Source organism: Dasypus novemcinctus, chromosome 17, assembly GCF_030445035.2.
Source record: "Dasypus novemcinctus isolate mDasNov1 chromosome 17, mDasNov1.1.hap2, whole genome shotgun sequence".
In the NCBI taxonomy this organism is placed as follows: Eukaryota; Metazoa; Chordata; class Mammalia; order Cingulata; family Dasypodidae; genus Dasypus; species Dasypus novemcinctus.
In genome coordinates this window covers 17,461,030-17,605,208 of record NC_080689.1, presented here as the reverse complement: position 1 = coordinate 17,605,208, position 144,179 = coordinate 17,461,030, and the positions used below count along the sequence as shown (strand labels likewise).

Genomic DNA, 144,179 nt, shown 5'->3' with positions numbered 1-144,179 from the left:
GGCAGAATCCATTATCCTCGAACACCTTTGTTTGGAAGAAGGATAAGAATAGTGAATGAAATGGATTTTAAGGTCTGAACAAACCTGCTTTGGCTAATAAAAGAAGGATATACTTTAGCTTTACCACTAAAAAAAAAAAAATAAATAAATAAATAAATAAATAAATACTTTAAATATTCAAAAAAAAAAAAAGAGGAAGAGGAAGGCTGAAACTTTTCATAGATCACCTGTCATCTTGCATTAACATGTGGAAACAGTCTTTGGGTGAGAAAATACCTCTTACGGTGTCTTGAGTTGTTCTCTTTATGGCTTCATGACTATAAGCTTCTACCCCAAATAAATACCCTTTGGAAAAGCCAACAGATTTCTGGTACTTTGCATCAGCACCCCTTTGGATGACTAATACAGAATTTGGTACCAGAGAGTGGGGTAGTGAATTTGCAATTACCAAAATGATGGAATGGTTTATAATGGATAAGGGGTATAATTTGGAGGAATTGTGAGATTCTTGATAGAAAAGGTTTGTATTAGTTTGAGGAGAACATTGTTAGGAATATGGATGCTGAAGAAACTTTTGATTAGGATTTAGAAGGAAATGAAACTATTATTGGAAACTGGAGGAAAGCAAATCCATGTTTTAAAGTTGCAAAGAACTTAACAAGATTAACTCCTGATGTTTCATGGAAGGCAGAATTTGAAAATGGTAAAACTGGGCATTTAGATGAAGAAGTTTCCAAAGTAAATTCAGAGAATGTAGCTTGGCCTCTCCTTGCAGCTTATAGTAAAATGCTAGCGAAAGAGATAAGCGGAGAATTGAATTGTTTGGTACAAAGAAAACAGAAATTCATTCCAGGAATTCCAATCCTCTGGAAATCAAAGCCCCCAGATGAGAGATCCCTATTTGAGGACTTACCCAATCTTGGAACTTGTAAATCAGGATTGAAATGCAGTTATCTAGGAAAGCCTTGTGGAAAGGCTTTCTGCCTGATGGATTGGACCTCTGCTTCATGCATGTTAAACCAAAATGGTTTTTGTGAGAGCTGTGTGAACAAAACCACTGTCAGTCTGGACTAAAAAGGACATGGAGGGGAGATATGGAAGGGAAAATGGCTTTAAGAAGAAAGCCATGGAAACTGAGGTCTGGAATTAAGACATCTCCTTGGGCCAAGAGAGGTACCCCACCCATGTGTACACAGAGGGTGGGTTTGCCCCAGCATTTGAAGAGGGTGGGTGTCCCAGCCCTCTCTTCAGGGAGAGTTTTGCCACCTCAGGCTACTGAGAGAGTGGAGCACATTCCCCAACATTTGGGGAGAGTAAGATCAGTACCCCACAGGTCTGAGTGATATGGGCTTGTCCCCCATATATTAGGGAAGGCCAGGTGTTCAATTCAGGGCTCTGAGAGTGCTGCACATGTAGGCCAGAGATTAGGGAGAATATTGCCTCCCCCTCCCTGTACAAAGGCAATTGAGACTCTACCCCAACGTTTGGGTAAATTGTGGCCATCACCCCACCCTCTTGGAGGGTGAGGTCTGAAGCTTGGTCACCACCCAGATGCTTGGTGAGAATGGAATCAAGAAAATGGTCATTGGGTAAGATTGTGGAAATGGTGGGTCCCCATGTGGTCCCAGAGAGAAGAAATCATCATTTAGAATGACTCTGAGACTTTGAAATCTAGTGAAGTATGCCCTGTAATTTTGGAGAACTGTAGGACACACGTGACTTGCCTTTCCCTCCCAATTTCTCCTTAAGGTAATGCAAATGTTTATCCTTTCTCTGATCCTTTGTATGTTGGAAGCAGATAAATTATTTTGTAAGTTTCAGAGGTCTAGAGCCAGACAGGAATTTTCACCAAGATAAATTGTATTTCTATAAACTGATTGTGATGTGATTTTGAACTCACCATTGCTACTTTAAAAAGATTTTTGAATATTGTACGGTCTCTTTGGAATTTAGAGGGTGGGACATGACAATTTGATGTTACTGATGAATTTCAAAAAGAAATATTGATTATGTTTGTAAAGTGGTCTGTTCCTCTGGAAATGATACCCTTTGATTGCAATAAATTCAGAGGTTCCACTTTTACTTGAATAAATTAAGATTAGGGCTTTGATTCTGCCACATCAGAAGGACATCGAGTCCCTGCCCTCTTGCTTGGCAGACTCTTAGAGAGAAAATGTTGCAGCAGGGGAGAAAGCTGTGTTTTGATGCTGGAGACTCAGACAGACAGCCAAGCCGTTCACCTGATAGTTTACAGCTGGCTTTGGGGTACAAGCATAGCAGCTAAGCTGGGAAAGAGATTAGTCCCTGAGAAGGGAGAAAAGCCTTACACCAGCCTACAGTTGAGATCAGAAGAAGTTGAACCTTGGAGGCTTAAAAGGAAAAGGAATGCTGAGCCCTCTCAGAGATCAACAGCCATCTTTCTCCAACATGAGGCAACAGACTTTGTTGACCAAAATAATTTACTCTTTATGTCCTAGTGACTGTAAGTGTCTACCCTAAATAAACACCCTTTATTGAAGCCAACAGATTTCTGGTATTTTGCATGTGCACCCCTTTGAATGACAAATGCACTCATCTAATTACTTTGTGAGGTTGCTAGCACCAATATTAATAAATTATTTTGATAAACTTGCATAGAACACATGCCAGTAGGCTGTTAATAGTCCTGCTAAGGGCCCTGCATGGAAGCTCTGCTTGTTCCTGTCTCAGGGTCCATGCTTCCTCCTTCTCTATCCCTGCCTGCTCTCTTCTTTTCTGAGGAGACATTTATCTAATCTGTAATAATTCCTTTTGATACCCATAGGACTAACTCTAGATGAAGATAGTCTCCTCAGAACATTCCTTTCTTTCCCTCTCCTCAAATGAGCACAGGCATCCTTTTAAAATCTTTCCCTTGGTTATTACATGGAGAACACATGGGGCTCCCAGGGACCCTGAATAAGCTGCACTGCCTAATTAGCTCTCAAAAATCCTTTGCTTAGATGGTGCTTGGTAACTTGGCGATTGGGAGGGAGAGCCTCTCTTCAGGCAAATGATCTATAACTCAGTTATCCTACCATAACTCAAATGGATTTAGGTTGCTGCTGTCAGGTCTGGTGGATTCTCAGTCCCTTCCAGAACCTGGTTCAAAATCCTTCCCAGTCCTAGGCAACTGCATCTCCTCCCCACAGTCTGCTCACTCCTAAGGTTGGTCAGTTCAAAATTCACGGGCAAGAGAAACATTTCCCCACCTGTTTATGAAATGGCCTTCTGCTGTCTTCAAGCCATTTTACATCAACTTTGAAGAATCCTTATCTGGCCTTCCTCAACCACACCCCATTGGCACCCTTCAGGAGGAAGGAAGGAGCTGGAGAATGAGAGCAGAGAGTACAGCTTGTTCTAGACTCTAACCCACTCATAAGTATTGACTGGCCTAAGACATCTTGACCCACAGTCCTGACCACTAGCTTACTGGAAACACAGTCAAAGAAGGAAGTGCAATAACTGCCCCATGTCTTCCTCAGCCTTAACCTGTTTTTGGTGTCAGGACAGGAGGGGCTTTGATCTGGGCAACCCCTCAGGATGGGTTTGGCAGGCTAAGGTGGCAATGATGGCGACCACCCTTGGACTCTACTTTCCTGGATCTGGATGACCATCCAAGGTGATCACACTGAGGGATGCTGAAGCACTGAACTTGGTAGAGGGAGCACCTGGTGTTTCCTCCTTGATGTAGATACATGCATCTCAAACTGCCAGTCCCCTCCTCCCTCTTTCAACACAGGCAGGATTGTGTGTCTCCAGGCACCTCCATCATGGCCTCTACTGCAGAAGGTGGGGATGGGGCCATTTCCTTTCAGTGTGCCCATGACTAAGGTTTCAAAGTCAGAAGCAGAGGTCATCTCTCATTGACCAAAGAGTTTCTGTCTTTCCCAGGAGAGCAACATGTGACAACACCAGAAAGAAACACAATTTCTAGACTCTTGGTTTCTTCAGCCAATTCTTAGGGGATATGAGTGTAATTGTTTTTGAAACAGATCTTTAAGCAACAAATAACAATGACTCCCTTTGCTGTCTCTGGGCTTTCTCTTGGTAAGTTGTAGGCCTTCCTTCTTTGGCCTGAAATATCTCCTACATCTCCTTCCCATGAATTCCCTTGGTTTCTGCCTTATCAGTCCCAAACACTCACCTCACATAGTTCTCCTAAACTTACCTGTACTCATTTAGATTTTACTAAATGATAGCAACCATTTATTAAATCCTTCCTATGTACCAGACTCGCTGTTGAGCAATTTACCTGGTTTCACTCTTTTCATTCTCATATCCACCTGCTGAGTTAGATGCTATTATTGTCACCATTTTGTATTTACAAAAGAGAATTAGAGCTGTGTCCTTGCCCACAGTTCCACAGTGAATGTAGGTGTGGGGCCAAAGGAGTTTGATTAGTAAACTTGAGCTTCTATACTGCTTCTTTTGAAGATAATGGTAGATTAGTCACCTGTTGTTCTGAGTCTAATGAAATGACTGGATCTATGCTTCCCAGAAGCCATGAGAACCAATGCAATATTTTCCCCACATTGCCTCCTGGGCATCCCCTCCGTTCCAGAGCAAGGATAAGTCTATCTCTTTAACACTCAAGTAAACCAGTTGATTGATGAACTGTACTAGAAGCCTACCCAGATTTATTGAGACTAATATGGGTCATGTATCTGCTAGGAGGTGGGGTTATGGGGGTTTCAGTGTCCATAGCCTTTAAGTGGCTCACTTATAAGTCAGTTGATAAAATGGCCACATATGTGGGTCTGTATTAGTCAGGCTTCACTAGGAAAACAGAATCAACAAGGGATATCTGTTGATAGTAAGAGATTTATCAGAGTCTCTCAAGCAGCTGTGGAGGTGCACAAGTCCAGGGTCCACAGGAAGGCTGCAACCAGGAGCTCTGATGAAAAGTCCAATGAAGATTCTTGACAAGTTCTGGGAGATGTTGGCTGTCCAAAGACGAGCTGGGAAATTCTCTCTCAATACAGGAATCACTTCCCCTTTTAAGGGATTCAGCTGATTGGGTAGAGCATCACTCATTGCTGATGGCAATCTCCCTGAATAATGTAATTATAACCAGCTGTTTAGGATTTACCACTGCAGTAAAATCAATGGCAACTAAAGTCCACAAATGTCCTTGTATTACAGTTAGCCCCGTGCTTGCTTGACCAAACAACTGGTCTCAATTACCTGGCCAAGATGACACAATGGCTTAACCATCACAGGGTCTTAGTGATAGGGTGAGAGATTGTAAATAGAAGAGAGAGAAGCTGAAGGATTAGGTTAAGCTCCATGGTGGTTAGGAGCACAGGTTTCCAAGTCAAATTGTGCTGCATTCAATTCTTGGTCAACCACAAGTTATACAATCTTGTGCAATTTATTTAACACTTCCAGGTCATGGTTTTTTGGCTCTAAAATGGAGATATAATGGCACCTCCCTTTAAAGGTTATAAGAGTTCTATTAAATTCTGAACATTGATTTAAAATGTTTACCCAGGGCCTAGACATAAAGGACCATTAAAAAGTCATCAGAGTAGTGGTCATTGCTAATATTTACCAAAAATTATGTAAGTATAAATAACACTGATAAGTAGTGGATAGAGCAGTTCTATTTGAACTAGGACTTGAAAGGTGAGTTAGGGCTTCATTAGGCAGAGGAAAGGTGGTGAGAAATAGTAGAAAAGGAATTGTATAATTGCGATCCTGGGAGCAGGAAGTGCACAGTGTGTCCAGGGATTCTCAAGCATCCTGGGGCTTGGGCATGGGCACAGGGTGTGGGGGGAAGAAGAAGAGGCTTGAAGGAAAGGGGATTTCTGGCTGGTGGGTCTCAAGGGTTTGCATTTCACTTCTCGCTTCTCAGGTGTCCCACTGTACGCCTGAGGAGGTGAAGCTATTTTGTAATGTAAAAATACTCTGTAGATGGAGAAATGGCTCTCCTATGCTACTGGGAGGATTTGTAAGTTGGGCTGATCTTCTGGAAGAACATCTTAGCTATAGGAATCAAAATCCTTTAATACAGTGACCTGGTAATTTCATGTCTAAGAATTTACCTTAAGAAAATAATTGGAAGCTTTTGGAAAGATTCTTGTATAAGGATTTGTAATGACGAAGAGTTAGAAATAATACAAATGTACAAAAATACAGGATCGATTATTATACAATATCATGTTCAACAATGGAAACTGTGCAGTCATTAGGAATGTTTTTGAAGACTATGTAACTACATGGAAAATGTCCATGAGCTAATTTTCAGTGAAAAGACAGGAAGTGAAACAATAAGTAGGGGTGATCTCAATTTTGTAGAGAAAAGGAATATGTATATGTGGGTGTGCACATCTGCACATGAGAGAGAGAGAGAAAAGAAGAATAGGGTGAACCTATCAGAGAGGAGATTTCAATTAGAAACATGAGACTCCTAACACCTCCTTTCCAAGGCATCTGTTTGTGGGAATGATTTTCAGTGGACAGAACTGAGACTAGCAAGTTGGAAGAACTAAGAACTAAGGCAAGAGAGATGGGCAATCAAGAGACCAGCACCCTGGGCCAGACATAGAGTCCCAAAGAAGTTATCAGGGCCCCTAGAGGCCATGGCCATGTACCCAGTAGGGGCCCAAGTACCCATGGACCAGGCCATGACCTGGCAGAAGATTGCTACAGCAAGAAGGCACCTACTTGACTATGAACTCCCAGAAGATACTTCCCAGGGCTTCCCAGCCTTACTGGGGGATGCACTCCAAGCCCATGCATTAGGGATGTAAGTGGTGGGATACCCTTTCCTGTACATATCTGTAGGTTATAATGCCTGGAAAGGCTGAGTTACATGTGGGTGTGCCTAGGAAAAAAACACAAAATAAAATAGGAGTTATCTCTGGATATAGCGTGATGGTTGTTGTCATTTAACTTTTTAAACAATTTTTTTAAATGTTTCTGTTGTGAGAACTTAATTATTAGAAACATCCATTATTTTCTCCTTGATCCATTAACTGGGGATGGTGCACAGAGCCTCCCTGGGTCAACATCAAGAGTTAATGTGTTCTGCAACTCATCTGTAACAAGAAGAGGCTTTCCCTGGTACACAGAGTACTGGTTTACTTTGAGAGGTCACTCTTCAAACTGCCGACATCACAACTGCATTTCCCTGGACTGAGATGGAGAAATGAGGTGGGTTGCATCCCTGAATCTATTCTCAGCTCTATCTCTGTGCCCTTAGAGACATTTTGTAGAAACACTAGTTCCCCAAAGCAGGATAATGATAGAGAAATTGAAACTTCTGGAAACAAAAAAAAACTGCAACCATGACTGACACCCCAGGAAGTGAGGGGGAATCAGATGGACATGGTCTTGGGGTGGAGTGACTGGAAGATGTTCCTTTTAAGACCTAGATACACTTTTTATATGAGTTTCTATGTAAAAGACCATGCCCAGAAATCCAAAATCCTATCAAATACTGGACTTTCCAGGTGCTCATAATTTAATGGCACATATCAAAGAACTTCAGAGAGGGGAGAGGAGGATCCTTTCATATAAAGACACGTTGCATTTTTTCTGTGTTTGCAAATAATAACTCTAATCTTAATTGAAAAGAATAAAACATTCAGTGGGTTCCCATTTTATTGTATGCAAAACAACATCACAAATGAACCCACATTCTCAACTCCAGAAACACAATGTTACAGCTGAAAACGCCTTCAAAGAGTAAGTCCAACCTCCTCCGTGTTCCCAACAGGGGAACTGGGGCAGGGCTCGCCAACTTCAGTGGAGTTCCTGCAGTTGGGAACGTGGACCCCTTTCCACTGGACAAACCTTCTCGTCCTTGCCCACAGGCTCTCCTGGGAACCCCTGAAGATGGTATGTCTACAGACAGAGTGGAGGATGAGGCTGCCCTGCCTTATCCAAATCCTTTTTGCCTTGACCCAAATTCTTTTTACCTTGTTGCCTCACTTAAATTTGAAGTCAGATAAAACATACAAAGTATCTTCATGAGATGGGGAGGCATTTTCGGGACTTGGAGTTTTCCTGGGTGGTGCTTCACGGACAACTACGGGACATTGTAGATCCCCCCCCAGGGCCCACTGGATGGAACGTGGGAGAGTGTGGACTATGATGTGGACCATTGACTATGGGGTGCAGCGATGCCCAGAGATGTACTTACCAGATGCAATGGATGTGTCATGATGATGGGAGAGAGTGTTGCTGTGGGGGGAGTGTGGGGTGGGGGCGGTGGGGTTGAATGGGACCTCATATTTTTTGAATGTAATATTTTTTTTAAAAAATGAATTAAAAAAAAAGTATCTTCAAAATGAAAAGTAGTCAAGGCAGATCTCACAATTTACTTACACAGGTAGCTTCTACATGTAAAGGCATGTGTTTTTCCTTGAGAATGGGTCATCTTTTCTTTGTTCTTTGTAATTTGACAACTTGGGATTTTATCTTGCACAATGTGAATGTTATGTCATGTAGACTTTGGATTCAGTTATAATACTCTGGAGAATGTTGATTTTTTTTTTTTGAACCAGAAAATCAACCCTATTAAGTTCAGACAATACATTTTATTTCAGCTTCTATAAGGAATTATTCAAATCTCCATACACTTTTTTTTTAAAGATTATATTTTTTAAATTTATTTTTAAAATTTCTCTCCCCTTCTCCCCACCCCCACCCCAGTTGTCTGTTCTCTATGTTCATTTGCTGTGTGTTCTTCTATGTCTACTTCTATTCTTGTCAGTGGCACTGGGAATCTGTGTCTCTTTTTGTTGTGTCATCTTGTTGCATCAGCTCTCCGCGTGTGCGGTGTCATTCCTGGGCAGGCTGAACTTCCTTTTGCACTTGGTGGTTCTCCTTATGGGGCGCGTTTCTTACACATGGGGCTCCCCTAGTGGGGGACACCCCTGCATTGCGCTGCACTCTTTGGGTGCACCAGCATGCATGTGGGCCAGTTCCACAAGGGTCAAGGAGGCCCTAGATTTGAACCATGGACCTCCCATATGATAGGTGGATGCTCTATCTGTTGAACCAAGTCCGCTTTCTTCCATTCACTTCTTTAAGTTTAGGCTTTTTTGGTTTGTATCCATCCTATACATCTATAGTGAAGAGGGGTTAGCTTGAGTTTTGTGCAAATTCATACATGGAATTAGGGGATCCTATTTTCTGATTCTCTCCTTTTCCAGAGTCATCCTCCTCCCAGTCTACATGATCTCCTTTGTTTGATTCCTCTGGCCAGAAAGATGACAAAGTTTCATAAAACTTTTAAACAACATCTGTACCATGCCATATCATGACTAGGGTTCACCCTCATGGCAAAGGAGTGAGAGAGAACTAGGAACCTGAAAATTCACCTTCATGCTAGGTTCTTCTCCTTGTTTTGACTTCCCTTTACAAATTCATGCTTTTGTTTACTTTCAGAGTCCTCAGGGAGCAGTTTTATTTTTTTCACAGGAATACTTAAAACCAGCAGGTGAATGGACTATATAGGGGACTTACATTGGAATTCCTATATAATTTTTTTTCACTTTATTTTGCACATTTAATTATTAGAAACAAACATTAAATGTCCTATATATATATGATTTTTTTTAACACATACAATATGTTTCACAATATATATGGTTCATAGTAATGCAATCATACAGTATTTGTCTTTTTGTGTCTGGCTTGCTTTCTCAACACAATGTCCTCCAGGTTCATCCATCTTGTCATATACTTTATGACTTCATTTCTTCTTATCACTGCATAATATTCCATCATGTGAATACACCAGTTTGTTCATCCATTCAATAGTTGATGGACCCCTTGGTTGTTTCCAACTATTGGCAATCACGAATAATGCCACTAGGCATATCAGTGTGTGGATGTCTGTTCATGTCACTGCTCTCAGTGCTTCTGGATAAAAATCCAGTAGTGGAATTGCAGGGTCTCTTGGCAAGTCTAAATTCAAATTCTGTCAGAACTGCCAAATAGTCCTCCAGAGTGGCTGAACCATTCTGCACACCCACCAACAGTGAATAAGTGTTCCTATCTCTCCACATCCTCTCCAAACTTGTCTTTTTAATGGTGGCCAGTCTGATAAGTGTGTAATGATATCTCATTGAAGTTTTGATTTCCATTTCCCTAATCATTAGTTATATTGAGCATTTTTTGTTGTGTTTTTTTTTTTGCCATTTGTATTTCTTCTGTGGACAAAAGTCTGTTCAAGTCTTTTGTCCATTTTTTAATTGGGTCATTAGTCTTTTAATTGTTGAGTCATAACATCTCTTTATATATCCTGGATATTAAATCCTTATCAGAAATGTGATTTCCAAATATTTTCTCACATTGAATTGGCTGCCTTTTCACACTTTTGACAAAGTCCTGTGAGGGGCAAAAGTGTTTTATTCTGAGGAGGTCCTATTAATCTATTTTTTCTTCTGTTGTGTGGCTTTGGATATAAGGTCCAGGAAACCACCACCTATTACAAGGTTTTGAAGATGTTTCCCTACAGTTTCTTCTAGTAGTTTTATGGTCCTTGATTTTATATTTATATTGTTTATCACTTTTGAGTTAATTCTTGCTTAGGGAGTGGTATAGGGACGCTTTCATTCTTGTGGTTATGGATATCCAGTTTTCCCAGCACCATTTGTTGAAGAGACTTTTTCCCACTAATATGGAATTGGTAGGTTTGTCAAAAACCAGGCAGTCATAAAGATGAGGGTTAATTTCTGGACTCTCAATTCTACTCCATTGATCAATGTGTCTATTTTTATGCCTGTACCATTCTTTTTTGGTCACTGTAGCTTTGCAATATGGTTCAATGCCAGGCAGAAAAATTCCTCCCACATCACTCTTTCTTTTTAGAATGCTTTTGGCTATTTGGGTGCACTTTCCCTTCCAAATGAATTTGGTAATTGTCTTTTCTAATTCTCTAAAGTAGGCTGTTGGAATTTTGATTGGTATTACATTGAAACTATAAATCAGTTTGGGTAAGATTGACATCTTAAGATTGATATTTATTCTCCCAGTTCATGAACACTGAATGTTTTTCCATTTGTTGAGGTCTCTTGTATATTTTTCATAGCATTTTTGTTTGTTTGTTTTTTACACATAGATCCTGTACTTCTTTGGTTAAATTAGTTCCTAGATATTTTAATCTTTTTCTTGCTAGCATAAGTGGAGATTTTCCCCTAATTTCCTCCTCAGATTTTTCAGTACTACTGTATAAAAATAATACTGATTTTTGCATGTTGATCTTATATCCTGCCACTTTGCTGAACTCAAGTAGCTTTGTAATGGATATTTCAGAATTTTCTAAATACAGGATCATGTCATCCACAAACAGTGAGAGCTTACTTCCTCTTTTCTTAAATGACTTTTCTTGTCTAATTGCCCTAGCTAGAATTCCTAGTACCATATTGAATAACAATGGTGACAGTAGGCATCCTTGTCTTGTTCTAGATCTTAGAGGGAAAGCTCTCAAAACTTTCCGCATTGAGTATGATGTTGGCTGTGGATTTTGCATATATGCCTTTTATCAGATTGAGGAATGTTCACTCCACTCCTATCTTTTGAAAAGTTTTTACCAGAAAAGGATGCTGGATTTTGTCAAATGCTGTTTCTGTGTTGATTGAGATGATCGTGTATTTTTTTTCCTTCAGTTTGTTAAAGTGGTGTATTATGTTGATTGTTTTTCTTTTTTCTTTTTCTTTTTTTCTTCTTTATTTTCTTTTAAAAGTTACATTCAAAAAATATGAGGCCCCATATACCCCCCACCCCACCCATGCCACCCCTCCCACATGAACAAACTCTTCCATCATTGCGGCACATCCACTGCACCTGGCAAATACATTCTGGAGAACTGCTGCACCACATGGACAGTGGTCCACATTGTAGTCCACACTCTCCCTCAGTCTACCCAGTGGGCCACGACAGGACACACAACATCCAGCATTCATTCCTGCAACACCACCTAGCACAACTCCAAATCCTGAAAATGCCCCCACACCATATCTCTTCTTCCCTCTCCCAACCATCAGCAGCCACTATGGCCACCCTCTTCACATCACTACTACAATTTCTTCCCTTACTAATAACAATAGTTCCCCAGCAGAACACCAGTAAGTCCACTCTAATCCATACTCTATTCCTCCATCTTGTGGAGCTGGGATGGCTATGTCCAGTCCCCTCTACATCAAGAGGGGGTTTAGATTCCACATGGATGATGGATGCAATTCTCCTGCTTGCAGCTGTAGGCACTCTTGGCTCCCTGGTGTAGTGGTTGACCCTATTCACCTCCCTGTCAGCTAGCCAGTGTAAGTCCAAGAAGCCAGAGAGTAGGAGCTACAAGTCTACTGAGGCCTAGGGCCTGACCGTCACATGGACAGTTCAGCAATTCAGGTCTCCTGAGTATAAACCAACCCAAATGCCAACCACAGGTCTGGTAAAAGTAACAGAAGAGGCATGTGTAGAAAGGCCATATCTGAGTCCAACTCCATCACACTCAGGAACACAAACTCCAAAGTAGGGCCAACTGACATGGCCCTGAATTTCAGAGCCATCTGCCTTGACCATAGAACCTGTGGGTCACTGCAGCCCTCAGGAGAACCAACACCTGTGTTTCCATCTACCTTGGTAGTCTCTGGTACCCTGCTGAGGTGTGCATAAGCATCACCTTCTGATGACCTCCTGACTATTTTTTGGAGACTCTTAGCTATATAAACTCACTTGTCCTTTCCATTTCCCCCTTTTTATCCAAAATCAAAAAGCAGTTTTGAACACCTGATATTACATGTAGGCTGAGATATTCTTCCATTCTGAGTGACCTCTTTGTTCATGGTCTTTTTGTAGTTACATCATCAGCTGGTGCTTGGTAGTAACCCCTCAGTGCCAGGGAGGCTCATCCCCAGGAGTCATGTCCCACACTGGGGGGAAGGCAATGTATCCACATGCTGATGTTCACCTCGCCTTGCATACCAGGAATAAATCCCACTTGGTCATGATATATATCTTTTTTTTTTTTAAGATTTATTTTTTTTTATTATTTCTCTCCCCTTCCCTGCTGGTTGACTGTTCTCTGTGTCCATCTGCTTCATGTTCTTTTGTCCGCTTCTGTTGTCAGTGACATGGGAATCTGTGTCTCTTTTTGTTGCATCATCTTTTTGTGTCAGCTCTCCATGTGGGCAGCACCATTCCTGGGCAGGCTGAAATTTCTTTCGTGCTGGGCAGCTCTCCTTATGGGGTGCACTCCTTGCATGTGGGGCTCCCCTACACAGGGGACACCCCTGTGTGGCATGGCACTCCTTACACACATCAGCACTGTGCATAGGCCAACCCCACACGGGTCAAGGAGCCCCGGGATTTGACCCACAGACCTCCCATGTAGTAGGTGGACACCCTAACCACTGGGCCAAGCCCACTTCCCTAAGTCTTTTGATATTCTTCTTTGTACTCGCTTAATGTCTTCTTGATGTCATTTATCTCTTTAGCCATATTGTCTTTGGACTCATTAATTTGATTTTGGAAATTTCTGTACCTCTTGCTAATTCTCTCAAATCCTGCATCTCTTCTAGGGCTTTGGAATATTTCTTTTCTAGGACCATGAATTCCATTTTCTTATTATGGCTCATAATTTTTTCAGCCATCTTTCACATCTGATTAAGATGTAGCTTACTCAGATACTAAATTTCTTTCTTTATTGTAGGGATTTAGTGATGGGAATTTGTGTGTTACCACTGCTCATTGATTCTTGGCTCAACCTGGATTGTTAGGAATGTCCCTGGTCGTTGCTCAAAACTGGCCTCTGAACCCAGTAATTTGTTTCAGACTTGCTTCCTAGGGCCTTGGGGTGGCAAGCTATGAAGGCCAGAAAAAGCCTCTCCTACTCATTTTTAATTTTCTCACATACTCTTCCTTGGTCTGTGAGCAGAACATGCTCTTTGGAAGCTCTCAGTTCAATATCTGGTGGGAGTATATTTGTTGCAATACTGACTGGATCAATGTGATAGAGCTTCCAGACTGGAGGCTAAGAGATTTGTAATTCAAACACTCTCTAGCCTTCACTGGCAGTGCCCTCCCTTTTCCTGGGTAGGAAGTAGTTCCACTCCCCTCTGAGTCCTCAACAATCAGTCCAGTTTAGTAGAGAAGGAGACTGTGACAGTCATATATCTTTAGCCCCTCACCAGCTCCAGAGGCAGACAATGGCTCCACCCCACTCATCCTGGAAGGGCTCCTGGGACACAGCTGTTGAAATCTGTGAGTCAAAGCTGAGTCAGCCTTAGCCTGCGACCCTCTCTCGCACCTTTCCTGGAGAGGTGTGCCCTCCACGATCAGGCCCTGGTAGAAGAGAGGGAGATTGTGAGGGTGGAATTTCTCCAGTTCTGTGCTGACTCTCAGGGCAAACCACAGCATGGTCCCACCCAGCCTGAAAGTACTGGTGGGACACAGCAGACCAAATTTATGGGTTAGAAGCTGGATCAGTAATAAGCTGTGTGTCTCTCTCCCCTTTTCTGGAGAGGTGGTTCCCTGGAGCCCCCTTTGCCTGTAGCCATAGGCCCAGAAGCCCCAGATTTCCAGCATGTCTTTAGTGTGGGGGAGGGTGCCAGCAGCAGCAGACACTGGTTTCAACTCATAGTTCTGTTGTCGGGGATTCCCCTTCTTTGACCCTCTCTCCTCTGGATGGTGTCCAGGCTTTGCTTGATGTCCCAAACCCTACAAGAACTTTTTCTAGGCTGTTTCAGCCTTACTCTAGCTAATTTTCTGGAGAGAAGAGAGTCCCACGTCTTTCTAGTCTGCCATCTTCCTGGGAGTCTCCTTGACTGTTAAAATTCTTACATAATTTTTAAAGCTGGAAAACAAGCAAAGCAATAGTGATGTGATATGGAAATACATTAACATATGGTCAAATTATTTTGATAAGAACAAGAGAATGAAAAACACATCCTTCAGGCTGGTGGTTGCCCCAGGAGAAGGTAAGGGAATGACATCAGGGATGCTAGCACAGGTGGCTTCATCAGTATTGGTAAGTTCATAAGCTGAGTGGTGGCTTCATGGGTGTTCTAATGCTTATGATACTGCATAACCTATATAACTTATGTAGTTTTCTTCTTGTATCAAATTACTCAATTTAACAATTAAATACTTGTAATGGGCAATATAGTTTAAAGACTTTGACTACCTATTGCCAAACGATTCTTAAGAAAGTTCATAAAAACTGACAGACCCATCAAAAAAACCATCTGCTCTCCTTAAAAATATTTAGAGCTCACTTTGTCTCCAATAGATGATTGAGTCCCATTCAATGAAAAAGTCTCAAGAAAATACATTGGAACATTTATAGTATCAACAAAAGTTGTTTTTAAGAGCAACTGTATACATCCTACATCCTGTTTTTCTCCATTTCCAAAGATAACCTAGCCTGCAAATTTCCTGCATAAGCACAACACATGTGGGGAGAGGAGGAAATTGGGACAATAAACACCCTAATACTGTATCCAAGCAGTAGTTTAGCTGTGATCCACCATTACAGCTTGATGTCTGAGCAGGAAAAATTAAGGAAAATTAGAAGTTTTAGGAAAGGACAAGATTAGGGTCAGGAAAGAAGTGACATATAATTAGTATCTTTGTATAATGCTGAATGATTTAAATCGCTTCCTATAAATTTTTATTGGATTTTTAAAAAAACATTATAATTTTTTCTATTTGAATGATGAGGAACCTGATGTGCTAAGAGCTTAGAAAACTTTCTCAAGATCAAATGGCAAATAAGGGACAGAATGAGGACTTGAGTCAGGACCTTCTCAAGTCATTTAATTTCTGTGCTATTCTTTTTGTCCCACATCTTATACATGAGATGTTAAGAGTTCTGCAATGGAAAGACTTGCTGGTTACATATGTGTGAAACACTGGTTCTTTACTGGAGGATTTGGAGTCTTATGAATCTCTGTAAAGACAAGTCAATGTGAAATATTTTCCAAAATAATTTGACCGCTTAATCTGTTATTTGTGGAGCATTTCATGAGGCTCCTGCTCCACTGAACATACAAGAGGAAGGTTGATCTGTGACATCCAATCAACAAACACTCACAGGAATCTTACTAAATATCTACCACACACCAGGCCTAGCACTAGGTATTGACAAGGCAAAGATGCTAATAAGACGGCCATAACCCACTGAATGCACTGGGGAAGAGTGTAAACTACAATGTAAACTATTATCCATGTGGTGCAGCACTGCTCCAAAATGTATTCACCAAATGCAATGAATGTTCCACAATGATGAAAGAGGTTGTTGATGTGGGAGGAGTGGGGTGAGGGGGTTGGGGGGTATATGGGAACCTCTTATATTTTTTTAATGTAACATTTTTGTGATCTATGTATCTTCGAAAAAATACGATAAAAAATTTGATGGGGGTGGGGATGTGGGGGTGGGGTATATGGGAACCTCTTATTTTTTTAATGCAATGTTTTGTGTGATCTATTCACTTTTAAAAAGATCAGTTAAAAATTAAATTAAATTAAAAATTTGAATTACAAGGAAAAAAAATAAAAGACACAGTTTCTGCCATCAAGGAACCATCATCATCTTTCCATTAACTCAAATGCTTAGATGCTCAGCCTTGCTAGATGCTCCTCCACCATTTTGCCCCCGTGTTCTTGGGCATCCTTCCCCCATACCCGAGGTCCATATTTTCATGACCCCAATTTCTCTTTGATCTGTACACTCCCTGAAATATGTATCTAGCACCAGTAGAATTGTCAGGACCTCAGCAGAGGACACTGGGAAAGCCTGACTCAACTCCCTTTCTAAAGGAGAAAACTTGGATGGGGGAGAAGTATAAGATGTTTCACAGTCCCCAAACATACCCTCACCTGGTTGCCATTCTACGCAAAAACGTGATTCTTTAGCTCACAGTAAGAACTTAAACCTACCCATTTTGCCATTTTTTTCCTAAATCTTCCTGTGCCATTTTTCTTGCTCTACCAAACAGCCATCCCAGCAGCAAGGCAGATTTTAACCTGAATATCAAGGAGGACCTCCATTTTTTTTTTTTTTTTTAAATAAAGGCAACTGAGCTTTCTTTGACTTTGTGAATCTTGCAGGGTGAGACAAGGAGAGGGAAGAGAGATAAGAAGCAAAAAAATCCATTCCCAACAACAAAAATGGGGGAAAAACTGATTGGACTTTGCTACTGTACATAAAAGTGAAAGCTTGCAGGTGCTCTAGAAGCTCGCAGAGCTGGTGGGTCTACTGACTGCCAGGAGCCAAGGAGAGCACGAGAGTGAACCTGGTAGGGCTCTATCTTCTTCCCGTCTCCTCCCTTCTCCTCCCCAGAGAGCTTCTCCTCTCTGAGCAGCCCCTTCCTCAACCAGTCCTCTTGCTGGGCCTGCCTCCTGTCCTTCAGAGCCCTCTCTGTGCTTTCTCGGTCTGGGCAGCTCATGTTGTGGATGCAGAGCAGTAGCTGAGCCAAGGGCACTGATCAGATCTCCCATCCCTGCCCTTTCCCCTAAGCCCCGCCCAGCCCAGCCTGTCAATCAGCCAGGTGAAGTTCTTGCATTAGAGGATGGCAGGCTTCATTCTGCACAGCCCTTTCATGGACAAAATAACGCAAATCATGAAAACAACCATCATTGATTGACCACTTTCTAGTTACCAATCCCTGAGCTAACTAATCTACACACATTGTTTGATCTGAGGCTCACAACAGCTTTATGATATATCTATTATTTTCTCCAATGTGCCGAGGCAAGGGGTTCTTAGATCAGCGATTCCTAAAGTCTGGCCAGGCCACTACTCAAGAGTGGGCAGTGAGGGCTCCCCATTTGGGCTGGGAACTGATTCCAAATGTAAGGCCTTTGATTCCTATGGACAAATTAAGCAAAATTCTTTAAACATTCATTTTCATCTGAGAATGATTAAGGGCTGCTCACTAACCTTGCCATCGTTGCATTATTAGGGATAGCCAAAATTTTGTCCTAAGAAACTAAAGTTAGCTGATTGCTGGAATTTATCGAGCAGTATAATTCATTATTCCACTGAGAGGCAGGCAGCCTGTACATGTCCCACTGTCCCCGAGCATAGGTGGAGAATTTGAAGACACACAATATTCAGCACCTCTTCATTGTTCGATATTATTTACCTTTGACTTGAGTAGGTAATCAATTCCTATTACTGTTTTCTTGCTCTTAATGATATGTTGTTGTTATTTTAGCTTTAGCAGGGTTTATTTAATTTATTGTAGGCTCTTTGGTTAACCCAGTAGCTAGGTGTTTGGCATATTGACATAAAATAGCCATTTATTCTCTGAGAACTGGATTGAAGAAATGTATATATCTGATGACGTTAAACCAAATGAAACTGTCCCTATTCAACTCTATATTTTTTTACCTTTGGTTAAACTATATGAACCTGACTTGACCGACAAAAATGCCAGTTTCACATCATTTGATTTAATAACTTAATATAATTATTCATACCAAGTTTGCTAGACAATTGTATTGTAATTCCCTTCAAATACACTTGTGCAGTGACACTTCATTGGTAATAATCTGCCTATGAATGTGTACAATCTAAGTAATTATTAGCATTCTCTCAGAAGGAAACTTTAAGAGAATATCAAACTATTTTAAGCATATACGTACTTGTCTGTGATTCCAAATCTCGATTATAAGCTTATCTTCTTCTGTTACAAGTTGTTCATTTATATACTTCTCTCAGTTTAACCACCTGTTTCCTATCCTTAGCCCCCCACACTGACCCTGACTCCTCCAGCTGCCCCGTCTTTCCTTCAGATCTCCCCACCTTTCCAATTCAACTTCCAGGTCTTGGTGCACTTGTAGCTCAGGACATCTAGGGGGTTGGAGGCACTTTTTGTTTTAAGACTTGGAGGACATTTTTTTAAAAACATCCATTGACTCCCCACCTCACAAGTTCTTCTTCCTTCAAGGTCCAATACAAATGTCACTGCCTCTGAAAGAGGCATCCCAGACTCTCTTTGGCAGCTCCTAGCTGCTCCTTTTAACAAATTGGACTTTGTGTACATTTTCCATTAAACGAATTCTGTTGAGTTATAGCCAGTTGTTGAAATGTCTTATCTATTTTTCCCATGTGATAATGAGCCTGCAGGGAATAAAAATCATGTCATATTTATCTTTGGATTGCTGACATTCAGAAGAGTGCCTGGCACAGGGTCAGTTCTCAATAAATGCTCCTTAAATGTACAAATACGCTGGGTTCTCTTGTGCACATAAGAGTATACTGAGCAGCTGTACAGGGCAGAGGGCTGAAAGCTGAGCTGGGGCTAGCAATGCCTGAATCCTGGTCCAAATCGCTGACAACTGGCTGTCACATCAGATTATGAGAAGGACTTGATGGCTCACTGCTAACAATATCCTTTTATTCTCACCAAGAGTAAAAGACCTCAGATGTCTTCCAAGGGGCCATGACTCATTACCAAGAGCATCCAGCAGAAACCCCCATCATAAAGTTCAAGGACCAGGAATTTTCCCCCTTGTGGGATCATTGCCTGAGCAAGGGCCAGCTATTTGAGGATGAGACCTTCCCTGCCATGGCTTCCTCCATAGGCCCAAAGCTGCTCAAGGAAACAGACCTCTTCTGCCTGCAGTGGAAGCAGCCATGGGTGAGTGAGCCCCCTGGGAATACACCAAGCTCACGGGCCCTATGAGTTGCCTGCCATAGCACCTCCCAATGAGAGGAGGACAGGCTGAGACCTGGCTTTCTAGGATGCCCCAAGCAACACTGGAAAGAGAATGAAGTTCATCTGGTCCCTGTGCTACAGTGTTGTAACCTCTCAGTGGATGGAAAGACCCTGTACCAGGAGCTGGAGCCCTGGGTTCTCCTCCCATTTCTAACTCTGAGCAAATCAGTAGATTATAAAGGCTATAGTTTTCTCATCTGAGAAATGAGGATAAAGACTGTAGTAGTTAGTTAAACCCTAAGGCCCTTTTTCATCTCTATAATTGGGCCAATATACCAGTTCTTCTTGCCATGCTTCTCTTCAAGTGTCACTGTCTTACTGTATTTCTTAGCTACTTCCCAGTTAGAATTTTCTAGAAAGGAAAATATCACATTCATGATTTATACCATAGGATGGATTGAAATAATTGCCTCACTTCTCTCATTTATCTTTACATTCTCAGTCATGTAAAGTTCCAATCATCTATAAAAGACATTCACACCCACGCTGTAAAGTTAGGGAGATGTCGCAGGATAACATTCAAATCACACTGACTCCCCTATTCCAGCACATGGCCACTCAATCTACCTGCCAGCATGATGAGCCCAGCAAGGCTCTGATTTTTCTAGCACTATTTCAGTTTTACAGCATGAAGTACCAAGTGAAATTCCTGAACAGTCACAACCTTGTCATAATCTCATCACGGTTACCGAGTGATACAATGTCCCAGGTAAGGGCCACTTTGGAGGCCCTGGTTCCCACACCTACTAGTTATGCTCCCCAAAGGCCCCAGCCGAACACCAAACAACAGGAGGCAATGTAATGCCTGGTAAGCTAATGATAACAGCATTAGCAACTGTTTCTGAACATTGATCAAATGCTAAGCACTTTCAATAAGATCATATTAGTGAGAGAGAAAAGGTATTTTGTGGCGAGGCCTATTAAGAGCTTACGAGACTCCTTTTTTTTTTTTCTTTTGGGAGATATTTTTTTATTAGGCATGAGATCCTTTCTATGCTCCTTTTCTGTTTGTTTGTTTTGTTTTTTATTGCCTTTTTTTAAAAAAAGATTAATAGATAACATAAAATGTTACATTAAAAAGCATAAGAGATTGCTGTATACCCCACACCCCACCTCACTCCCACTTCTACCACATCAACATTCCCTTTCATCAGTAAGGCACATTCATTACATTTGGTGAATGCACCCTGGAGCATAACCATACTCCATGGACCATAGTTTGCATTGTACTTCACACTCTCCCCCAGTCCATCCAGGGGATTATTGCAGGATATACAATGTCCTGCATGTGTCCCTGCAATATTATTCAGGACAACTCCAAGTCCCGAAAATGCCCCATATCACATCCCTGCCTCACTCTTCCTGCCCTCAGAAACTCCCATGGCCACCATCTCCGTATCAATGATACATATTCTTCCATTGCTAGAGTCACAAAAGTTCTATAGTAGAATACCAGCAAGTCCACTCCAATCCATATTATATTCCTCCATCCTGTGGATCCTGGGATGGAGTTGTCCTCTCCACCTCTAAATCAAGAAGAGGCTTAGTTCCCACATGGCTGATAGATGCTATTCTCCTGCTTGTATTTGTAGACACTCTCAGTTCCCTGGTGTGGTGGTTGTCCATTCTCACCTCCCTGTTAGGTGACCTGGGTAAGTCCAACGAACCAGAGAGTAGAAGTTGCAACTCTGCAGAGGCACAGAGCACAGTTGGCACATGGGCAGTCTAGAGATTCAAATCCCCTGAGCATACACCATCCCTACCACCAATCACAGGTTCAGTGATGACAGAAATGACAGAGGAGGCATATGTAGAAAGGTCATATCTTAGACTAGCTCCATCATACTCAGAAACACAAATTCAAAGTAGGGCCCTGTGACATGGCACAGAACTCCAAATCCATTACCATGACCATATACCCTGTGGGTCACTGTAGCCTTCAGGAGAACAAGTACCTAGGGTTGTATCTATGTTGACTTTTTCTGGGGTCTTGCTAAGGCGTGCATAAACATGACCCCTCTGAAAATGTCCTGACTCTTTTTTGAAGCCTCTTAGCCATATAAACTCATTTTTCTTTGCCATTTCCCCCTTTCATTCAAGGTCAAAAAGAGTATGGATTAGAGTGGACTTACTAATATTCTATTCATGAACTATTGTGATTAGTGGTCGAGGAAAATGTGGCATTGGTGTGGAGAAAGTGGCCATGGTAGCTGTTGGGTGTAGGAAGTCGGAGGAAGAGATGTATCTGGGGGCATTTTCAAGACTTGGAGTTGTCCTGGGTGGTGCTGCAGGGATAGTTACTGGACTTTGTATGTCCTCCCATGGCCCACTGGGTGGACTGTGGGAGAGTGTGGGCTATGGTGTGGACCATTGGCCATGAGGTGCAGCAGTGCTCAGAGATGTAGTCACCAAGTGCAATGGATGTCTCATGATGATGGAGGAGGTTGTTGTTGTAGGGGGAGGAGTGGTGTAAGGGGATTGGGGGGTATATGGGGACCTTATATTTTTTTAATATAATATTAAAAAAATAAATGAAGAAAAGAATAAAATTAAAAAATAAGGCAGTTTTTAACACATGATCTTACTGTATAGGCTAAGATATTGTGCTGGTCTGAGTTGAACCTTTTATTCAAGGTGTCTTTCTAGTTGCATCACCAGCTAGTGATTGGTAGTAATCCCTCAGTGCCAGGGAGGCTCGTCCCCAGGAGTCATGTCCCACCCTGGGGGGAAGGTAAGCATTTACATGCTGACTTTGGCTTAGAGAGTTTTTGCTGTATCTTGAATATAACCATACCATTGCCTTCTTGTTTCCATGGTTTCTGGAGAGAAACTGACACTGAATCTTAATGGTTGTTATTCATTGTTTTTTTCCTTGCTGCTCTGAGAATTCTCTTTGTCTATGGCATTTGACATGCTGATTAGTATGGGTCTTGGAGTTGGTCTATTCAAATTCATTAGGATGGGAGTACAATGTGCTTCTTGGACTTGGATATATCTGTCCTTCAATAGGGTTGGGGGATTTTCCACCATTATTTCTTCAAATATTCCTTCTCCCCTTTTTCCCTTATCTTTTCCTTCTGGGACACCTATGACATGTATGTTTGCATGTCTCTTGCTATCATTTAATTCCTTGAGACCCTGGTCAATTTTTTCCACACTTTTCTTCATCTGTTCTTTAATGTTCAATTTGGAGGCTGTGTCTTCAAGCTCACTGATCCTTTCTTCTGCCTCCTCAAATCTCATGTTATATGCCTCCAGTGTATTTTTTTCCATTTATTGCACCTTTCATTCCCATAAAATCTGCTTTTTGTCTATGTATGCTTTCAAATTCTTCTTTATACTCACCCAGTGTCTTCTTAATATCCTTAATCTCTTTAGCCATTCCATTGAATTAATTAAGTAGATTTTTTTGAACATATATGATCTGTTGTCTCAAATGTTTTATATCATTTGGAGGCTTATCTTGTTCCTTATCTGGGCCATATCTTCTTGTTTCTTGGTATGGATGGTAATTTTCTGTTGCTGGTTGGCATTTGGCTTACTAGATGTATTTATTCTGGCTGCAGTTTCTACTTTTAGTTTAGGGCTTTCTTGTCTTTTCTCCTTTGCTGGTTGTGTAGTAGGAGCTGAGGATGTAGGTGGAGGCTAAAGCTGCCCACATTGCCCCAGTAATTGATGTAGCTTCTCCCACCTTTCTCCTCTGCCAGGGGTAGGGACAGAGCCGAAACTGGATGTAATAATCCAAGTCGAACAGGACAAGACTCTAGTTGCCCAGGGAGACTGATGAAGCTTCACAACCCTACTTCTTCTGTAGGGTGGGGATTGAGCTGCAGTTGTGGGCAGCAATCTATGCCATGTCTGTCCAAAATGACCACAGTTGCCCAGGTAGACTGACATACCACCAGCAACCCCCTTCCTGCCAGGGATGGGGATGGAACCCCTGGAGTGCCCAATAATCTAATCCTTTTGGGTCAAATATACCTCTAGTTGAACAAAGAGGATGAGGGAGTACTGTCCCTTCTGCCCTTTGGGGGTGGAAATGGAACCACTGACACCCATTACTTCAGTCACTGTGGGCCAAAAGTACATACCATTTCCTGGTGAGGCTGAGGAAACACCAGCTCCCTTCCATCCTACTGGATCGTATAGGTGGATCCAGTGGCACCCAACCATTCAGACATTTTAGGCCAGGACACCTCCCATTGCCTGGAGACACTAAGGGTCCACCAGTCCCCTCCTATCTTATTAGAGCATGTGTTGGATCTACAGGCACCTGTAGGTTGAAAGTACCCACCATACATGGGCACAGGCTTCTGTGGTGTGGAGAGCTCTACTCACGAATCTTCTCTGCAGATGAGCAGTCTCCTCCTTCCATTCTTTCAAGGAAGTTGGTGGATGCTCTTCCAGTCTTGTGGGGCCCCCAAACAGGTACTTTAGATAGCTCTGGGTGAACACTAAATGCCTTGGTGCTTGAGCTGACTCTTGGAGATCCTTACTTTGCCTCCATATTGGCTTAACCGCAGAGAGCTGGTCTTTAAAGAGAAATCTACCCAACCCAGAAAATGGCATGTACACTGCAAGGGCAAAAACCAAGAAAGAGGACACCTTGGAATACAGGAGCTACAACACAGAGGCAGGGAAATGCAAGGATCAGAGCTGGGTAGCAGAATATGTGAACAGTAATCCAGATGGAGGGAGGACAAATGAACTTTGAGGGGGAAATGGAAGCAGTAGTTTATCTGATAGCTTGATCATGCAAAAAAGAGTGTTCAAGCGATGCCCAGAGATGTACTCATCAAATGCAATGGATGTGTCATGATGATAGGGGAGAGTGTTGCTGTGGGGGGAGTGGTGGGGTGGGGGCAGTGGGGGTGAATGGGGACCTCATATTTTTTGAATGTAATATTTTTTAAAAAATGAATAAAAAATAAAATAAAATTTTAAAAAAAGGATATTTGCAATTCTGCTGGAGAGTTTTGAAAGAATTATTAGGATAATGACATAGACGAGTCAGACAAAAAAATGAAGCAATTATTAACTCCTGAAAGAACAAAGAGTTTTAGAAAAAAGGCCATATGATCCTCTAGTATTTTTTCATTCAGCAGTGAATGGTATATACATAGTTGTAATAAGATAAAATTGAATATTGATCTAACAAAAATGTGATATGACTATATTAGAAAGAAGGGAGAGAAGATACAGCCATGAATGTGGGTTAGGAGTGCTCCAACCCCATCTTCCAACATAAGAAGTCAATAGGCATTTAAAACTGACAAATCAAGAAGCAACTTATAACCATACCATTTATAAAAATGGAAGGTAACACCAGAAAAGTTTGGGGAGAGGGATATAGGACAGGAGAGAGAGAGCAGACAGCTGCCTTTCCTTAATACATTTTGTACTTCCACTTTAATTTTTTGTTAAAAAATGAATAAGCCAACTATATATAGTCTGAAAGCTAGGAGTACAGGACTCAAGAGAAGAGGAGGGAGACAGGGAAGAACTTCTGTGACTTTGATTGCCACATGGGCAGGGCAGGTGGCTGCTTATAGTTGCCTGAAAGAAGTTGTTGCAAGATGTCATTTTAAGCCAAGCTTCCTGCACTGGAGCAAAGCCATTCTTCTGCAGAAGTCCACAGCCAGCACATTGGAGCTCGGACCAGATGGAGGACTGAGCTGTTGTTATTGTAGTCATCTCTGGTCTCAGCCCTTCTCAACATGCCCAGAGGTGGGAGTGACATCTCTTCCCCACTTCCCTGCAGTTCTCAGGTGTTAAATGAGCTGTCTGGCCCCAAAGTGCAGGCAGGGCAGGGCAGGGTGGTCAGGGCCCTCTGAGGGATTGTGAAGAGTGGGGTGGGGTAGTTCCACCCCCAGTTTCCCTGACATAGGGCCATGGGGTGATGGAGACAGTCCAGGCTGTCAGCAGGTGGCAACTGTCCTCCTCTGCTCTTGGTGGCCTGGGCAGCAGTGTCTGTAGGAAGGGGTTTCTGTGGTCACTCAAAGGAAGGAAGGTCTCCTTTACTCTCCCTGGGCCTTTGTCACATGAGCAACTGTGTCTTTCTCTAGGAGAAGCCCCCAGTGATGGCTCAAAAATTTGTCTGTCCTTACAAGAAGCTGTCCTGCCCTCCAACCCTGCCACCACTACCAACAATGCCTTGGAATCAGAATGAGCCAGTTGACCCCACACCACTCGTGGGTGACATAGGTGAGTTACACCAGGAACCATGTGGAGTGACCATGCTTTCCATGTCTGGGTCCTTATTTTCTCACAGCCAAAGAAAAAAGTAAAAATGTTTCCTACCAAGTTGTGTCACTCAGCACTTTCTTTCAAAGCAGATGAGATCAAGGAAGGAGAATGTCGTGAAAAACTGGCTTACCTGTTCCTTATTGTAAATGTTACACCTGTTCTAGTGTAGATGTTGCAGTAGTTCCCTATTATTGTAGATTATGTTGCAGTTCTAATAGCAAACAGCTTCTTGGAAGTTTCCAATAAATACAAGGTGGAAACTAGGGTCGAGGCTCTCAGTTCCAGAAGCTGTGAGTCTCCTGGTTCCAGCTTTGTTTCCTCTCTTGTGTGTCTCTCTCTGTCCTTTATTTCATAAAGTTCTGCATTGCCTTCCCTTCAAGCCAACCTGTTGCTGAGCTGATCGCAGCAAATGTTCCACAATCTTCTCAGTCCTCATGAATTTACATGCACTTTCTTCATGCATGAGCTCATGTGATTGTTTGAACACCAGTAAAATGCAGTATTAAAGCAAGGTAAAAATACTTCGATTACATCCATATGAAAGAACTTAAAACTCTTTAAATTCTAATATCTTACTTCCTATAACTTAGCTAAAAGTTCAGTGCAGACTTTAGCATCAATTACTGATATCAATTTCTAGAGCCTAGTAAGAATTATCAACATGATATCTTGGCATTAGATGAAAATGAAGGTTAAATGATGAGGCTGATTGCAACAAAACTTCCTCCTAAGCTGCCTTAAAAGGAGTCATTTCATGGAGACTCAGACTTCCCCTCCCCTTGGTTTACTCTCATTAGTCCTTGTTCACCAATAGTTAGTCATCACTCTCTGCCGGTTAGTCCCCGATCTCCACTTAGTCCTGGTTTGCCTCTAGTTAGTCCTCGTTCACTGAGTGTGGTTCTGCTCAGAGGGACTTGTGCCCATTCTAGGGTCCCTGGTAGAGTTTCCCCCCAATGATACCATGATGTTTTATTGTCAGACACAAAATCTACAAAGGAGTGTCCAGACTCCAGCCCCAATGAGCAAGAAGAGTGGGGTCTGAACTTGAGCTGCCTAGGAATGTTGTAGGCCTAGGTCCAGAGAGAAGAAGACTGAGAAACTTCTCTTTGAACACGATGTCTCTGTGCTACCCCAATTGTTCCTCCTCTTACAATCCCTCAAAGCAGGCTGGAGATGGGCTTTTATTCCTATTTTAGAGGTGAGAAAACTGAAACCCTGCCCAGGGTCACAAAACAGGGAAGTTGTGGGCCCAATCCAGACACAAGTCCTCTGCTAAGACCATGTCTCAACATATTTCAATAGTCATTTGGATCAACTGCAGAGCACTGGTCCTGGGAAGTGGACCATTTGCCAGATAACTGTGGCTGTCAGGATCTGGGAGAAGGAATTGATGCTTTGTGGAGAAGATTGACTGGGCCTGCAGCACTGTAGGACACCACACATGGAAAGGAGAGCAGTTGACCACCCAGCAGGCTGGACCAAGATGAACAAAGCTTTAGAGGTGGGAAGAACCTGACCCACTGAAGTCTAGATGAGATTCCTAGACTGCCCAGGGAGAACCCCACTCAGGAGAAGGTGTGGTTTGAGAGCTCATTACTAAAAGCCTATCCCCAGTGGGAAGATCCTTGCAAATGTGTGTCAAAAGGACAGGAAGGTGGGGACCTTCCTGAGCAGACATCATGAGGTAGCAGGGTGTGGTCTGGGCACCATCTTGCAAACACCCTCCCTCAGGACCAGGCAGGGTTTAGAGTGAGCCACTCCTGTGTGCACGAGACAAGCACACTGCTGCCAGTAGGAGAGCACCTGCCTAAGGAGGGAAGTTCCTCTTGCCCCAGCTACCAAAGGACCAAGGCTCAGGCACACAGCAAAGCTGGGACCAGGCCATTTGACCTGCTGGTCCCCTGCTTGGATGATGAGGATGGATGGTCAGACATGGTTGAACATGGTCTTTTGAGTTAGACAGAGTTAACACCTGAATGTCCTGAGCACTGAGCTGTCAGGGTGTTCTGATACATAAGATTTTTTGCAAACATGTGACAGGTCAACATGTCAACACAGGCTCTGAGAAAAAGGAAACATCCAGAAGGAAGAATGACCCATTTCCCACAGAACCCAAAGATGACCTTCACCTGAACACCCAGGTAGAGAGCCTGGCACTCCTGCACACTTTGCTGCCTCAATCATGGCACCACAGTTCCTTCTGGTGTCACTGAGCCCTGGGTGACAAACAGGGACAAAATGATTTTATAGGCAAGGGGCAGCAATGAGCATCCCAGGAGGGGGCAGGGCCCCCTCTGAGATGACTGGGTAGGGTTCCAGAGGTTGCAAAGCAATTTGCTCCCTCATGGGGTTGTGTTGATGATGCACCTTTAATTTTCTCTTTATACTAACAGGATGTCAAGAGAGAGGTTCCTCAATGGATTCATTGGAAACCTGACACTCCCAGCTGACCCAGGTTCTAGAAGACTCAGAGAGTTCCCAACTAGCCAAGGCAGAGAGATCCTGGCTCTCATGCCTGGAACCTGGGGGAACTTTATCCCAGCCTCCCCAGGAGAGGAGAGGACATTGTTCCTTGGTGCTGGAACAGGGCCACCAGCCAGCTTGCCCCAGGCTGCCCCTCCTTGGGGTCCCCACATCCTTCAGCAAGGTCAAAACAGGGCTGACTTGAGAGCCTGGGGATCTTAGTCAAACACTGGCCCTGCCGGCTTCTGTACTGTGGGTCCCTGAGCAGGTGGATTCACCCCTGTTAGCTGAGGGGAAAGGAGACAGCCAGTGCCCAGAAGAGAAAGCCACAAAGCTGCACAACCAAGCCTCACCTCATAAGAGCTGCATCAGTGACAGCCAACCCAGGAGGCAGGTGGTGGGAGGCAAGTGCCGGGCTCTCCCTGTCTGTTTTAGAGATGAGATACCTGAGACCCCAAAACATGGTGGCTGCTCTGTTATTCGTGACAGACACGAGAGTATATCCCAGCCCCTGGAGTCTGTTCCTAAGCCCTCTGCACCAACTGGGCCTGTCCTTTCCTGGGTGCAGGAAAGGAAATGATCATGTAACAGGGTGAATGTATGCTCCCAAAAGACAGGTCATGCCCAAAGACCTGGATCTGTGAATATGGTCTTATTTGGAAACAAGGTCATTTCAGAGGGAATTAGTTGGGCTCAGATGAGGTCATACTAGAGGGCCCTTTCGCAATATGAGTGGTATCTTTAGATGAGGACATGGATGCTTAGAGAGACACAGGGGAGCAGGCCACGTGAAGATGGGGCAGAGGCATCAAAAGTGAAGGACCACCGGGGTTTGCCCCTCATTCCCTGGTGCCAGAAGAGAGGCTCCAGGCAGCTTCTTTCCTGGAGACGGGAACAGGGCCCTGCTGGCAAATGGATTTCACTTCCAGCCTCCAGAATTAAGCACCAGTGTGTTTCTGTGGCCAAAGTCATGAAGTTTGAGGCCTTGGTTACTGCAGCCTTGAGAAGCTATGGCAGGCAGGGCCTCTTCCCCAGAGCTGGGGATTGCCCCAGAAAGCAGCTCCTCATGCAAGCCTGCTGTGACTCTTAAGTTTTATTATGCCTAAGAAATCACCTGGAGGGAGTTTAACAGAGTTAGACTCATTTACACATTCTCTACACCTGGCTCTTCTGCCTCTTTTACTTGAACCCATAATTAGTATTATACTTGATAAATTTATGTCCCAGAGACTTAAATCTTTGATCCCTCCATGTGCCAGTTGAGCCCTGAATCTCAGCAGAGTTGCAACACCTGCTCTCCAGTTTTTGGACTCACCCAGGACAACTAGCAAGGAGGTGATGATGGACAATGCCCAGGCCAAGGAACAGAGAGTGTTTGCAATTTCAAGCAAGGTAGTTTCATTCATCTGCCCTATTGGGAGCTAAGTTCCCTCTTAATTAGAAACAGAGAAGGCATTGCTATCCCAATGTCCTCAAGATTGGTGAATGAACAATGGGCTAAAGTGGACTTATTATTATTCTACTATAGCAATTCTAGCAATGAATGAACTCTTATCATTGATATAAAGGCAGTTGTCACCAGAGGTTCTGGGGGATGGCAGAGGGATGAATGGGTATAATATGCCCACATTTTGAGACATTGGAGTTTACTGGCATGACATTGCAGTGACGGATACAGGCCATTGTATATTTTGTCATAACCTACAAAATTGTGCAGAGCAGGTTATAAACTATAAAGTAAAGTGTAATCCAAAGTTAGTAGCAATGCTTCAATATGTGTTCATCATTGTGACAAATGTACCACACTAATGAGGGAAAGCGTGGGAGGGGGAGGGAGTGGGGAGTATGGGAATCCCTTAAAATTTTTATATAACACTTATGTAATCTAAATCTTCTTAAAAATAAAAGGAATTAATTTTTTAAAAAGGATAAAATATTTAGGAATAAACTGAACCAAGGACATAAAAGACCTATACTCAGAAAATTACAAAGCATTGCTAAAAGAAACGTTAGTAAATGGAAGGATTTTCCATATTCACAAGTTAGAAGATTAAACATTAAAATGTCAAATCTACCCAAACTGATCTATGGATTTAACACAATAAAATAAATCCAACAATTTACTTTGTAGGAAAAAACAATCACCTGGAATAACTTTTAAAAAAATCTTCAGAGACCCTGATCCGGGGGTTGGGACTGGGAATTTGCATTTTAAACAACTCCCTGGGCGATTCCCAGGTCCTTGGGGAACATTTCAGGCATCACTGCTTTGGCAGCTCCACTGACTGTTAGCGAGTGTCTGGGTTGCCACAACCGAGGCAGCTATGAAATGCCCAATGAAATCAAACTATGGAGCGTGAGAGCGAGAGCCACTGGCAGGTGGTTAGTGCCTGTCCTCAGGACCAATGAGGCGACTTTACCATTTACAGTGAGCGAGGCCGCTAGGGGCAGGGACCCCTCACCCTGCAGTCCCCCTGTAGTCCCAGGAGTGCATGGGCGAGCTGCACACAGGGCCCACTAATGTCCTGCCAGTTGACTGAAAAGCATCTACACAGCTCTCCAAGAAAGACCCACATGGACCCCAGGACCGGCTGAGTGGTGACGCAATCCTGCTGGAGCTGCTTTGGGAAAGTACAAAGCAGGAGGTGCCTGGATGTTAATCTGGAGAGACTGCCTCAAAATTAGGGCTTCCGCTAGGTGCTGCAAGCAACAATTCCTATTTGCTGTACTTCCTCATCCTCAATTTCCTCCTTCCTGTGTGTACTGATTTTGGCTACCAACTCTATCCCCTTTCCTTTACACCTTTCTATCCTCCATCATTTATTGTTTCTCTTGCATTCCACCTCTTTTTGTTTAGCCCCCAATATTTCTGACTTTTTATCTCTAATACCTCTATTCTGTTTTCTATCTTTCATTCACTCTTTATATTATTGCCCTTTCTTTTCTCTTTACCTCTCTCTGAATCACACTTGCCCCTTAATTCATACTATATTTCTCCCCATATTCAGTTTACTATCCCATTATAGGTACTCCCCTTTTTTACTGTTATAACCCCACACATCTTATATGACTTCAGTATCCATTCTCCTAGATCTCACATGGTTCTTCTGCTGACATCCACTATCAATACTACTATTATATATTTCTTTTCTTACCCCTTTTGCTGTCACTGGCCCTAATATTTTCCTTCAAGAGACCTTAGCCAACAACAAGGAAACAAATTAAGAAGAACAAAGACACAAAGGGAAGACTTAACACACACGCAAAAACAACAACTAATTGGACCCTGACACAAAAAAACTAATCAATTGAATAAACCCATCAAGATACAGTGATGATCAGAGAGCTACAAAAAACCACAAACCATATTGAAAATCAGGAAAACATGACCTAATTCAATGAACAAACTAAAAACCAGGAAGAAGAATGGAACACCAAACAACTAATTAAAGCTCTCAAAGCATGTACATGGACCAGTTTAACAAAATGAAGGAAGAGATTAACGATATTAAGAAAACACTTGGGGAGCATACAGAAGAAACTGTAATCATACACAAAAAGATAATGGATATGATGGGGATGAACAGCACAATCCAAGAAATCAAAAATACACTGTCAGCAAATAACAGCAGATTTGAAGAGGCAGAGGATAGAATTAGTGATTTGGAAGATAGTACATCTGAAATCAAACAGATAGTAGAATTGATCGATAAAAAGATAGAAAAAATCCAGCAGGGATTTAGGGACATGAATGACAATGCAAAACATGCAAATATATGCATTATAGGCATTCCAGAAGGAGAAGAGAAGGGAAAGGGGACAGAAGGGGTGTTGGAGGAAATAATAGCTGACAACTTCCCAAACCTACTGAGGGAGATGCATGTATATGTCCAGGAAGCACAATGCACCCCAAATAGAATAATTCCCAAGAGGTCTACCCCAAGACATCTACTTGTCAAATTATCCAATGAACAAGACAAAGAGAAAATACTAAAAGCAGCAAGAGAAGAGAACCCTCACTTACAAAGGAGACTCCATAAGATTAAGGGCTGATTTCTATCTGAAACATAGTCAAGGCATTAAAATAAAAGAATTTCCAACCAAGAATACTCTATCCAGCAAAGTTAGCCTTCAAAAGTGATGGTGAGTTCAAAATATTCACAGATAAACAGAAACTGATAGAGTATGCCAATAAGAAACCTGCCCTTCAAGAAGTACTAAAGGCAGTTTTGAAGGAGAAAAGAAAAAAAACAGGAGAGATAGAGTTGGAGGAGAGTGTAAGACCAACTAAAATGACCAAAAGAGATTAAAAAAATCAAACAACATATGACAAACACAAATCCAAAGAAAATGTGACTGATATAAGTAATTCCTTGAAAGTAATAACACTGAATGTCAATGGATTAAACTCACCTGTTAAGAGACACAGATTGGAAGAGTGGATGAGGAACTATGACCATCTATATATTGTCTACAAGAAACTCATCTTAGACCCAGAGATTCAAGGAGATTGAAAGTGAATGGCCGGAAAGTAGATACAAACCTAGGTACTGGTTCTCCTGAAGGCTATGGAGATACACAGGGTATATAGTCATGGCAGATGGATTTGGAGTTCTGTACCATATCAGAGGGCCCTACTTTGGAATTTGTGCTCCTGAGTGTGATAGAGCTGGACTCAGATGTGACTTTTCTACACATGCCTCTTCTGTCACTTTTACTGAACATGTGGTTGGAGCTAGGGATGGCCCATACTCAGAGGACTTGAATCTCTGGACTACCCATGTCCTAGCTGGGCCCTGAGCCTCAGCAGAGTGGCAACTCCTACTCTCTGGTTCGTTGGTCTTACCCAGGTCAGCTAACAGGGATGTGAAGATAGTCAACTACCACACCAGGGAATCCAGAGTGTCTACAACTGTAAGCAGAGGAATTGCATCCATCATCCATGTGGAATCTAAGCCCCCTCTTGATCTAGAGGTGGAGGGGACATCGTCATCCCAGGGCCCACTGAATGGAGGAATAAAATATGGGCTAGAGTAGACTTACTGATATTCTACTATAAAACTATTGTGATGAGTAATAGAAGAAATTTTAGCATTGAGGTGGAGAAAGTGGCCACAGTAGTTGCTGAGGGTAGGGAGAGGGTAGAAGAGATGTGATGTGGGGGCATTCTTGGGATTTTAAGTTGCCCTTAATTATATTGCAGGGTTAGATGCTGGACTTTATATATCCCACCATAACCCACCGAATGTACTGGGGGAGAGTGCGAACTACAGGGTAAACTATTATCTGTGTAGTGAAGCAGTGCCCCAAAATGTGGTCACTGAGTGCGATGAATGTGCCACAATGATGAGAAAGGTTGTTGGTGTGGGAGAAATGGGTTGGGGGTTGGGGGGTATATGGGAACGTCTTATATTTTTTGTGTAACTTTTTCTTGTGGTGTATATATCTTCAAAAAATACAATTTACAAAAATGATGTGGTGAGGGGTGGGGAGTGGGTTATATGGGAACCTCTTACATTTTTTTGTTTTTTTTTATGTTTTTTAATGTAACATTCCTTGTGTTCTATTAAAATTTTAATTAAAAAAAAGAAAAGTTAAAAACTTAAAAACTTAGGAGAGAAAAGAAAAGGAAATGAATGGCTGGAAAACAATCTTACAGGCAAACAATAACCAAAAAAGGACAGAAGTAGCTATATTAACATCAGACAAAATAGACTTTAAATGCAAAACAATTGTGAGAGACAAAGATGGACACTACATATTAGTGAAAGGGATAATCTTTCAAGAAGAAAGAACAATCATGAATATGTATGCCCCTAACAAGGGCACCTCCACATATGTGAGGCAAACACTTCAAAGACTAAGGGAAGGAATAGATTCCTATAGTTATAGTGGAGGACTTCAACACACCACTGTCACCATTGGACAGAATATCTCAAAAGAGAATCAATAAAGAAACAAAGACTTTGAACAATATACTAGAGGATCTGGATATCATACACATATACAGAACATTACACCCAAATACAGCAGAATATACAATCTTTTCGAGTGCACATGGATCATTCTCAAAGATAGACCATATGCTAGGCCACAGAGAAAGTCTCAATGAATTCAGAAAGATTGAAATCATACAAAACAATTTCTCTGACCACAGTGGAATGAAACTAGAAATCTGCAAGTGCCAGAGACCCAGATTTGGAACCAAGATTTAGAAAAACAGTAGGTCAAGGAAGAAATCCCAACAGAAATCAATTAACTACCTTGAAACTAAAAAAAAAATGATAACAAAACATACCAAAATTTATGGGATGCAGCAAAAGCTGTACTGTGAGGAAAATTCATAGCCATAAAATCATACCTCAAAAAAGAAGAAAGAGCTACAACTGAGGAACTAATTGTGCAATTGGAGAAGTTAGTAAAAAACAACAGCAAACTAACCCCAAAGAAAGAAGATAGAGAGAAATAACAAAGATCAGAGCAGAACTAAATGAAATAGAAAATAAGAAAGGGATAGAAAAAATAAACAAAATGAAGAGCTGGTTCTTTGAGAAAATCAATAAAATTGACAAATTCTTAACTAGATTAACAAAGAAAAAAGAGAGAAGATGCAAATACACAAAATAAGAGATGAAAAAGGGGATATCACCACTGACCCCACTGAAATGAAGACTATCATAAGAAGATACTTTGAAAAACCATATTCCAACAAGAAAGACAATTTAGAGAAAATGGACAGATTCCTAGAAACACATAAGCAGCCTACATGATGAAAGAAGACATTGATGATCTCAACAAATCAACCACAAGTAAAGCGATAGAGTCAGTAATTGAAAACTCCCAACTAAAAAGAGCCCTGGGCCAGATGGTTTCACGGGTGAATTCTACCAAACATTCCAGAAAGAACTAACCCCAATCTTGCTTAAACTTTTCCAAAAGATCTAAATAGAAGGAACATTGCCTAACTCATTCTATGATGCCAACATTACCCTAATACCAAAACCAAATGAAGACACCACAAGAAAGGAAAATTACAGACCAATCTCTCTAATGAACCTAGATGTGAAACTCCTCAACAACAAAATACTTCCAATTGCATTCAACAACATATTAAATGAATTGTACACCATGACCTAGTGGGTTTCATTCCTGGTATGCAAGGATGGTTCAACATAAGAAAACCAATTAGTGTAATACACCATATAAATAGACTGAAGGAAAAAATCACATGATCATGTCCATAGATGCAGAAAAAGCATTCAATAAAATACAGCACACTTTCCTGATAAAAACACTGCAAAAATAGGAATAGAAGGAAACTTCCTGAACATGATAAAGGGTAAAAATGAAAAACCCACAGCTAATATAATTTACAGTGGTGAAATCCTAAAATCTTTCCCTCTAAGATCAGGAACAAGGCAAGGATACCCACTATCACCCCTTCTATTTAACATTGTGTTAGAAGTACTTGCTTGAGCACTGAGGCAAGAAGCAGATATAAAGGAATCCAAATAGGAAAGGAAGAAGTCAAAATTTCACTATTTGCAGATGACATGATTCTATACATAGGAAGCCCTGAGAAATCTATAACAAAGCATCTAGAACTTATAAATGAGGTCAGTAATGTCACAGGTTTAAGATCAATCCACAAAAATCAGTAGCATTTTTATTTACATTGATGATAAGCAATCTGAGGAGATAATCAAGAAACAAATATCATTTACAATAGTAAATTTAAAAACATCAAATACCTGGGAATAAATTTAACTAAAGATGTAAAAGATTTATAGACAGAAAACTACACAACACTGTTCAAGGAAATCAAAGAAGACTTAAATAAATGGAAGAATATTCCCTGTTCATGAATAGGAAGACCAAATATTATTAAGATGTCTATTCTACCAAAACTGATCTACAGATTCAATGCAGTTCCCATACAATCAACATTTTTTAATGAACTAGAAAAACTAACTGTGAAATTTATTTGGAAAGGAAAGAAGGCCCAAATAGCCAAAGACATATTGAAAAAGAAAAATGCAATTGGAGGAATCACACTACCTGACTTCAAAACATACTACAAAGCTACAGTAGTGAAAATGGCATGGTATTGGCACAAGAATAGACACACTGACCAATGGAACCAAATTGAGAGTTCTGATATAGATCCTCATATATACAGTCATCTAATATTCGACAAGGCCATCGATCCCACTGAACTCGGAGAGAATAACCCCTTGAACAAATGGTGCCTAGAGAATTGGATATCCACTTGCAAAAGAAGGAAAGAGGATTACCATCTCACACCTTATACAAAAATCAGCTCAAGATCGATCAAAGACCTAAATATAAGAGCCATGACAATAAAAACTTTAGAAAATAATGTAGGGAAGCATCTATAGGAATTTGTAATAGGAAATGGCTTCATGAACTTCACACCCAAAGCACAAGCAGCAAAAGAACAAATAGATAAATGGGACTTCCTCAAAATTAAATCCTTTTGCACCTCAAAGGAATTGTCAAGAAAATGAAAAGAGAGCCTACCCAATGGGAGAAAATATTTGGTAACCATATATCTGATAGAAGACTTATATCCTACCTATATAAAGAACTCCTATATCTTGAAAATAAAAAGACAAACAACTCATTTGAAAAATGGGCAAAAGACCTGAACAGACACTTCTCCAAAGAAGAAATACAAATGGCTAAAAATCACATGAAAAAGTGCTCACAATCACTATCTATTAGGGAAATGCAAATCAGAACTACAATGAGATACCATCTTACTCCCATGAGACTGGCAGCTTTCAAAAAATCAGAAAACTACAAGTCCTGGAGAGGATGTGGAGGAATGGGAACACTCATCTACTGCTGGTGGGAATGCAGAAGGATCCAGCCATTCTGAAGGACAGTTTGGCGGTTTCTCAAAAAGTTAGCTACAGACTTGCCATATGACCCAGCAATTCCACTGCTGAGTATATACCCAGAGGAACTGAAAATAAGGACACAAACCAATATATGCACACCAATATTCATAGCAGCATTATTCACTATTGCCAAAAGTTGAAATCAACCCAAATTCCCATCAACAGATGAATGGATAAATAAAATGTGGTATATATATACAACGGAATACTACCCAGCTATGAGAAGGAATACAGTACAAACTCACGTGATAACATGAATGAATCTTGAGGACCTTATGTTGAGTGAAGCAAGACAGGCATTGAAAGACAAATACTATTTGACCTCTCTGATATGAAACAAGCAAAACAAGCTGTCTCAGTGAACTAGAGACTGGAAGATAGGCTTAAAGGAATTTTGGGGCAGGGGGCAGAGAGGAAGGTTGATTGCTGATGCCTACATGGGTGAAGTCTATGATAAGATGGAGGAAATAATATGGGAAAGTGGGTTGTACTTATACAAAGAGAATTGAACAAGGTTGACTCACAGCTGATTTTACGGCCTGCTCACTGAATCTGAAACAGTACAAAACAGTGATGCCAACTAAATTCTGACACAGGCTCCACAGTAAAGCAGCTCTTCACTTTCTCACAGAAGTAAAATGTCCAGGGTCTTCTTTTCTGGTCAGATGCCTCCCTTAAGTTTTCTAACATTCATGTAGTAGAAAAGTCAGTTAATAAACATAGTCAGACACACCCTGATTATATGTATGCTTAAAAAGAAAAAAAAAAAAAGAATTCAAGCTAAAGGCCCACTCCAGCTGGAGGCCCCCACCCTGTCCACCACAACCCCCCTCTGCAGCCTGGGGTTCCTTCCTTCCACCCACTCCTCATTGTCTCACTTCCCTTCCCTCCAGCTCCCAGAAAACTGATATTCTGGTTGATTTTTACCATTAAACAAACTAATTAAGCAAAAATTCCAGTAGTATCCATCACTCTGACAAGGTTGTTGGTTAACCATCCCCCAGTCAAGCCAAAGGTACATAATATGCCAGCAGAATGGTTAATACCAAGTAGAGCAGCAGCATTGCATTGCAGCAAAGCAGGTGATGGCTGTGTCCCAGAAGACAGAGGCAGAATGGGTAATTGGTCCATCTTTGCAGCCTGAGGGAGAACAGAGGAGTAGAAGGTGGACTGACTTGGGGCTGTGCAGATTCTAGGTCATTCTTTCTGGGACCACCAAATGCCTCAGAGGCTTTCAAAGGTTCTGAAGAGCTCTGGACTGGGGGAGAAAGGCCATCCAAAAGATGGGTTGAACACAGGGACATAATCCTCCCAACTTCGAAGCTGTGTCAGCTATGCCAGAAAGTCAAATATGTGCACAAGTCTAGAAAAAGAGGAAAGAGAAAGGCAAAACGATAAAGCGACTGCCTTCAAAAGACCAATTTCAAATCAAGACTGGTAGATCTTTCTCTTCTATACAACAAACTCTTATTTTAAACACCTCCATGGTCCCTAAAAAAATTTACATTTTTCAGTGTTTGAAGCAGTCTTATGGAGATAAAATACTGCTCCCTGACAGTCACAGTTGTTGCAGCTTCAAATAGTCAATCTTGCAAAGCTTCTTTCCATTTGTACACCTCACAATACAGAGCCTCCAGTCAGCCCATCCACATCTGTGAATCTGCCCCAATAATCTTTGTCAGAGTCCATCTTTGTCTAGTTCCTTTCCCCATTTTTGGGTAGAGAATGGATAACCTTGGAAAAGATGTCTGGACCAAGGAGAAGAAGATAGAATCCTATCTGTGGTCTCCAACAACCTTAAATTGGTCACTGACATTCATGTCATCTTCTGTCTTTAGAGTTACCAATTTTGTGCAGCCACAAAGAGAAGAAAATAGGATACAGTAACTGCTCAATAAAAGGTAAGAGTGGACAGAGCACTGGACAAGGAATCCGGAATCTGGAGTCTCAGGTGCGGTCCTGGGTGCTGCCTCCTTCAGCTGAGTCCTTGGGGGAATGACCTTCTCTTTCAGGGTCTCCGTCATCTTTGGAAATGAAGGGGCTGAACTCAGCACTCTCCAAGATCCCTTCTGTGTAAAGGGACTAAGTCCAGGTGAAGAGGGAGGCAGAGATTTGAGAACTAAACCTATAAGCCAAGGAGAACTGGGGTTGCAGGTCACTGCTGGAAGTGGCAGAGGTGAAGAAGGATTCTACCATACAGGTTTCAGAGGAAGTGAGGCCCAAATTTCTGGTGTTTTAAGAAGTGTATGAGCCAGATCCTAACAGATTCTAATGAGCAACCATCACTGAGAGAGATTATTTAACAGTGAGGAAGGGTGAGTCCCAAAAGGCACTGCAACAGCAGCTCTGACTGAGACCTACCCTCTGTATGGCAAAAAATAAGAGTGCTCCCCTTGCCCAGCCAGGAAGTTGCTGCTCTTCTTAGGATTTTTCTGACAGTGGAAATTTAAAATCCCCTTCCCCCACTGGGCTTGGCCACTTGGGGGCAATAACACTGCCATGGGAGCCAAAATCAGACCACTGCACAGTTGAGATGAGCGGGTTGACAGTGCCACCTAGTGGCCCCTCTGCTAATCACGGCTACGGCCTTCTCCGCTTACCTGGGCTAATTTGGCAGGAAGAGTAAAGCAAATGCAGGACCCTGAGTTGTAATCCCAGTTTTGTAACCGTCTCTCTGTCTGCCCTTAGTGTTGTCTTGACCCCCAGGCTATCCTCCAGCTCCCGTGCTCTCTGAGACTCAGCCATGACTCATGGTTTATAATCAGGGCTCTAGACCTAGTCGAGGACAGGATACCCCTACCAGACGTGTAGGCCTGAGCTCAGCCCGGGGACCCTAGGGTCCCACCCATGCCATCAGGCTTGTCCTGGCCCACACCCACCTCCACGCAGCCGTGAGGCGGGACCACCCAGCCAGGCCGTTCACCACACAGGCTCAGGCCGAGGCCTCCTGCACCCCAGCTGCCAGCTGCTGCTGTGGGAAAGAGAAACAAGACCAGCTGAGGCCACCCAGCCCCGCCCACTTTTGGTACCAGGACCTTGACCTACAGGCGGGGCGGGTGGGTTCTTTCAGCCCACTTTACTCCTATACATACAGCCACAAACGTGAAGCTGGAGAAAGTCTGACTTCAGGGGTCGAGCAGGGCTGAGGGTGTGGAGGCTGAGTTCTGGGGCCTCTCCTGAACCCCGTCTTGTTCTTCTCCAAGAAGCGCTGGCCTAACTGCCCTGAATCAAGCTCCTTATCGCTGGGTCTGTGTTTCCTGATCTTTCTCACGGTGTCATCGTCGAGTACTAGGTCATTTCACAGAGGGCCTTAGCACTTCCAACAGGCTCTGCAAAAATGCAGGGCGAGGCCCTGTTCATTCCCTCACCCCCTTTTCCCTCATGACCAGCCCCACCCTTTCCATCCCCAGGAAGCAAACAGTGGTGTCACTCTGAAACCCCAAAAAAGAAAGGCAATCACTTAGCTTAGGGATGTAAATTCTACAGATGCCAGGTTCTGGAGGTGTGTGGAAATTGTCCTTTGCAGTAAATGATGTGTGTAAAAGTACCGTTTGGTGGTGGAGAGAAGGCGAACTCATGTTTTGGAGCTCCTCCTATGTATCAGTCAGAGTCTAGTCAGGAAACCAAAATTTGATAGGAAATTTTAATGTTAAGAATTATTTACTTGTAAAAGGTGTTTAGAAGGTGGTTAGTTTCTAAAAGGGGTGAAAGAGGACTCTGAGGAATGCAGGACGTAGCTACTGCCTCTGGGGCTGAGGAGAGGAAGCAAAGAAGGACCTAAGAGCGCAGGTAGATTCAGACCTCACTGAGGAGAGGCCGCGCCCCTGGGATGGTGGAGAAGGTCACTGGGTGCTGGGCCTGGGGCTGGAACACGGGCGCCCCCTGCTGGCCGCCGGGGGAACTCCCGGGACAGAGCCACTCTGGGCTCCCGCTGTACCTGGAGTCACACTGCAGGGGGAGAAAAGGCACCCTGGGCCAGGAGGAGGAGGCTGGCAGTGTGGCTCCAGCACCCTCTGCTGACAAAGCCAAACATCGCACCCCCTGGCAGAGGAGAAACGTTGACAGGGTGCAGCTTCCCGACCACAAAGTAGGGCAAAGAAGGGCAGGGTTGGAATTGAGGGGCAAGAAAGCAGCAGCAGGACGCCTGTGCCCGCCAGGTCCCAGGACACACCCAGCCTCGGGAATCTCATCATCTCAACCTTAGCTCTTTCACGTAGGTATTAGCACCCATTTCACTGCCGGGGAAACACTAAGGGCCAGGAGAGGTTAGAACCTGCGGAGGCTGTGAGCCAACAAGTGGCTGAGCTGGTGCCTAAACCGGGGTGTGTGTGACTCTAGAGCAGGGGTTCTAACCTTTTTGTTCCAAGGACCCCTCTGCCGGCCAGGCAAAAACCACGGACCCCTTACTGAGTCCACACTATACTGTGTTTATTTAATAAACATCTCACACCCACACCAATATCCCCCCAAGTATAGTGTTTTTTTGAATTTCAATTCGAGCTCAAGGACCCCTTGCTAGGATCCCTGCTCTAGAGTCTGTGTTTAAGGTCAAGATAGCAATGCCCCCTCCTTAGAGGATAAAGGACAGTGAGAGCTTGGTCTCTGCCTCCCCCAACCCCTCCTCCTCTACCAGGTCACAAAACCTTCCCAGCACTGGCTCTAGGACAATTTTCCTTGGAGAGATGGAGAGTGAGGCAGATCCTGCAGTTGCTCTCAAGCGGTGATTCCCAAACCAGAATCACAGGCAGCTCCTGGGCCTCCTCCAGAGATTCTGATTTAGTAGATTGGAGGGGGGGGAGGTGTTGTCCAGGAATCTGCATTTAAGAAGTTCCTTAGAAGTCTCTGATATACCCCAGGAGAAGACAATCTGTCTCCCCTGGGCTAAAAGTGGGAGGAGAGGTTCCCAGCCTCTGATGGGAGAGGAAGTTCTTCATCTTACCCAGCACCCCACGGAAAGGTCAACTTCAACACCTGGTTTCCAAATGAAAATCAGAGAGTCAGCTTTATGGGTGATGAAGTTGCAAAGGCTCTAACAAGAAAATTAGTTCCCATTTGTCAGGCAGGGAAAGTGGAGGACTGGGCTCTGGGACTCCTCGGCCTCTTGCCTGGCAGCTGCTTTAGGCATCTTTTTCTGGACAGGGTATATTTCAGAGCCAGAGCAGCCCAGAGGAACGCCATCTGGCTTGGGAAAAAGAGTCACCAGATTGGGGGCGTCTGCCATGAGCCAGGAACTGGGCCTCATGGTCTTTAAACCTTAAGCCTCTTGCAAGTGTGAGCATCCCCACCTGCCAGATGAAGGATGCAGGTTTCCAAGGCCACACAGCTGCCAGGGGCTGAGTGTGCTGCTCTTTCCACCATAGGAGGTGGGTCAGGGGTAAGGACTGAGGACCCCGGGGCCAAGTGGCCTCACTAAGAAACCAGAAGGCAGGAAAGCAAATGCCTCCAAGGCTGGCAACAACAACAGACCTGCCAAGGATTGTAAGACAGCCACGCTCTCCCTCCTCCAGCCAAACCTCCTCCCAGCTGGCAGAAGGTCCTGAAGGGACTTGGCTATTTGGCAAAAGCCCAGCTCTGGCTGGTCACTCCTCTGCTCAAAAGTCCTCACTTGCTCCCTAATTCCTCCCCCTGCCCTCAAAGTCCTCCCTCTTCTCACAACCCTCCATGCACTCTGGATAGTGTTCGGTGACCTGAGATTTAGCCCAACTCTGTAGCTGGCTGTGTGTCCTTGAGAAAATCTCATCCCTTCTTAGTGCCTCCGTTGTCCCAGATCTGATGTCCTCGTCCCCTCTTTAGTAAACACAGTGGTACCACGGTATTCATCATTAATTTGTTCTCATACGCACAACAAATACCAAATATGATGAGTGTTAAACAAATTTTTCCCATAAGGAATAATATAAATAAATTTAATGTGTTCCCAACCAAAGACAATGCACATTTTTAAGGCAATATCTAAAAAGATAGGGTTGTATAACATTACTTTACATGAGAAGTAAAGCTAGAAATTAAGAAATACTTAGATTAAATAAAATAAAAACCTCATTTTTCCTGTACTGAGAAGAGCCCATGGCCTTGGGATGGTGGGAGGAGGTTGGAAAGGAGGGAGGATACATGGAGAGCTGCTTGGAGGGAGAGACCCCTCCAATGAAACTTGGAGCACTTGCACTTCAGGTGTTCTCTCTCTTCTCAGCCTTTTTACAACTTGCACCACTGACTGTGACACACTCTTTGTCACCTTCACTAAATCCTTACCCAAAGAAGACTGCTTCGGTCTTCTTTTCAGAATTCCTTGAAAGAGTGAAATTGTTGGGTCATTCAATGAATTCACATTTCTGCTTGTCTGAGCTTTCTCCGGACTGTACTTCCCCAAAAGTTATGAACTTCTGCCCATTTTGCACACATGTCTTTTATCAAAGAACTGGGGACATCCTCTCTGTCCTCTTCCTCACCTGAAGAAATCTCTTCAACTCCTCTTGCTGCTGCTCCTGCTGTCATTCCGGCAGCTCCTCAGTGCTGAGCTCTTCCTGATGTGCCTCCACTGACTCCTCCACATCAGCAGCATCGACCTCGAGACCCATGGACTGGCCCAAAGATACAACATCCTGCAGCACTGACCCTCCACCTGCAGGCTGGGGGCAGCCCCGCACCCTCCAAAGTCTCTCTGAATCCAGCTTCTGCACAAATTCTTCTGTTCTGAATTAATTGTCCTATAAAGATAATCCGTTCCAGGCCTTATCAGCAAGGCCAAGGCAGTGTAGGGTATTGAAATGTTCCTTCCAGAAATCTGTGAGGGTCAACAGGCTGTCAGAGGTGCTCTCAAAGCACCTTTGGAAAGGCCTCTTGGGGTACAACTTTCTGAAGTTTGAAGTGACCTGCTGGTCCATGGGCTGGATGAGAGTAGCGTTGGGGGGCAGGGACCTTACCGTGATGAAGCTGAGCTCCTCCAGTAAGTCTTTTTCCAAGCCTGGAGGATGGGCAGGTGCATTGTCCAGAAATAGGAGAGCTTTCAGAGGCAAGTCTTTCTCCAGCAGTATTTTTTCACTAGGGATCAAGAACTTCATTTATCCACTCAGTGAAAAATTGCCTCATGACCCAAGCTTTGCTGCTTGCTCTCCTCTTCACATGGAGTTTGCTTTTTATGACATCATGCTTCTTGAAAACTTGCAGGTTTTCATTATGATACAGCAGGAGAGGATTGAGTTTTAAGTTTCCACTGGCATTCACACAGAACAGTAGAGTGAGCCTGTCCTTCATTGGTTTGTGGTCTGGTAATGCCTTCTCCTCTTGTGATGTTAGTTCTTCTTGGCACTTATTTCCCCAAATAACTCTAGTCTCATCACAGTTAAAAACTGGTGGGGAATAAAACCCTCAGCTTCTACATAGTCTTGAAATTCACTGACGAATTCATCAGTAGCCTTTTCATTAGCATTCGCTGCCTCGCCATGCCTCAGGACACTGTGGATACTGGTCCTCTTTTTAAAGTTTTCAGTCAAGCAGTGGCTGACCTTAAAAACGTCATCACTCTCATCACTCGGTTCTGGTTTGTTTTTCAAAAAATGGGCATCCAATGCTTTCACTTTTTCACATATCACGGCTTCCTGTACACTGTCACCTGTTAACTGCTTCTCCTTTACCCAAATTAATAACAGCTTTTTCAACTTCCTCGATAGTTTTGGAATGCCACCTTTTTACTGCTTTAACTCTTTATGCAACATCAGTCTCTTTTATTGCTTCTTTAGTCTTAATGACAGCAGATACTACTGTTCTAGGAATACCGTATTCCCAGCAAGATCGTAGTAATGGGAGCACACCTCTCATATTTACCTATTATTTATTTATTTTTATTTATTTATTTTGCTCAGTGAGATGATGCCAGGCAATTTTCTTTTCTGCTCAGTGCTAACACTGCTCATTTCCCTAGGACCCATGATGAGAAAAAAAATAAACAAAAATACGCAAAATGACCACAGAAGTTAAGATAAGAATGCAATGGGAAGTACACAGGGCAAGAGCTACTGCGTGAATAACATGTGACCCTTTGTTTGGACTGGAAAGGGTAGAAAGTCACAGGGCAATCGACACCAACAAGTTGTAGCTTGTGTGTCAAGTACCAAACAAACACCCTGTGTGGCATGGCACTCTTCGCATGCATCAGTGCTGCTCGTGGGCCAGCCCCACACGGGCCAAGGAGGCCCAGGGTCTGAACTGCGGACCTCCCATGTGGTAAGTGGATGCCCCAACCACTGGGCCAAGTCTGCTCCCCTGCCTTTGACTCTTGAATTGATATTTCTGTCGAGTCTGTGAATGTGGATGCTTGTTTGGAAAATACTTTGGTACTTTGAAGAATGCAGAGCTGGGACCTGTGTCCTCAGTCTGTCCAGAGCTGCTCAATCTCTAGTCTCCTTGAACCAAGAGGCTGGTACAAAAGTGGGTGCTCCCTGGGCTACAGCTCCTGATTTCCCTTGCATCTCACCACCATATCATACCTACCCACCACACCTGACTCCACTCTGGACCAGAGCCTTTGAGAGGCTCTAGAACTTCTCTGGAGGAAACACATAATGTGGAACTTGAACTTTGAGTCCAGACATGGTTTCCATCCCAGCTTTGCCCATTGCTTGCTGTGTGACATTGGGAGATTACTTAACATCCCGAACCTTGTCCCATATATTTAGTGGAGAGACTAAATCTGTACCTGACAGGGTTGTCAACACAGAACCTCATAAATAGCTGTGCCATGACCTTAAAAACTTCATGTAAAGCGTCAGGATGGTGCCTCAGCAAGAACTCCACCTCTAATGGCTATTACCAATGTCCTCTTCATTTTCATCATTTCAATTATATTTAGTTCCTTTCCTGTGCTCTGCAAGTGGCAGCACTGGGCCGTGGACCAGAGCCCTCTTCCATATTGGGGCCTTGTCACCTCACAGCCATTGGGTGATAATAATCCAGGTACTTGTTGAGCTTTAACATGCCGGGTGCGTGGGTGGCACTCAACACCATCACCTCATGGGACTCTTTAAAAAGACCTTACGAGGAGGTGCTCATCCTCTGAGTGTGCAAGGGCCTTGCTAGGAGGTGCTCGTCCTCTGAGTGTGCAAGGGCCTTATGAGGAGGTGCTCACCCTCTGAGTGTGCAAGGGCCTTACGAGGAGGTGCTCGTCCTCTGAGTGTGCAATGGCCTTATGAGGAGGTGCTCGTCCTCTGAGTGTGCAAGGGCCTTACGAGGAGGTGCTCAACCTCTGAGTGTGCAAGGGCCTTATGAGGAGGTGCTCGTCCTCTGAGTGTGCAAGGGCCTTATGAGGAGGTGCTCGTCCTCTGAGTGTGCAAGGGCCTTACGAGGAGGTGCTCGTCCTCTGAGTGTGCAAGGGCCTTATGAGGAGGTGCTCGTCCTCTATCTATAGGGAGGAAAGGGAGGCCTGACGGGGGAGCAGCCTTTGGGAGGACCCTGGCCATGGGCAGAGGCAGGAATCAAGGGCCTGAGAGCTCACCCCCGAGCCCAGCGGCCTCCTGGCAGCCCCGTCCTCACAGGCATGGTGAGCAGGAGCCTGCGGCCCTAGGAGGGAAGGGACTGGAACCCAGGGCGCCTCCCCACAGAGCTCAGCCTGGGGGCAGCCTTGCTCAGGACCCCCCACTGCCCTGAGGCCTCCGCCGGGCTCCGCAGGAGTCTGAGAACCCAGGAAAGCAGCCCCGATGTGCCGCCTGCTCTCTCTGCCTTACGCAGCGGAACCTCCTCACGTCTTCAAGTAACCTTCCCTGTCAGGACCCAACACTGATTCATGGGGAACTTGCTGAAATTCCCAGATTAACCCTCCTCCTCCCTGAACCCCATCTGGCAATTGCATTTGCTGCTCCATGGTCTCTAATCCCAAGTGTTTCTGGGAACAGATGGAGGAGCCGCGTGTGTGCAGACTCAGGTGCCTGCGGGGCCTGTCAGCCAGTGGGGCTGGGCCGGAGCCGCCTGGGACCCCCAGCTGGTCCCACTCAACCTCCAGCCCAGCCAGACGCTGATCTGAATGACTATTTTCTTTCAGTTCTCCCAAAAAAAGCCTAGTATATATAAACACATAACTATAAATAATAACTTTTTAAAAATTAATTTATTGAAATATATCACCCACACACAAACATACATAAACAATAAATGCATTGTAATAGTTGTGAACTTACAAAACAAACATATATAACATCATACAGGACTCTCATAACTCACCCTACCACCAACACCTTACATTGTTGTTAAACCTTTTTAACTAATGATTAAAGAGCATTGTCAAAATATTACTACTAACCAAACTATTTTCCCCCAACCCTCCCTATTATCATTATCTTTATGTCATTTATATATGAACATACATAAACAATTAAATGTGTAGTAAAAGTTGTGAACTTACAAAGAAAACATGCATAACATCATAGAGGGGTCCCATACATCAACCCTCCACCAAAACTTTTTAATCATCTACCCTGCATCTTGCCCAGACCCACAGGGCCCTGGTAGTGGCCTGCAGCTGACCACAGGCACAGGAGCAAGCAGAGACGGAAGCAACCAATCCCAGATCTGCGGAGTCCCACAGACTCACAAGCTAAATCATGTTTGCTATTGTCTAGCACTGTGGCTTTGAGGTTGTGAGCAGCATTATTGTGACAACGGTTAACTAATGAAGGGGCTTGCCCTGACGTGACTTCCTTTGATCCTCCCAATATTTCTGGGAAGGAACATTGGACAGGATTATTCCCCCATTTTATGGAGGAGAACATTGTGCTTCATAAAGGTTACATGAAGAGCCTTTATTCACAGACTGCTTCTCTGCTCCTACTTGTGATGCAGCCTCTGAAATACTTAGCCAGTAGCCTTAACCTAGAGGCTGAAATCTATTTTTTCCCTTTAGATCAAAGAGGCAGTTTTATAGGTTGAAAGCACAGAAGGAGAGCAGACGTTTCAGAAGTTCTTGTGCCCTCAGGAGCTTCATAAGCATTTGGATTTGCAGACTCCCTTCCACTGCTTTCACCCTGGGAGACCTTGCTCCTGCCTTGGGTACCACTCTGCATTGAAGAGAGGAAATCCAGGCCATGTCAGATGTGGGTTTCCATTGCCATCTCTCTTAGCTGATTTCACTCACAGGCATTCTTCAAATGCTTCATTTGAGGAAACCTGTCTGCTAGGAAAACCACTGGGAAGTTACAACGGAAAATATCATTATCTTAAAAATCAACTGCAGCTCACAATTTTGTCCAAAGTAAAGCCAAAACACATTGTAAGATCCTTTACCATCTGCATAAACTGAACATTTCTGCATCTGTATCACCATCACACCAAAACCATCACCACCACAACATCACCACCACCATCACCACCACCATCACCACCACAAGGATCTTTTTTTTTTTTTTTTTTTTTTTTTAACAGGAGTAACCTTTTTAATTTTCTCAGGGGCAAGTTTTAACCCTGCTGCAGTTAAGCTCTTTTCTTTTTTTTTTTTTTTTTAATTTTTTTATTTTTTATTGACTTTGTAATAATATTACATTAAAAATATATATGTGAGGTCCCATTCAACCCCACCCCCCCACCCCCCCTCTCCCCCCCCCCCAACAACACTCGTTCCCATCATCATGACACATCCATTGGATTTGGTAAGTACATCTTTGGGCACCTCTGCACCTCATATACATTGGTTCACATCATGGCCCATACTCTCCTCTATTCCATCCAGTGGGCCCTGTGAGGATTTACAATGTCCGGTGATTACCTCTGAAGTACCATCCAGGGCAGCTCCATGTCCCGAAGACGCCTCCACCTCTCATCTCTTCCTGCCTTTCCCCATACCCTTTGTCCATTATGTCCACTTTTCCCAATCCAATGCCACCTCTTCTATGTGGACATTGGATTGGTTGTGTCCATTGCACCTCTAACCACAAGGATCTTTACCATCACAACCACCACCAGCAACACCATCACTACCACCACCACCAACAGCATCATCATTACCACCTCCACCACCACCACCACCACCACCACCACCACCACCACCACCACCACCACCACCACCGTGACAACCACCCCCACTCCTGTCCCTCACTTTCTCAGTTTCTGAGTCAGAAATGATGCCCTGCTCTTTCTCCAGCATTCCATGCTCTTTTGAACTTTGCCTCTGCTCCTACTGTTCCATGCATTTAGAAACCTCTTCTCTTGTTTTCTTCACCTGGTGAACCCCTCTTCATTCCTGTATGAGCACACTCCTTTCTTTAAAAACACTATAAATTCCCAGTCACTGTGTTTGCTTATGCCTCTGTTTACCCTGCCTGGGTGTGGAAGTGACCAAAGGCATTGCTGCCCAAGTCCCACAGAGTCCACAGAAAACCTGGAAATAGAACACTTTATATTGGTTGTGCCCAAGTTAAGGGAAACATGATGGGCTCTGGGGAGGTATGCTTTACTGGTTCTGAAGAATGGGCAGGGTTACTCCCTATTATAAAAAGGTGACTCTGAATAGACCCATTTACTTTAAGTGGATGTTAAACACCAGTTCCCTAGGAGCCTTCACAGGCACTCCTAGAAGCCAATCCCTATTCTTCTAGCCATTGGTGTTCTTTTAACTGATCTACCTTCCCTATTTGCTGTGAGCTCCTCCAAGGCAGATGTCCTGTTTGTTTGTCTTGACAACCCTAGGACTATCAGTGACCTCACTGGCCATTTCAATCTTCCGATTTGTCAAACACACATACTATGGAGTGCCATTCTAATACGAACATTTTAAGACAGTTCATTTTATCAAAATCCATAGCACATGGAAGGCTAGAGAGACTATGACAAGCTCCCCACATACCTTACTAATCCAACCCCAACATAAGAATCTCTGACCTAGGCCTGAAGAAAAGAGAGTTGGGTTGGGATGGAGTAGTACAGGGTGCTCTGGGTGAACTGAACTCAGAAGCCCTAGAAAGTGAAAAAAAGAATGGAGGTGATTTTTAGAGGCAGAATGAAGACAAAGCATGCCAAAGACAAATTAGAGGTAGAGAAAGGCCACCGCTGAGTCCCCTTATGTCTGTAAAGACCAGGGATAGACATTATCTTGTGTTCCTTATGACCCTGTCTGTTGCTTTGGGGTTCCATAGTCCAAACTCATGGAGAACATTCGAAGGATACCAGAGCTTGTTCAGAGAATAGCTGTGGCAGGGGCGGGGTGGGGAAGGAGCTCGGCAGGTGCTTTCATTTGGCTGTGGCCTCGTGGAAAAATGAGAATCAAAGATGAAGAAATGAGTATTGTCAGCAGAGCAGGAAACAAGCAGGCCTGTCACCCAGCTGCAAGAACAAAGACGATGGGTACTCTATTGCCAGATAATCCCGGGGAAGATGTTCCTGTAGGACTTTTGATTGAGACCCTGCTTTCAATTCTTTGGGGTATATAGCTAAGAGTGGAATTGTCTGGTCATACAGCAATTCAATGTTTAACTTTTTGAGGAACTGCAAATCTGATTTCCATACTGGTTGTACCATTTTGCATTCCCACCAGCAATGCATGAGAGTCCCACTTTTTCCACAACCTTACCAAAGCTTGTTCTTTAACTTTAAAAAATAATAGTGATCCTAGTGAGTGTATCTCATGGTTTTCATTTGCTTTTCTATAAGAATTAACAGTGTGAGTATCTTTTCATATGCTTTTTGGCCATTTCTACATCTTTGGAGAAATGTCTATTTAAGACGCATTTCCGTTGTTAAATTGGATTGTTATTCTTTTTGTGGTTGAGTTGTAGAATTTCTTACTATATTCTTATCAGATATGTGGTTTCCAAATATTTTCCCCCATTCTCTAGGTTATCTTTATACTTTCATAATGAAGCTCTTGGTGAACAAAAGTTTTCAAATTTGATGAATTTCCATTATCTATTTTTTCTTTTGATACTCATGCATTTGGAGTAAAGTCATAGAAACCATTGCCTAACACAGAGGTCTTGAAGATGTTTCTCATTGTTTTTGCCTAGGGGTTTTATAGTTTGTGTTCCTATATTTAGGCCTTTGAGCCATTTTGAGTTAATTTTTGTATATGGTGGCAGGAAGGGATCCACCCTCATTCTTCTGCATATGCATATCCTGTTTTCCCAGCACCAATGGGTGAAGAGACTATTCTTTTCCCATTGGGTGAACTTGTCACCCTTGCTGAAAATCAGCTAGCCATAGATTGTGTGTTTCTTTTTGCACTCACAGTTCAGTAGAATTGTTCCGTTTGCCTGTCCTTATGCCAATACCATACTACTGAATCACTGTAGTGTAGTATGTGTTGAAATTGGAGGGTGTGTGTCCTCCTATTTTGTTCTTTTTTTCCTACACTGAAAATTTTGAAGTGAGTGATGAACTGTATTTCCCTGAGCTTGCAACAAAGGCTGAGATACAGCTCAATTACAAATTATATGGATTCAGCACCCATCCCCAAACAGATGGTCTGAAAGAAGAAAGGGTGAACATGACTGACTTAAGGTTATCCTGTTCTGTTACACAATAGCCAGCAAACATAAAATACTAAGAGATAATGAAGAAGAAAATGTGAGAATGAAAAGAAAAACGATAAATATAAAGAGACATAAATGTTCCAAATGTTGGAAATATCAGAAAAAGATTTTAAATAAACTATGAAAATTATGCTAAATGGAAATAAAATGAACAGTTGGTTAATTCAGGAAAGAAACTGAAACCACAAAAAAGAAACAAATGGAAATATTAGAAATGAAATGTGCACTATCAGAAGATAAGAATTAATTCACAGGACTTAGCAGCAGACTGAAGACTGAAGAGGACTAGATTAGGAACTTGAATAGAGGTAAAAATAAATTATCCAAACTGATACAAAAAGAGGAAAAATAATGGAAAAATGAAAGCAAAAACAGTGCATCCAAGATCTGTGGGATAAAGTCACACTCTAAAATACATGTAATTAAAGAGAAGGAAGAGTGACAATCAGCCAGAAGAAATATTTTAAGAGATAATGACTGAGTAAATTCCCAAATTGGTGAAAGATATTCATCCACATATTGAAAAGGCTCAGTCTACTGATAGATACAAAGAAGTCCACATGTAGACACCTAACGGTCAAACTGCAGAAAACCAAAGATAAAGAGAAAATCTCAGGAGCAGCCAATGAGAAATGATACAATAAACATAAGGGAATAATGGTGTTTGAAAACTTAAAATATGGTTACAAATCAGGTAGAAAATGTTCTAATTATTAGAATAAAATAAATGTAATGCAAAGAAATAAAACTGTAATAGACTGGTGCAGAAAATCCCAGAGCATAGGACAACAAAGATGAGGTGCATGTGGGTTTGTCAGGGAAAGAGAAAGAATTCAAGGAGGAGGAGGAAGAGGATAGAGGGAAGAAATAAACAAGGATTTATTTCCTCATTTTGTATATGGGAATATAATATAAGTGAAGTGACCTGCTTTTTATTTAGGCTGAAATGTTGAGGAATACTGATGTGTATATGGATGGATAAAAGATTTTAAGGTAAACACTGATAGAAATGAAACTGGTATATTCACTTCCCCACCCCTACAAAAAAAAAAAAGCAAAAATATCAAAGAAAATACTAACTTGATAGAAAATATATAGAAAACAAATTCCAAAAAAAAAAAGCAAAAAATTAAGGATGATAAGTGTATCACTTAACATCATATATTATACCAAAAATCCAAACTCAGCTTCCACAATAAAGATATTTATGTTATTTCACAGCAAGAAGGCCTGGGTTAGGACCAGTCCAGGACTCACTGATTTAGTTCAAGGACATTAAATTAATCAGAGAAAATTAATGTGATATACAAGCCAGAACATTGGTGAAAAAAAATTCTAATAAGGGAGAACTTGATCTCCCAGATATTAGGCTACAGTACATAAAATACATGTTATTCTTACTGAGGAATCGAATGCTCATAGCACCCTCTACATTGCTCCATAGTATTGATGATTTTGCATTTAACTGTTTGTATAATTATATTCTAAATGTCTATCTGCATTCCACTGTGAGCTCCAAAGAAGAAAGTGATGTATGTCTCCACCACAGTAGCCTAGTGCCCAACACATAGTTATCACTCAGTATAAATTGAAAATAAATGGGGAGGCAGGGCAAGATGTCATCCGAGTGAGTGCACCCTAATCGTCTCTCCTGCAAAAAAACCAGCTGAGTGGGGACAGAATCCTGCCCAATTGAGCTGTTTCGGGAACCCACAAAGCAGGAGGTTTCTGGACATCGTTCTGCAGAGGATGTGACAAAAGAGTGCTTGCTCAAGATAAAACTACGGGTTTCTGGCAATCGAGCTGGAAGCTGTGGGAAGGCTAAGCACTTTCCCTAGGGCTGCTAGCCACAGCGTTCCCTGAGCACTGTTGGTCACAGGGCAACTTTCCCTAACCCCTTGTTCCCCAAACCTGCAGTGCCCGAACCCGCTTTCCCTGTAACCTGTGTTTCCCAAACCCGCTTTCCCTGAGCCCGTGTTCCCCCAAGTCCATGTTCCCTAAGCCAGTGCTCCCGGAATCCTGCCCTTCCTCTAGCCTGCTGGTCTCAGATAAACTCCGAGAGTGGGAAGGTTCTGGTGAGGGGTGCAGAGGGACCCAAGGAATCAGGCGCAATTGTCTGCTCCCCCCTTTTTGTGAGTTTGGAGGAGCATGCCAGCTGGCTTGGGGAGAGGCTAGGAATAGAGGAGAGGTGAATCTCATGAGGCAGCCCAATTTACATAAATACCCTGAGATAGGAAAATTGGTCTGGGAGAAGGTGGAGTCAGGCAATAACTAGTCCTGTGCAACACACCTAAGGGGGGGGGGACAGTAGAACATGCTCGGTAGGCTTCCAATAGCATATTTAGGGTTCCTGGCAGGATATGGGTGATCTCTCTCAAAGAGACTGAGAGTCATTATTTTCTGTGGTGACTTGGTTCACCAGGGACCCATCTGAATCTCGGAGGGGAGTTCTCACATGGGTTTCCTGCTGCACTGGGAGAGACAGAAGAGAGGAAGAGAGAACAGGGCAAGGACAGATTCCTTATCAGTTTATTCAATTGCAAAGAGGACTCCTTGCTTAAGGCCTTGTCTGGTCTTTTTTGCTGGTGTTCTTGTCTTTCCTTCCTCTTTATCCTCCCACAACCCCCTTTTTTTTTTCCTTTTTTTTCTTTTTTCTATTAGGTGCTACAGCCAGTGTTTCTTGTTTGCTGTGCTTCCTCATCCTGGATTTTCACTTTTCTGTGTGTACTGATTTGGCTACCAGTGCTATCCCCTTTCCTTTACTTCTTTCTTTCTTCCATCTTCTGTTGTTGCTCTTACATTCCACCTCTCTTGGTTTAGCCCACAATTTTCCTGATGTTTTATTTCTAACATCTCTATTCTGTTTTCAAAATTTTAATCACTCCTTATGTTATTGCCCTTTCTTTTCTCTTTCCCTTTCTCCTCATCACACTGGCCTTTTAATTCATACTATATTCTTCCCCATATTTAGTTCACCATCTCATTGTAGATCTCCACATTTTTATTGTTAGAACTCTAAACAGCTTACATGAGTATAATATTCATTCTCCTAGGTCGCACATGGTTCTTCTGCTAACATTCACTATCAATACTACTATTATATTTTCCTTTTCTTACCTCTTTTGCTTTCCCTGGCCCTAATATTTTCCTTCAAGGGAACATAGAAAACAGCAAGGAAATAGATAAAAAGAACGAAGTGTAAAAGAGAAGACTTACCACACACCCAAAATCAGCACCTACATGAAACCTGAGACTAGACAGAAAAGCTAATCAACCGAAAAAACCCATCAAGATAAAACGAAGATCAGACAGCAACAAAAAATCAGAAACCATACCTATAATCAGGAAGACATGGCCCAATCCAATGAACAAACTAAAAACCAGGAAGAGGAGCAGAGTTTTGAACAAATAATCAAAGTTCTCCAAACAAATATCATGGACCAATTTAATGAAGTGAAGGAAGAGATTAAGGATATTAAGAAAATACCTGGAGAACATACAGAAGAACACAGACAATAATGATTATGATGGTGATGAATGGCATAATCCAAGAAACCAAAAATACACTCTCAGCAAATAACAGCAGATTTGAAGAGGCAGAGGAAAGAATTGGTGATTTGGAAGACAGTACATCTTAAATCAAATAGATAGTAGAATTGATTGATAAAAAGATGTAAAAACTCCAGCAGGGATTTAAAGACCTGAATGACAACATAAAATGTACAGACATGCGCATTATAGGCATCCCAGAAGAAGAAGAGAAGAAGAAGAAGAAGGGGAAGAAGGGATGTTGGAGGAAATAATGGCTGAAAATTTGCCAAACCTATTGAAGAAGATGGGTGTACATGTCCAGGAAGCACAATGCACCCCAAACAGAATAAATCCCAACAGACCTAACCCAAGACATACACTTGTCAAATTATTCAATGTCAAGACAAAGAGAAAATACTGAAGGCAGCAAGAGAAAAGAGAACCATTGCATACAAGGGAAGCTCCATAAGATTAAGTGCTGATTTCTCATCTGAAACCATGGAGACAAGAAGGCAGTGGTAAAACATAGTCAAGATACTAAAAGTAAAAAAAATTCCAGCCAAGAATACTTGATCCAGCAAAGCTGGCTTTCAAAAATGATGGAGAGTTCAAAATATTCACAGATAAACAGAAACTAAGAGAGTATGCCAATACAAAACCTGCCCTTCAAGAAATATTAAAGGGAGTTCTGCAGAGGGGAAGAAAAAAACAGGAGAGACAGAGTTGGAAAAGAGTGTAAGAACAACTAAGAAGACAAAAAGAGAAAAAAGACAACATATACACAAATCCAAAGAAAATGTCTCTAATCTAAGTATATTCCTTGAGAGTAATAACACTGAATGTAAATGGATTAAATTCACCTGTCAAGAGATGCAGATTGGAAGAATGGATAAGGAAATATGACCCATCTATATGCTATCTACAAGAAACACATCTTAGACCCAGGGATTCAAGGAAGTTGAAAGTGAATGCTTGGGAAACAATCTTACAAGCAACCAATAAACAAAAAAGGGCAAAGGTAGCTATACTAATATCAGACAAAATAGACTTTATATGCAAAAGTATTGAGAGACAAAGGTGGACACTACGTATTAGTAAAAGGGGCAATCTTTCAAGAAGAAAGAACAATCATAAACATTTGTTTTCCTAATCAGGGGGCCTCCAAATACGTGAGGCAAATACTGGAAACCAAAGTGAAGGAATAGATGCCTCCACAATTATAATGGGGAACTTTAACACACCACTATCACCATTGAACAGAACATCTCAACAGAGAATCAATAAAGAAACCAAGATTTTGAACAATATATTAGAGGGGCTGGACCTAATATACATATACAGAACATTACACCCAAATACAGCAGGATATACATTCTTCTCAAGTGCACACAGATCATTCTCCAAGACAGAACACATGCTAAGCCAGAGAGAAAGTCTCAATGAATTCAGAAAGATCAAAATCATACAAAATAATTTCTCTGACCACAGTGGAATAAAGCTGGAAATCTGCAGGGACAGAGACCCAGATTAGGCACCAAGAATGGAAGTTAAGTAACACACTCTTAGACAAGCAGTGGGTCAAGGAGGAAATCTCAAAATAAATCAGTAACTACCTTGAAACTAATGGAAAAGACAACACAACATGGCAAAACTTATGGAATGCAGCAAAAGCTATACTGAGGGAAATTCATAGCCATAAATTCATACATCCAAAAAGAAGAAAGAGCTAAAATTGAAGACCTAACTGCACATTTGGAGGAATTAGTAAAAAAAAAACAACAAACTAACCCCATAGAAAGAAGAAAGAAAGAAAGAACAAAGATTAGAGCAGAACTAAATGAAATAGAAAATAAGAAAGCACTACAAAAAAAAACAAAGAGCTGGTTCTTTGAGAAGATCAATAAAATTGACAAACCCTAGCTAGATTAACAAAGAAAAAAAGAGAGAAGATGCAAATATACAAAATAAGAAATGAGAAAGGGGATATCATCACTGACCCCATAGAAATAAAGACTATCATAAAAGGATACTTTGAAAACTATATGCCAACAAGAAGGACAATTTAGAGGAAGGGGAAAAATTCCTAAAAACATATAAGCAGCCTACATTGAGAAAAGAAAAAATTGATGATCTCAACAAACCCATCACAAGTAGAGACAGACTCAGTCATTAAAAACCTCCCAACTATGAAAAGCCCTGGGCCAGATGGCTCCACAGGTGAATTCTACCAAACATTCCAGAAAGAACTAACACCAATCTTGCTTAAACTCTTTCAAAAAGTCAAAATAGAAGGAACATTGCTTAACTCATTCTATGATGCCAACATTATGCTAATACAAAAGTAAAACAAAGACAACACAAGAAAAGAAAATTATAGACCAATCTCTCTAAAGAACCTAGATGCTAAAATCCTCCACAAAATACTTGCCAATCATATTCAACAACACATCAAATGAATTATACACCATGAGTAAGTGGGTTTCATCCCTGGTATGCAACGATGGTTCAACAAAAGAAAATCAATCAATGTAACATACCACATAAGCAGAGTGGAGGAAAAAATCACATGATCATATCTATAGATGCAGAAAAAGCATTTGACAAAAAAAGCACCGTTTTTTTGAGAAAAAAGATAGAAATAGGAGGAAACTTTCTGAACATGGTTAAGGGGATACATGAAAAACCCACAGCGAACATCATTTACAATAATGAAATCCTACCATCTTTCCCTCTAAGATCAGGAAAAAAACAAGGATGCCCATTATCACCCCTCCTATTTAACATTGTGTTAGAAGTACTTGCTCGAGCACTGAGGCAAGAACCAGATATAAAAGGCATCCAAATTGGAAAGGAAGAAGTCAAAATTTCACTATTTGCAGACGACATAATCCTACATGTAGAAAGCCCTAAAAAATCCACAACAAAGCTTCTAGAACTTATAAGTGAGTTCAGTAAAGTTGCAGATTATAAGATCAATGCGCAAAAATCTGTAGCATTTCTGTACACCAACAATGAGAATGTGATGAGGAAATCAAGAAAAAAATGCACTTACAATAATAAATTAAATAATAAAATACCTAAGAATAAACTTAACTAAAGATGTAAAAAACTTATATACAGAAAACTACACAACACTGTTAAAGGAAATCAAAGAAGACAAATAAATGGAAGAATATTCCCTGTTCACGGGTAGGAAGACTAAATATCATTAAGGTCTCTATCCTAAGCAAACTGATCTACAGGTTTAAAGCAATCCCAATAAAAATCAACACAGCATTTTTTAATGAACTAGAAAAACTAACTATGAAATTTATTTGGAAAGGAAAGAGGCCCTGAATACCCAAAGACATGCTGAAAAGAAAAATGAAATCGGAGGAATCACATTACCTGCCTTTAAAACATGCTACAAAGCTACAGTGATCAAAACTACATGGTATTGGCACGAGGATAGACATACTGGTCAGTGGAACTGAATTGAGAATTCTGATATAGATTCTCACATATATAGTCATCTGATATTCAACAAGGCCACCAAGCCCATTCAGCTGGGAGAGAATGGCCTCTGCAAAAAATAGTGTTTGGAGAAATGGATATCCATAAGCAAAAGAATGAAAGAGGATTACCATCTCACACCTATTATATACAAAAATCAACTCAAGATGGATCAAAGACCCAAATATAAGAGCCAAGACCATAAAGACCTTGCAAAACAATGTGGAGAATCATCTACAGGACCTTATAATAGGAAATGGCTTCATGAACTTCACATCCAAAACACGAGCAGCAAAAGAACAAATAGATAAATGGGACTTCCTCAAAATTAAAGCCTTCTGCACCTCAAAGGAGTTTATCAAGAAAGTAAAAAGACAGCCCACCCAATGGGAGAAAATATTTGGTAACCATATATCTGATAGGAGACTAATATCCTGCATATATAAAGAAATCCTATGTCTCGAAAATAAAAAGACAAACAACCCATTTGAAAAATGGGCAAGATATTTGAACAGATGCTTCTCCAAAGAAGAAATACAAATGGATAAAAAGCACATGAAAAGATGCTCAACATCACTAGCTATTAGGGAAATGCAAATTAAAACTACAATGAGATACCATCTTATTCCCATTAGACTGGCAGCTATTAAAAAAAAAACAGAAGACTACAAGTGTTGGAGAGGATGTGGATGAATGAGAACCCTCATCCACTGCTGATGGGAATGCAGAAAGATCCAGTCATTCTGGGGGACAGTTTGGCAGTTCCTCAAAAAACTAGCTGTAGATCTGCCATATGACTGACTCAGCAATTCAACTGCTGGGTGTATACCCAGAAGAACTGAAAACAAAGACACAAATGGATATATACACACCAATGTTCATAGCAGCATTATTCAGTATTGCCAAAAGTTGGAATCAACCTAAATGCCCATCAACAAAAGAATGGATAAACAAAACGTGGTATATACATACAATGGAATACTACTCAGCTGTAAGAAGGAATACAGTACTAACACATGGGATAACATGGATGAATCTTGAGGACCTTTATGTTGAGTGAAGTAAGTCAGGCATTGAAGGACAAATACTACCTAACCTTTCTCATATGAAATAAGCAAATCAAGCTGACTCAGAGAGCTAGAGACTGGATGATAGGCTTACAGGAAATTGGTGGATTGAGGAACGTTGTGAGCTTATGTCTACATGGGCAAAATCTATGATAAAGTGAAGGTAAGTAGTTTTGCAGGGAAAGGATGAGATGGAGGCATAGAGATACTATTGGGTGGGGATTTGCAGGCTTGAGTGGGGCTAGGGTGGGAGAATGGGTCAGATGGTCCAAGGAATTGGGGGAAGGGTTGGGGGAGTAGGTAAACATGGGAAATTGTCAGGTATGTGGTTGAAACTACAACCACATTTAGAAAATATAATAAGGAAGAGTTATTTGTTTAAGGTGCTTAAAGGGGGACATCTGGCACAGGGGCAGGCTTGTATGGAGTGTGTGAGTGCCCGTCTTGTCATAGTGTGTTATATCAGTGGCTGGAGACCCATACAATGAGTGGGAAGGTATACCCCCATCCTGGGGAGGCCTACTGTTCTCAAAGAGAGGGATGGGTGTCTCTTGAGAGCAATGGAGGAAGACAATCTAGTGTGTCTAGCCCTTGCATTGTTGCAAGTATCTATGAATCTGTTCCTTCAAGCAGTGAAGCTTGATTGTCACTGTGGGCCCTGAGGGGAGGGGGAGAGATGAACAGAATAGATGGAAGTGGGGGTAACTGGGGAGCAATGGAAGTGTTCCACAAGATCATGCAATGATGGATATAGGACATGTTAAATTTCACCAAAAATTGATAAAAGTATATAGTCTAAAATGTAAACCATAATGTAAGCCATAATGTAACTAAAAATTTAGAAAAGTGTACAGTCTAAAATACAAACCATAATGTAAACCAAAATGGAACCATGGTTAGTAGCTATGTTTGAAGATGTATACATCAGCTGTAGCAAATATAACATGAACATGTATAAGATCACTGCTGGGGAAGGGGGGAAAGGGTTTGACGTTAGATATGTGGGAGTTCCCTATATTGTACATGTGACTTAACTGTGATCTAAAACTTTTTTGAAGACAAAATTAAAAATTAAAAAAAAAAGGATATAGACACTGAGGAAGGAATGAGAGAGATTGCCTTGCCACTGCACATACAGGGCAACACCTATTATAGTGATGAAAGGCAAAATGTCAAAAACAAAGTTTTATGATATTTTTCATTTTTTAATACCCCAATTTATTTTTTACTTTATTTTAGTTTTTCTATATTATATATGTATTCTATTTTTAATCTTTAATCCTGTCACTGCTATTTCATTTTCCTACTAATTGAATTTGGCAATATATTAGGATTCATTTTTTTAAGAAGTTTTGGATCACAGAGGGGTTCAACTATGGTAGGGGAGGAGCACTGGTGTGGGGTATTATTGAGGGGGACACAGGGTTGGGAGGGAATTCTCCAGGGCATATATATAGGTTGTATAAAAAAGTTCAGATATTCGTTGGGTATTGTCATAGTAGGTAGAGTTACAAATGACAACTGAGGGAGTGCTGAGTTCCCAGCCAGGGAGCACTATCAAATTCCCCAATGGAATAGCAACAGTGCCCCAAGTGCAAGGGCAAAAACCAGTGAAGAAGGATGGTCCAATGATACTGATACTGATAACTATGCTTATGAGCCTCTGTGCCTGAAATTTCAACTAGGCCTAGAGCTGCAGGATGCCTAAGACTTAGGTCCTGAAAGCCTCCACGTTGCTGAAATGTGGCCACTCTCTAAGACAAACTCAGCATGTAAATGCATTACCTTTCTCCCAGTTTGGGACATGACTCCCAGGGATGAGTCTCCCTGGCAGAGAGGGATTACTACCACTCAACAGTCAGTGATGCAACCATAAAAGATCTTGAATAAAAGGGGAAAAGGTAAAGACAAATGAGTTTATACAGCTAAGAGATTTCAAAATGAGTCGGGAGGTCATCAGAGGTGTCATGCTTATGCATGTCTTAGCAGGATACAGGTACTAGTGCTCCTGATGCTACAGAGACACACAAGTTGTACAGTCATGGCAGATAGCTCTGGAGTTCAGTGCCTTGTCAGTGGGCCTTACTTTGGAATTTGTACTCCTGAGTGTGGTGGAGTTGGATTCACACGTGACCTTTCTACATGCCTCTTCTCTCACTTCTTCAGAACCTGTGGTTGGTGCTGGGGTTGGTGTATACTCAGGAGAATTGAATCTCTGGACTGGCCATGTTCCAGCTGGACCCTGAACCTCAGCAGAGTTGCAAAATCTACTGTCTGGTTCATTGGAATTACCAAGGTCAGCTAAAGGGGAGGTGAAGTTGGTCAACCACCACACCAGGGAACCAAGAGTACCTACAACTGCAAGCAGGAGAATTGTCTCCATCTATGTAGAACCTAAGTTCCCTCTCGATTTAGAAGTGAAGTGGACATCACCATCCCAAGCTCCACAGGATGGAGGAATAATATATGGATTAGAGTGGACTTACTGGTATTCTACTATAGAACTATTGTGACTCTAGCAATGGAAGAAATTGTATCATTGATATGGAGACAGTGGCCACAGTAGTTGCTGAGGGCAGGGAGAGGGAAGAAGAGAAGTGATCTGGGGGCATTTTGGGACTTGGAGTTGTCCTAAATTATATTGCAGGAACAGATGCTGGGTATTATACATCCTGCCATAACCCACTGAATGGACTGGGGGAGAGTGTAAACTACAATGTAAACTATAATCCCTGCTCCAAAATGTATTCACCAAATGCAATGAAAGTGCCACAATGATGAAAGAGTTTGTTGATTTCGGAGGAGTGAGGGGGATGAGGTATGGGGTATATGGGAATGTCTTATATTTTTTAATGTAACATTTTTTTGTGATCTATGCATCTTAAAAAAAAAGACAATTAAAAGAAAAAGAAAAAGAAAAGAAATGAATGAGAACTTAATTAATGGAGAAGAATAATTTCCACAGCAAGTTATAAGCTAATCAAAGAATTTGGTATATGATGAAAACTTACATTTCAAACCAGTAAAGGATGGATTAGTACCTTAGAGTTAGTTAACCCTTTTGTCTGTATATGTATGTATGTAAGCTGGGAAAAGGGAAGGTTAATCACCTAATTTAAAACTGAACAAATTACATTAAAAATGGCTTGACGATTTAAAAATAGAACATGAAGAGTGTTCCAAGGACACCAAATCCATAATGGTAGTTACTTCTGGGAAAAAGACTGAGAGGAAATGACTATCAATGGAAGTTTTAATTTTCACATTCTTGCTCAAAATTTTAGATTAGAGAGAAAATGGGTAAATACTTTTTCCAAAATTTGTGTTAAAGAGGGTCCTTTCAAACCTGGCAATCTGATTTACTTTTATAAAAATTGAAAATTTGTATATGAATAAAAAAATTACATAAAATTAAAAGATTTATTTCCTGCCTCTCAGATTTGCAAGGAGATTAAAGACAATATAACTGCATGGGTTTGCCAGACATGCTTATAAAATATTGAAAAGCATGTAAATCAATTAATATTTGCTGAAGGGAAATTTTCATCTCTGTCAAAAAGCTTTAAAATGTGTATATATTTGATGCATGAATTCCACAGTTATGAATTTACCTTAATAAATTATCAGGCCAGTGAATAAATATTTATGCCTCAGATGTTCTTGACAGTCTTCTCAAAAAGAATGAAAAACTGGAAATGACCTAAATTGCCATCAATAGGGGATTAATTTAATAAATTTTGGTTTAGTCTTATAATGAATCCCTAGGGAGCCATTAAAAATGATCATGTGTTTTTATATTTATTGATATGATAAAAAATGTGTATATATAAAAATGAGAGAAAAAACATTTACAAACAGCTTGCACAGTATAAATCCATTTTTTTTTTACAATACTAAAATTCTGGATGCACATGTACAAAATGTTAACAGTGGTTACATGAATGTTGTGGAATTACAGATAAACTTGCCTTCATAGCTTTTTGTATTTTCTGGGAAAAAAAATTACAACAGGCATGCTTTACTTTTCTAATCGGAGAAAGATAACAAACCTGTTTCAATTTTTAAATTTTTAAAAGAAAAGAAAATGAAAATAAAACTTTCCTACTTCACCAGTCTGTTGCATATGCCAAGTAAAATAAAACAAAAGAGAATGTCTTGTGAAATAACTCTTCTCTTATATTTTTAACAGACTAGGCTAAAACAGGAAAAGGCTAGTCATTACGGCTCATGACTTTAGACCCACTTCATTTGCACCCAAACCTCCAACCCTCTCTGGAATTTGTTTCCTCAGGGAAGCATCCCTGACTTAGCCAGATTGACAGAACTCACTTAAACACTTTCTATCCAGTTAGCATATAAATATACATACAAATGGAGAGATACCATTGTAAACAGCAGGAAATATATTTCAAAAAATTTTCACAATAAATTTCAAAAATAATGCTGATTTTACATTACCAAAATTAGTACCTCCTTCAAACTAGTGTTCTCTAAAGCAAAATTCATATTACTAGAATCTCCATTTTAGCCATTAGACATGTGGATAACCCCCAAACACCTTCCCATAGCTGGTATCCAACTTTATTTCAGGAACAAGCAGGAATTAAATTATCCCCACCCCTGGAGGATAAAGATCAAACTTGTCTGTGAATCCTGCTGCAGTCTGTCAAATCTGAGGTGGGAGCCTATCCAAATGGTGGGCTGACCTAAAAAAGAATTACATCTCCACTAACTAAACACGCATTTCGCAGGAAAGGAGTGTACATTCTTTTAAGATAATGATGTATGAGTTGTAAAGTTAAGTGTGTCACTTTTGATAATGAATTTCTTAAGAACAGCGTTTCATTATTTCCTTATAATTTTTTAAAAAATTTCTTTGTCTTTATTTATTTTTTAGCATTACATTAAAAAAATATGAGGTCCCCATATATCCCCCCACTCCTCTCACCCCACTCCTCCCATAAGAACCTCCTCCATCATCATGGGACACTCATTGCACTTGGTGTATTTCCTTATAATTCTTATATGGCTTTGTAACCTGGAAAAAGATAACCTTGTGTTTATTGACTGGTGAAGGAGGAGAAGAAGTCAAAAGGATGGAGTGGGAAAGAGAAGATCTTAATTACACCTTTTGATAATTTATAGATGGCTAAGTGCCCTGGGTAGGGAAAGCTCTGACCAGAGTCTTGAATTTCTGTGAGACCAAAGTTAGAATGAACTTTCAGATCCTGGAGTCCAATAGTTTCTAAACTGGGCTTCCTGATTCCCTTCAGATTCCTCGGAGGTAATTGTGGGACTATGTAACATGTAGAAGAGAAATAGGGCAAAATCTTCTTTGGAAGCCGAAAAAATAAAACTGATTTAAAATTTTAACTAGAGTAGCTCACCTTTAAATTTATTTTCTAAAATATATTTAGACTTCTAATTAAGATTTGCATACAGTTCACTGATTTAAAAAGGAGGAATGCAGTACTGAAATTCCACCACTACTTTGTCCCCCATATAGGGCCAGGGCCAGCCTTTGGGCTCTGCACCCCTTCATGGAGAAAAACCCTTGAGTCCACATTGCTTTTCAATCATGAAGTTCATTTTTTTCCACACAACAGCGATATGGCATTTTGCCAGCTAAATGCTTAGCAGTGTGTCAACAGATTAGAATGTTGGACCACTTGCCTGGGTACAAAGTTATCTGGCAGTAAAGGCAATTGCTAAAGCAGAGGTTCCTGCTGCTCTGTGAACCACAGCTGCAGCATGCAAGCTAAAGCAGAAAAGGAGAGAGAGCACCACACATGGCCTGAATCCCTGGTGTCCAAGAATGGTCCTGGCCAGGCAGCATCTCTGAGTGTAGGTTTCCCGATTGGTCACTTCTTGGTAATTCAAAGAACTCAAGTGCTGAACTAAAGGGTTTTGAGGAAAGCCCCTTCTTTAAAGAGGGAACGATTGTTGTCTCAAGATATATTATTAATAGACTGGTGTTTATCACTCCAGAAGCATCTTCTTATCCTGGAAGCAATGGTATTATTTGACCACCCATTCAGCTCTTCTTAGTCTTAAATGGCAAATTTGAGCTTGTTTGGAGTCTGATCTTTGTGAGGCCTTTCTGGTAATACCTCATAATGATAATATTTGGCAGTTATAATTTCCTCATTGGGCAGTTTCATGTTATTGATGAATTCCAAAAAGAAATACTGGTGATGTTTGTAAACTGGTTTGTTCCTCTGGGCGTGATATCACTTGATTGTATTAAATTCGGAAGTTTCACTTTTACTTCATTAAATTAAGATTTGGGCTTTAATTCTGCCACATTAGTATGGGACACTGAGTCCCTGGCCCCTTGGTGCGTGGACACTCATGCCGAAAATGATAAGGCAGAGTTGAGAGCTGACTTTTGATGATGGAGCCCTGGAAAGACAGTCAAGCCATTTGCCTGATAATTTACAGCTGACCTTGTGGAGAGAACAAAGCAGCTAAACCCTAAAAGAGATAAGCCTCTAGAAAGAGAGATGACCCTTGTGCCAGCCTACAACTGAGATCAGAAGAAGCTGGACCACAGAGCCTTAAGAGGAAGAGGCAGGCTGAACCCTTGCAGAGATCACCTGCCATCTTGCATCAATATGGGGCAACAGACTTTGGGTGAGAAAATACCTCTTATGGTATCATGAGTTGGATACTTATGGCCTCATGACTGTAAGCTTCTAGTCCAAATAAATACCCTTTAGAAAAGCCAACAGATTTCTGGTACATTGCATCAGCACCCATTTTGATGACTAATACAGAATTTGGTACCAGAGAGTGGGGTAGTGCTTTTGCAATTACCAAAATGCTGGAATGGTTTTATAATGGGTAAGGATTTTTTGAGGAATTGTGAGATGCTTGATAGAAAAGTCTTATATTACTTTGAGGAGAATGTTGGTAGGAATATTGTTGCTAAAGAGACTTTGGATTGGGCTTTAGAAAGAAATAATGAAACTATTATTCAAAACTGGAGGAAAGGCAGTCCATATTTTAAAGTTGCAAAGAAATTAGCAAGATTAACTCCTGATGTTATATGGAAGGCAGAATTTGAAAATGGCAAGACTGAGCATTTAGATGAAGAAGTTTCCAAAGTAAACTCAGAGAATGTAGCTTGGCCTCTCCTTGGAGCTTATAGTAAAATGCTAGCAAAAGAGATAAGCTGAGAATTGAATTATTGGATACAAAGAAAATAGACATTTATTCCAGAAAATCCAAATCTATGGAAACCAAGCCCCCAGATAAGAGAACCCCAAATGAGGACTTACCTAAAATTGGAATTTGTAAATCAGGATTGAAAATGCAGTTATCTAGGAAAGACTTGTGGGAAGTTTTTCCATCTGATAGCTTGAACCCCTGCTTCCTGCATGGTAAACCAAAAAGGGTTTTGTGAGAGCTGTATGAACAAAATCACTGTCAGCCTGGACTAAAAAGGACATTGGGGGGAGATATGGAAGGAAAAAATGAATTTAAGAAAAAAATCATGGATACTGATTGTCCATGAAATTAAGATAAATCCTTGAGCCAAGAGAGGAACCCCACCCATGTGCACAGAGAGGATGTGTTTGCCCAAGCATTTGAAGAGGGTGGGTGTCCCAGCCCTCTCTGCACAGAGGGTTTTGCGCCCCCCTCCCCCAGGCTACTGAAAGGGTGTAGCACATTTCCCAAGGGTTAGGAAGAGTAAGGTTGGCACCCCATAGGTCTGAGAGGGATGGGCCTGTCCCCCATAGGTTAGGGATAGCCAGGTGCCAGCTTACTGCTCTGAGAGTGCTGGGCCTGTAGCCAGAGAATTAGGAAGAATGTTTCCCACCCCTCTCTGTACTAAGGGAATTGAGACTCTACCCCAACAATTGGGTGAATTGTGGCCATCACCCCAACCTCTTGGAGGGTGAGGTCTGGAGCTTGGTCACCACCCAGATGCTTGGTGGAGAGTAGAATTTTAAAAATGGCCATTGGGCAACCCTGTGGAAATGGTGGGTCCCCATGTGGCCCCAGGGAGAAGAAATCATCATCTTAAGAATGACTCTCAGACTTTTTTTTTATTTCATTTTTTTGTCTTTATTTTTTTAATATTACATTCAAAAAATATGAGGTCCCCATATTTCCCCCACCCCCCTCACCCCACTCCTCCCCCCATAACAACAATCTCCTCCATCATCATGAGACATTCATTGCATTTGGTGAATACATCTCTGAGCACCACTGCACCTCATGGTCAATGGTCCACATTATAACCCACACTCTCCCACATTCTGCCCAGTGGGCCATGGGAGGACATACAAGGTCTGGTAACTGTCCCCACAGCACCACCCAGGACAACTCCAAGTCCCCAAAACACCCCCACATCTCATCTCTTCCTCCCACTCCCTACCCCCAACAGCCACCATGGCCACTTTCTCCACACCAATGCCACATTTTCTTCGATTACTAATCACTATGGTTGATGAATAGAATATCAGTAAGTCCACTCCAGTCCACACTCCATTCCTCCATCCTGTGGAGCCTAGAATGGCTGGGTCCACTCCACATCCATATCAAGAGGGGGCCAGATTACAGATGGATGCTGGATGCAACTCTCCTGCTTTCAGTTGCAGACAGTCTTGGCTCTCTGGTGTGGTGGTTGACCTTCTTCACCTCCATGTTAGATGAGTGGGGTAAGTCCAATAAACCAAAGTGTAGGAGTTGCAAGTCTGTTGAGGCTCAGGTCCTGGCTATCACATGGTCAGTCCAGAGATTCAGGTCCCCTGGGTATACATTAAAGCCCAGCAAAAACTACAGTTCCAGTAAAAGTAAAAGGAGAGACTTGTGGACAAAAATCACATCTAAGACCAGCTCCATCGCACAGAAACACAAACTCCAAAGTAGGGCCAACTGAGATGGCACTGAACTCCATCTGCCATGACCATAGAACCTGTGGGTCGCTGTAGCCCTCAGGAGAACCAGTACCTGGGCTTCTATCTACTTCGGCTGTCTCTGGGACCCTGCTGAGGTATGCTTAAGCATTACTCCTATGATGACCACCTGACTCTTTTTTTGGAGATTCATAACCATATAAATTCATTTGTCCTTTCCATTTCCCCCCTTTATCCAAAGTCATAAAGCAGTTTTTGACACCTGATATTACATGTAGGCTGAGATATTTTGCTGGTTTGAGTTGACCCTTTCATTCAAGGTCTATTTCTAGTTACATCATCAGCTGGTACTTGGTAGTAATTCCTTGGCACCAGGGAGGCTCATCCTCAGGAGTCATGTCAAACTGATTCTTAATTCCTTTTGCTTAGAAGAGGTTTAATCTGTTACACTTCAGAGGTCTTGCAAAGAGATGGCCCTGGGGGCTGGGTAGGTCAAAAAGCTCAGGAAAATCTTTTTCCCTTTGATTTCTATGCGACCTTTCTTTTTTTCTTAGCCTGATTTGGGCTCTAGGACTATTCATCACATATTTCCTAGGCAAAAGTAAACTGAACACAAAGTTAAGCAAAGGTTAAAAGAGAAGAGAGAATTTTATACCTTCAGCATTTCTAGGAACTCTTTGACCTTAATTGATGGCACGTGAGGTTTCTTATTTTCCCAAAGAGAATAATGACCAGTTTGGATCTTGATCTCTAGTCACACATATATAGGCAAAACCGAGTTTAAACTAAAGGAAGTTTGAGGTGTGGTTCCTCATTTCTTTAAGGAGACATGACATGAGGTTTCTGGGCCTCAGATCTATTTGTTCTCTTTTCTTACACTGGTTTAACTGGAATTCAGGGTCTTATACAGACAGAGGCGGCCCTAGCCCATACGGTGGCCATTTAGACCAGCAGTAGGCACAATTTTCGGATTCTTGAGAAGGACTCCTATGGGGAGTTTACTGGTGGGCTACAGGCCATGCCCATTATTCTAGGAGAATGGAGAAGCACATTTTAGTCCACCATTCTGGCATCCTAGAGTCCTAGTCTGATTAAAACATTCACCGCTCCATGTAATTTGGAGATGAAGCTCTGTCCTAGCATCCTGAGAATTTCAATATTCAGAGTCTGCCTGGCCCACAGGTATGCCTGTGGGCCACCTAGGTCCTGGGGGATATCTGATGCTTCCTCCAGCAATCAGATCAATGCACCCAAGCCAAATTGGTGGGAGACTGAGCAGGGGCCCCAAATCAAAGTACCTAAGATGCCTGTCTCTCAGGATATTTGGCTGCTCTCTGAATGGATGGGTTCAAGGAACAGAGGCCTTCAGTTTATTGCTCTGGTTCTCAACACCCCTGGCCATAACAGGGTCCAAGACCAACTACACTGTTACCCAAACAGAAGTTCCTGAGTTAAATCTCAGGAAACATTTGGCTGCTTTCTGATTTCTACCATCCCAGAGGCTCATAGAGCCCCTGCCATGGGGTATTCCCAGGGCTGCCTGGACTTGGGAGAAAGGCTGAATAGATTTCATCCTGAAGCTGCCAAGCTGAATCGTGCTTCTTGCTTGAATATTGCTCCTTCTTTTAAGAAGGGACAAAACATCTTCTTTCTATTCTTACAGAGGTTCTTAAAGTCATCCTAGTTTTATGAATTTATTGTTTGATAGTTTTCCAGTTAAACCAGTCATCAAAATGCCATTAAGTGATGAGAGATTAATTGCTCTAGCTAATAGACCTTGTGACCCTGAGGCAATAGTTTCCTTGCAAGCAAAGGCATTATCACAGTTTCAGATATTAAAACATTCCTAAGCATTCTAACACAAACCTGTAAAGAGAAATTCAGTAGCAACAAGTAGGAAGGTAACAACGTGGGTAAAGTTTAATTATGCAAGGGTATCCTAGCTTGTGTTCACCCTGAGGAAGGGGAATTCCCACGGGATCCATCTTAGCTTTGCCTGCCTTGAGTGCCTGCTAGGTGTGGACCCTCTGAGAGGGGCAAGGCCCCTGGGGCTTTCTGCCATTACCATGCTGCCTCTTAGGGGAGAGGGCTGGAGAAAGCAACAGCAAGCAGGCCCAAGGGCAGAGACCCTGGCTACTAAAAGGGCTTGAAAAAGAAGCTTTGCAGGGACCAGCACTCTGTTGGGGAACCTGTGTCTTGGCAGGGCTATGATTTAAGGCACTGCCCTATGCCCCAGCCATCCTGGCTAGGGCATGGGCATGAGACACAGATGCAGAGAATTCTCATGCCCCAGTCCCTTCTCTCCTAGAATTATGTCCTTGGGGGCTTGTAGGTGAACTGTTTTAAAATAGAGAACCAAAGGAAGGCATTAAACAAGCTGTAGGCCATAGTTTCACTCACCAATAAACTTCTGGACTGGCTTGCCAAATATGTTATCAGATTTCATTTAGGTTCTTTGACTATGCTGCAGAAATGGATTTCAAGGGCACATTAGGTGAGTGAGGTCAATAGTTTATTCAGGTAGGGGGGAAAGAGAAATGGAAGAAAATAACAGAGCAGGGGTCCTAGATTGAGAGGAAAGGCATTGAAAAGTGATTAAGCAGGCTGATTTACTGGCTACAATTTCCCATTATAGGCTACAAATCCCCAGGTTTACTTTCGTGGCCACATGGCAGAGGAAAAATGGTAAGAATGGTGCACTGAAGGCAGGTACTGGTCCACAGGCCAGAGAGTGCATGAGAGAGAGCTCAGGACAGGTGCCTGCCTTTTTGAATTGTTGATTATCCCACCCCTTTGCTAATGGCAAGGAAGGAGTTAAAGCTGTTTAATATTTTGATTGCTTATTTCTCTTATCAGTCTCCCAGGAAGACCCAACGATTAAGCCCTTGAGGAATATCGGGTCTGCTCCTGGCTTCCAGAGGAAATCTTCTGAGTGGCAATATCTTAAGGAGGGTCTTCCAGCAGACATCTTGGAGCTATTGATGTCTACATGAACTTCTAGCCAGTTTCCAGATCAACCTATTGATTCTTTATCTTACTAGCCTGCTTCACAGGGATCTTGAATAAGCTGCACTGCCTAACTAGCTCTCAAGATCCTTTGCTTAGATGGGCTTGGGAGCTCTGTGATTGAGAGGGAGAGCCTCTCTGCAGGCAACCGATCCAGAATTAAGCTGTCCTACCATAGCTCAGATGGATTTAGGTTGGTGCAGCCAGTAGGTATGGTGGATTCCCAGGTCCTGCCAGAAACTGCTTCAAATCCTTCCCAATCCTAAGCAACTGCCTCTCCACTGCACAATCTGCTCACTACTTAGGTTGGCCACTTTGAAATTTCAGGGCAGCAGAAACATTGTCCCACCTGTTTATGAATGTCCTTCTGCTGTCTTCAAGCCATTTTACATCAAACTTGAAGACTCCTTATCTGTGCCTTCCTCTACCCCAACTCATTGCAACCTTTCAGGAAGAAGGAAGGAGCTGAAGGATGAGAGCAGAGAATAGAGCTTGCTCTAGACTCTAACATACCCATACGTGTTCACTGGTGTAAGCCCTCTTGACTCATGCTCCTGAGCACTTGCTTACTGGGAGCACACTCAAAGAGGAAGTGCAATAACAGCCCCATGTCCTGCCCAGCTTCCTCCTGTTCCTGGTACCAGGACAGGAGAGACTTTGATCTGGGAGTCCCCCCAGATCATGGAACTGCCAGACATGGGTGTGGCTGCAATGATGGTGACCAAATTGGACTCTGTCTTCCTGGGTCTGGGTGTCCAAACAACATGCTCACCCTGAGGGATGCTGAAGCCCTGAAATTGGCAGAGGGAGCACCTGGTGCTTCCTTGATGTCAACACATGCATCTCGAGCTGCCAGCCCCCTGCTTCCTACTTCAGCACAACCAAGACTTGTATTTCTCCAGTCACTTCCACCATGGCCTCTACTGCAGAAGGTGGGGTAGGGGCCATTTCCTTTCAGTCTGCCCATGACTATAGTTTCTATGTCAGAAGCAGAGCTCATCTTTCATTAACCAAATGGATTCTGTTTTCCCAGGAGAGCAACATGTGACCACACCAGAAAGAAACACAATATCCAAACTCTTGGTTTCTTCAGGCAATACTTATGGGATATAGATGTATTTCTTTTTGAAATAGACCTTTAAGCAACTAATAAAAATGACTCCCTTTTCCATCTCTGGGCTTTCTCTTGGTCAGTTTCAGGCCCTCCTTCATTGGCCTGGGATGTCTCCTACATCCTTCCCATGAATTCCCTTGATTTCTCCCTTATAAGTCCCAACCTCTCACCTCACATATTTCTCCTAAACTTAACCTGTGCTCACTCAATTTTACTAAATAATAGCAAACATTTATTAAATCCTTCCTATGTACTAGACTCGGTATTGAGCAATTTACCTGTCTTCTCTCTTTTCATTCTCATAACCACCTACTGAGTTAGATGCTATTATTGTCACCATTTTGGGCTTAGAAAATAGACTTAGAGCTGTGTAACTTGTCTATAGTCCCACAGAGAATGTGGGGTGGGGCCAGAAGAGGGTTTGATTAGTAAACTTGAGCTTCCATACTGCTTCTTTTGAAGATGATGGTAGATTAGTCACCTGTTGTTCTGAGTCTAATGAAATGACTGGATCTTTGCTTTCCAGAAGCCATGAGAACCAATGCAATATTTTTCCCACATTGCCTCTTGGGCATTCCCTCAGTTCCAGAGCAAGGAATAGTCTAGCTCTTCAACACTCAGGTAAACCATTTGATTGACCAACTGTACTATAATCCCACCCAGATTTATTGAGACTACTCTGGACCATGTATCTGTTAGTAGTTGGGGTTATTGGGGTTTCAGTGTCCATAGCCTTTAAGTGGCTCATAAGTCAGTTTATGAAATGGCCACAAATCTGGGTCTAAGTGAGAGGGTGAGAGATTGTAGGAAGGAGAGAGAGAAGCTGTAGGATTAGGTTAAGCTAAATGGAGCTTAGGACCACAGGTTTCCAAGTCAGATCATGCTGTGTTCAAAACTTGATCACCTACAAGCTATACAATCTTGAGCAATTTCCCAGCATCATTTGTTAAGGAGACAGTTTTGTACCATTAACACAGACTTGGTAGGTTTATCAAAAACCAGTTGGTCATAGGGATGAGGGTTAATTCTTGACTCTCAATTCTATTCCACTGATCAAAGTGCCTATCTTTATGCCAGTACCATGCTGTTTTGACCACTGTAGCTTTGTAATATGTTTCAATGTCAGGCAAAGATATTCCTTCCACATCACTCTTTTTTTTAGAATGCTTTTGGCTAGTGCTTTTTAGCACTTTTCCTTCCAAATGGATTTGGAAATTGCCTTTTTCAATTCTACATATGTCCCATAATTATTTGTTTAAATTAATTACTAGGTATTTGAATCTTTATTTTGCTATTGTAAATTAGTTTTTCCAATGATTTCCAATGATTTCAGTACTAGTGTACAAAAATATTACTGGTTTTTGCATGTTGATCTTCTATCCTGCCACTTTGCTGAACTCATTTATTAGCTCAAGTAGCTTTGTCATGGATACCTCAGAATTTTCTAAATACAGGATCATGTCATCTGAAAACAATGAGAACTTTACTTCCTTTTTTCCTATTTGGATGCCTTTATTTTTTTTTCTTGTCTAATTGCCCTAGTTAGAATGTCTAGTACAATATTGAAAAACAGTGATGACAGTGGGCATCCTTGTCTTGTTCCAGATCTTAGAGGGAAAGCTTTCAAATTTATCCTATTGAGTACAATGCTGGCTGTGGATTTTTCATATATGTCTTTTATCAAATTGAGGAATTTTCACTCTCTTCCTATATTTTGAAAAATAGGATGCTGGGTTTTGTCAACTGCCTTTTCTACATCGATTGAGATGGTCATGTGGTTTTTTCCTTCAATTTGCTAATGTGGTATATTGCGTTTATTGGTTTTCTTATTTTCAACTAACTTTGCATACCAGGAATAAATCCCACTTAGTCGTGATGTATAAGTCTGTTGATATGCTTTTGGGTTGGATTCGCAAGTATTTTGTTGAGAATTTTTGCATTTACATTAATCAGAGATTGGTCTGTAATTTTCTTTTTTTGTAGTCTCTTTATCTGGCTTTGGTATTGGATGATGTTGGCTTCATAAACTATGTTGGGCAACTTTTCTTGCTCTTCAATTTTTTGGAAGAATTTAAGCAGTATTGGTGTTAATTCTTTTCAAATTGTTTGGTAGAATTCACATGTGCAGCCATCTGGTTCTGGACTTTTCTTCACTGGGAGATTTTTATGATGAATTCAAACTCTTTAAATATGATTGGTTTTTTTAAGTTCTTGTATTTCTTATAGCACCAGTGTAGGTTGTTTGTACATTTCTAGGAATTTGTCCATTTCATCTACGTTGCCTAGTTTGTTGGCATACAGTTTCTCATAACATCCTTTTATGATCCTTTTTATTTCTGTGGGGTCAGTCATAACGTCTCTCCTTTCATTTCTGATTGTATTTATTTGCATCTTCTCTTTTATTCTTTGTTAGTCTAGCTAGGGGTTTGTCAATTTTATTAATCTTCTCAAAGAACCAGCTTTTCATTTTGTTGATTTTCTCTACTGCTTTTTTAAATCAATTTCATTTACTTCTATTCTAACCTTATTATTTCTTTCCTTTTGCTTGGTTTGCTGTTCTTTTTCTACTTTCCTTAGCTGTTCAGTAAAATCTTTGAGTTTAGTTCTTTCTTCCTTTTTAACATAGATATGTAGGGCTATACATTTCCTTCTCAAGACTGCCTTCCCTGTATCCCATAAGATTGGATAAGTTGTGTTCTCATTTTCATTTGCCTCATTATATTTACTGATTTCACTTGCAATTTCTTCTTTGACACACAGATTATTAATTTTTTGCCATTTTTTTAATTCATTTTTTAAAAATATTACATTCAAAAAATATAAGGTCCCCATTCACCCCCACCGCCCCCACCCCACCACTCCCCCCACAGCAACACTCTCCCCCATCATCATGACACATCCATTGCATTTGGTGAGTACATCTCTGGGCATCACTGCACCTCATGGTCAATGGTCCACATCATAGCCCATAGTCTCCCACATTCCATCCAGTGGGCCATGGGAGGATCTACAATGTCCAATAATTGTCCCTGCAGTACTACCTAGGACAACACCAAGTCCCGAAAATGCCTCCACATCTCATCTCCTCCTCCCATTCCCCGCACCCAGCAGCCACCATGGCCACTTTTTCCACACCAATGCCACATTTTCTCAATTACTAACCACAATAGTTCATGAATAGAATATCATTAGGTCCACTCTAATCCTTACTGTATTCCTCCTTCCTGTGGACCTTGGCTTGGTTGTGTCCATTCCACATCTATGTCAAGAGGGGGCTTAGATTCCACATGGATACTGGATGCAATCCTCCTGCTTTCAGTTGTAGGCACTCTAGGCTCCATGGTGGACCCACAGATTATTTAGGGATGTACTGGTCAGCCTCAACACGTGTGAATTTACTTTTTGCCTGTCTATTATTGATTTTTAATTTCATCCCATTACGATCTCAGAAGGTGCTTTGTATAATTTCAATCTTTTTATATTTATTGAAAGCTGCATTGGGCCTGAACATGTGGTCTATCCTGGAGAAAGATCCATGGGCTCTTGAGAAGAATGTACAATCCACAAAGTTTGCATGCAGGGTTCTGTATATATCTGTTAGGTCTAACTCATTCATCATATTTTGTTCAAGTTCTCTGTTGCTTTGTTAATCTTCTGTCTAGTTCTATCTAAGGATGTAAGCGTGGTGTTGAAATCTCTAGCAATTATTTTAGAGATGTCTGTTTCTCCCTTTATTTTCACTAGATATTGTCTCATGTGTTTTGGGGCACCCTGGTTAGGTTCATAGATATTTATGACTGTTATATCTTCCTGGCAGATTGTCCCTTTCATGAATATATACTGGCCTTCTGTATTTCATAACTTTTTTTCATTTAAAGTCTGTTTTGTCCAATATTAGTAAAGTTACCCCTGTACTTTTTTGGTTACTATTTGCATGGAGTATCTTTTTTCAACCTTCACGTTCAGCTGGTTTGTATCCCTGGGTCTAAGGTGAGTTTCTTGTAAGCAGCATATGGATGGCTCATGTTTTTTTATCCATTCTGTCAGTCTGTGTCTTGCACTTGGGGAGTTTAATCCATTCAAATTCAATGATATTATTGTAAATGTATTATTTACTTCCACTATTTTATTCTTTGATTTTTATATATCATATCTTATTTTTATCTGTCTCTTTACTCTTTTAGTTATCATTTCTCTATTCTTTCTTCTATACTTTCCTCCAGGCCTCTTTTTCCCATCTTTTTATTTCAGGATCTAAGGCTTCCTTTAATATTTCCTGCAAAGTTGGATTCTTTTTTGCAAATCTCTTAGTTTCTATATGTTTGTGAAAACTTTATATTCACCTTCATATCTGAACGACAATTTTGCTGGATAAAGAAAACAGCTGGCAGTTTTTCTTTTTCAGTATCCTAGTTGCATCATACCACTGTCTTCTTGCCTCCATGGTTTCTGTAGAGAAATCTGCACTAAGTCTTACTGGGCATCCAGTTTGATTCTCCCATGCTGCTCTAAGAATTTTCTCTTATCTTTGATATTTGACAGATTGAGTAGTATATGTCTTGGAGCAAGTCTCTTCAGATTTATTCTGATTGGGGTATGGTGTTATTCTTGGACATGTAAATTCATTTCTTTTGTGAGATTTGGGAAATTGTCAGCTATCATTTCCTCAGATAGCCTTTCCACCCCCTTTCCCTTCACTTCTCCTTCTGGACCTCCTATGACAGCTATGTAGTTGGTTTCATGTTCTCATTCAACTCTCTGAGTTCTTGCTCACTTATTTCCATTCTCTTCTATCTTCAGTTTCAGCTGATCTGACTTCTGTATCACTTATTCTTTCTTCTATCATTTGGAGTCTGCTGCTGTATGCCTCTAATTTCTCTGTTCAGTATTTCAAAGCCTTCTTTTTCCTCATTCGATGTCTTCTTGATGTCATTTATCTCTTTAGCCATATTGTCTTTCAACTCATTAATTTGAATTTAGAAGTTTGTGCACACTGCACTAATTAGTTCTCTCAAATCCTGTATCTCTTCTGGGACTTTAGTATATCCTTTTTCTAGGGCCATGTCCTCCATTTTTTTAGATGGCTCGTAATTTTGCTGATGACTAGACATCTGGTTAGGATGTAGCTTATTCAGATGCCAATTTTTTTAATCTTTTGTAGGGATTTAGTGGTGGGAGGCTGTGTGTTACCACTGCTTTTTGATTCTTGGCTTGACCTGGATTGTTAGGACTGTCCCTGGTCATTGCTCAAGACAGGCTTCTGGACTCTATAATTGGTTGCAGACCTGCTTCCTAGGGTCTTGGGGAGGGAAGCTATGAAGCCCAGAAAAAAATACTCTTACTTATTTTTAATTTTCTCACATACTCATCCTTGGTTCTTGAGCAGACAACACTCTTTGGCAGATCTCAGTTCAGTAGCTGGTGGGAGTATATTTGTTTCAACATAGGCTGGATCAATGTCATAGAGCTTCCAGCCTGGAGGTTAAGAGATTTGTAATTCAAACTTTCTCAGAGACAGGTCTCAAGACTTCTCTGGCAATCCCCTCCTTTTTCCTGGGTAGGAAGTAATTCCACTCCCCTCTGTGTCCTCAACAATAAGTCCAGGTTGGTAGAGAAGGAGATTGGGAGGGTCATATATCTTTAGCCCCTTGCCAGCTCCTAAGGTAGACAATGGCTCTGCTCCTCTTGGCCTGGAAGGGCTCCTGGGACGTAGTTGAAGAAATTTGAGACACAGCTCAGTCAGTCTTAGGCTGTGCCCCTCTCTCTCCTCTTTCCTGGGGAGGTGTGTTCTCTATAATCAGTCTCTGCTAGAAGAGAGGGAAATTGTGAGGATGGTATTTCTCCAGTCCTGTGATGACTCCCAGGGAAAACCACAGCCTGGTCCCACCCCAGGCTGGAAGTAGTGGTGGAATACAGCAAGCCAAATTTGTGGGTCAGAAGCTGGGTCTGTCATAGCTGTGTCCCTCTCTCTCCCCTTTCCTAGGGTGGTGGTTCCCTGGAGCCCCCTTGCCTATAGCCATAGGCCAAGAGGCCCCAGAATTCTAACATGTCTTTAGTGTAGGGGAGGGTGACAGTAGCAGCAGCCACTGGTTTCAACATATAGTTCTGTTGTAAAGATTCAGCTCCTTTGACTCTCCCTCCTCTGAGCAGTGTTCAGGCTTTGCTTGGGGTCCTAAACCCTATAAGATGTTTACCCAGGCTGTTAAAGCCTTACTCTTGCTAATTTTCTGGAGGAGAAGAAAGTCCCATGTCTTTTTAGTTCTGCCATCTTCCTGGGAGTCTCCTTGACTGTTATAATTCTTATATAATTTTTAAAAGATGAAAAACCAGCAAAGCAGCAGAAATGCAATATGGAAATAATTAACATATGGTCAAATTATTTTTGATAAGAACAACAGAATGATAAGCACATCCTTCAGGGTGGTGGTTGCTTCAGGGGAAGGTAATGGAGTGACATCATAGATGCTAGCACAGGTGGCTTCATCAGTATTGTCAGTTCATAAGCTGGGTGGTATTCTAAGGCTTATGATACTGCATAACCTATATAACTTATGCAATCTTCTACTTGTATCAAATTACCCAATTTGATACAAGTATATCAATTAAATAATTGTAATGGGTAATATAGTTAAAAGACTTTGACTATCTATTGCCAAACCATTCTCAAGAAAGTTCATAATTGACAGACCTACTGAAAAAAAGCATCTGCTCTCCTAAAAAATATTTAAATCTTACTTTATCTCCAAAGGGTGATTGAGATCCATTCAATAAAAAAGCCTCAAGAAAATTCATGGGAAAATTTTTAGTATCTACAAAAATTGTTTTTAAGAGCAACTGTATAAATATTACACATTGGTTTTCTCCATTCCCAAAGACAACCCAGCCTGCAAATTTCCTGCATAAGCACAACACATGTAGGGGGAGAAGGAACTTGGGACAATAAATACCCTTATCCTGTGTCCAAGCAGTAGTTTAGATCATCCATTAGGTACCAATACAGCTTGATTTCTGAGTGGGAAAAATTAAGAAAAATTAGAAGTTTTAGGAAGGACAAGATTAGGGTCAGAGAAAGAAATGGCATATAATTAGTATCTCTATATAATGTTTAATGATTTAAATCTCTTCTTATATGTTTTTCATTTGATTTTTTTCAACAATATTATCATTTTCCCCATTGAATGACAAGGAAACTGAGGCTCTAAGAACTTAGAAAACATCCTCAGAATCATATGGCTAATAAGGGACAGAATGAGGACTTGAGTCAAGACCTTCTCAAGTCATTTAATTTCTGTGCTACAGTTTTTTTCCTCTGACATCTCATACATGAAATGTTAAGAGTTCTGCAGTGAAAGGACTTGCTGTATGTATGTGTGAAACACAGGGTCTTTGCTGGAGGATTTGAAGCCTTTTATGAATCTCCATAAAGACAAGTCAATGTAAAATATTTTCCAAAATACTTTGAGCACATAATCTGTTATTTGTGGAGCATTTCATAAGGCTCCTGCTCCACCAAACATACTTGAAGAAGGTTGATCTGTGACATTCAGTCAAAATCTGTAAGGAAGTTTACTGAATACCTACCACATACCAGGCCTAGCACTAGGAACTGACAAGTAAAGATGCTAGTAACACACAGTTTCCGCCATCAAGGAACCCTCATTATCTTTCCATTAACTCAAGTAATGCTTAGATGTTCAGCCTTGCTAGATGCTGCTCTGCCATTTTGCCCCATGTTCTCAGGCATCCTTCTTTTATACTCAAGGTCAAATTTACATAACCGCAATTCCTCTTTGACTGTACACTCCCTGAAATATACATCTAGGGCCAGTAGAATTGTTGGGACCTCGGAAGAAGACACTAGGAAGGTCTGACTCAAACTCCTTTTCTGGAGGAGAAAACATGGATGGGGAGCAGCATAAGACCTTCCACAGTACCCAAATGTATCCCTCACCCACTTCTCATTCTCTTCCAAAAAAGTGAGTCTTTAGATCACACCATTTCTCACTTTAAGAACTTTAACCTACTCATTTTGCCACTTTTTTCTAACTCCTCCTGTGCCATTTTTCTTGCTGTACCAAACAGCCATTCCAGCAGCAAGGCAGATTTTAACCTGAATATCAAGGAGGTATTCCATCTCTTTTTCCAAAATAAAAAACATGGGGGAAGGAGTGGGGTGAGGGGGTTGGGGGGTATATGGGGACCTCATATTTTTTTAATGTAACATTTAAAAAATTGATAAAGACAAAATAAATAAACAATAATAATTTTTAAAAAACAAAGGCAGCTGAAGTTTCTTCTGACTTTGTGAATCTTGCAGAGTGAGTCAAGAAGAGAAGGAAGAGAGATAAGATGCAAACAAGCCATTATCAAAGTGATAAATGGGGACAAGTTTTGACTGGACTTTGCTATTGTATACAAAAGTGAAAGCTGGCAGGTCCAGAGGCTCGCTGAGCTGCTGGGTCTACTGACAGCCAGGAGCCAAGGAGAGCAGGAGCATGAACCTGGTAGGGGTCTACCTTCTTCCCGTCTGCTTCCTTCCCCTCCCCAGCAAGCTTCTCCTCTCCGAGGAGCCCCCTCTTCCAGCAACAGGCGTGCTGGGCTTGCCTCCTGTCCTCCAGAGCCCTCTCTGTGCCTTCTGAGTCTGGGCAGCTCATGTTGTGGATGCAGAGCAGTAGCTGAGCCAAGTTCATGGATCAGGTCCCCCACCTGTGCACTTTCCCCTCAGGCCCCGCCCAGCTTAGCCTGTCAATCAGCAAGATCAAGTTCTTAACTTAGAGGACAGTAGCGTCTTTCCACACAGCCTTTTCATGGTCAAAACAAGGTGAATCATGAGAACAGTCATCATTGATTGATCCCTTTCAAGTTACCAAACACTGAGCTAACTATTTTACACACATTCTTTCATCTGAGGCTCATAATGACTTTATGACATGCCTAATAGTATTTTCTCCAATGTACCAAGACAAAGGGTTCTTAGATCAGCGATTCCTAAAGTCTGGCCAATCCACTACCCAAGAGTGGGCAGTGAGGGCTCCCCACATGGGCTGGGAACTGATCTCAAATGTAAGACCTTTAATTCTTAAGGACAAATTAAGCAAAATTCTTTAGACATTCATTTTCATCTGATTAAGGGCTGCTCACTAGCATTGCCATAATTGAATTATTAAGGATAGGTAAATTTTGTCCTCAGAATCTAAAATTAGCTGATTGCTGGAGTTTCTCAAGCACTATAATTCAATATTCCGCTGACAGGGAGGCAACCTGTCTGGGTTCCACTGTCCCCAAGCATGCGCAGAAAATTGGAAGATACACAATATTCAGCCCTCTTCATTGTTCAATATCATTTACCTTTCTCTTGACTAGGTAATCAATTTCTATTACTGTTTTCTTGCTCTTAATGATAAGCTGTTGTTATTTTAGCTTTAACAGGATTTATCTCATTTGTGGTAGGCTCTTTGGTTAACCCTGTAGCCTGGCATGTGGCATATTGACACAAAATAGCCTGTTATTCTCTGAGAACTAGATTGAAGAAATGTGTATATTGGATGAAGTTAAACCAAATGAAACTCTTGATATTCAATGCTGTATTTTCTTACCTTAGATTAGACTACGTGAACTTGACTTGACCTACAAAAATGGCAATTTCACATAGTTTGATTTAATAGTTTAATATAAATTATTTATACCAAGTTTGCTGGATAATTGTGTTATACACACTTGTAGAGTGACACTTCATTGGTAATAATCTGCCTAGGAATGTGTACAATCTAAGTAATTATCAGCATTCTCTCATGAGGTAGCTTTAAGAAAATAAGTTATTTTAAGAAAATAACTAAGTTATTTTAAGCTTTAAGCTTTTAAGAAAATAACTAAGTTATTTTAAGTTATTTTAAGACACTTTTTTGTCTATGATTCCAAATCTCAATTATATGCTTAACTTCTTCTGTTACAAGTTGTTTGTTTATATTCCTCTCTTAGATTTTATCACCTGATTCCTATCCTTAGCCCCCTACCCTGACCTGGACCACTCTAGCTACTCCCTCTTTTCTCCAGAACTCCCCACCTTTCCAATTCAACTCCCAGGCCTTCGTGCACCTGTAGCTCAGGGCACATAAGGGGTTGGAGGCACATTTTTATTTTAGGACTTGGAGGACATTTTTTAAAAACATCCACTACCTCGCCACCTGGCAAGTTCTTCTTCCCTCAAGGTCCAATACAAATGTCACACCTCTGGAAGAGGCATCCCAGACTCTCCTTGGCAGTTCCTAGCTGCTCCTTTAACAAATTGGACATTGTGTACATTTTCCCTTGAACGAATTCTGTTGAATTATAACCGGTTGTTGAAATGTCTTATCTATCTTTCCCATGTGATAATGTAGGGAATAAAAATCATATCTTATTTATGACATTCAGAAGACTGTCTGGCACAGATCAGGTCTCAATAAATCCTCCTTAAATGTACAAATACGGAAAGTTCTTTTGTGCACATGAGAGTATACCGAGTGGCTGTACAGTGCAGAGGACTGAAAGCTGCGCTGGGATAGCAATGCCTGAATCCTGGACCAGGTGGCTGACAACTGGCTCTCACACCTGATGAAGAGAAGGACTTGATGGCTCACTCCTAAAAATATCCTTTTATTCTCACCAGGAGGAAAAGACCTCAGACATCTTACAAGGGGGCCATGACTCATTACCAAGAGCATCCAGCAAAAACCCCCATCATAAAGTTCAAGGACCAGGATTTTTACTCTTTACGGGATCAGTGCCTGAGCAAGGGCCAGCTATTTGAGGATGAGACCTTCCCTGCCATGGCTTCCTCCATAGGACCGAAGCTGCTCAAGGAAAGAGACCTCTTCTGCCTGCAGTGGAAGCGGCCATGGGTGAGTGAGCCCCCCAGGATTACACCAAGCTCACGGGCCCTATGAGCTCCCTACCATAGCACCTCCCAAAGAGAGGAGGACAGGCCTCGAGACCTGGCTTTCTAGGATGCCCCAAGCAACACTGGAAAGAGAAAGAAGTTCATCTGGTCCCTGTGCTATGGTGTTGTAACCTCTCAGTGAATAGAAAGACCCTGTACCAGGAGCTGGAGCCCTGGGTTCTCTTCCCATTTCTAACTCTGAGCAAATCAGTAGATTATAAAGGCTATAGTTTTCTTATCTGAGAAATTGAGATAAAGATTGTAGTAGTAAGATGTAGTTAGACTCTAGGGTCCTTTTTCACTTCTGTAATTGAGCCAATATATCAGTTCTCCTTGCCATTCTTCTCTTCAAGTGTCACTGTCTCACCGTATTTCTTAGCTCCTTCCCAGTTAGAAATTTCTCTAAAGGAAAATATCACATCCATCATTTATACCAGAGGATGGATTAAAATAAGTATCTCACCTCTGTCATTTATTTTTACATTCTCGTCTTATAAAGGTTTTTTCATCTTAAAAAGAATTTCAGAGCTCAGCTGTAAAATATATGGGAGATATTGCAGGGTAATATTCAAATCACGCTGACTCCCCCATCCCAGCACATGGTCACTAAATCTACCTCCCAGCATGATGAGCCCAGCAAGGTCTGATTTTTCTAGAACTATCTCAGTTTTAGGGCATGAAGCTCCAAGGGAAATCCTCAGCAGACACAACCTTCTCATAATCTCACCAGGGTTACTGGATGATGCAGTGACCCAGGGAAGGGCCACTTCGGAGGCCCTGGTGCCCACTCTTCCTAGTCATGCTCCCCAAAAGCCACCAGTAGAACCTGGAACAATAGGAGGCAATGTAATGCCTAGTAAACTAATGATAATGGCACTAGCAAATGTTACTGAGCACCAATCAAATGCTATGCACTTTCAGTAAAGTCAGTTAGTGTCAGAGAAAATGTATTTTCTGGTGAGGCCTGTTAAGAGGTTAGGAGACTCCTTCTTTTAAGAAGCACGTGTCTGGTCTGGGGATATCTAACTCCATTCCGCTGTGGGAAGGAATACTCAGACATCGTGCTCTGGAGATGATTCTTCTTGCCCTAACTGGAGACAGATTGTAGCTTTGGGGAAGAGAAGGTTACGAGGGAATCAGATGGGGATTGGGATGCTGCTGAAAGAGAGATGGGGGTGTTTTGTCCTCATGGGCGCCATCTTATCAGTCAGAGGCCATAAGTTCCCAGCAGTGGCTCTTTCCTTCTGTCTGTCGCTTCCTAAGGAGAGCTGAGACAGAACTCTATTAAAGAAGTTCCCAAGGGTGAAATGCTTCCTTTGTTATTTTCATAAGCTGAGATTCTTAGAAACTGCTATATTTTCCTCATATGGTGCTTAGCAATAGATGTGGGACTATATTTATAGCATTGAGTTTATAAAATTTCCATTTAGAAATGGTTGCATTTTTATCAAAACCCAGCATTTCTTTAAAAATGGATACACAGATACCTTTATGACATTTTTCTTAGTGTTCCTTATCACAAAGGGCAATTACTATACCTTTACCAATAGGCTCACTCCCTCATCTGGGTAACCAGGAACAAACCTCTCTCTAAAGTTGACCTCTCTGTAATGCTCGATCCTTCTATTTTTTTTTAAGTGGAAAAGAATGGGGATAAAAATGATAGGTAGACCTCATGAGATTATTTTAAGAACTAAATGTTTACAGTACTTAGAGCAGTGAATTGCCCATTGTCAATAGGTACTGAATGCCAGCATTCACCATGATGATTCATTTGGGAGGGATGTCAAGGGTGGAAGGTCCGGGCTCTGTGCCTTGGGAATCTCGCGCTTCCACAGTCCATTCCCCTCAGTGTCAGCTCTAGCCAATTTCAGCTAACACCTTCAGGGAGAACATATTTGTCAGAGGAAACAATCTGCAGGACTAGAGAGATGCTGTAGGGACTATGGCAAGTGCCTCTCTTGTCATGTTCAGATCTCCATCACTACTTCCAGAAGACTGCATCCTAATCTGGAGCTTGCTAGGTGCCTGTCCAGAGGTGTGATCAGAGCTCCTGAAACTGTATATTGGCTGAGGCAGCCCCTCTGGGTCTGAAGCCATCACCGCTTCCTGGCCTTTATGGACAGCTCCACACTTCCTGCAATTGCCAAGCCCTGTCATGGATGTCATTTTCTCTGGAGTTTTCATCCAGGCTTGCTGGGTTCAACAGTAGCCCCAGGATACTGGGCTCAGCCCTCAATGCCTGCTGTGGACACGTTGTTTCAAGTGCCAAGGCTCTCTCTATGTGGTTCTTCTCTCTCTCCCACTCTCACTCTCTCTCCCTATTCCTTCCTTCCTCTTGTCCTCCCTCCCTATGACAATTAACCCAATCCTCCAAATTTTGTGCATAGTAGAAGCCCCTTCACATCCTGCTCTGTTCAGTTCCTTTTAGGGAATCCCCGACCCCCACCCCACCGGTTCCTCAACAGCCTGTGACTAGGTCCTGAGTCAATGCCCCTGAGAGACTCCAGCCCCTTGTCAGCTTTCACGCTGCCTGCACCCCTAGTCAGGTTAGGTTGTGAAGACAGACCACAGAGCACTGGATAGCAGAAGTTGTCAGAAGGCGACTGTGTCAACAGCTGATTTCCATAGAGTCAAAGAACTTTGGAAGCTGGCAAGTGTTGGATTCCTCTAGGTTCCTAGCTATGTCACATAAAAGAATTTAAGGACATGCCAGTTAGGCCACTAAAAAGAATTTGTTAGGAAAGGGGGGAATAGAACAGAGCTTGCTGATAAGTGGGAGAGAAGGACGGAAATAACGAGATTTGGTGCGGGCTCCTCTAGGCAGAGAGAGGGGGTTTTCAGTTGTGCCGTCACCTTGTAAACTAGTAATTATTACATTATTACTCCCTTGCTAATGCTAAGGGGAGGGGCCCAGCTGTTATCAGATACCGCACCCATGCTGGGGGCCTATGATAAGGCCTGTTTGGAATACCCAAGGCCTCCCCTTGGCACAGGAAGGGAAGAGTGCCAACCGGGCCCTCAAGGTCAAGGTCAGTGTCTCAGCAAGGTCTCATGTCGGCCATGGTGGTGTGGCTCTTCTTCTCCTCGTTTCCCTGAACTAACTGGCTTCACTTTGATACCAATAAAGCAAAGCCTCTAGCAGAACTAGAAAAGGGAGTGGATGCTGCTACCCAGCCCAGCCTGAGCTCTGGCGGCCACTCCATCTGAAGTGTCTGTGTCTAAAGCTGAGATGCTAAACCTAGTCTTCTCCTGTGCAAGAGGCGTGCACGGACTGGGAGGGCGAGAGTAGCCTCCAAGAGGAAAGCAGGAATCACTGTTGAAAATCCTCCCCTTTGGCACCTGCCTTCTCCCACTGGCAGTGAAACCTGTAGAGTGACGGCACCTGAGATTTCAAGCACTGTTTGATAGTTAACCTCTCTTCCTCAAAAGAAAAAGCGAATGTTGCCTGGGGTCGTACAGGGTCGTACAGTAAAAGATGCTCATGGCCTTTCTCCCTCTTTCCTAAGGATAAGGATTTATCCAGCGGATCCCCTGACTTTATCCTGGGAAGTGCAAGCAGATTTGACATCCAACAGGGAAGTGCTGGTGAGAACTCCACAGCTTGCCCTCCAGCCCAAGATCAGGGCAGGCGCCCAAAGTCAGGCTGGGATGGGGGATGGGACCCCCGACTCACAGGGTTCTTCTCCAGCTACAGGGCGAGGACTCCTCCTGCCCAGGCTGCTCACTGGCCCTGCTGGGGGACGGGGGCAGGAGGTAGAGGGGAATTTAGGGAGCAATTATGTTGAAGAAGTGGGGAAAGGGCCCCAGGGTTTAATCTAAGCACTGGGCAGGGGGAGCCCCAGCTGCTGGGAGATGGGGAAGGAAAGGAGCATGGAAAGGGGAGCACAGATGTGGGTTCCTCAGTAGCTGCGCTGGACTCTGGGCACTTGCTGTCCCCTTACTCCTGGGCTCCTGGCCACATCCCGGCTTACACACGGGGAAACTGAGAGTGTTCATGTCCTCAGACTGCTGTAACCAGGACACACCCTGGGTGGCTCAAAGCAACAGGAATGGATTGTACCCAGGCCCGGAGGCCAGAGGTCAAAGTTGAGGTGTCGGGCGGCCCTGCTGCTTTTAAGGCTTGAGGGGAGGGGTCTGCCTTCCCCTCCAGCTTCCTTGGCCTGTAGCAGCCTCAGCCACTCAGGGCCATCTTCTCCCTGTGTTCTCTCTCCCTGTGCCCAAATTTCCCTCTTCACAGAAGGACGCCAGTCATGTGGGATTTAGGGCTCACCCGAATCCAGTGGGACCTCAATTAACTCAACTAATTACGGCTACAAAGAGCTGTTTCCAAATAAAGTCACATCCACGGTCCCTGCAGTTAGGACTTGAACAAATCTTTTGGGAATCATAACTCAGCTGTAACACTCAGGGTCCAAGAGATGAAATAGTTGACTTCGTGCCATAAAATCAGGAAGTGATAGAGCAGGATTAGAATCCAGGGCTGACCACCCAAGCCCAGCCCACCAGGCAGCCAGAGCAGCAGCATGTCTGGCATGAAATGGCACCCCAGTAATTGTGCTGAAGGTGGAGGAGGGCGGACTCAGGGAAAGGGGAGGAGCAGACTCAAAAGGGCCACTCAGGACACCACGGAGGGAAACTACAGGCCACACACCCGGGATCCCTCAGGGGGGAGGAGAGAAGCAGCCCTGTGCCCGCAGGAGAGGCCCTGCCATGGGAGTGCTGAGCAAATTGAGGAAAACTCCAGACTGTTTTCCACAATTCTCAAGAGCACCTCTGCTACCTGTGTCGGAACTAAAATTAGCTTTCATCTGAGCGCGGGTCACGTCTGGCAAAAATGAGAAATGGGTAGGGGGCTGCTGCCCGCCGCTCCCCAGAGGCCAGGGCTCCATGCTGTCTCTTCTCCCTCCACCCTGCCAGCCCCTCGCCCGCCCCTTCCCCAGCTGGCTCAGAACTGGCCTGGCCCAGGAAATCCTTCCCCCAGTTCTCGCTCGGGGTGGGGGGGGGGGACAAAGCAGGATTCAGAAGGGGGTGAGTGGCCGCTGGGGCAGGACCTGTGACGCGCACGCGGTGGTCATTGGAGGGTCCACAGGCTGCTCACGGCCCCTTCCCTCCAGGAGACTGCTGGGTGCTGGCTGCGCTGGGCTCCTTGACCCAGAACCCGAGGCGTCTGGAGAGGATCATGCCCAAGGACCAAAGCTTTTCACGCAACTACGCGGGGATTTTCCATTTCCAGGTACGTGGGCCGCTGGGAGCTCCTATGGGCTTCTCAGGGGCAGCGGGAGGCAAGTGCTCTCATCCCAAGGGGCCTGGCAGCCGAGCTGGAGGCACCTGGTGTTACTCGGCCACCGCCAAAAAAGCCAAAGGGTTTAGGTGGGCTTATGGTCCAGTAGTTAAATGTTTTAATGTGATCAAAGACCTGGCAGAAACAATTACAAAAACAAAAGAGCAATTTAGTCAAGAGCCTGTGACCACGGCTGAGCATCGTCTCCTGCTTCTGCACCAGGCCCTGTGCTTCTGGTAGGCTGAGTTTTCCTTCATTAGTCTTATTCCTTTCTCAAATATATCTTGCTAATTCCTGTGTGTTTAATCTTCCCTGGCAATTTTTAAATCATTTTTTGTACTGTTAAAAAATGCCTCTTTGATGTGGAATGGAGCACCACTCAGTGTATACATTAATTTGGGAAATTTTTATTTTTATTATTTTAATTATTCTTTTCCAGAAATATGGTTTATCTTTCCATTTATCAAGTACCAGCTTTAAGTACTTCATTAAAATGTTATAGTTATGTTTTTCATATTGGTAAATTTAGCCTCAAATATTTTACAATTTTGTAAAATTTTATAAAATTGTGAAAACTAAATGAGATTCTTTTCTTCATTTCTGACTCAATGTTGCTGGAAAAGAGAAAAATCAACATTTTATTACATATTAAGCTTATGATCAAATTCTTTTATTCATTTAATTGAATTTTCAGTTGTCTTTGGATTTTCTGGTTACCTAATAATCTGCGAATAAAGATAATTCTGTCTTTCTCCTTTTAATTTTTATAGAATTATTTTTTTCTTTATTGCCTTATTGCATTAGTTAGAATCTCACAACATTTTGACCAATAGTGATGAAAGAAAAATGCCATCTTCTCTTGATTTTAGTAATGTATGTTCCTAGCAAGCTGTTCTTTTAATACACTGTTGGATTTAATTTGCTAAAAATGTTTATTAAAATATTTTAATATAAACCATAAGTGAAATTTGTTCCTCCTCTCTTAATGTTATTTTTCTCATGTTGGAGTCATGCTACTTTTTTAAAATGAAGCAGTTGAGCCTTGGTGTGAAATAATTGGAATAATGGTTGCTTGGTGTTGATGATCTTTTCTTTGTTAGTAGTTATATCATCTGGGCTGGGTCTCTTTTAAATGCGATTTCTTAAACCATTCCAATTTATTCAGTAGCTATTAATTTGCTTGGTTTTCATTTCTTCTGGTTGAAATGTGTAATTTAGCAGAAAAATCAACTCTTGTATATTTCAAAATTTATTGTCATAGTGTTGCTCATAGTATTATCTGGCAATTTATTTCATCTCTTCTTTATCTATGGACAAATCTACTTTTTTATTTTCCTTTTTTTCTTAATCCTGCTTGCCAGGGAATTATCTGCTATATTGGTTTTTGAAAGAACTGCAAATTTTTTAACAGATCAATTCTATTTTATTTATCCATCCAACGGTACAATCAACGTTATTTGGTGTAATCACATATTTGTGATTCATCACTTCAATCATTCTTAGAGCACTTTCATTATTTCAGTAATAATAATAATTTAAAAACATAAAACGAACAGAACTCATCACCTCTGAATCTCTGTATGCCTCCCCTGCCGTACACAGCTTCTAATCTTTTTTCTTCTCTTGAGTATGTTTGTATTTCTTTTTTGTTAAAAAGTCTTATATATGCAAAAGCAGCCATATTCGTGTTTTACTTGAGGTTTTACTATCTTATACGGTCCCCTGGTATAGTTTTTAGCTTTCCTTCTAGTAATATACATGACCTTAGAATTTCCCTTTCAACTACTGCCATACCCATACAATAGCACTGCTAGTTACAAACTCTATGATATTATGTGATTTCACCATTTCCATTCATTTCCAAACATTTACAAGCAACGTTTTTACCAATTCTGCACAGATTAACTCTCTTCTACCCTCCTATTTACTGATGACCTGTACTCTAATTATTAATTCCATGAGTTTACACAACATATTTGGTTCATAATAGCACAACCATGCAGTATTTGTCCTTTATGTCTGGCTTGCTTCACTCAACACAATGTCCTCCAGGTTCATCCATGTTGTCATATGCTTCATGACTTCATTTCTTATTACCACTGCCTAATAGTCTCATATGTAAACACACTTTTTTTATCCATTCATCAATTAACGGACAACTAGGTTGTTTCCAGCTTTTAGCAATCATGAATAACACTGCTATGAATATATCGGTGTGCAGATGTCTGTTTGTGTCTCTGCTCTCAGTTCTTCTGGATATATACCTAGTAATGGTATTATCGGGTCACATGACAAGTCTATATTCCATTTCCTTAGGAACTGCCTAACAGTCCTCCACAGTGTCTGTACCATTTTACATTCCCACCAACAGTGAATAGGTGTTCCTATCTCTCCACATCCTCTCCAACATTTACAGTTTTCTCACTTTTTAATAGCGGACAGTCTAATTGTTGTGAAATATCTCATTATAGTTTCAATTTGCATTTCCCTCATCGCTAGTGATGTTGAACATTTTTTTCATGTGTTGCTTTGTCAGTTGTATTTCTTCTTTGGACACTTGTCTTTTCAAGTCTTTGGCCCATTTTTTAAATTGGGTTGTTTGTGTTTTTATTGCTGAGTTGTAGGGTCTCTTTGTATATCACAGATATTAGACCCTTATCGGATATGTGATTGCCAAATATTTTCTGTATTTTCTCCCATTGAGTTGGCTGCCCTTTCACCATTTTGAAAAAGTCCTTTGAGGTACAAAGTGTTTAATTTTGTGGAGGTCCCATTTATCTACTTTTTCTTTTGTTGCTCATGCTTTGGGTGTAAGGTTTAAGAAACTATAACCTACCACTAGATCTTGAAGATGTTTTCCTTTTTTTCTTCTATGAGTTATACAGTTGTCACTTTTATATTTAGGTCCTTGATCCCTTTTGAGTTAATTTTTGTATAAGGTGTGAGATATGGGTCTTCTATTTTCTTTTGGATATGTGTATGTTCTCCCAACACCATTGGTTGAATAGACTCTTCTGGCCTAGGGAAGCCTTGACTGCCTTGCCAAAAATCACTTGATTGTAGATGTGAGGGTCTATTCCTAAGTTCTCAATTTGGTTCCATTGATAATTTGTTTGACTTTATGCCAGTACCATGCTGTATTTACCACTGTAGCTAAGTAATATGCTTTAGAGTTCAAAGGTGAGTGGCCTCCAATGTCGTACTTTTTTAAGATCTTTTTCACTATTTGGTGACCCTTACACTTATGAATAAATTTGATAATTGGTTTTTCTACTGCTAAAAAGGCTCTTGGGATTTTTATTGGGGTGGGCTGAGTCTGTAAATCAGTTTAGGTAGAATTGACATCTTAACAATATTTAATCTTCCAAGCCATAAACCTGGAATGTTCTTCCATTTATTTAAGTCTTATTTAGTATCTTTTAGGAATGTTTTCTAGTTTTCTGAATACAGGATCTTTATGTCCTTGGATAAGTTTATTCCTAAATATTTGATTGTTTTAGTTGCTATTACAAATGGGATTTTTTAAAATTTCCTCCTCAAATTGCACATCAGTAGTCTATAGAAATGCTATTGATTTTTCCATATTAATCTTTTTTTTTTGATAGTAAGCATTTTTGAGCACTAAAGTCTTTTTATTTATGGTATGCACATTGTAGACATATTTCTATTGCAGACTGAATAGAATATAGCAGGGTATAAATGTAAATTTTACATACACTGAGAAACCAGAAATTTCTTGTGATTCACTTTGTTTGTTTATTTATTTATTTATTTATTATTTATTTATTTTTACATATTAACCTTGTATCACTCTGCTTTGCTAAACTTGTCTAATAGTTCTGGTAGCTTTATTTTGGATTTTTCAGGAGATTCTACATATAGGATCATATAGTCAGTGAATAGTGAAAGTTTTACTTCATCCTTTCCTATTTTGGTGACTTTTATCTAGTTATCCAGTCTAATTGCACTAGCTAGAACCTCTGGCACAATACTGAATAACAATGGTGACAGTGGGTATCCTTGTTTGTCCCGAATCCCAGCAGCAAAGCTTTTGGTCTTTCACCATTGAGTGAAAGCTGTAGGGTTTTCATATATGCACTTTACCATGTTAAGAAAGTTTCCTTCTATTTCCTATCTTTTGGAGACCTTTTATTAAGAAAGGATGCTGTATTTCGTCAAATGCCTTTTCTGCATCAATTGAGAGGATCATGTCGATTTTTCTTCTTCAGTTTATCAGTGTGGCTTATACTAATTGATTTTCTCACATTGAACCACTCTTGCATACCTGAGATAAAACCCACTTGATCGTGGTGTATGATTCTTTTAATGTGCCTTTGGATTCTGTTTGCAAATATTATGTTGAGGATTTTGGCACCTATGTTCATTAGAGATATTGGTCTGTAGTTTTCTTTTTTTGTAGTATCTTTATCTGGTATTGGTATTGGGGTGATGTATTCTTCATAGAATGAGTTTGGTAGCATTCTTTACTGTTCAATTTTTTGGAAGAGCTCAATTTTTTGGAAGAGCTTGAACAAGATTGGTATTAGATCATCTTTGAAAGATTGGTAAAATTCACTTATGAATCTACCTGGCCCGGGCTTTGCATCTTTGGGAGGTTTTTGATGACTATTTAAATCTCTTCATTTGTGATTGATGTTGAGGTCCTCTATTTCTTTTGGGGTCAATGTATGTGGTTCATGTATTTCTAGGAATTTGCCCATCTTCTCTGCATTGTCTAGTTGTTTGGCAAACAATTGTTCAAAGTTTCCTCTTATGAAGTCTCATATTTCTGTGGGGTCAATGGTAATGTTCCCCCTCTCATTTCTGATTTTATTTATTTCCTTCTTCTCTCTCTTTGTCTTTTGTCAGTCTAGCTAACAATTTGTCGCTTTTGTTGATCTTCTCAAAGAACCTACATTTGGTTGTGTTGATCTCTCTATTGTTTTTGTGTTCTCAATTTCATTTATTTTTGCTCTTATCTGTACTATTTCTTTCCTTCAGTTTGGTTTGGGATTAGATTGCTGTTCTTTTTCTAGTTCCTCCAAGTGTGCAGTTAGAGCTTTAATTTTAGCTCTTTCTTCTTTTTTAATGTAAGCATTGAGAGTTATAAATTTCCCTCTCAGAAATGTCTTTGCAGTATCCCATAGATTTTGATATGTTGTGTTCTCATTTTCATTTCTCAAGATATTTGCTGAATTCTCTTACAATTTCTTCTTTGACCAACTGATTAAGAGTGTTGTTTAATCTTCATATGTTTATGAATTTTCCCTTTTTATGTCCATTATTGATTTCCAGCTTCATTTCATAATGATCAGAGAAAGTGTTTTGTATAATTTAAATATTTTTTAATTTATTAAGACTTTTCTTGTGACCCAACATCTGGTCTATCTTGGAGTAGGATCCAAGAACACTTGAAAGTATGTCCTCCTGTGTTGGGGTGCAATGCTCTATAGATGTCTGTTAGGTCTAGTTTATTTCTCATATGATTCAAGTTCTCTGTTTTAGTTATGCTCTGTCCAGATGTTCTATCTAATACTGAGAGTGGTGTATTGAAGTCTCCAACTCTTAATATTATTGTAGAGACATCTATTTCTACCTTCAGTTTTGCCAGTGTGTGCCTCATATATCTTAAGGTACTAAAGTTAGGTGCATAAATATTTAGTATAGTTATTTCTCCTTGGTGAATTGCCCCTTTTATTAATATGTAATGACCTTCTTCATCCCTTCTAATAGTTTTGCATTTGAAATTATTTTGTCTGATATTAGGATCACTACTCCAGTTTTTTTTGGTTACTATTCACGAAGAATATCTTTCTCAGACCTTTCACTTTTAACCTGGTCATGCTCTTTAATTCTCAGGTGAGTCTCTTGTAGACATCATATAGATGTCTCATATTCCTTTATTCATTCCATCAGTCTATGTCTTTTGATTGGGGAGTTCAACCCATTAACATTCGATGTTATTAGTGAAAAAGCATTATTTACTTCACCCAAGGAGTCACAACTTTTTTTTTTTTTAATTCTTTTGTAGTAGATGTTGAGAGAGGTTCAATTATTCGCGTATGGAAAGGCCAGGACTCAGTAATAATTTTGGGAAGGAAAAGAGAATTTATTTACAACCAGTCAGGCTCAGGACCTTTCTGTTCAAAACCCAAGCCCTGAATAAGATTCTTGAGTTCTTTTTATACTGAGGAAGAATTGAATGGTCCTTTGTTTCAGTGCTCAATAAGTTTGAAATAACACATATCCCCTACATTCTAGGTAAGCTTTTAGCATGAACTTCATAAATTCCTTGTAAGCTTTTAACACATTTGGTTTGCATTTTCCCTAAATATTTAAAGTTTATAGAGTTTACATTGCTTAATTGTTCTTCCAGGATTGGAGTTGTTGCCATGGTTACCAAAGGCAGGGTTGCAACTCTCACACAGCTCCGGTTATCTACGAAGAGATGAACAGCCCCCACCCACGGCCTATATCATTCTCCCCTTTATGCTAACTTAACTTGCTAAACTTTGGCATAATTATTATTGGAATTGTGAGGTGGGTGGCTGTTTGTTGTTACTTGATTGATTATCCCACTTATTAATTTTCCAGTGAGGGCCTAAAGACAAAGTTCCTGGGTAACATCCAGGGTTTATCCTGTCTCCAGAAGAAGTTTTTGTCCTGGATAGTAGAATCCTTGGGGTGGGCCCCGCACCCCTTGCAGCCGTCCTGGGGGTTACTGGTGTTTATGTGGATTTCTTGCCAGGCTCCAGAACCATCTATTAATTTTATTTTACCCTTAGAGAGTTTACATCTTTAATCTTAAAGGGGTGCTGAAGGGAGATGATCTCTTTTCTGTAACTACTTCCTGCTGGCCATGGGTTGTAGTCCTTACCTAATAAGGTGTAAAAACTTCGTTATTTCTTTTGACTGGAGGAAGATAGATATGGCATTTTGTATGAAGTTGGATGAAGTTTCATATGGCTAATAAGATGTTCATTCTGAAAGAAACAAATTTAATTAGAATTTTGGAATATGTGTGTGTTAAAAGAGAACACTGGATTATAGAGATAGGTGCCTGCAAAGACAGCACTTTTTGAAATTTGGTGGGGAACTTAAAATATATATATATATATATATTTTTTTTTAAGTTATTTTATGTTCAGAGATATTGTAATAGATAACAGTATTCGGTACTTAGCTTTGTTTTGAAGACACATTTCTGGCTGTTTAATGATTGGCACTCATATGCTTCATCAGGTGTTCCTGGTGAACTTGCACCTTTTGGGGCAGTTGGCTTTATTCAGGATTAGTGCACCTAGTTGGAAATTCTTTTAGCTGTGGGAGTGATCAGAACTACAGAATAATTTTTTTACATTTTGGTTTTAATTGAATAATTTCTGATAATTTTGGTTGTTTAATAGGTGACCCACTGCTAATAAGCAAGCTTCATTTTGCTACACAGTAGAGTACAGTAGAGTAATAGGGTGCCTGAACCTGGTATTAATTAACTGGTTACCTGTAAGCCACTGGTGGCCCCATTGTTTTTAGCTAAGATGATATTTTATTTTATAGACATATTCATTACTATTTAGAAAATGAAGTTTGCCAGGAATTTAACATGGTAAAATTGCCATGTTATCTTTTCTATTTTAAATCAGGTACAAAAGTACATGTACAAATCTTTTCTATTCTAAATCAGGTACAAAAGTACATATACAAAGCACATATACATGTACTTTTGTACCTGATTTAGAATAGAAAAGATAACATCATAATTACGAGGCATATATTTAGAACAAGATAAAGGTACAGCACTTAATATTAATTAATGTGTTACTTAATGCATAAGGATTCTGAGTTGCAATTAATAGTTTTAAGTTTCAGGTTTGTAATCCTTTATATGTTCTCTCTCCATAGGAGCAGGCCATAATGCCAATTGTGTTTAAGTTCTACTTACAGTATTCTGGTATTTATTGCTCCACTAAGTATGTTCTTCAAAGATGTTGCAGTAAGGTTGATCCTAGAGAGAAACTAGGGAGTAGATTTTACCAGCCTGGTGCGTAGTGCTGTCTGACACTATGAAACGGTGCCAGTTGGAAGACGATATTCATTGTACATTTGACTGTCCTTAGCCACTATTGGCTGCTGCAAGAGCTCAAAACCGCGAAGTAGTTTCCATCCAATTCAGAAGCACGACCAGAAAAGTAGTAGTTATTTATTGTTTTAAAGGTCAGTGATCAAATTAACCAATAACTCATATGGAGAGGCAACCTGCAATGTATTCAAGGCCTGGTTTGAATGCACAAGAGGGCTTGACAATGTTGAAATTTATCCCTTGACTTTATATATTTTTTAACATTTTTAATGCAAAACATCACATATCAAATGGCTTTGTTTATTTTTACACTTTCACCATGAAAATATTAGCAGGTGTTTTACCTTAATAGTAGAAGAAAAAACTATTTCTCATTGTTAAAATGAAAACAGAAGATTTCTAATGGAATTAAGGTAACCTTTTATTACCATTGCTTAAATATGCACCTTGCAGTGATTTTTTAGACAGGTTTCATTACTATGAAGTTACTTCTTGTTATTAATATTAATCCAGGTATTTAGTTAATAATGACTTTTTAGAACTAGCACCATTTAAATTCTTCAGTTTGGAAGACGCTTTTACAAACTTTTTACAATTGACCACAATTATAGACTGGAAAATTTATTTTAGATTATAATTAGTGACTAATGGAATTTACCATTTGCATTTAAGAGAGAGCAGTTCTATATTTAATTTAATTTCATTAAACACATGCTTACAGTTTTTATTATTTTAAAGATTTAACACATATAATGTTAACTTATTAACCTGGTATTCTAAAAATCCAAGAGATAGTACTTAAGCTAAACATGTTGAAATTGTTATTGATTAACCAAAGAATGTTGTTTTCCTTTTTTACAGGAGCTTAAAACTTTTGTTTTTGATAATTCTAAAACTGTGAACAATTTTAATAGCATACTAACTTTTAGACTCCGGAATATAAAACAATTATTAAATACATATTACTTATATAACTGCATATTTAACTTTAACAATTTGAGCATATAGGCAGATATGAATAGTTTGATACAGAAACACCATTTAGCTATTTAAAATCTATTTCTTCGCTGGTTAATTCAAAATATAGTTCCCTCATTGACTTTCCTAGTTACATTGCTGTTTGGAGGGGATCTGGCAAGCATTTGGGCTTTTGTTTAGACTGCAAAGAAACCGGGAAGCTTTTACTCATTTTTTTTCTTTGAGACTGCCTGAACAATAGGGGGGTTGCTTAATAAGGCTTGGTACATCGGGAAGAGTATTGCTTACTTTTGGAAAACTTGGCAACAGTTATTTCTGATTCTTGGTGGAAATGGCCAATCAGAATTAATTTATATTATTTTAAAGGTTAAGGAAAAAGACAGCTTTTCCTTTAAATGAGAAGACCAAAAATATTTAGAATGGCACAAAAGTGATATGCATAACCTCCCCTTTTTTTAAATTTAATTATAAGTTTTTAAAGTTTGATTATCAAGTTGAATTGTTAAGGGGTGGGTCAGACCTGCAGGAACTGTAAGTAAAGGCAAATGCAAATGCAGTTTATAATTACTATTATAATAGTTGAAGACCAGGGGTGAAATTAATTATAAAATAATTATAGGATCAGTTTAAGTAATAACTACCACTATCACAGCAAGCACTAGATAAACCCGAAGTAGTCATAAATAGAGGCAAATTAATTCAATATTAGTATTACAATATCCAAAATCCAGGCCACATTTATTTCATTATAAGAGCTTTAGTTATAAATTTTTATATATATAAAGGTACTTATACAATGATTTTAATTGTAACAGTTTTTAGTATGTTTTTATTTTAAGATGAATTGGACACCCTTATTAATTAAGTTATAAGAGCCTTATTAGTAACAATCCTGTGAGGCTTCCCTGTATTTCTAGTAACTAAACAAATTAATCTGCAAGCTGTGCATTTAATTCACCAGCGAAACGGCATTGGCATTTAAAGATTCATTTTTAAGTTACTTTTTACCATAATTTCTTAGGCACAAGCAAACTAACAAAAGCCAAACACAGATTTTAAAGTTTAACACAAAGTTAAGCACAGATCAAAACAGAATTCCATATTTTCAGCATCTCCAGGGCATTGGGAGATAAGCTGATTAAATTTAGTATGACCATTGTTAAGCCAAATTGGGGTTTCTTTTCCTTTTTTTTTTTTTTTTTTGGTAGTTTTATGACCTTTACTGCTGATAGTTTTTAGCCAAACCATTAACAGGGCTTTGAGTGATCAGAGGTTTATTGTTTCAAGCATCAAGAAATAGCCTCCTTCCTTTAGATAAAGGTACTTTACCAGTTTTACAACTTTAAAACATTTCAAAGCATTTTTTTTCATAGACTTGCAAAGAACGAGATTCAGAAAAGCAGAACCTGAGCAAAAGTTAGCTATGCAAATTTGTTTTGGCCTTAGGGAAGGAATTTTTATTGCTGCTTGGCATCTCCTTCACCTCCCCCCTTTGCCAGCTCTCCACTTTTGCTATGCATCCTTCTAAAGGGAGAAGGGGGGAGGCAATGGTGGCAAGCTTCAGGCCACTAAAATGGCTCAAAAAGAACCTTTTAGGCTCAGTGCTTTCCCAGGGACCCTCCTGCCCTGGCAGGGCTATGATTTAAGTTACTGGTTTTATCAGCTATCCTGACTGGGGCCAGTTTCAATAAACTTGGGTGTGCGGCATGGACATGGACAATTCCTGAGCCCTGGCAAATGGGATGGACCCAGAGATGAGACAGCAGAGCATGCACAAATATTTAGATTTTGCAGTTTTGCTTTATAAACTATAATTATTTCACTCGTTTGCTAATGGCAAGGGAGGGCTCCAGCTTAACCAAGTTTACCACTTTACATAATTACACAATTTAACACCAGCACTGGACAGGCACAGACAGAAGCACAAAGCCTATTAATCTGACTTACAATTTCTATTTTGACACAGCTGCCCCTGCAACCATTACAAACCTTAGAAAAAGAGAACTTTCAATACTAAAATTTAATAGGATTTCCTGCTTACGCTCGCTGTCTATAAAGTGAATTCATCAGCAATTCGCACCAAAACAAAAGCCTTCAGCTAAACCCTTTCACTGTTTAACTTTATGCCCAGACAAGCTTCACTAGAAAGCCAATTCATTTTCCTGTAACTAAGATTTTTTAAATCTAGACCAATTTTCAGGACATTAGAACTCAAACCTATAAATATCCTTTCCTATTATAATCAAGCCTTCACTACCTCAGTGGAGACAAGGCCAGAACCAGATACTAAACCCAAATACCAGGCTTTTTTCCCTTTCTTTTTTTCCTTTCAGACCTTGAGAGTAGAGCTTCCCCCCCACCCCCCACCTCCAAATTTCAGGAGGTACTGGGACTCTCTTGGAAAGTGATCAGACTTCCTTTCCTAACAATTAAAGCTAGAATTTTTCTGTTACTATGCTCCACTGGGGAAGTCTTACCTTTTTCAGCATTTGGAGTCTTTTTTCATTCCCAGAATTTTTCTCCAGACCTTCCATTGCTCCCATTTTTTGTCAGGAGGATTCTGGCAGAGTCCACATCTTTTCTGGACTAAACATAGTCCAGGAACACCCAGATTCGGGGTTCACTTGAGTCCTCCCGGCTTCCTTGGGGATCCGGAAGGGATAGCGAAATGTTACCTTCTCTGGCCTTCATTTACAAATCCTGGATGAGCCCCCAGATGTAGTAAACATCACGAGAGGTTCAATTATTTGCATATGGAAAGGCTAGGACTCAGTAATATTTTGGGAAGGAAAAGAGAATTTATTTACGATCGGCCAGGCTCAGGACCTTTCTGTTCAAAACCCGAGCCCTGAATAAGATTTTCGAGTTCTTTTTATACAGAGGAAGAATTAAATGGTCCTTTGTTTCAGTGCTCAATAAGTTTGAAATAACACATATCCCCTACATTCTAGGTAAGCTTTTAGCATGAACGTCATATATTCCATGTAAGCTTTTAACACATTTGGTTTGCATTTTCCCTAAATATTTAAAGTTTATGGAGTTTATGTTGTTAAATTGTTCTTCCAGGATTGGTGTTGTTGCCATGGTTATGAAGGGCAGGGCTGCAGCTCTCACACAGCTCAGGTTATCTATGAAGAGATGAATAGCCCACATCCACAGCCTACATCACTTTCTATTCTTTTTCTTTTGTGGTTTTTGATGTCTATACAATCTCAGTCTTATCTTTATTAATTCCCCTCTACTTTTGCTTGTTTAATGTTCTTGTTCTTTTTAAATTTTCTGAAACTGTACTCAACGTTTTGTCTTTTTTTCATTATAAAAGCTTTAAAGGCTTTAGATTTTCCTCTGCAATCATCTCTGTAGATGTAGGTTGTGATATGAAGTGTCTTATCTTTGTTAATTTTTAGATAGTACATTTTAGTTTGGAGCCTTAGTTACTAGAGAGGTTGTTTTTAAAATTGGATTTTCAAATGATTAAGTTTTGTAGAGGATAATCTTTTGGTTGGTGAGTTTCAGTTTTATTAAATCATGGACAGAGAAAATAATTGATACAATCTCTACATTTTTGGAAATTATTACAGTTTTATTTATGGCCAAGGCCATGACATTTTTTGTAAAATATTTAACAGACATACAAGAATATATATTATCCAGTGGTTGTAAATTTTACCTATTGAATCAAGCTTGCTGATTTGCAGATTGTATTATTAAAATCCCCTTCCATCTTGGCTCATAAATTGTCTGCTTGATTTGTCAAATTCTCAAGAGGTGAACTGATGATCCTCCCATCATCATAATTTGGGGAGTTCTTGTGTTGCCAAGTGCTCTGCCTTTCTAGGACTCCTGCTTTATTCTTTGGAGCCCAAAAGTTCACAACTGTTATACCTTTTTTGGTGGAGTAAAACTTACATGATGTCTCTTTTTGTTGTACCTACCATTTTTGGCCATTATTCTTGATTTGATATGCATATTCCTACTCTAATTCCTGTTATTTACACATCCCTGGCCTGTCTTTGCCCATCCCTTCTTTAGGAATCTATTCCGCATTCAGTGTGATAAAGGGATGCTTCCTGGTTAAAAAAAAAAAAAAGAAAAAAAGCATGTTTAAAACTCATTGCTTACCACTGTTTCTTTCATCCTTCATTTCCCCTTATCTTGAGATTTTTTGCTCTAATTTAACCCTCAGTATGTAGGAGTATTTCTTTGAGTAATTTACACCTGATACATCAGTGCTTTTCTTTTGCTTTCATTTATAAATGATAATTTGGTTCTATTTAGAATTCTTGGATCACATCCCTTTTCCTCAAAAGTCTGTAAATCTTGGCCCGTTGACTTGTAGCTTCCAATATGGCAGGGGAAAAATCCTGTGATGATCTATCTCCTAATTTTATACACATGCTCTTTCATATTACAAATTTATAAGAGGTATTCTTTCTCTTTGCAGTGTAGAAATTTCTCTAGAATATGTCCAGATATGTGCCTTTTAAAAAGGAATTCTGACTGAATCCAGTAGAACACAGTCTGAAGATTTGCTTCCTTTTTCTGCTTGGCCACGTGTCCCTAATTTATTTCTGGTAAATTTTTCCCTCCTTCTCTCCTCCCGGCAGCCCAACTCTCACAGGTCAGGTCTCTGATGAGCCCCGGGTGATGCTGGAGCGCTGGTCCAGGGACCACACAAGGAGGGAAATGGGGGGCCCAGGACTTTCCTCCAAGTGTGGGTGGAGATATGAGGTCAGGGCATCCCCGTCCCAGGCATGGCACCTCCTGCCCTTGTGGGTCATGAAGAAGGTCACACAGCTCCCGAGCAGCAGCAGTGGTGGCCCCTGTGCAGCCTCTTCCCATCTCCCTGCCTGTGAGCATGGGCACTGCTCTCTGGAAGGTCCCAGATGCTCTGTCCACAGCACTTCCTGTTTTCCCTGGCCAGACATTTGGGTGGATGCAAACCAGTGCCAGCGTGCTGCTTGCAGCGTGCAGACACTATCCAGATGCCTGCCCTCCTCACATGGACAGGGGACCAGAACATGGGGGATGGTGGCCATCTCATCCTCTCTGGGAACCTCCTTCTGATCTGTTCCCTTTGTAGAGGAGGACAAGTTTAGGGGGCATTTCATTCCTGGGGGTGGGGGAGTGGCAGCAGGGTGAGTGTGACTTCCAAGGCCCCTAGCAGAGGAGCTCACTGAAGGCTGTACGCACTGTCCCCATGACCTGGGTGGCAGACACCATCCTAAAGGCTGCAGAAAAACAGTTCTTGCTCTCAGAGCTCCGCTCCCACTTTGACAGTCTCATCAGATCACAAGCACAGGGAAGCAGGTTATCCTCCTACCACACCTGACAGGTGAGGAGCAGAGCCCGGCCGTCCTGCTGTCCTCCTCATCTGGCTCAGGCTGGCTGCTCTGCCTGTCACTCATGTTTGGGGTCTGCCTCCTAACAACAGCCTTGCAGCCTCTCAGCATCAGGGGTCGAAGCCCGGCTCCCCTCTTCCCGCTCTCTGCGGTCCACACACAGGGGCATGGCTGTGCCAGCACCAAGTGCAGGTACTGGCTGGTTAGTGACCGTTAGGACATCTCCTTTGCTTTGTCTCCTCAGACATCTCCTTTCGGTCTGTGTCCCCAGCTGAGTCCCACAGCCCACCATCTGGGACCCTGGTTGTGGAAAGGGCCATGTGGACGTGGCTGTCACTGTGAGCAGCTGACAGATCGCATCCATTTGGCTTTACTCCGAGCCCAATTGTGGGAGATGCCCCTTGATCGAGGCCTGAGACCTGAATCCTGCTGCTACCAGCATGGGGACACCAGGAGAGACACGCCAGCAGGCTGCCTTCTCCGTGGAGGGTCCTCAAGTGGCCCTGTCCTGGGTGAACAATTTAGAGTTGGATGCTAAGAATTCAAACAGCCTGGTTTGGAGAGGAACACCTGGTTCCTTTGCACTCTTCCAGTAGCAGCACCAGCCAGTTTCCCTTCTGTCGTCTGATGGCAGGGCCAGCAAGGTGGGAGGAAAGGAGAGGGGTCGCAGCCAGAACCAGTGGTGCCCCCAGCCAGCTGAGTCTTTCTGCCTCCATCTTCACTCATGCTGGCCACTGTGTCTGCCTGCCTTTCCTCTCTCCTCACAGTGAGTTCAAATCCTCCTCCTCCCTCCAGCCTCCACCCAGGCTAAGATCTCCGTCCCCTAGGCAACACCGTTTGGTATTCAGCACATACTCCCTCCTGCCATTTTGTGTACAAGATGAACCTGGAGAGTCTCAAGACAAATTTACATATTGGTGTCTTGGAAGCTCACAAAGGAATCAGGACTTCTCAAGCCAGGCCACAGTTAGTAGCAAAATGAAACTAGAGCCTCCGAATCCTGCTATTTTTTCTTTGACTCCCTTGATTTGTGACTCATTGTCCCCACATGCAAGTGGGGATGCTGCAGGACCCCACTCTTGCCCCACTTTACTAAGGGATGTGCTCGTGTCTCTTCCAGTTCTGGCAGTGCAGTCGGTGGGTGGACGTGGTGGTGGACGACCGCCTGCCTCTTCTGTCCCAGGAGGACGGCCTGGAGTACCTCTTTGTGCGTCCTAGTAGACACCGCCATGAGTTCTGGCCCTGCCTGCTGGAGAAAGCCTATGCCAAGTAAGGACGGGCCCACCCCTCTGCCCAGCTGGCCCTGCCGCCAGCTTCTTGCCCTCACAGATGCCCCCATTAGCAGCCTGGGGGCTTCCAGCAGTTCTGGGGAACACAAGCAATGGCTCTCAAGCACCGGGCCCTTTGCCCTTGGGCTGGGCATCCTCAGGAACAATCGCTGTGTCCTAGGTTCAACCTTGTGGGCCTCAGCAGGCCCAGAGGCACAGAGCAGGAGTGGGCAGGGCAGGGGCAGCACAGAGCTGTGCTCTGATGACGACACCATTGCAAGTGTGGGGATGAGGGTGCAAATGAAATATAATATCATGATGAAAGTCTGATGAGAGAGAGCAAACAATCCTGCCTTTCTGATTCACAGAGAATCAAGCCAAGGCTTCATGGAGGAGGTGACATTTTGAGTAATTCTCACTCAAAATAGGTAGAATTTCAGCAAGGGCAGAGTGGATATACGGGAGCATCCCCAACTGTGGGAATGGTTCAAGCAAAGGCCTCGGGGTGGACAGTCCAAGCTGGGGTCAAGCAGTTTGGGGGCTGGCATGGCTGCTGTGAGATTGCATGTATGTGGGATTCAGGGGAGAAGTTCCCTGTTATTATCTGATCACAGCACCATGATTTAGGGACTGCCTTTGGTTTTGACAAGCTCAGATTTTATAAACACCCAGTTCACAGGTTTTATTTAGATGCTTCTGGTTGCTTTTATCCAGCGGATACTTACTGAGCGTTTAAACATACACGAGGCACTGCGCTTGGCAGGGGACAGAGGCTCTCAGACTGGCTCTTGTGGGCGTGTGCAGGGGCAGGTGTGCCCAGGTGTGTGCCTGTGTGTGGACACGTTGCTGTCATTTAGCCCTATGCAGGCTGTGAAGTGAGACCCAAGCTCCTCATAATCAGAGAAAGGCAAATAAAAGGGGCAACGACACATCCCTTTACTCCTATCAGACTGTGAGCGCTAGAAAGCTGGGAAAAGCCAGGCATTGTCGGGATGTGGGACCCGGGAGTCCTGAGGCATGTCGGCGCCGTTCAGAAAGGACAGGCTGAGAAGAGCCAGTGCAGTTATGGACAGGGCTCACCCCTTGCAGTGACACTTCTCGGTGTCAGTCCAAAGACGTCCTCAGCCACGGCCCTGAGGGTCATGTATGAAAATGCTCATTGCAGCTCCAGGGCTGGGGCATGGAGGGTGCATCGTGGGTGGGCAAGTAAGAATCAGGGGTGCCCTCTGCAGAGACCTCACAGCCGTCAGCAGCCACAGACAGAGTGACGCGGGGAGTGTGGACCATCCTCAGGGGCAGGTTGCTGAGCAAAGGGAGCAAAAATGCTGAAAACTAATTCTCAAGGTTGGTTATGTGGGTGGAAACTCCATGCGCTTCATGAGCATCTTACAGGAACAGGTGCAAACAGAAAGGGGCGCCTTAGACACCCTGAAGTGGTTGGCTGTGGATGCAGGGGAAGGAGCGTGGGGATAGCGGGGAATAAATACATAGATAAATTTAGGAAATGGAAAGGGGAGAAAATCATAAACAGCACCTTGTAATGATGATACTGTGGAAAGGGGGGAAAGGTGCACGTAGGAAAGAGCACATGGAATCAGACCAAAATTCAAGAGTGGGAATTCTAAGAAGGCCAGACCTCAGGGAGAGGGAAGCTGGAGAAGGTGTTTTTTCTTTTCTTTTTTTTTCTATCCCTGCTGGGGCTGGGGTGTCCTCTGCTTTTCTGTGTGGCCATTGACTTTGCCCCTGCCCCCAGGTAGCCTGGCCTGACTGCATCTCTCTCTGAGTCCCCTCACTTCAGAACTCTGGCTTCCTCTTCCCCTCATGATGCCACCTCACCCTCCAGCTGCTCTCCACGTACACCTTAGCTTCCGCTGCCTCTGCCCAATCCTCTGCTCATCATCTGATTCAAATTCCACAGTTATTAGTTGCACTGTTGGTCACCTGTGGGTCAGATCCCCACCGATTCTGTCCACTCTGTGGAGGTCAAGGGCTCTATGCATGGTTGCCTGGGGCTGCTGCTCTGTCCAAGTGATGTGGAGGGACACAGGGGCTGCGTGGGAGGCAAACACTGTGAGCAGCTCTCAGAGCCAGGCATGCAATGCCAACAGGTGAAAGGACAGAAAAGCCACGGAAGCAGCCAGAAGCTGAGGTCAACAAACCTGGAGGAGAAAGGAGAAGCTGCCATGTGCACTGCCATGGGACAGAAAGCCGAGGACCAAGGATTGGCAGCAGCCTGTCCCTAATGCCACTGTCCTCGGGAGAAAGAACCGCCTTGCTGACACCTCAATTTTGACTTCACTTTGCCTCAACACTATGAGGCAATATATTCCCTTGCTGAAGTCGTGCCCTCGTATGGATTTTGCTTTAGTGGCTGAGAAACTGAAACATGAGCTTGTGGAAAATCAAGAGTAGGGTATTTAGGTCCACATGGGCATAATTATGTTCAAAGGGGGGCTTTGCAGTTGATTAAGGAAGGGACCCAGGGATGAGGGTCGAGTGCCAGCCACAACCCTCAGTCAGACTCGGGGAGCCCCAGGAGGACAAGCCTTAGAACCAGCTCCACATCCACACTGAGGTAGACCAGTCACCTGGTGGTTTCTGTAGAATTGCCCCTTGGCTTTATTTAACAAAACACTTTCTAAGCCAGCCGAGCATCAGTGCCTGGGATTGTGTCCTGCTGACAGGGGCTGCTTGATACATCTCTGCGGAAGTGAATTTATTAGGTTGGTGCAAAAGGAATTGCCATTTCAGACATGAATTGTAAATCATTATAACTAGGCTCAAGCACATCTTTATTAATCAAAATAGAAACCATTATAATCAACACATTTTTACTAATGAGAAGTAAGTTTGTTTATTCCTTTAGCATAAAAATCTGGGTTTAGAGATTCAGCAAACTCTTGGATAGCATTTTAAGCATCCTGCGGGTGGTAGAAGCGTTTTCCCTGCAAAAAGTTGTCAAGGTTCTTGAAGAAGTGATAGTCAGTTGGCGAGAGGTCAAGTGAATATGGCGTTTGAGGCAAAACTTCGTAGCCCAATTCATTCAAATTTGAAGCATTGGTTGAGTGATGTGTGGTGGGTGTTCTGGAGAGTTGGGCCCTTTCTGTTAACCAATGACAGCTGCAGGCATTGCAGGTTTTGGTGCGTCCCATCGATTTGCTGAGCATAGTTCTCAGATGTAATGGTTTCATCAGGATTCAGAAAGCTGTAGTGGATTAGACCAGAAACAGACCACCAAACAATGACCATGACCTTTTTTTGGTACAAGTTTGGCTTTTGGAAGTGCTTTGGAGCGTCTTCGCAGTCCAACTAGTGAGCTGGTCATCGCCAGTTTGTCATGTAAAGTCCGCTTTTTGTTGCCGTCACAATCTAATCGAGAAATGGTTCATGGTTGTGTAAAATAAGAGAAGATGACACTTCAAAACAATTTTATTAATTTTTGGTCAGCTCATGAAGTTCCCACTTATCAAGCTTTTTCACCTTTCCAATTGGCTTCAAATACTGAACAACCTTAGAATGGTTGATGGTGAGTTCTTTGGCAACTTCTCATTATAAGAGGATCAGCTTCTATGATTGCTCTCAATTGGTTGTAGTCAACTTCTGATGTCTGGCCATTACTCTCCTCATCTTCAAGGCTCTTGTCTCCTTTGCAAAACTTCTTGAACCACCATTGCACTATACGTTTGTTAGCAGTTCCTGGACCAAATGTGTTGTTGATATTGTGAGTTATCTCTGCTGCTTTGCAAACCATTTTGAACTCAAATAAGAAAATCCTCAAATTTGCTTTTTGTCTAATATCATTACCATAGTCTAAAACAAATATTTATAAATATAAAATAAAATGCCAGTAATAAGTCAATAACAAAAAGAACATACAGCAAGAAATGCACATTAAATGAAGTATAACATAAACACATTTATTAAACAATGTATGCCAATATCCCACAGCAAAATCCTAGTAGGTGACAAGGGGAGCATCAGAGGAAGGGGAAGTCGGGTAGGAAGGTCAGGCATTTCTCAGAATGAGCGCAGAGGAAGAAATTCTAGGGGAGGTGGGCAAGAGGGTGCTTTGGAGAACAGGAGTGAGGGTTTTAAGTGGTTTGCATTTGGGGTGTCCTTAGGTAAGACTCTTCTTTATCTAAGTTACCTTCTGTAACATCCACATAGCTCCCCAGTGATTTGGGGGTGAGAGGATGAATTCGGGGCATTGACCAGGATCTAAATCCTGGAGCAAGCTTTGAACAGAGTGAGAGCCTCAGACTGGTGAGGCCTCAGCCTGGCACTTGGAGGCCAAATAGGGTCTTGCTTATCTTTGAACATTCAGGACCTGGGATACAGTATTTAAACTATTGTTAGACTGAGAAGCAATTATAAAACCATCATAATAATGTCTAGTAATCATCAGGCGCTTGCATGGGCCAGTCACAACTCCGAGAGGTGAAGTAAGCCATGCAAGATCAAGCAGCCACATGGTAAGGTTGGGATTCCACCCCAGCCTCTGCACGTAGCCACTACCCAGCACTCCCACTGCCACTGCTACACAGGGGGCTGTTCAGGCCTGGAGACAGGGCAGGAGAGTGGGTGAGACAGCATCAGCTCCCCAGACTGGCAATATCTTGTCAGAATCTCCAACCACATCAGTGGTCAGGCCATCCTCCACCTGGGAAATATGAAGAAGCTTAAGACTCATCCTTCCAGAAGAGTCCCTAAAAGCACCCTGAGGGCTAATCCAACTTTCCTCTCACAGGCTGCATGGATCCTACTCCCACCTGCACTTGGGCTACCTCCCTGATGCTCTGGTGGACCTCACGGGAGGCGTGGTCACCCACATGGACGAGAACACATATCCTTCCAACCTGGTGATGGTGGTGAAGATGGCGGCCAGTGCAGGCTCCCTGATGGCCTGTACCACTCCACGGGGGGTGAGTGCCAAGCCCCCTGCCCAGGAGAAGGCGAGGAATGGCCTGGCACTGGTGAGAACCACTCCTCACCCAGGTGGGCTAGGTCAGCGGCCCATCCAGCAAGTGAGGCTAAAGGCAGAGAGGCCAAGACTGGGCAGTCAGAAGAGAACCCGGCTCAGAGAGACAGAGTGAAATGCCTGGACCTCACAGTGAGAGGCAGAGCAGGGGTCCAGATGTCACCATCTGCTCCAGTGTGACCGGGGCCTTTACCTTCCAACTGGAGAAGGCAGCTGCGGCTCCCACTGCAGGTCACCCCCTGCACTTGCTTTAAGTTAACAATGAGCCCCCAGGTCCTCTGATTCTCACTGGCTCTAATGGCAGCACCCAAGGGACAGCAGTGTTACATTTCAGGAAACTTGGGTGATCCTCTAAATTATTTGAGTCTGGCTCCCTACCCACAGGAACATTTCCTTCCCTCGTTAAATACATGGGCTTTGAGTCCCACCTCCACACTGTAAAATGCACTGGGAAACTAAGGTGCACTTTAAACCCCAATTTCTCATAGCACGGGGTGGGAGGGGGAGGCCTTGGTGGCTCCTGCCAAAGACTCATAGACACTCCTCGTGCTGTGCCTCAGTGATAAGTGATTAGGAGCAAGCAGCCCAGAGCTCCAGGACTCTGTGGGGATCAACCAGTAATGGGGGTTTCCTCAGGTGTGACATACCTGGCCTCAACCTCCAGTTGGCCACCAAGCTCTGGCTCTATAGAAAAGAGTTCCAGGGATGTGGGCCTTTCCAAAGTGAGCCAGTGGGACCAGTTTCATCCAGGCCCCCATCAGCTGCTAAATGAAACATATTATTCCCTGTCCCTGAAGAACATGCTGAAGTTCAATGCTTGGTCTGCTTTTCTCCTTTGAAGCCAACAGACAGGGACCAGGTGCTGGAGAATGGACTGGTAGCTGGTCATGCCTACACAGTGACTGGAGCTGAGCAGGTAAGGTCCCCCCATCTGGCCGTCTCTCCTGTGGTCTGACCCGGTATTCTTGACCACTAAGTGGGACCGAATCAAATGCTTCCAGAAGCTTACAAAGCCGAAGCGAGCATTGTCACCTGTCCCCCACCTTGGGGTCTGTATCCTCCTCCCCCAGGCACCCACCAGAGAGCTTGCTAGATAGGATGGAAAGAGTCAACCTGACTGAGGGATTACACCAAAAGGAGGACAAAGTGAGCAGCCTTTGACCCTGGGTGAAGTTTCGCCCTGAAAGGGGATTTATTCTTAAGGTACAAACTAAACCCCTATAACTGTGACACTCCAAGGTTTAGAGGCTTCCCCAGATAAAGTTCATTTCCCGCGCATGTCGGCAGGTGATGCAGGGCTGCTGGTGGCCCTGCCATCCTCCACCTGGGGCTTTCCTACGACAGCTGCTCTAGGAGCCCTCATGTCCCAGCAGGGGAAGGGAAGAAGCCAGGAGAGCACTGTGCATCCCCGAGAAGGTCAGATCACGTCCTCTACATCCCAGGAGTCAGGATGTAGTCACAGGGCCACCGAGGCACAAGGGAGGCTGGAAATACACTGCCGAGTGGGGCCCCCATGTGCCCACTGGAACGCTAGTCCCTGGGAGAGGGGGAGGACAGCTACTGGAGCACAGATGGCAATCAGCCCCCTTGATGCAAAAACTGACTTGTGGAGGACAGAAAGGCAGGTAATTACTGCATGCCGTCTATTTGGTGTGGGAAGCGCTGCTAGAGTCCTCGCTTCTCCATTCACAGGTGAAGAAGGGGGGCCTGGAGAGGAAGGGTCTTCCTCGGGGTACACAGCAGCTCAGTGCCTTGGCTGGGCCTGGACACACGTCTCCTCAGCTCCCATCTGCTTCTCGTGTAGCTGTGCCGTGACAGCACTTCCCGGTCCTGGGATGATTTCCTGCAAATGCTCCGTCTCCACTTTCCCACAACGCTTGAGGCCTAATAACACCTTCTAAGCGCTGAGAGCAGGTTCCACACTCCAGGGTACTAGTTTCACGGGTATTTCTGGGCCAAGGATTGGACTGTCAGGCTCCATTTCTGGCATGTGTTCTCTCTCGCTGACTCATACTTGTCCTCTCTCTACAAGCCATCCCCCCTGTCCCTTGACCCAAGGCCAATTGCACCATCATTTTGTGTTTTGAGTGAGTGTCCCAATCCACAAAGTGGGGACAATGTCTCCTGTCTCCTGCCAGGCTCTGTAAGGCAAACCAGCAGTGTGGCCATGTCTGGACAGGATGCTCCTCACAGCTCTCCTGACCTAGATGTGGACACACCTCTTATGTGCCCACTCTGATCAGGCAAGGCTGCAGGATTGCTGTGTTGACAAGACTCTGGGGGCATTGCATGTGGATTTGGGGGGAAAGAGAGCTCTGCTCAGTTAGCAATTACTGTGCTACGCATGGAATGAGGGAGCCGAGGGACCTGCGCTGTGGATCTGCCAGGCCTGAACAATTCCTTCTGGTATGTGGAGGGTTCGATGGCCTTTGTTTCTCCTGTGAACACAGGGAGAAGGGATTAGTGCACATGGAGGCCCAGAAAGCCAGTGGGGACCTCAGGCATCATGGCCTTGGCTCCACTCTGGTTTGAGCTTCTGATGATTCCACTCTGAAGCCCAAACGTGTGTGCCCCAGCACATACATTAAGTTGACTTTGTAACATGAGGACAGGATCCCTGGGGTGCTCTGGACAGGGCATGTCAGCCAGGCCAGGAGGGGAGCAAGACAAGTGTCTAAAGAGTAAGATCCACTACACAACTGGTGTTTCCAGATGTTTTTGGGAAATGCTCTTGTGGGAGAGTCACAATGTACATTTATCATTTTAAAGGCCTGAGGAGGTCTATATTAAAGATACATGTACAACCTGGCTTGAATCTAGCACTGTAGCATTGGCCATGGAAGCATTTTTCTAGGACTCAGAGGTAATGGCATATAGAGCTAGCATTCGAGGAAATACATCTGAAGGAACTCTGTTCTGGGGCTGATCACCTGGGCCGCCTCTTGCTCAGTGGTAGCCTTTCTGAGAGAGCTGACCCTAGTCTTGATCACTGTCGTAGGCAGGGGAATGAGACACGTGAGTCAGCCGACTGAGGATATGGTGGGACCTTGGCCTCTCAGGTAACCCCTCTCAGCTTGAGAAGCTTGGGAACTGAAATAGGGAAAGTGAAGTAATTTTCTCAAGGTCACAGAGCAAAGAGCGGAAGCAAAATTCTGAGCCCAGCCACTGTCAGTCAACAAAGAACATGCTCTTAATTGTGGAATTGGGAGTAGATAAAGGGCCCAGCCCATTCTTGGAAGTGGCTGCAACGTTGGCCTTGAATGTAACTCGTGTGATTACCAATGGGACACACGGCACAGTCATATGAAGGGTGAAGAGCCAAACTTGGGGGAGGACTCTTCTGCCAGAGAGAAGAGGTTAAAATGCTGAACCACAAGTGCTACTATTAAAGCAGCCCATAAATGCATGTGTTTTTAGCCTGTTCCTCCTCCCTCCAGACAGGACATAGACAGGAAGAGAAATGCAATTGGCATTTTTTGTTATGCACCTAGCTCTGCTGGCAGTGCCCCCCGGGGTGAGTGTTTCTCACATGCCTCACTTGGCCTTGTTCTCTGCCCCTTTGACTCATGGCTGCTCTTCTCCCCATGCCCAAAGGAGCCCCTGACCAGCCCTTAGGCTCTGGGGTGGCTCATAAGCTCTTGGGCCACCGGGAGCCCATTCCTTTTTTTAAAAAAAAAGACTTATTTTATTTATTTCTCTCCTTCACCACCCCCCCCCCCCCCCCCCGCTTTGTCTGCTCTCTTGTGTTCATTCCCAGTGTGTTCTTCTGTGTCCGCTTGCATTCTTGTCAGGCGCAGGCCACACCAGGAACCTGTGTCTCTTTTAGTTGCATCATCTTGTTGCATCAGCTCTCTGTGTGTGTGGTGCCACTCCGGGACAGGCTGTGCTTTTCACATGGGGTGCCTCTCCTTGCAGAGTACACTCCTTGCGTGTGAGGCACCCCTAAACAGGGGGCATCCCTGCATGGCATGGGCGAGCTCACCACACGGGCTTACATCCCTGCTCGCGTGTGCTCCATCAGCTGTCGCCGTCATGAGCACCTGCAGGCAAGGCCTGGCGTGAGCTGGGGTGGGGAGGAGCCTGGGAAATCCGGGTCTGTGGGAGCCTCCAGGCAGCGCTGAAAGCCGGAACACCTCCCACCGCAGCGCTGCCACAGAGCCGCGGACGAGGAAAGCAGGGACAGAACTGCAGCAAGCCCACCTCTTCAGCCTCGTGTGCGCCACCCCATACGGCAGTGCCTGTTGGGTTATATTCAAGGCCAAGGTCATGGCCTCACCCTAGGATGGGCTGGGCCTCAGAGCACCGCGACCCTTTATCTGTGCCCAGTTCCAAAATTAAGAGCATGCACTTTGCCAGCTGACAGCGTCCCGGCTCAGACGTCTGCCTCTGACACTTGCTGTGTGGCTTTGGGAAAGTTGCTTAACCTCTCTAATGCTCAGTTTTCTCATGCTTAGTATTCTGAGTTTTCTCATGCTTAGTATTCTGCTCAGCAAAGCAAGGATTATGTAAAGATCTACCTCAGAGGATTGAATCCTGTTACTAACATAAAGCACTGAGCCAGTGCCTGGCTCTGAGCCCTGCCCCATAGGGTTCTTCTCTGTGGGGTGAGCTCCCTTCAGGGCTTTCTGATGAGTCATCAGACAAGGTCAGCTCTTCCCTCCCTCTCCAGGCCTCCATCTACATCTACGCAGACAGTGTCAGCCCTGATCAGTATCACAACGACTCCCTCCACCAGACTTGCATTCCTCTCACAGGCTGAGGGCTCCTAGTTCCGGGAACACAGGCTGGAGGGGTTGTTGTTCACTCTGACCTTCTAACAGTCCTGCCCTCTGGCCCACCCAAGGCTCAGAAGGAGCCAACGTGCCACCCCTGTAGCAGGGACTGAGTGAGGAAGAGCTCCCAGGGAGGGAAGGAACGCCCCGGGGTCAGGGCGTCCCTGCTAAATCCTGGGCCTGGTGCAGAGCCAGGACACTCCAGCGAGGGCTAGCCTCGTATATCTACACTCCTTATGCGGATCTAGCCTCAGGTATCTGGACTCCAGTGCGGATCTAGCTCAAATCAGCCTCGTCCGCCTCCTGATCAGGACAGTGGTCGGGACTGCAGCACAGCCCCCCACGCGTGGCTAGAGGGAAACAGGCGATGTCTGTGGAAGGGAGATGCCGCCTGTGACAGGGCCTGGGGGAGGCTGGGGACCCATAAAGAGCTCTGACCTGCACCCCCGCAGCACCCCGCCATTTATCTGCTATTAAATCTCACCTGGGTCCTAGGAGGCCAGGGGTCCTGAACAATAAAGTTGCACCTGCCCTGTGAGAAGCTGAGCAGAATGAGAGGCCGTTTTCCCCTCTTCTCATTTCAAGTCTGCACATGCTGCAGAGTCATTGATTTTTTTTGTTTTTTTGGGTTTTTTTGGCTGCAGCCAAATAAGGTCAGAAGTTAAATTTGTCCTTGGAGGTCAAAAACGCCCTAATTCATATCCTTCCTTTCTGCTGACTTTTGCTGGGAGCACTGACAGTTTCCTTTTTTTTGTTCTTCCAGATCCAGTACAGGAGGGGCTGGGAAGACATTATCCGCCTGTGGAACCCCGGGGGGAAAACAGAATGGAGAGGGCGCTGGAGTGACGGGTATGGCATCTGAAAATGTCTCCTCCATCCTCCACGGGAGGGCCCTGGGTTCAGGGGACCCCCAAACCCCCCAGGGCCACCCTGCCTGCTGGGGATCTCACTGTGGGCTGGGCCAGGGCCTGCCTGAGGGGCTGGAGGTCCCTCTCACCCTCACACAATGCCATGCGCCAAGTCTCTTTTAGACACCTGCTGTGTACACTCTACTAAGTGCACTGAGCCAGGCACTGAGGGGCCCACGCAGGTGACAGGGGCAGTGTCTGCCCTTCAGAAGGTCACAGTCTAGAGCTGTGACCCCAGGAACCCAGAAAGAGTGAAAGGGGAGAAGCAGGGCAGGAGCCGATGGGGAGGACCCCCTGGCAGAGAGGGGGCAGGGAAGGAGCCTCCTCCCACAAAGGGCCTCCATGGCCCCTGCCCTGAGCACGTGGCACCAGGCTGGAAAAGGCCCCATTCCAGGGCCCTGGGCCATCATCTGGACGACCTTTAGCCTTGCTCCTCTGCCGTCGGGGCTCCCCCTGCACCTGTTCCCTGGACAGGGCCCTGCTCCCTTCAGGAACAAGGGGCTCCGGGCATCTCAGAAGACCCTGGAGGCATGTCACAGAGGCCTGCTATCCCCAGGGAGCTGGGAGGGCATTTTCTAGCTGCCAGGTAGACAGAGAACAGACCCTGGTTCCCGCCTCTTGCCCAGGGTGAATGGCCTGGAGATGGCAGCCCTGAGAGGGATGGAGAGGCAGCGACTGCTACTGCTAATCCCAGCATCCAGCAGGTCCCATTGCCAGCACAGTCCTCAGAGGGCCTGTGTGGATGGGTGGAAAGTGACAGCTGCCCCAGCAGTGCCCGGGGACAGGGGTGGGGGTGGGGAGGGATATGATGGAAAGAAATGCAGTGCATTCAGACAGACAGGAGGACAGGACCGAGCAGCAGGGAGAATCCTACAGTGAGGAGGGTGAGCTCTGCCAGGCAAGCGCAGACAGGACCTGCCAATGCCCAGCTGGGCTGTTGGGGGACAGCTTCTGACCCTCGGGGAGCCCCTGCCGCTGGTGTGTGTGTGCACAAGTGGGCACTTGGCAAGCGTGAGATGAATGCGTGATTGGGGCATGTTAGGAAAGGGAGGGAAGACGGAGGAGGGAGGAGTTTCTACTTCATGGTTTCCCAGGGCAAAAGAGTATTCACAGCAGAGAACATATAAGGTACCAAGTGTCAGGATTGCCCAGATGCTTCTATCAACAACCAACCAAATCTAACAGATGGGCCACTTTGAGAAAGGCCCACAAATTATGGTGGGAAGGGGACTTAAGTTTTAATGGCTACCTCGGTCTAGGTACATAACCTAGCATCTTATTTAATCCTCTTATCTTCTGAGGCAGGAATCACTACCCCTGTGTCATAGTTTGGCCCATTGAGGCTTAGCATAATTAGGGTACTCATCCAAGGTGACCCAGCTAGTAAAGGTGGAGATTGAATTCCATTTTATTGCACTTACTCTCCAGGTAGACTGTTCACCCTCCTGCCAGGGGAAACCCTCTCTCTACCCCTAAGAGAGGGGCATACAGCCCCTGGGGGTGGGGTGGTCTCCTTGCCAGAGAAGGCTGAACCCACTGCTGAGAGCACCTACCTAAAGCCTTCTTAGGGTTCCTCTCACCACACCCATGGGCTTTTTCTAGCCTGGATGGTCCTACCTTCTTCCACCTGACAGCCCCACATTAGAGCCACTCCCACAGCCAGCCCGGCCCCCACTGCTGAGCAGGGCTGACTTCTGACCATTTCACAGGCAGCGCCAGCTCCAGACCTCTTGCCAGTCTGGTCTCCCACTTTCAGGCTCTGCTTTCACTCGATTTTAAACACTCAGCACAGGGTACTCCCTATTAACACCCCTCAGTTATGGGGCTTTGGCCAGTGACCATCTCCAGGTGACCACAGTAACTTGAAGGGAAAGAATTCTCCCCTGAAAGGGCTAGAATTCTCAGAGATTTTGCCCCAAGCATCCGGATCTCTCCAGATCATCTGCTCCTTCCAGGAGTGAAGAAACTGTGTCCTAAAAGGTTTGAGCTAAATGGTGTTCAACCTACCCAGTCACTCCCAGGCTCGAGGGCAAGTCAGGGGGTAGTGGGTGGGGAGGGGTTTGGGATTATCTATATAAGGGCTGTAGAAAATAATTTATCCAGACATTGGTTTATTCAACAAATATATGGATTGAGACTCTACTGTTTGAAACACAGTGGTAGATCCTGCAGATACAGCAACTAATTAATTGAGCAAACAATTATTGCATGTCTCCTATGTGCCAAGGCATTGTACTAAATACCAGAGGATGTACTGGTGTCAAGGCTCATTGATCTCCTGGAACTTGGAGTCCAGGGAGGGATATCAACAAATAAATAAGCCATTGTAACCCAGTGGTAAGTGCTGAGGCAGGGGTGGTACAGGGCACTGTAGGGGCTCAAATAGGAGCTCCTACTCAGGCAGAGGGTTGGGTGGTAGCGGCACAAGAAGGCTTCCCAGGGGTAGTGATTTTTAGAAGGAAAGATGAGTAGGAGTTCACAGGTTACAGGACCTAGAGGGGGAGGTGTTCCAGGGGAGGCGCATTACAGTGAAGGCTGAGTGGGTAATGTCGGTGTTTTTAAAGAAATGAAAGAGTCATGGTTGCCAGAGTAGAGCATTGAAGGGCAGGAGTGTGGGCAAATGAGAAACTGAGGGAGTCTGAACTTCATCCTGGGAGCAAAAGGGCACCATGAATGTGTTGTGGGCCAAGGGATGAAATAATCAGATTTTCATTTGAGAAAGATCATTTTGAAGTCAATGTGGAGAAAGGACAGGCAAGTAGACAAGACTAGGTCAAGGAGGCTGGCTGGAAGTACAAAGGGGTGGTCTCAACCAGGGAAAGAGCAGTAGGGATGGAAATATGGAATGGCTTTTAAAGGAGTTTGTGAGGAAGGATCAATAATTGGTGATGGTTGGGAGGTGGGAGGTGCAGGAGGGAGAGCGAGCAGTCACATGGACTCCTCCTGTTCTCACTTGGGCAGGAGGAGGAGGAAGAGGTTGATTCTGAGGTCACTCTGGGATCCTGGTGGAAAGGACTAGAGCTCAGGAAAGAGTGTTGGGCTGGGGATGGAGGTTGGAATTCATCAGCTTATATGGAAGGATAGAATCCTGCCCCTAGGTGGAGTGACACTCTCCACTTGCACTTCAGTTGCTAATAGGGACTGTGCAAAAGTGGGCTCAGGTGGAGAAGATGGAAGGATCTGGACAACCTCACCTTATGGTCTGTCTCTCCATGCTCAGGTCTCAGGAGTGGCAGGAAACCCATGACCCACGAAGAAGCCAGCTCTATGAGAACAAGGAATATGGTGAATTTTGGTATTGATTCCTTTTTTAAAATTATGATTTAAATCTTTATTTCCCAGACCCACAATCTCTACCCCATTCCCTAACCTTTTATGAGGATGCCGATTGGCTTCACAGAAAACTGTTTGAAAGGAGACTATTTCGTCTACAAAAACAGAAAATTTTGAATGGGAAGTTATTTTTTTGTTCCTCTCCATGTGAAAAGTATTTCAGTTCTGAAATAATGGAATTTCCAGGGCAGGTTAATTGTAAAAGGGAACATTGGGACCAAAGCTTTGAAATTGACAGCTTCCCGGACACTAGGCTGCATGGTTTTCCTACCTGTATCTTTGATACTGTCTGGTTGGGACCCTGGCAAAAGGACTAGGGGAAGGTGATTTTCCCAGCATGTAGGACCCACAGCAGAGAGAGATGGGTGGTTATCCTGCTGGCCATGCGAGGGCTGCCAATTTCATCAGTGGGTCCGAGGGAGACGGTGGTTGATGATAAAGTCCTCACCAGGGGAAGTGCAGAACCCAGGATTTGATTCTGTTCTTGTCTCCCAGCCACTGGAGGGGGCATGAGGAAGTAAAAGGGCACTTAATGGTGAATGATCCAGAATGAGGCTTTGGTGGTCAGGTAGGACAATGAGGAGTCAATGAATACTTTAGTTGAAAGACAAGTAATGGAAGGCAACTCACCTCACCCTCACCCCAAGCGAAACTAAAGGTCATTTAGTGATGTGTGTTTGTTTTTAAAAGGATGTCATGTCAAGATTTCCGAGAGAATTTCTCCCGTCTATATATATGTAACCAAATCCCAATCAGCCTGCAACACGGAAATACATTCCATGAAAGCTGGTCTCAACTGACGATGTTTAAGAACCAAGGTATTCCGGGAAACACTGCAGGTGGGAGTGACCTGGGAGTTATTCTGCCAGCCTGAGTCCTGCCACCGCTTTAGTTCCCACTGGCTTCATGATTCTGGACTATTAGCCTAAAGATGAAAGGAAGGGAATTGTCAGCTGAAAGGGGCAGCTACTACTACTCCAAGGATAATATTGCTGGGAAGAAAGGGGGCGGGGAGGTAGGAGAATCTCAAATGTGTCTCTCCTGAATCTTCATAGTCCACCATTGTCCTGCTATTAAACTCCAGCCACTTCCCAGAAGTAGAGCAGGTTCACCTGCCTTCAGGTGTGTCCAGGACGGTCATGGACCTGTAGGGTGAGCATTGGAAAAATCAAACCTAAGCCCTTGTCTTTGCATGTACAGCCCGGGGCCTCTGGGATCTTGCTAGTCTCTCTCTCCTTGGCCTTCCAAACTGTGAGCACTGGAATCCATGGCCCCGTCAGCTCCCTGAGACCACAGAGCCCGTCCAAGCAACAGGGAAAATGTCCCCACTCTGTCCTGGTGGGAGGGACCTGCAGCAGCATACTGTGACCCCAAGGCACGCATGCTTCACAGCCTGTCTTTGGACTCCCCATGATGAGTCATGTTGATTTTGACCTTGGGAGAGTCCTATATGCCCCCTGCCCTTTACACACTTGTGACATTGACCAATGGAGCAGCTCCCTATGAAGATGACTCTGGTGTGTTTACAAACACCCCGAAAATAGAGGCTGAGTGTGGGCCAGTGTGTTGTATGTGTTTGTGTGTGTGTGTGTGTATTTATCCCTAGACATTTGCATGCACCCTCCAGGGCACCCACCTGCTCAAAGGACTCCATATCTCAGAGCATGACCTTCTTGCCATGTCCTGTCTGCTATGGCAGGCTCTGAGGACCTGCCACATTCTTGTGGGCAGGAGCTTTGCTGGTCACCTACCTAATTTCCACTTGTCTGACTGTGAGCCCAAGCCCTCTTCCCTGGATACGATGCACATAAGTGAACTTACCAAATTCTACACCGTGCCATTCTTAGTAATTCCTCACAAAGGCCAGGAAGAAGAACCAGCAGTGAGCACTGCTGTGCACTGCTAAGTGTACTTTAATGCATCCTCTTAGTCAATTCCACAAAAGTCCCTTGGCCAGGGTGGTCCTCTGTGTCACCCCTTGCCCCTCAGAGCTTCCCAGTGGCGACCTGAATGTTTGGTTTGTGTGCATTCACCCCTAGCTTGACTTGTCTTCACTCTTTTGTGTGTTTGGTTTCCACATCAGTTCTTGGCTTGCTCAGCCTCAGCATCATGCTTGGGTAGAAGAGCTATGAATTGGCATCTCTGCCTAGTTTCCTCCATCTCTCTTGGTGCTTGGGAGGTGGACGTTCATTTCGAGGCTCTGAGGGCTACTGCTAAGGCATAAGCTCTTACTAACAGGGTGACCCTGAAGGTCACTTGTTATAAAAATAGCCCTTGACTCCGCAGTTTAAGAAACAGTTTCACCAAAAGGAGAACATGCTTCCCTCCCTGATTTGACTGAGGCTTAGAACTAGAGGCTAAGACCACCACTCGTGAATGTGGGAATGGAACCCAGGCCTCAGGTGTCCGAGCTGGAGTGTCGTCCACCACCCACGGGCTCTCTGACCTGGACACGGCCCCCGGAGGAGTCAGGGCTGCCGAGCTCTAGGAGCTGCTCTCTCTCTGCAGAAGGCCCTTGGAGGGACCATCCGCACTTCTCAGTGCCAGAGGGCACGGAAGGCATCAATGCTGTTGTGTCTGTCACCATGAGGCCACAGAGTCTGAGGGTAGAAGAGGAGGAGCTTCCACTGACCTTCCACCTCGAGGTAACGGCTCCTGCTGTGGCTCACCCTGTGGTGATGTCTGTGGCCACCTGGGGCCAGGCGGACAGCCAGCGAGATCCACAGCCAGGGCTCCAGCTCCCCTCTGCACAGGCAGGGCTGCTGTGTAGCCTGCTCTGTGGGAGGGTCCTGGCAGTGGCTGTGGTCAGCTCTCATGAGGAGGCTTCCAGCCCTGAGCACTTCACAGGCACCAGCACACTCGCAGGCGTCACTGCCTTGACAACACTGCCATCCCCACTTTTGTACCTGTCGAGCTCAGAGAGCAAGAAGGACCTGCCCCAGATGTAGGGAGGAGGTGGAGGAGGTGGGGGAGGTGGGGGAGGTGGAGGAGGTGGGGGAGGGACCCACCCCAGCACCTCTGGCCCCACGTCCAGGGCTCTTGGCAGGGCTGAGGCACTTGTCTTCGGTGGTGCTCATGGTTCTAAGAAAAGCAAAATTCTGGCTGGGGAGGAAGGCGAGCCCTGTGGGTTCTGCTCCCCCCGAGCATATTGCTACTCCTCAGTTTCCTGAAATCAATGGAAAAGAAACCGCTAAGATTTTGCTTAATACTCTTAAGGCACTTCAAAACTGCCAAGGCTATCAAACATCTCCTAAGGACACAGCAGTGGACAATTTTCATTTTCATCACCACCTGGCACCTCAACACCATTCCCATTTGAGGGGTTCTTTGGTGAGAGGTAGCCAGAGAGCCCACACGTTCCATTCCCTAACCCTAGGGTGTAAAGATGTAGACTTGCGACCCACACTTGGCCAATTAGAGGCTCTCCCATCACACCCCACCTCTTCTCGCCCCACACCTGCTCTCAGGCACTGGGGGCTTTGATTCTTAAGGAGTAACTGAGGAGGGGGCCGCCGAGGAATTCTCAGCGAAATTAGAGCCCAGTGACAGCCATGCAGGCAGCTACCACAGGGTGTCCAGCCGGGTGGCTGCCTTGTTGGGTTCCTGCCAGTTGAGAGACAGGCTCCTTGGGGGCCACAGCAGGCTGTGGGAAGGGCCAGGCCTTGGGCGGTGTTGGTGGGTGCAGTCTACATCCAGCTTGTCCTGGCCACTGTGCTCCATTCCTGACCTGCAAGCCCTGCTCTGCCTCTTGTCAGCCCAAAGGGGGAGGAAGGGCAGCAGGGAGCGTACAGGGCTGCACATGAAGACGCAGGGAAGGGAACCATTCCATCCTCACCCCAAGGTCCTCCCACTGCCAGGCACTCTCTACTGCCCTTCCAGAACTCCTGGCCCACAGAGATGTCTCCCTGGGGGAATCAGGTGGTCCACACACATGGGTGGGGACAAGGAGCACCAGTGAAATATGGTGCCTGGAAGAGGGACAGCAGTGCAGGAAGGCAGCTGTGCCATCCCTGCCTCCACTGGTCAGCTGCTGAGCCTCTACTTGGCCCATCAAGTGGAGGTCAGTGCATCACAAACAAGTGCTGGCAAACCATGGAGCCAAAACAGTGCTGCATCCTCGTTGCTTCCTTCTGCCATGTGGAAGACTAGAAATAGGTGTCTCCCTCGAATATACCCTCAAACATTCCCTCCAACTGCAGGGGTCCTAGAACTAACTCTCACCGTATTTTAGAGAGTTCTGGTGGAATAAAAGAAGTTTGCTTCTTGTTGGCCAGAGTGCCTTCAGCCCCTGTAAGTACCTTACTTTCCAGTCCACTTTCATCACCGTAGCTGCCCAGAGCAATCACACCTTGCTGAGCTGACAAAGGGAAGCCTGCTCCTCTCAGACACCATTTTCCCTGCTCGATTCCCTCCCCCTTGCAGCCCCCTTCCCCTTGCTAGATTTCCTCCTCTACAACTCTGCACAAGGAATGAGTCAGGGTCCCCATTCACCACGATGTGTGCCAGGGGACAGGCCAAGCACACAAGAAGGTTTTCATGGAACTCTTCTTTATGTAAAGGAAGAGAGCTAAACCCTAGTCAGAAGCCCAGGATGCTAGTAGACTTCATGAAATAAAACCCTTTGTCTTATTTCTTTGCATTCATTTCAGGGTCCAGACTCTAGATACCTCACATGTAAACTCTGCCAGTTGCAGAGAGTTCAGGCAAGCACTGCTCTCCTCTGGGGGCCTGCACTGCTGCTCTGGTGCATGGAAGGGGGTCGGCCTGCTCTGCTTGCGGGGCACATGCATGGAGGGGGCTCTCACCATCATCTGGTTTCCTCTAGCCCCAGCACCTCCAGGAGAGGCTGTCGCCAATATCTTCATCCCACTCCAGATATGCTGTCCGGGGCATGCTCCTAAAAACCAAGTACAACCTCACGGAGTGCTTCCAGCTGAGCCCTGGGTCATATGTCTTGGTCCCCTGGACGAGCAGAAAAGATGCTCAGTTCTTGCTCCGAGTCTTCCTAAAATTGCCAGATATTGACAGGTACAATTCCCAGGGATCTAAATGTTTCATTCTACTCAGTTATGTTGCAAAAATGCATTGCATCATTACATGCAGTACCTATGCCAAGTTTAGTGAGGGAGAGAGCAGGGGCCCTGCTCATGAGGGGCTCGCCATAAAAGGGGGACAAGGAAGTTTATGAACCAAAAACTGGACCACAAAGAGAATGAGCCATTGCTCCTACAGTGCAGAGTGGAGGGAAACATCCTGACTAGAGCTAGAGGAAGGCTTGTTGGAGAAGATGGCACTTGAGCTGGTCCTTTAAGGAAAAGCATAATTTAGACCCATAGGAATGGGGAGCTGGGGAAGTCAATGCACATGGAAGGAGAATCATGGCCAGCAGCAGGGAAGTGGATGTCCTCAGGACTTGATGGGGACTAAGTGATATCAGCCAAGGACAGGAAGCTGGTACATGTGGCACAAGGCAAATTGTCTGGAAGGTGGCCAGAACATGGGAGACACTGAGGGGACAGTCAAAAATGGGCCTGAAAGATGGAGTCTGATGATAGAAGGTCTAGAATGCCATGTTGGACAGTCAAGACTGGGCACAACAGGCACGCCTCCTGGGCAACTCTGCCCCTTGAGGTTTGAAGACCAGGCCACATGCACCCAAAAGGCTGGGCTTATTCCCTGATGCCACAGCTGCCTGCTCCAGCTCATCAGCCCATCAGGGTCTCCACTTGGGTTTTGGACAAGTGTCTGATGACTCCTAGCTGCCCTCCAAAGGCCACCTTGGAATGGTGGGCCAGCCATCATTCTCACACTTTGCCCCTGACTTTCTAGGAACTTGAACAGCAACATCGGCCTCGGAGAACAGAAGGTAGGTGTGTGCACTTCCAAGAACTTCTCTCTCCTTCCTTGCCTCACCACTGCCACTGAAAGCAGAAACACATTATGAGCCAGTGATAGCTTGAAAGCTAAGGCTGGAGGCAGGAGACCAGACCTCCAGGGCCAGGCTGGACCCAACCACCTTCCTCCCATGAACTTCAGGCTTTCTATTTCCCTGGAGGTTCTCTGCCACTACCAGGTGAAGCCTCTAACTCAGATCCCTGTGCCCTCGCCTCACTAGAAAAGTGGTTTCCTTCCCAGAAGTTTAATCTTGTCTATTTTCCCTTTGATCCAGGCAAGTCTTCCAGAACATGGTTCCCAAGAAAGCATTTTCCACAGATATGCTCAGCAGGTATAGTACCTAGCACCAAGGGAGTATACCAGGGACAGGTGCTGGAAAAGCCAGAGGGAGGGCATCAGGGTCTTATGGGAATACAGAGAGAAGAAATGACTCGATGGATCATTCTATCATCTCTTTCCCTGGATCAAATCCAGGACTGATCTGGCTGCCAAGCCCCTGCAGAGAAGGGGCACCCCACCCTCTGGTGACATTGGGAAAGTAGAGCCTAGAAAGGAGGGAGAGTGCATGTGCTTTTTTTTTTTTTTTTTTTTTAGCATTTTTTTGAAGATACATAGATCACAAAAAAATGTTACATTAAAAAACATAAAAGGTTCCCACAGACCCCACACCCCACCTTATCCCACCCCTCCCATATCAACAACCTCTTTCATCATTGTGGCACATTCATTGCATTTGGTGATTACATTTTGGAGCAACTGCTACACCACATGGATTATAGTTTGCATTGTAGTTTACACTCTCCCTCAGTACATTAAGTGGGTTATGGCAGGAAATATAATGTCTAGCATCTGTCCCTGAAATATAATTTAGGACAACTCCAAGTCCCAAAAATGCCCCCACATCACATCTCTTCTTCCCTCCCCCTGCCCTCAGCAATGACCGCAGCCACATGTGCTTTTAAATCTTTAAACAAGCACTTTGCATCATTCTGGGTCACCTCCCACCAACCTTGGCACTGTGCCTCCAGGAGCAGGCCAGCCTCAGAAATTGCCAACCATGTCCTCCTGCACAGCTGCCTCTGTGCACAGGTTTTCTTAGTGGTTTTCTAGAGAACTCCTTGACTTGTCAGGATAAATGTGGTGGCCAAGGGTTCTGCACAATGGGCCTTTCACTTAACAGTCTTGTTGGCGTGGGAAGGGGAAGGCGATAGAGATGCTCATGTCAAATGTACCCGGCTGCAGCCAGCCAGAGGGCTCATGGGGCAGTGGTGACAACAATGTAGCCCAAAGGGGAAGGATTCAAGCCTAGAGGAAAAGACAATGTGAAATGAAGTACATGGCTGGCATGAGGGTATGTTCACCAGCAGCAGCTGAGCATGGGTCACTTGAAATAGACATGAGCCCAGGAGTTAGGCCAACCAACATGGCTGAGATGGAAGCAGCTCACTCGATGTAAGATAAATCCTGCTGAGATGACTGTCTGAAGGCAGGGATGACATCATTTCATTCCTTGTCCCCAAAATCTGTTCTTGATACAGAAAAGGTGCTCCATCAATATCATTGAATGGAATTTGGTATCTCCAGAGCAGATACCCAAGCTAAGGTTAGCCACCATGATGTGTTCAGCAGGGCCTAAGCAGGACACCTGAGACCAAGCTCTCTTCAGGGGCAGGTGCTAAAATTTCACATATGGTCCATGCACCTGCACATCTAAATTTAAAAATGCAATTTGTTATATGACAAAATGGTACAAAATCCATAGTCAGGACTTTTCCAAACAATGACAAAGTACCCCTCACAAAAGGTGACCAGTAGCCTTTATGGGGCCTTTGTTGTATTAGAATAAGGCACAGATGCAGCTCGGTGCCAACTAGCCTGGCTGATAATTGGAGCCCAGGCTAGATTGCAGCCCATTTTCAACCCTTGGCCAGGCGCAGCTGAGCAGGGTCGGTGTGGCATCATTTTGCAGAATCTGCAATCCATCCTCAGAGGCTGGGTCCTCAAGATTCAAAGCAACATGACCATCCATGCTTTCACTGAGGCCTCCCTCTTCGGTTGATTTGATTGGACTTAAACCAACATCAGGGCATGCTGCTGCTGCTACAACATGAGCTGCCTCCACTAGCAGTAGAGGTAGTACAGGTGCTAGAATCCAGGGTCTGCCTGGGGAAGGAAGGACATGTGGACTCTGGGATAGGCCAGGTCCATCCAGCTGTCATTTATTCATTTGACATGCATTTACAGAGCTTCTAAACCACTCCAAGTACTATGTTAGGTTTTGGGAACACAAAAATGTCAGTCCGTGGACATCTTGTGCTGTGGTGGGGCTGGCAAGCACACAATTCTCTTTGGAAACTGTTTAAGTAATCATCATCCCCATTCCTCTCCTCATGACCTCCAGCATTTTCAGCTGGGTAGTGAGTGCAGGCTCCAGGTCAGGGGCCATCTTAGGGTGAGGGATATGGAGAAGGAAGAAGACACAATTGTGCCCCAATGTAGCTAATAATCTAGTTGGTGATTCCAGGTAGGAGTTCCTCATCTCCTTCTGAACTGATGTTCAAAGTACAGGGGGTCTTAACTTTTTTGTTCCACGGACCACTTAGTCAGGTGAAAACCACAGGCCCCTTCTCAGAATGTATCAGCAGATAACTTTCATGACCCTCAACATCAGCATGTCTGTATGTTTTTAAATTAAATTTTATAATTATTCGAAATTAATAAAAGCTCAAAGACCCCCTTAAATTTTTCCACAGACCCCTTGGGGGTCGGCAAACCCTGGTTAGGAACCCATGTTTTAAGGAGAAAAGTCAGCTGATGGTGGCACCCAGCTCTGATATTGCTGACTTCAACCTACCAGTGAGAGGCTGGAGGGCTGTCCTAAGACCAACCACAGACACTGGCAGGCTGTTTCCTCAGCGGCATCAGGAAGGGCCAGCCTTTGAGCTAAAGGATCCCGTGGGGCCCTGTAGGGCTGCTTTGCTTTCAGTTCAGGGCGGGGAGGCCGATGCTGGGAGAATGGACAGACACGGAGTGTTTGTCGTCTACTAAGAACAGCGGCTGGTTTACAGAGGACCCCTGAGGAGGCTCATGCTCCCCTGACCCCCACAGCCCCCCAGGCACCTGCTGAGCCCCCACGCCAGCTCCCTTGTACGAGCTTCTGCCCAGGGGGATCCACGTGGCCATGAAGGGAGCAGCTCCACCTCTGCACAAATGTCAAGAAGACCTGCCAGAAAGTTGCTCAGGGTCCCCAGTAGAAAACCTAACGCAGTTCACTCCTACAGAAGTTCCATGCCAGGAGGAGATCTCTCTCCCCTCAGCCTCAGTTGCTTCCTGTTACTAAGCCAAAGAAAGCCATGTGTTCCTTTTTTGCTTCAGAAGCTGGGAAGATTAATGCTAAGTTGCACTCACTTACCCAGCCTCAATTTCTAGTATTTTTATCTCACTTCACCCCAAATACACACACACACAGAGCAGACCTATTTTCTCTTCATCTCTTTCTGAAAGCAGAATGGAACTCACCTAAGATCTGAATTGATTTTTTTCAACAACACACATCCTGAGAGGCTCCCACATGCCAGGTGCAATGGGAGCAAGCAGACACAGTTCAGTCCAATCATGAATCAAGAGATAATTGTGGGACAGTCCACACCAGGTGTCAAAGGTCAGATGTCGGGCAGAGGTTGGCACGAAGTCTGCGTGCAGTTGAATAGGGCTTCCTGGAGGAGGCAGGCCCGGAATCCACCTGCTGTGGGAAAGTGGATGTTCCAGAGGCAGGCAGGTGCACCCCTGGGTCCCCAGTGGACACTCACCAGCTTTTCTCTCTTGTCTTGGGCAGTCGTCGGACCTGGGTGCCCCCCAGCTGCAGAGTCTGCTCAACCAGGAGTTCCTGAGAGGTAAGTTGTCCCTGCGGCCTGCTGGCCCAGCCTCACCCCACGGCCAAGCAGGGCTGGTGTCACCCGTCTGACACCCCAGTCCTGCCTGCTCCCCCCTCCCAGGGTCTCCAGGGGACACATTCTCCTTGGACGCGTGCCGGGGCCTCGTGGCTCTGATGGATGTATCCTTCACAGTCCCCCACCCCCCCAGTGCAATGCCAGGAGCCACCGCTCTGTGGGCTGCCCAGCCTCTCCCTCGCGATAGCTTCTCTTGGATCAGGCTCACAAAGCGCCTGGGATCCTGGGATTCTCCACTGACTCACTAACTCTCCAGAGCAACTGCAGCACCGTGACAACAACACCCATTGTGTGCCGAGACTTGTCTACTCACAAATACTGGTTTCCTTGTCATTCCTGCAACAACCCCTGTGACAAAGGAACGATTATCACATGATACAGGGGAAGAAACGGGGGTTCAGAGACGTTAAGTAATTGCCCGAATCACACAGCTAGTCAGGATTTGTGCCCGGATTTGAAGTTGGGGTTTTCAGCCTCGTGTCTCTATTCCGGTGGTCCCCTACACTGCCTCTGGGGGCCCAGGGGGAGCTGCTCTCCTTTCACCCCTCCCCTTAGCCCTAGGAGTCCTTGCTACTTGAATTCCGTATCAAGGAGCCCACCATTCCTTACAGATAGCAACCTCCAGAATTTGAAGAAAGCCCCTCAGTCTGCACTTCTGTTTCCTGCCATTGTCACCATTATGCAGATGAGGAGGGGGTGGGCAGTGCAGGGACTTCCTGCCTGGCTCCAAGTGCAGAGCCCAGACCCCAGCCCAGGGCGCCTGCCTGTGCTCAGGCCTCTCTCCAAGGACCCTCTCGGGGCGTGTGCGACCCCAGAACAGGACGCACCACCCCTTTCCCTCCTAACAAGGCTCGATTGGGAGTGCAAAGCTGCTGCTGGAGAAGGCGAGGGCTTTTAGATGAATCATAACTCAGGCCCTGCCTCTGCCGCCTGTGGTTTGGCATCAGTAGAGCCTCTCGTGCCCATCCATCCCCTGCAGGGGCATCAAGGGGCCCCAGGCAGCCCCACAACAAACCCCATAAGATCTGGGGCTCCCCCACCCCAGGGGCTCCTTCACAGTCATCTATCCCAGGGACTTCCCGGGGACTTAGCCCACAGCAGGGACTAAAATCCTGAAGAAATGAACAAACCAGCTAATGGCTGAATGAATGGCTGAATGAAGACCTATTCCAGAACATTCCAGGTCTTTCTTCACACCACCAGGGGCCCGGTCAGGCCAGGAAAGATCTCCAGCTCCCCCAGGTGGCCTCCTCGGCCACTCACCTGCTTGGAGGCAGTTCGCCTGGGAAACACTCCTGTGGGGCAGCTGTGCCGAGACCAAACTCAGGAGTCCAGTCAGTCCTGTGGCCCTTGCACGTGTAATCCAGGGCAGGTAACCGAGGCCAGGTCCAGCTTGCCAGGCTCCTCACCTGCCAGCTCCTCCAGGGCCTAGAGCTGGCTTGTTCCCCTTTCATTATTGTCACTGACCCATGTGTGAGGGCCCAGGGCAGGCTTTAGCACAGGGAGAACGTCCCAGCGCCCTCCTGCACACAGCCAGCACCTGTCTCCACGGCCTCTGGGTGCAATGACCCCCTCCTGCTCGCCCACCCCTCCCCTGCTGGGCGCACACTCCCCCTGGGAGCCTGTGTTCTAGGCTCTCCCTCCCCGCCCCCCTCGGGGCTTTCATTTCCTTCTGATTGTCCATTTGTCTTCGTAAAATAAACCTGTGCCAGGTCCCTTTCCCACGGGGCCGGGAGCCAGCAGGTGCAGGGTGAGGGTGGATGGTGGTGGACGCAGCTGCTCTGCCCATGGCCCGGCAGGCCTCCCCTCTGCACTGTCCCTTAGCCCTTAACCCTCCACCCAGCTGAAAGTGAACGGACGCCTGGACCTAGAGGAATTTGTGAGGCTGTGGAGGCGCCTTGTCGACTACCAGGTACATGGCGTGTTCTCCTCCCACACCCCGATCCAGTCCCCTTCAGCGAGTCCTGCCTGGGTGCTCCTCCCTGTGCCAGGCTGGGGCTAGAAGAGGAGGGAGCCTCACCCCCACCCTCAGGAGAGCGCAAGTCTCCTTTGGGAGGAGGAGCAGGCACAGGAGAAAGCCAAGGGCACGCCAGCACATGGCAGGAGGAGGGGGGAGGTCACAGTGAAGGCAGCAAAACCGCCAGATAGCACTTCCTGCTCCTTTCTCCCCCACCCGCTAGCCCACCTCATCCCTTCCAAGCCATCTGCCCTCAACAGGGTCTCCCTGTGGTTCTCAGGAACAAGGCCAAATCCCCCAGACGGGCACACGAGCCCCTCCGAGATAGGCCCCTAATTCTGATCCACAAGAAACCCTGTTCCTTCCTCCTCCTTGCTCCTTCTGGCCCTGACTCCCCCCACCCTTCTTACTTGCATGAATAATCCAAGGCAGGTCTCTAACCTCCCTGAATATCACAGTCCTCATCTGTAAAGTCGGGAAGATGACCGGGATCATAGTAAGAATTCAAAAGAGGAACAAAAGTCCCATGTAGGTGCCGGAGCTGCCTGTACAAGGGCCAGCTGCTCCTGCTCTTACACGTTGCACCTGCACGTGCACCCAGGCTGCAGTCCTCACCTGCTTGCGATGTTTTCTACGTGGCACGTTGTGCCAGGAACGCTCCTAAGCATTTTACAAATATTAACTCATTCATTCCTTACAACAAACTTGAGATAGACACTGTAAATAGCCTGATGCTAGATTTGGGGAAACTGAGCCTAAACAGAGCTTCTGAACAGGGGTTCATGAGCTTGAATTAAAATTCAAAAACACACTTTTCTTGTGGGGAAGTGCGGTCACCCCTCGGGCTGAAGTGTGGTTTGCTGGCCTGGCGGGGGAGCAGCCGCGGTAGGCCTATTCCAAACCGCTGCCCCCATAATAGGGTGGCTGGTCGGACTCACCGCCACCCCTGCAGGAAGCTCGGCATGGGCGCAGAGTGCCCTCGGGTCTCCCCTTCTCGGCAGCCATGCTTCCGCGGCCGCCCCTCCTCCCGGATGGCGCCACAAGATGCCTTGTGGGGCGGCACCCTTCTTCTTCTTTCTCCCTGCGCAGGCGCAGGGCGGAAAAATCCAGTCTGCCCTTTTCCCTCCCCCCCTCGACAGCAGCAACAGCCAGGCGTGGGCGGAAAAATCCAGTCTGCCCTTTTCCCTCCCCCCCGACAGCAGCAACAGCCAGGCGTGGGCGGAAAAATCCAGTCTGCCCTTTTCCCTCCCCCCCGACAGCAGCAACAGCCAGGCGTGGGTGGGAAACTCCAGTCTGCCCCCCACCCCAGCAACAGCAGCCACCAATCACTAAACCCTGCCACTTCCCCCAGCAACAGCAACAGCCAATCCCTAATCACTACCCCTCCCCCGTCCAGTACCGCCCACTGACCTTTCTCCGGCAACCAATCAGAACAGGGCGTGGCTTCGACCAATCAGCCTTCCCCAGCCCCTATAAAACTGTTGCCTCTCCCTCAATAAAGTGGACTTGCGTGTTTACCTTGTCTCCGCGGTAGTTCTTCTGCCGTGCGCCCTCCAGTCCTGAGAGCCCCCGACAAGGGCCTGGCCTCCCTTGTCCCCAGTTCGTCGCCTGCTTCTCCCGGCGACCCCTTCGTCGCCTGCTTCTCCGGGCGACCCCTTCGACACCAGCTTCGCTGGGCGACCCCGTCAGCCGAACCGCGCAACCCCTGTGAGACCGACCCCTCGTCCCAAGCGGGACCGACCCCTCGTCCAGAGCTGGACCGACCCCTCGTCCGCAGCCAGACCCCACCTCTACCGACCTAGCAAGCCGCCGCAGGGAAGTGTTGGTGCAGTTGTGATATTTTTATTTAATAATACACGGTATAGTGTGGACTTAGTAAGGGGTCCATGGTTTTCACCTGACTGGCAAATGAGTTGATGAAACAAACAAGGCTAAGAACCCTTGGCCTAGAGTGACGAAGTAACCCACCCAAGGTTCACTTCTTTTAAGTGACAGGGAGTGAAGTCCAGGGAGCTGGGCTGTAAAGTCCGTGCTTACCCGCCGCCCTGTGCGCATTCTCTAGACAGCTCTGCAGCTCCCTCGAAAGCAGCAGGACCTCTATGTGTCAGCCACAAGGCGCCCTCTAGGAGGTGGGGGAGGTAGGGAGAGCAGCAGGGGGAGGAGAAGTCACAGGGCTGGGGAGAAGAGGCCACAGCGCAGCCACGCAGACTGGTGGCCAGAAGGGCTGAGGCCGCCCCCGCCTCCCCAGCCCACAGCACCCCTGCCTCCTGCCCGGCCTTCCTCCCAGCTGGGGTCACCCAAATTTTAGTGGCGTAGCCTCCAGCCATGGAAAAGGGGTTTTCAGCACTTCCCCCTCCAGAATATCCTCTTAAAGGTGGGCAATGGGACTGACATGGGCTTCTTTTCCCATATCAGCGTGTTTTCCAGAAAATCCAGAAGAGTTCTGGATTTCTCCTGAGCTCGGATTTGTGGAAGGCCATAGAGAACACAGGTAAAGGTGGCGCTTGGAGCCGTGATGACTGGGGCCGTGTTGTATATGTGCATGTACATGTAGGTGTGAGTATGTGAGTGTGCATGTACAAGTGTGTGTGTGTGATGTGCTATGGGCAGGGCTGGAGCAGCAACACGGGCAGTCAGGAAAGAGAAGGGCAGAAGGTTCCACGTCCTCTGCTGTCTTACACTGACCTCTGAGGGTCTCCAGGGCTAAAGGCTCAGACACCGTCCTGCCCCCTGACTTCCTGTGCGGGGTCAGTTTTCCTAATTGCCTTTTCTCCCCGGCACAGCTGTAATTGTGAGATCCTGGCATCGCAGGATTGATACCCTCCCCAAAACTGAGCTCCCTTGGGGATGCTGCCATCTCGGCCTCTGGGCCACCAGGGTTAACCCCACTGGCAGATGGACGCTCTCTCTATACTGAGGGTTTCAGGGCTAAATTAAATCAAATGGCTTCTGTCTGCTTCAAGTAGGAAACAGCGTTGGGTCCTGGGATGTGATAATTATACCTTAGGGTACAAAGTGCTTCATAGTTCATGGAGAGCTTCTACTCACATCATCTCATTTGATGTCTCCAGTACCCTGTGACCTGGAAAGGGCAGGAATCACTGTCTCTACTGTGCTAATGCGGAAAAGGGATCACAAAAGGTTAAGTGAGGAAACTGCCACCTTCCTTGATAAACTGTAAACTCACATTCTTCTGGGTTCATGGTGGAAGGAGAGTCTCCTTAGTTCTCCTTCCTGTGGCCCCTGGCCCTGAGAGGGGGTAGGAGCCCAGAACTGCTGCTCTCCTCCAGCCTAGACTCTCCCCTCATTTATTAGTAGCATAGAGCTCTGGCTCTCAACTTAGCTGCTTCAGAATCCCCTGGAGGGCTTGACAAAATGCAGATTGCTGGGCCCCACAGCCCCAAAGTTTCTGATTGGGCCCAAGAATCTGCATTTGTAACCTGTTCCCCCGTGACGCTGATGCTGCTGGTCTGAAGACCACATTTTGAGCATCTTGGCTAGCCAGTTAGAGGTGGAATCTTTAGGGAGACCTCAGTAATGACTCCAGGGCAAGAAAAGGAGGAAAAAAAGAGAATAGTTGAGAGCTCACTTGCAAGCCTTCAGGGACCGGGCAGGTAACTTAAAGGGAAGATGGAGCTGACTGTAAGAAAATAGGCATCTCAGGAATGTGCCAAGTTGGCGAGTGCACGCTCTGCCCAAAGGCCTTCAGATGCACTAAAGAAGCCAAAGGTGACTCTGGGTGACATGGGTCCACAGACTACCAAGCCTGGCCCCCTGGCAGATGGTGTGGCTTGCAGGGTTGGCTTGCTCACCAGAGTGGGCAGGGCTGCTCCTCTGCCAACATGCAGGTGGCCCTCTGTGGTTGGTGCCTCATAACAAGATGTGCAAGATGACAAGGCCCAAATGGGGCAAGAGGCCTATCTCCCACCCAGGGGAAGCCACCTTCTGAGATTTGGTCTCCTCTCTGAGGACCAGCCTCTTCCCTGGATGCCCAGCTCTAGGACTGTTGTCCCTCCTCCAGAGACCATGCCCATCCACACTGACAGTTCCCATATATCAGACCCACAAACTGTCATGGAGAGTGGGGAGCAAGTTTGTTTCACAAGGTCACCATCAGAGAGGGGCCTGGCAGAGGCAGGGTGGGAGCCAAATTCAGGTGTCCTGGCACTTGCCCTCCCACATGGGAATTATCAGATGGTTGTGAAGGAGGATGTGTCCTCAGAAGAACAGTCAGTGCCTTGAGTGCCTTGAGGTGGTCTATGGCTGAACATTTGGAAGAGTTACTGGGCCCCAGCAGCCAATAAAAAGGAAAAGACACTGAAGTGGATTGGACTGGCCAACACGCCATCTGAGTAGGGTGGGGTGGTGGGAATACCACTAGGCTCTGCGCACAGAGGAGCTGGCCAGGAGCACCAGGCCTACTCCCAGCTCCTCCTCGCTCACAAACTCATCCTGTGGCCCCAGACTTCCTTGCAGGGATCTCTGTCAGCAAGGAGTTGCTGGAACTCATGTCCCTCCGGTACAGTGACAGCGCCGGCAGGGTCAGCTTCCCCAGCCTGGTCTGCTTCCTGATTCGGCTTGAAACCATGGCAAGTAAGTGTCACCTGGGAGGGGGCTTGAAATACTGACATCTTGGGAATCTGCTCGGTGTCCAAAGAACACAGGAGGGGACCAGGAACCCACTCCTGCCCTCCTGCCCCAACCCCAGGCAAGACCTGGCTGGTGGGGTGGGCCTGGATCCTGCTTGAGGAGCCCTCACCCCAAGACAAGACCCAGCCCACCAGAGCTCTAAGTAAAACAGAAGGTGTGTATTCCCAGCCTCCTGTGCCAGCCCCTTCCCTCCCCAGCATGTCCCCCTACTCCAGCCTCACTTCCTCAGGCCCTATCTAGCTTTCTCTCAGGAACAGGGTTAATTTAAACCAGCGGTGTCCCCTCTCCTGTTTGTGCTATAGGTTAAAGCTACTCTTCAGTTGGCAATGGAAGGTTTGAGTATCTGCTGAAGGAATTTCACACACAAGTGAACAGTTGGGGACAGGAAGTCTTTCCAATTGCTTCAAAAATCCCACTATGTAGGCCAGAGGCTTTCATACTTTTTGGCAACAAAAGGCTTTGTTTCACATGAAATCTGATGTTAAAACCCCAGGCCCTAAGGTGGCTCACAGGAGCTACTTTGGTGAGGTAGAGCTGGGCCCACGGAGAGTGAGGAGCTGCTTCAGTGGGAATCCCCACGTTTGCCTTTATCTTCACACGGCCCTGCTCTGCCTGCCCTGACCTGCCTGATTCCCACTCAATCAACCCTTTCCTTCTTTACTCCAGAGACTTTCCGCAACCTCTCCCAGGATGGAATCGGACTCTACCTGACAGAAATGGAGGTGAGGCACTTCCCCTCCCTGGGAAGATACAGCCCCAGGCCTTCTTTCCTGATCTGATTATTCCAGGGGAATTTTTCTCCCTGAGGATATCGAGCATTCTGTCAAAGGCCAGCCAAGCTGCTGGCCCCCTGCCTCCAATTACTACCTTTGTATATTGCTGGGTGCCAAGGCTGCTCTAGGAGCTTGGCAGACAGATTTTATTTTTTTTCCAATAGCTTAATAAAGCAGAGGATTGTGTGAGAGTCATAAATCTGAGAGGGAACTGAAGAACAGCCCGCAGAGCTCCCTGTACATTAAACTTACTTCCACTGAGTTTTAGAAAGCACCTCCTGACCCAGCCAGCTAGTTGACCTCAGAAATACTTAGCTCTCACTCCTTGGCTTTTCAGGGAGTAGCATGAGAGATGCTGTGTGGGGGAACTGAGACCTACTTCTTGGGTTGGAATTAGCTGGAAATTGGTGATGAGACCAAGCTGAAATCTTTCAGGGGAGAGTGTGCTCTTTGCCTTGCTTGGTATTAAGCTAATAAGCTTAAAATACTGGTTATAATGATGACACTTTTTTCTTAGTGGATGAACCTGGTCATGTACACCTAACACAAAAAGTAGAGAAGATCCACAGTCCAGGTAAGACACTGCTTTCAACTCATCTCTCCTAGCAGCAGGAGTCCATCTCTCCTCCAGGAACTTGGCACAAGACTCGCTCCAGGAGTTACAGAGCCCTCATCCCTGTGAGTGAAGGCTCAGCTGCTCAGGGGCCCTTGGGATCAGCCAATGTGCAGATTTCATCAGGCAGTGTGGACCATTGGGCAGTTGTGGAGGGGTGTGACCTCAAAGTCATGAATGAGCGATTTCAAATCCTTAATCAGTTCTGAAGGCAATCATGTGTCCCAGGAAGGTCAATGTTTGGGGCAATGGAACTGATCAGCCTTCAGGACGTGGTTGATACCTAGAAGGGGGATTGTTGGGTCTCATGGTAACTCTTTGTGTAGTATTTGCCAAATTACTTTCAAATCAGATGCACCATTTTACATTCCCATCAGCAACAAATGAAGGGTCCAATTTCTCCACATCCTTGTCAGCACTTGTTATCATCCATATTTTAGATTTTAACCTTCCTAGATGGTAAGAAGCAATATGTTATTTTGGTTTTGATTTATATTTCTCTGATTACTAATGATGAACATCCTTTCGTGTGCTTTTTGGCTGTTTATACAACTTCTTTGGAGAAAAGTTTATTTAAATAATTTGTCAATTTTTAAATTGGGTTATCTTTTAATATTGAGTTAAAGTGTTCTTTATATATTCTAGATACAAATCCCTTATCAGATGTATGATTTGCAAAACGTTTCTCTCATTCTGTGCATTGTCTTTTGACTTTCTTTAGGGAATATAATTTGCAGCATATAAACTTTTAATTTTTATGAGTTTCAGTTTATCTGTTTTCCACATCATTTGTGCTTTTTGCACAAAAGTGCTGTTGCCTAGCCCAAGGTTATTGAGATTTATTGATGGATTTCCTTCTAAGAGTTGTGTAGTTTATCTCTTACATTTAGGTACTTTATATATTTTGAGTTAATTTTTTGTGCATGGTGTGAGAAAGAGGTTCAACTTCATTTTTTGCATGTGGGTATCCAGTTGTCCCAGCATTATTTGCTAAACAGACTATGCTTTCACAGTTTGTTGTCTTGCCACCCTTGAAGAATACAATTTACCATAATGTAAGGCTTTATTTCTGGACTTTCAATTCTGTTTTATTGATCTATAAGTCTATCCTTAACCTTGTGCCAATAATACACTGTCTTGACTACTATAGCATTGTAGAAATTTTTGAAACCTGGAAGTACAAGTTCTCCAAACATGTTTTTTCTTCAAGATTGTTTCAGGGTTCCTTGCATTTCCATATGAATTTCAGGATCAGCTTGTCACTTTATGAAAACAGGGAGGTGGAAATTTGATACTGAATGTGTTATATCTGTAAATCAATTTGGGGAGTATAGCCATTGTTTTAGTTAGCTAGTCTGTGGCAAGCAGACACCATTTAAGGGGTTGGCTTTTAACAGTTGGAATTTATTAACTTACAAGCTTATTTTTTCAAGACTGAGATAACTGTTCACAATCAAGGCACCATCAGGAGATGTTTCCTCCCTGAAGAATGACTTCCAGTGACCCTGGACTCCTCTCTCACATGACAAGACACATATTGGTGTCTGCTAGTCTCTCCCCTCTCCTCTGCTTTCCGTTACTTTCAGCTTCTTGCTGCGGTGAACTTTCTCTTTGTCTGAATGCCATTCTCTTATAAAGGACTCTAGTAAAGGACTATGACCTACCCTTAATGAGGTGGATCACATCTTAAGATCCTACTCATCAAAAAATCCTACTTACAGGACAAGGCAGGGCAAGATGGCGTCTGAGTAAGTGCACCTTATGGCTTCTCCTGTGAAGAGGTGGCTGAGTGGGTTGGAGTCTTGCCAGATTGGGCTGTCTTGGGGCTTGCAGGTCGCAGGGTGTGTGGACATTGATTTGGAGAGAGAGTGGCAGAGGTGGTGCTTGCTAAAGTGAACTTAGCCAACAACAAGGAAATAGAATAAGAAGAACAAAGTGACAAAGAGAAGACTTAACATGCATGCAAAAACAATAACTAATTAAACTCCAAACTAGACTAAGAAGCTAAGCAACTGACTAAACCTGTCAAGATGAAATGATGACCAAAAAGCAACAAAAAACTACAAGCCAATAATCAGGAAAACATGCTCCAATCCAGTGAACAAACTAAAAACCAGGTAGAGGAGCAGAACATCAAACAAGTAATTAAAGATCTCAAAACATATATTAGGGACCATTTTGATGAGGTGAAGGAAGAGATTAAGAATATGAAGATAACAATTGGAGAGAATACAGAAGAAATTGCAATCATACACAAAAATATAACGGATATGATGGTGATAAACAGTACAATTCAAGAAATCAAAAATACACTCTCAGCAAATAACAGCAGACTCGAAGAGGCAGCAGAGAGATTAAGTGATGTGGAAGACCGTACATGTGAAATCAAACAGATGGTAGAACTGGTCAATAAAAAGATAGAAAAAATCCAGCAGGGGCTTAGGGACCTGAATGACAATGCAAAATGTGCAAACATACATATTACAGGCATCCCAGAAGGAGAAGAGAAGGGAAAGGGGACAGAAGGAGTGTTGGAGGAAATAATGGCTGAAAACTTCCCAAACCTATTGAGGGAGATGGGTGTACATGTCCAAGAAGCACAATGCACACCAAACACCATAAATCCCAACAGGCCCACCCCAAGACAGCAAGAGAAAAGAGAACTGTCACATACAAGGGAGGCTCCATAAGATTAAGTGCTGATTTCTCATCTGAAATCATGGAGGCAAGAAGGCAGTGGTATAACATAGTCAAGGTACTAAAAGAAAAAAATTTCCAACCGAGAATACTATATCCAGCAAAATTAGCGTTCAAAAATAATGGAGAGTTCAAAATATTCACAGATAAACAGAAACTAAGAGAGTATGCCAACAGGAATCCTGCACTTCAAGAAATACTAAAGGGAGTTCTGCAGGAAGAAATAAAAAAACAAGAGAGACAGAGTTGGAGGAGAGTGTAAGAGCAACTAAAAGATAAAAACAGAAAAAGAAAATCAAACAGAATATGATGAACACAAATCTAAAGAAAATATGGCTAATATAAGTAATTCCTTGAAAGTAATAACACTGAATGTCAATGGATTAAACTCACCTGTCAAGAGACTCAGACTGGAAGATTGGATAAGGAAATAGGACCCATCTATATGCTGTCTGCAAGAAACACATCTTAGACCCAGGGATTCAAGGAGGTTAAAAGTGAATGGCTGGAAAACAATCTTACAAGCAAACAATAACCAAAAAAGGGCAGGAGTAGCTATATTAATATCAGACAAAATAGATTTTAAATGCAAAACAATTGTGATAGACAAAGATGGGCACTAAATATTAGTGAAAGGGATAATCTTTCAAGAAAGAACAATCATAAATATTTATGCTCCTAACAAGGGTGCGTCCAAATATGTGAGGCAAACACTAGAAAAACTGAGTGAAGGAATAGGTGACTCTACAATTATAATGGGGGACTTTAATATACCACTATCAACTTTGGACAGAACATCTCAAAAGAGAATCAATAAAGAAACAAAGATTTTGAAGAATATATTAGAGGAGCTGGAACTAATAGACATATACAGAACATTATACCCAAATACAGCAAGATATACATTCTTCTCAAGTGCACACGGGTCATTCTCCAAGATAGACCACATGCTAGGCCACAGAAAAAGTCTCAATGAATTCAGAAAGATAGAAATCATACAAAATAATTTCTCTGACCACAGTGGAGTGAAGCTGGAAATCTGCAAGGGCCAGAGACTCAGATTTAGCACCAAGATTTGGAAATTGAACAACACACTCTTAAAAAAACAGTGGATCAAAGAGGAAATCTCAAAAGAAACTAATAACTACCTTGAAACTAATGAAAATGATAACAGAGCATATCCAAACTTATGGGATGCAGCAAAAGCAGTACTGAGAGGGAAATTTGGAGCCATAAATTCATACATCAAAAAAGAAGAAAGCGCTAAAGTTGAAGAACTAACTGCACACTTGGAGGAATTAGTAAAAAAAAAAAAACTGCAAACTAACCCCGAAGGAAGAAGAAAGAAAGAAATAACAAAGATCAGAGCAGAACTAAATGAAATAGAGAATAAGGAAGCACTTGAAAAAATAGAACCAAGAGCTGGTTCCTTGAGAAAATCAGTAAAATTGACAAACACTTAGCTAGATTAACAAAAAAAAAAAAAAAAAAAAGAGAGAAGGTGCAAATACACAAAAATAAGAAATGAGAAAGGAGATATCACCACTGATCCCACAGAAATAAAGACTATCATAAGAGGATACTTTGAAAAACTATATTCTAACAAGAAGGACAATTTAGAGGAAATGGACAAATTCCTAGAAACACATAAGCTGCCTACATTGACAAAAGAAGAAGTTGACGATCTCAACAAACCAATAACAAGTAAAGAGATGGAATCAGTCATTAAAAACCTCCCAACTAAAAAGAGCCCTAGGCCAGATGGCTTCACAGGTGAATTCTACAAAACATTCTGGAAAGGACTAACACCAATCTTGCTTAAACTCTTCCAAAAAATTGAAACAGCAGGAGCATTGCCTAACTCATTGTATGATGCCAACATTACTCTAGTACCAAAGCCAAACAAAGACACCACAAGAAAGGAAAATTACAGATCAGTCTCTCTAATGAACCTTGACATGAAAATCCTCAACAAAATACTTGCTAATCATATTAAACAACACATTAAACAAATTATACAACATGACCAAGTAGGTTTCATTCCAGGTATGCAAGGATGGTTCAAAATAAGAAAATCAATCAATATAATACACCATATAAGCAGATTGAAGGGAAAAAAATCACATGATCATATCAATAATGCAGAAAAAGCATTTGACAAAATACAGCACCCTTTCTTGATAAAAACACTGCAAAACATCAGAATACAAGGAAACTTTCTGAACGTGATAAAGAATATATATGAAAAACACATAGCTAACATCATTTACAATGGTGAAATCCTAAAATCTTTCCCTCTAAGATCAGGAACAAGACAAGGATGCCCACTACTACTCCTCCTACTTAACATAGTCTTAGAAGTACTTGTTCGAGCACTGAGGCAAGAACCAGACACAAAAGGCATCCATTTTGGAAAGGAAGAAGTCAAAATTTCACCATTTGCAGATGATATCATCCTATACATTAAAACCCTGCGAGGTCTACAACAAAGCTTCTAGAACTTATAATTAAGTTCAGTAAAGTTGCAGGTTACAAGATAAATGCACAAAAATCAGTAGCATTTCTCTACACCAATAATGAGCAAGCTCAGGAGGAAATCAAGAAACAAATATCATTCACAATAGTCAATAAAAAAATCAAATATCTAGGAATAAATTTAACTAAAGAGGTAAAAAACTTATACACAGAGAACTATACAAGACTGTTCAAGGAAATCAAAGAAGACCTAAATAAATGGAAGAATATTCCCTGTCCATGGATAGGAAGACTAAATATTATTAAGATATCTATCCTACCAGAACTGATCTACACATTCAATGCAATCCCAATAAAAATCAACACAGCATTCTTTAAGGAACTAGAAAAACTAGCTATGAAATTTATTTGGAAAGGAAAGAGGCCCCAAATAGCCAAAGACATATTGAAAAAGAAAAACAAAATTGGAGGAATCACACTTCCTGACTTCAAAGCATACTACAAAGCTACAGTAGTGAAAACAGCATGGTATTGGCACAAGGATAGATACACTGACCAGTGGAACCAAATTGAGAGTTCTGATATAGATCCTCATATATACAGCCATATGGTATTTGACAAGGTCACCAAACCCTCTCAACAGGGAGAGAATGGCCTCTTCAACAAATGGTGCCTGGAGAACTGAATATCCATATGTAGAAGAATGAAAGAGGATTACCAACTTACACCTTATACAAAAATCAACTCAAGATGGATCAAAGACCTAAATATAAGACCCAAAACCATGAAGACCTTGAAAAGCAAAGTAGGGAAGCATCTACAGGACCTGGGAATAGGAAATGGCTTCATGAACGTCACACCAAAAGCATGAGCAGCAAAAGAACAATAGGTAAATGGGACTTCCTCAAAATTAAAGCCTTCTGCACCTCAAAGGAGTTTGTCAGGAAAGTGAAAAGAGAGTCTACACAATGGGAGAAAATATTTGGTAACCATATATCTGATAGGAGACTTATATCCTGCATATATAAAGAACTCCTATATCTTGAAAATAAAAAGACAAACAACCCATTTAAAAAACAGGAAAAGGATTTAAACAGATACTTCTCAAAAGAATAAATACAAATGGCTAAAAAGCACATGAATAAAATGCTCCAAATCTCTAGCTATTAGGGAAAGGCAAATCAAAACTACAATGAAATACCATCATACTCCCATAAGATTGGCAGCTATGAAAAAAAACAGAAGACTACAATTTCTGGAGAGGATGTGGAGGAATGGGAACCACTCATCCACTGCTGGTGGGAATGCAGAAGGATCCAGCCATTCTGGAGGACAGTTTGGCGGTTTCTCAAAAAGTTTGTTATAGATTTGCCATATGACCCAGCAATTCCAATGCTGGGTATATACTCAGAAGAACTGAAAATAAGGATACAAACTGATATATACACACTAATGTTCATAGTAGCATTGTTCACTATTGCCAAAAGTTGGAATCAACCCAAATGCCATCAACAGATGAATGCATAAATAAAATGTGGTATATACATACAATGGAATACTACTCAGATTTCAGAACAAGTACACTACAAACACATGTGATAACATGGATGAATCTTGAGAACCTTATGTTGAATGAAGCAACCTAGGCATTGAAGGAGAAATACTCTCTGATATGAAATAAGTAAACCAAGCTGTCTCAGAGAGCTAGAGACTGGGTGCTAAACTGTAAGGTAGCTGGAGGGTAGAGAAAGGTTGTGAGCTGACTGCTACTTGGGTGAAATCTATGATAAGCTAGAGGTAAGTATTAGTACAGGGAAGGGATAAAATGGGGGCATAGGGATAACTTTGGGTGGGGCTGCGTGGGCTTTAGGGGTGCTAGGGAAGGAAGGATGGGTCAGATTGCCCAAGAAATTGGGGAGAGGGTGAGGGGAACATTTGATCATGGGAGATTGCCAGGTATGTGGTTAAAATTGTGGTGCAGAGAAAACACTTTAGAGACTGTAATATGGAAGGTTGTTTTTTGGGGATACTTAAAAGGTGGGGCATCTGACACAGGGAAAGCTTCTGGGGAGTGTGTGAGTGCTCATTTTGTGATAGTGGGCTATATCATTGGATGAGAACCGTACAATGAGAGTGAAGGTATACCCACATCCTGGGGAGGGCTGATGTTCTCAAATAGAGGGAATTGTATCTCTTGAGAGAAATGGTGGCTCCCAATGCATTAGGGCAGTCAAGCATGTCAAGCCCTCAGCATCTTGCAAGTATCTCTGAACATGGCCCTTCAAGCAATCAAGCTTGATTGTCACTTTGGGCCCTGAGGGGAGGGGGAATGAGGTGTTGAATACATGGAATCAGGGTAACTGTGGGGCAATGGAAGTGTTCCACAAGATCATGCCA

At 43.7% G+C, this 144,179-nt stretch overlaps 1 protein-coding gene across 1 annotated transcript; it reads left to right on the top strand.

Moving 5' to 3' along the window:
* The first annotated feature begins 83,593 nt into the window (after positions 1 to 83,593).
* On the top strand, positions 83,594 to 136,541 carry LOC101431607 (calpain-13-like). The gene is made up of 21 exons (XM_058278206.2): positions 83,594 to 83,791; positions 87,339 to 87,417; positions 88,947 to 89,065; positions 104,634 to 104,782; positions 109,529 to 109,703; positions 110,601 to 110,675; positions 115,295 to 115,380; positions 118,660 to 118,734; positions 119,463 to 119,590; positions 121,281 to 121,417; positions 121,526 to 121,716; positions 123,648 to 123,800; positions 124,602 to 124,638; positions 124,942 to 124,998; positions 128,503 to 128,560; positions 128,663 to 128,721; positions 130,461 to 130,529; positions 132,990 to 133,065; positions 135,039 to 135,167; positions 135,891 to 135,946; positions 136,515 to 136,541. The coding sequence occupies exons 1-21, from the start codon at positions 83,594 to 83,596 to the stop codon at positions 136,539 to 136,541; spliced, it is 2,133 nt and encodes a 710-aa protein (XP_058134189.1).
* Positions 136,542 to 144,179: the final 7,638 nt, after the last annotated feature.

Excerpts from the sequence above, each read along its gene's own strand:
- LOC101431607 (XM_058278206.2), top strand. The coding sequence starts at position 83,594 with ATGACTCATTACCAAGAGCATCCAGCAAAAACCCCCATCATAAAGTTC. Across the intron at positions 115,381-118,659 it reads AGAGGGCGCTGGAGTGACGG|GTCTCAGGAGTGGCAGGAAA; the intron begins GTATGGCATCTG and ends CTCCATGCTCAG. Across the intron at positions 118,735-119,462 it reads AAGGAATATGGTGAATTTTG|GATGTCATGTCAAGATTTCC; the intron begins GTATTGATTCCT and ends TGTTTTTAAAAG.